We start from the raw sequence: 144,179 nt of genomic DNA on the forward strand, positions 1-144,179 counted from the left end.
GTTTTGAAGGAAACAGCAGTGTTTTCAGTGGCCGCTAGAGGGCGGTGTGTTTAAAGCGCGTCAACAAAGAGCTACGTCAAGACAAACTGTACATGGCGGAAGTAGAATATCATATCTTTTAAAATAAAAGTCACTCTTGAAAACCAGTTAATGTTTTGTCAACTTTGGTCCATGTAAATATAAAAAGATTTTATGTATTTCATATAAAGAAGAAATTACATCAATACACGATGAGTCACTTGAGTCTTTTCAAGCGAATGACATATTTAAGCAGACATGATTTGGCTTTTATTTTCAAAGCCAATCACCGGAAGTAGTACTTCCTGTTTACTGTATGTAAAAGGTGGACAGTGGCCCAGTCAAAACAATGCAGCTTAGCGGGCCTGCAGCTCCGTAGCTTTAGCCTTAAAGGGCGAAAAAAATCTTTTTAAATGCCAACTTTGCAGGGTTCCGAATCCCCTGCCTGCTGTTTTAGCTCGGCGGGGTTTAGTCGCTTCGTCCCCGCGGTTAATTTAACCCCCCGCTGCCTTTGCATTTGATTTACGCCACGGGTGTGTTTTTTGTTTTGTTTGCGGCGACGCTTGGAAATGGAGACGGCTAATAGGCGTCTGCTCCCCGTAGCCTGACAGCAGCGGAGGGGAGCGGCTGAAAAGGTGGAGAAATATAGGCGGCGTCGGAGCCTAAATATACACCAGAAACTGTAAAAATAGAAGGTCTCAGTCGGCCGGCTGGTTAGCATGGTGGAGTAGGCTTTCCGCGCGTTATAACGCTCAGCGGGGAGGGACGTCATGGCCCCGGGATCGCTGGTGGCGGCCTGCCGCAAACTGGCCCTCTCTACGTGGCTGCTCTCCTTCTGCTTCGTCCACTTGCTGTGCCTCGACTTCACCGTGGCCGAGCGGGAGGAGTGGTACACCGCGTTCGTCAACATCACCTACCTGGACCCGGACACCTCGGAGCTGCGCACCGAGAAGACGGAGTGCGGCCGCTACGGGGAGCACTCCCCGAAGCGGGACGCCAAGGGGGTGGTGGTCCTGCCCGCAGCTCCGCTCGACCGCCAGGCCTGTGACCCCCACACCCGGTTCGTGGTGCCCCAGCAGGCCGGGGCCTGGGTGGCGCTGATAGCCCGGGGCAACTGCACTTATAAGGACAAGATCCGCCACGCGGCAGCCCACAACGCGTCGGCGGTGGTCATCTTTAACGTGGGGTCCGCCACTTCCAACGACACCATCACGATGCCTCACCAAGGTAATGAAATGTCCAGTTTATTATCCCGCAGAGGCGATTTTAGGATCTGGTCTTTAGGGGTGCCACAGCCCCCAGTGCTCACAGAGGCACATTATTTCTCACGAATTGAGGCGAACTAGTACATTTATAAATTTTTGGAGCCGTATTAGTTTTGCTTTGAGTAGTGTTTTCCCCTACAACAGGGGTCTTCAACGTTTTTCAGGCCAGGGACCCCAAACTGATGGAGAGTTGGAGCAGGGACCCCTCTACTATTTATATGGCAAACAATTGTGTTTTATATTTAACGGGGCCTAGTGCCGTTTATGACTATAGCTACTCGGTTATTGTACATTCAATACTAAGCTATTCAAATAATACACAGGTTAATATATTCATGTTTTTATTTTAAACATGTGCAAGGTACAGGGTGGCCGTGCCACTGCCATTTATAAACAAACATCTTGCATACAACACAGCTATTCAAATGATCCACAGATTTTAACTTTAAACATACATGTAGATGGGACAATTTTGGGAGTAAAGAGTTAAAACATTATTTTAAAAATGTGCTGAGCCAGGGGGTGCCGAGCTATCTCACGGTGGTGCCTTGGCACCACTAAAAATACCCTAGCCTCGCCCCTGTTATCCCGCTATATAATATAATAACGGATGGATACATTTACCTGTCAATAGTGTTGATAAATGATAAATTAGCTATACAACGCCTGTAGTTGCCTCTCCAGTCTGTTAAACAAATAAAGGTTTGGATATTTACCAGCTTCCAAAGACTGTGAACTCATCATCTATGAATATTTTACTGTAGTTCTGACAGAATCGCTTGATTTTTCTCATCATGCTCAAAAAAATACTCAGATCTGTTGATAGTGAAGTCATCTGACAGTTCCTGAAAGAAAACATGAAATTAATTTGTTTTGGGTTTTGTTAGAGCTGGTGTGTTGAAGTGGTATGTATCAGGTTATTTCAGGTGGAGCTCATTGATGTCATGCATCCCTCCTCACCTCATAACGATTCATTAATGAATCCTTTCCTCCTCAAGAGTTAACTAATCACTGATCTCATCTGCAACTTTGATTCTTTTATACAGTACTGTGGACATTTTTTTGAGCCAAACTTAATGTTTTCGTGCAAACACAACCATAAAAACAGAGTTAGTTCAGTTCTGAGCAGTTTTAAAGTGAATATCTGCTCTGAGCTCCTTTCTCCTCCAACACAGCCTGAACCCTCTCTGACGAGCTTTCTGTCCTTTCTTTAAGGAGTCTTCAGGAACAGTTCTCCAGGCTTCTTGAAGGACATCCCAAAGCTCTTCTTTGGATGTGGGCTGCCTTTTTGTTCCGTTCTCTGCCAACATGATCCTACACTGCTTCAGTAATGTTGAGCTCCGGGCTCTGGTGAGGATTCATCCCTCCATCAGACCTGCTGCCACTGATTTTCAGCCCACTTCTTGTGTCCTTTGGCACAGCTCAGCCTTTTCTCCCTGTTTCCCTTCCTTAAAGGACAAGACCGTTTTTTTTACATTGGGCCCTTGATTTCACATTATAACATGATGTTCTACTCACCCCTGCTTGTTGTTGGTAATTTGGAGCTGTTCCGAAGATATTCGCGAGGCGTCTGGCTGCTCTCTTGAGATATTCAGCCATGAAACGGTTTCCTATGGGCAAGCTCATACAGGCACAAACTATGCTGTTTATAATTTATTAATTACTGTACACTAGCACTGATAACGTGGAGGTGCGTCGCTTACTTAAAAAAATCCGGGTTACTAATTTTGAATTTTAGCCGAATGAATAAATAGGCAGCAGGTCTGTGGGCTGTCTGTGGTAGTAGCACGACGATGACGTCAGTAACACCCACTTTACGACAAAAAAAACAAAATTACAATAACCCGGATTTTTTTAAGTAAGCGACGCATCTCCACGTTATCAGTGCTAGTGTAGAGTAATTAATAAATTATAAACAGCATAGTTTGTGCCTGTATAACGTTGCCCATAGGAAACCGTTTCATGGCCGAATATCTCAAGAGAGCAGCCAGACGCCTCTCGAATATCTTCGGAACAGCTCCAAATGACCAACAACAAGCAGGGGTGAGTAGAACATCATGTTATAATGTGAAATCAAGGGCCCAATGTCAAAAAACCGGTCTTATCCTTTAAGAACGGCTTCTTGACAGCCACCCTTCCATGGAGCCCATTTCTGATGAGGCTTGGGCCAACAGCAGATGGATCAGCTGAAGCTCCAGATGCATCTCTCAGCTCCTGTGTCAGGTCTTTGCTGGAGTTTTTCCTCTTTCTTAAGGACATCACTTTCAGATCCTGTTCATCTGCTGTAGATAGTTCTTTAGGCCTGACACTTCTTCTTCTTTTGTCCTCCACTTGTCCAGTTTCCTCAAATGTTTTAAGGACACACTGCACACCATGCTGAGATATGCCAAGTTTTCAGCTAACAGCTCTTTGGGAATCACCTTGTTGCTGCAGAAATCCTGTTTTCTGTCTGTCAGACTGTGTTATCTTTGCTGTTTTTCACACATGCAGCTAAAGAAATGGGAACAAATGATGTCTCTGTGACAGGCTGCTGGGAACAAAGTGGCTAAAGATTCAGTTTAAAATGGCTTCTTTGCCAAGTTGTCTGTTCTGTGTGGACACAACACTGGTTCATCCCTTGAGTTAGGAGCCTTTTTCCTGCCTGAATGGTTCATAGGTCAGAGTTAAGTGGCTTAACAAAGAAAAAACTGGACTGAAGATGAGTGAAAAGGCAGAAAATGTCCAAAGAAAAACGTTGAAAGACCTTCAGAAAGTGTTGAAACTATTGCTGAAGATCACTTAAGCTGCTTGGATGCAAAATATAAAGAAATAAAAGGTGTCTCATGACCAAAATGCTTCAAAAACTACATCAAATACTTAATATGGCTGTCAAAACCATACAAATGTAGTTGGAAATTAATTGTTATAAAATAAATTATAATTAAATGTCTGTTTCTGTTCATTTTAGGCCACTATTTGAGTAAATTAATGTAAAAAAAATCTACTAATTTTTTGTTGCTCATCTGACACCATATCTGAGGGAATTTTATTCCTGTTTGGTGATATAAAGTCCTGTTTTTCACTTTCACTGGAGGAGAATGTGTGACAGGCTGCTGGGAACAAAGTGCCTAAAGATCCAGTTTAAAACGGCTTCTTTGCTAAGTTGTCTGTTCTGTGTGGACACAACACTGGTTCATCCCTTGAGTTAGGAGCCTTTTTCCTGCCTGAATGGTTCATAGGTCAGAGTTAAGTGGTTTAACACGATAACTCATATGTGGCAGGATCAATGATTCTGACTATAAATAGGCATGGACATGTTTTCTTTTCCCACAGGGTAAAAATATCACTTTAGATGTCTGTTTTGGTTAATTATTGACCTAAAATCAAAGCAGCTGCACCACCTTCTGGCAACACTGCGCAGCCTAGTTTATTCACGTTGAACAAGTTGCTGGAAACGTCTGATTAACTTCTACTTTTGTGGCTTTTTCAGTAAATTGCTTCAGATTTGCTTCACCAGTGAGAAGAAGCCCGGCTACGTTTGGCTCTGAGTGACTATTTGCGTCTAATCTAAAACCTCTTTGTTGACCAATTAATACACGAGTTGACTGTGAAAACAGTCATCTGTTGGACTGTTGATCGAAGGTTCTCCCACTGTGCCCAATTAACTCTTTATCAAATTATTTCATCTCCATCTGCATCACTGATGGGGAAACAATGCACGCAGACTGTCTTGTGTGGATTCCCAGGGCTGCTGCATCCGGCAATTATAGAAAATGGGCATCTCTCATTTGATTATGTCCTGAGAAATCCAAAGTGACGTTTGTTTGTCGGTCACGATGCAAAGCGGAGTTGCATAACAGCCTGACTGAGCGGCAGCAGCAGTGAAGTGAGGGGCTGCTGTCTGGATTGGCTCCATCACCGCTGAGTGAAGTAACAGCTGCTGGTCTGACAGCTGGCATCTCCTTCAGGGATCCCCTCGGGCCCCCCTCGCCTGCTTTCAATGCCAGGAGTTGAGGAAATAACCAAATCTTAAGTTAATATCAATTTTCTCATGATGTTGTCACTCTCTGGGTCAGTGTGTTCATTTTCCTCATCTGTTGTCTATTATAGGTGGAGTGCAGCCATGTTCAGCATCTCATTTTTCTTTAAAAATTAGCAAAACATTCATCTGGTTTCGCCTTCAAAATGTCAGATTGTATCAGCAACAAGGTCCACGTGTCTTCAGTTTTATTTCTGAAGTTTTGCTATAACCGAGGGAAACACAATGACAGATACGTGACATTTACATGTTTTTAGATGCAGCGTTTTGACGACGTCCGAAGAAATGCTTTTATTGAATTTTAGATCTGGTCGGATCAGGCCTGTAAAAACCGACCACTCGGAGCCAAATAAGCTAAAAGTGCAGGCATAATAAGAGCTGGTGGAGATCTGTGAAATGCTGAGAAAAGGCGCTCCACTGCTTCCTTTATCATCTCCTGTCGGAGCCGGAGCTGATTCAGTGTGAACGTAATTGTGGAGGTTGATATTCTGATCTGTGCTCTTCAGTTTAATGCGTTATTTGCTTGATGAGCCTCTGAATGAGCCGAACGTCACGCTCTCCAAGTCGACAATAGAAATGAAGGTTGTCCCCAAAGACAAAGGCATGCATCAGGATAAAAAGCTCCTCCTTTTCAGTCTCACTGCTTCGCTAACTGAAGCAGAACTGCTCTCTGACCTCATCACCTGCTTATTTGTGCTGGGAGAGTTCACAGCACGCAAGATATAAACGCCCCAAAATACTTTGCAACCATTTTCACCCCCTCCGTGCAGCGTCGAGGGTTCGTTTCTGTCTTTTTCTTTCACCTTACTTTGAGGAGCTGAGTCAACATCCCCTGTGTTTGCCCTCATGATGGTCAACGGGGTAATCCTCTGTTGCCTGTGGCAGCCACGTTCCAGAAGGTCGGCCTCACATATGTAAACAATCAGGAATCATCCCGAAGTCTCGGAGTTGACATTTGGTAGATATGAGCTGCTGTTTGGGATTTTAAACGAGGCCTTCACGTGTCAGTGCACCCTGTTCGGATGAATATTTAGCAGCTGAGCCTCCGTGACAGACAGGGCTGGTTTTAAAACATCAGACTGATGCCAGTTTTGTCCAGCAACTTACAGAGTAAAAGCCACAAATTACTATATTACGAGAGAAATGTTGCTTTAGTATGGCTCACTTTATGCTCACTCGCAGCAGAGAATCCCCTTCTTTATCAGTATCTGTGGTAGGTTTTATTTTGTCCTCTGACACTGATTCCCTCAGTTACACTACAATTAGTGGATAAATTGTTTATACTGTTGGTTACTTTGAGAACTTTACCATTCAAGATGTTATTTTGCTAATTTCTCAAAGGTGCATTTAGTTTCTTGCATCGGGCATTTCAGCGTTTTTCAGTGGGCTCGGACAAAATACCACAATTTAAAGTAATTTAACACCACGGAACTGCAACATCCAGGTGAAGCATGGAGTGCGTGCTCTCACCCGTCACCTGAAGTCCAACTCTAACAGTTCCTGATCCCCTTGCAAGTCATGTCTTTTGGCCATGAAGAAAACCTCCCATGGCCTTTATGCTGCATGGGGCATGACTCCTAAACTTCTTCCTCATCCACTGAGTTGGGATCTGTGAATATGCTGATGAGCTCCACCCAGATCTCAGCCTGTCACCACTTCCTCAAAGTCTCCCCAGACTCTGTAAATCTCACATATTGTAAAGGGCAATAAAATAAATGGACGTGTAGCCGGTTAGTGACCTGTTAGCGGCCGGCTATCAGCCGGTTAGTAGCCTGTCGGCGGACGGTTATCAGCCGGTTAGCGGCCTGTTATCAGCCGGTTAGCGACCAGTTAGTCGCCTGTTAGCGGCCGGTTAGTGGCCTGTTAGCGGCCGGCTATCAGCCGGTTAGTGGCCTGTCGGCGGCCGGTTATCAGCCGGTTAGCGGCCTGTTATCAGCCGGTTAGCGGCCTGTTATCAGCCGGTTAGTGGCCTGTTATCAGCCGGTTAGTGGCCTGTTATCAGCCGGTTAGTGGCCTGTTATCAGCCGGTTAGTGGCCTGTTATCAGCCGGTTAGCGGCCTGTTATCAGCCGGTTAGTGGCCTGTTAGCGGCCGGCAATCAGCCGGTTAGTGGCCTGTCGGCGGACGGTTATCAGCCGGTTAGCTGCCTGTTATCAGCCGGTTAGCGACCGGTTAGTAGCCTGTTAGCAGCGGGGCTACTGGTGGCATTACCCATGGTGTTTTCCACACCAGCATGAGTTGTGAACCAGAATGGGACGAAGAGAAATACTCCACAAAATAAACTTACTGACATCCTCGGAGATAAACAGCTGGAACAGCATCGGTCTTCATATTTAGGTCATATTTAAGATTGGAAAGAGGATTCACTGCCTGTGTGAGAGCCGTCTCTGTTCGGGGAGAGGCCGCTCATCTCATTGGTTTGTTCTGGTTGCTTCAAAGAGTATAAATGGCACATTTGGGCTCCGTTTCTTCTGAATGTGGTGTTCTGTAGATTTAAAGCAGAAATCCTCAGCCCTACTGTTAAAAACAACATGTTAAACATATGTGCTACCAGCAAAGATTGACCGACTGCTAATTTTTCTTCCTTTTGCTGCTGTATTCTCACATTAAACTTGGTTTTAATCACGTGTGGAGCTGAAAACATGAAGAGGAAAAAGCACGCCACACTCATTCGATCTAGAATCGGGTTTGAGGTTGAGACTATGAAACGATGCAGATGTGTACGTGTGAGAGCCACATTGATCCCAGGGGATTATTTTTAGGCCGTCACTAATCGATGTTGGTGGGGCCGGTGAGAGTTCACCGTTGGCCTCGAGGGAATTTATCCAGCGTGTGATCTGCCAAACTACACACACACAGCAAATGTATCCAATTTAAGATAAAACGTTCAAGTTGCATCTCAGTTCCCTCCTTAATTAAATCTCCTGAGAGGCTGAGAGAGTTCACGTTTGGTTGTTCTGAAGACGTAATCACACGCTGAAGTCTGCCATTGATCTGTCACACTTAATAATAAAGTGGTAGCATTGCACTGAAGTGCCCTAAACCTTGAGTTACGTGCCTTTTTATGCTGAAATGATTCGTAGCTTGGTGAAATATGCTGTCAGTGGATTTCTTTTTAGTGATTTTTAACAGATGCTGCACACTTTAGGGACGACTGACTGCTGTTGTGAAGTTAGCAGGCAAGCGGCTAAGTCTCAAAAAGTTGTTAAAACTGCTGATATTTCTTAGTTTAGCTTAAATCCAGCTTCAGGACCACCTGTTCACAATAACTTCACATAGCACCTGTTGAAAAATGATGTACTAAGTTACTTAAAGACGTAATACAGAAAGTGTCAGTGACCATAAAATGGGAAGTAATTAGGCTTCATACAGGAATGATAATTAAGGAAGTTAAAAGTTACACAAGGAGGAGAACGGTTTGAGAAGTAATTGCTGACCTCAGAGGCTCGGGCTCCTTCCTTGACCCAGAAAAGACTTAAACTGGAGGATCTTACCTTACGTGTCAGGGATATAGCCAGAGAACCGGTTCCCAGGGTTTCAATTCCTTGGAATCGTTTGGCTATTTAGCAAACGATTCCCTTATCGATTCCAGTGGGCGCCAATGACGTCACCACGCAACGTTGCGTGGCGAGTCCAGTGCAGCCAGCAGTCAACAGTAAACATGGCGCCCAAACGGTACAAACGCTCGAAAGTTTGATTACACATCCCTAAAAAAGACGACAACAGGGCAACGTGCAAAGTGAATATTTCACCAAAGGGAGGAAATACTACCAACATGCAATAACTATGAATGAATGTCACGTTTTTGATCTGCTCCGGACTAACGTTGGTGAATCTGAACCCAGCAACGTTAGCATGTCCTCGGCTAACACTGCAGGTAACTAACTAACTAATAAACAAACACTGCCTATCATGTTAGCGCCATTTGCCTCATAGTAAAACCTGCTGTTAGTAACGGTTAAGGTTAAATGAATGCCTTCTCAGGCATTACATTTAGATGAAATCATGAGAGACAGAGTCTGAGTGGCTCAGAGCCAGAGGCTGGTGGTACTACCCCCAGTTCACCTCTACATCCAGCTTCTCCTTTCACCAGAGCAGGGAAGAGTTAAATTACCCAGGCCATGATAGACGAATGTGGACCTCACCGTTGTTGGGTTTGTAAGGTCATGACTCGTGTTACTTCTAAACGAAACAAAGTTGATGCTGATCGACCGGTTTGTTGTCCTTTTTCTCCAAATGACAATCGATAAGGGAACCGATAAAGAACACAGGAAACTGGTGAGGAACTCTACTCGGATTCCAGGTACAAAGAGGAAATATTGTTGTGGACGGAGATGTGTCGAGAAGTCTGATATTTATTCCTTCTGAGTGTCGATCAAGCGGTTGTTTACATCTGTGAGCTGGTCCAGTTGTTGAAAAGGAGGACTGATGCAATCTTTCTTAAAGATTTGATTGATACCTGGACAGAGAATGAAGCGACCAATCACAGAGCCCGGAGACACTGAGGTGGAAGAATTACAGTTCACCTGCTCTGAGGTCAGATCTGTTCTAAGCCATGCATTTCCATTTAAACATCGAAGCTGGGGGCCTGTTTCTGTCCTGACTTGACTTCAAACTTAAAAGGATGGTCCGTCTTCTTCTTCTTTAATTATTGTGGAGAAATGCTTCTGTCATCATCAGTTTCTCTGTTTTTAATCACTTGCTTGTGATGGGAGCATCTGTCTGCATCTGCATATATGACTGAGTTTCTGTAAACTTGTGCCAACATGGCAACCGATTCCCATCAGCAGCTTGTTCTTACTGCCAGAACATCTGTCTGGTTCCAGTTATACATTTGAAGCTTGTAAATAAACCTGTTTTTTGATGTTTATCTTGAAGCTTTGCTTTTGAAGCGGCAGTTATTGTCTCTGTGTCGGAGCAAACTTTCCTCCGGGATGTTTTTCTCCGTCTTTAGGGGTTACATGAGTGTGCATTTTTACCAAGTCAGGCCTCTGTCACAAGGCAAACCTCAGATCTGAATTAAAAACAGCCGAGATGTGCCACACACAGATGGAATTTTCTCCTCAGATGTGCAGAACTGAAGGCGCTGTGTTCTTCAGCCTCAGAAAGATGGACTGTGGTGGTTTGGCTTTTTAACGCCTGGTTGTGTGCACCCGTGACCTTTGACACGTGATTTCCCTGTCGGGATGTTGCACCAAACCTCCTGCTGTGAATAAGATCTTGTAACAATCCTGTTGCCTGCAACATAAATCTGTCTCTGCATTATGTAAGGCTGAGATTATCATTCGAAATGATTGAAAACGGTTGTTTAGAGTGGTGGAAATGCTTTTAATGAAGAGCAGAGTTGTTGATGTAAAGGCAGCTTAAGGAAAAGCTCATTAAAGGGATAGTTCGCCTCTTTTGACATGAAGCTGTATGACATCCCATATTAGCAATATCATTTATGAACATTTTCTTACCCCCTGCTGCGTCCTGTGAGCCGAGTTCCAGCCTCGTCTTTGCGTTGACGAAGGTAGTCCTAACCCTAACCCAGGACGCAGGGGATGTTCATAAATAATGTTGCTAATATGGGATGTCATACAGCTTCATGTCAAAAGAGGCAAACTATCCCTTTAACTCTTACTTCAGACATCATTTGTTGGGCCTTCTTTTCTTTGTGAAAATACTTTTTAGACTTAACTGCCATCCCTTAACAACAAGTTTATGAATATGGCTTAAAGAAATACTTGAATATATAAATTAAAACATTTCTAACTAATTCTTCATGTATTTAACGCATTTATTTTGATTATTAATTAGGGATGCATATTTATGCAGTTTTTGCTCATGCATTTGTTTAAGTATTCCTTTGATTTAGGACTACAATAGGGTTCCACATAGTAGGCAGAAATGTTTAGGGAGAGGATCTGCATTAATACCTGCTGCAGGATTACAGAAATCCTGCAAACAGCCCTCTGAGAGTCCCTTATATAATCTTATGTTCAGACTCAAGCTCAATGCTACGCTGCAGTGAAACCAGGCTGTCCCACACATCATGCACCATGTCAGCGTGTAAAGTGTATTTTTAGAGCGGCGGTCTCTTGCCGGTGGGCGAGGAGCTCGTCGCCATAGCGATGGGTTGATGCGTGAAGCACAAGCTGCCATTGGATTAATAAACACGGGCCCAGTGTGGTGAATACGACCCGTGGAAGATTAATTCAGAAATGAGGAGGCGAGGTGGAGACGGTAGCTCATCAGGAGACTGCAAGACGATTAAAGCCGTCAAAATAGCTCCTTTTTCTTAATTATCAGAACGTTCTTTATTTTAAAGGGCTGCAAAGGTTTGAGAATGAAGCTTTAATCTCAGCTGAACATCTTGCATGGCATGGACATTCATGCTTTGGTTCTGATTAAAGCTGAAGCGTTTCGACTGAAAAACCAGAGCACAACCCAAACCCAAAGTAGCGGTTACTCCTAAATGTTTTAAGATGAATTGTTTGGTCCTTTTTACTGGAAAGCGGTTCACTCGAGGCTTCACAATCCTGAGGATGTTCTGCTTTTCTTTGTTCTAAGTCACAGCGACCTCATCACAGAATGTCAGTCACAGCAGAATGGTTTAAACTGTGTTTAAAGGTGGATGAAAATGCATGTTTAAACTTAACAGTCGGAGTTGTACACTGGGGTTTAACTATGCTAGAGTAACAGTGAAGTTAATATCAACTCAGGAGGAAAAACTGAGGACATGGCATGACATAAAGCACCACGGGTCCTTCTAGTTACACTTTTCTCACCACAACGTGTCGTTTTGCCCCAAAAAAAGAGAAAAGGTCAAACCATGGAGGTGGAAACTGACCCACGCTGTTTCTTTTCTTTATCTGGCAGCGCAACCTGTTGGATTCTTCTCACATCTCCAGTTATCGCCACAGAAATGTCAATGTGCTATATGTCTGGTCTGAATCCAAATACAGAAACGGTGTGAGTAAAGTCTTGTCTTCTCCACCGATCGCCGTTTGTCTCAGTTTCACTGCCACTCAGAGTCTAAATAATGCCAGTCTGCACAATAAATACTGTTATAAACACAAACAACAGCAGCAATGAGCTGTTGTCACACTGTTTATGCACATAACATACACTCTGCTGTAGTACTGTCCACACATGCTGCTCCTGGTATTGTAAATACTTTGCTGTATATATTGTCGTACCCTTATGGCTTTCTATCTTTGCCTATTCCCAGCTCTAATGGATGTGATGCTGCGACGATGTGAATTTCCCCACTGTGGGGCTAATAAGGGTTTGTCTCATCTTTGACCTTATCTTCTGTTTGAAATCAAGCACTGGCTCCAAACTGGTGCAGAAAGGAGCAGCGATGGGTCATTTAACAGCTGTGGAGGCCAAACGTTCCCCGGGAGCTAATGGAAACCAAAACCCAAGGGCGTAATAATGGTGTTGACATTGGTGGGGACATAATTTGCCACTCCACCACCACCTAAGGTTGAGGGGGTCCTCCCCCAGAAAATTTTGTATTTCTTAGATTTCCTGCATTTCCTGCATTTTCTGGGGTGAATAATGGCAAATCCCATCTGATTCACAGCCCTCTGATTTTTTTTTTTTTTTTTCTTTAATGTAAACCATAATGGCAAGATTGAGAATTGATTGATTGATTGTTTTTTTTTTTTTTTTTTTTTTTTTTTAATATTATGCAAGTCACTCGAGTTTCTGGTGACTTCAACATTATCACAGGCCCAGGCAGACAATGCCAGAGTAAGATGTTTTATTATTACGTTTTATTATATATATATATATATATATATATATTATTATATGTTTCTGAAATTTCAGGATCTGTAAGTTGATGAGTTTGGGTGCTGCAGTTGTAGTGCATTTTGTACAAAATATTAACTGATGAAGTTTTGCAAGTGCACACTGCAAAGATAAGTGTGAACAGACGTCCGTTTCCGGTGTGAAGCAAAATTTCACCGTGTGGGGACGGGACTGAACAGGTTTTAACAAGACTATTTTGTGTGAGTAACTTACCGCTGACTTGGTGAAATATCCTTTTATGTCCGTCAGTTTTCTTTTCCTGCCCGAGTCAGACATGATGACTCCGAGCCAGCGAACAAAAGACCGGTCACCTCGTCAGCTGTTTTCCCGCTATCACCGCTTAGCAACCAACCTAGCAACAACACGCCAGGCATAGCGCTACAGAAGGTGAGCCAATCACAGATAGCAAGGCTGTCCCCACCAATGACACGCCGTCTTTGAGAGAAGGAACTACGGAAGAGGAAAATTAACCCTTTGTTTCCCGAACGCTGTGCAATTTCCCATTCAAAATTGGTATGGACATTTTAAAAATATCCAAATATTGGTATGGACACGTCCATACGCAATTTTACGCCCGTGCCAAAACCAGAGCTGAAATGGTGTAGCTGTTCTTGAACTCATCAGGCTATTAATGCTGCTGGACTTGGTGGAAGGAATTCACCACATTAGCTTAAAAGGTCGTGTTTTCACGGCCTCTGTCGGCGCTATCCAAGAGCCCAAAAAGTGTTGTCGAGGGTGCTTGTTCTCCTTTCATTTGGTGCCACTGAATCATTTCATTGTGTTTCTGCTTCCCTCTTCCTCTTCAGGTACAGGCGAGGTGGTCGCCATCATGATCCCGGAGCCAAAAGGCCGCGAGGTCGTGTCGCTGCTGGAGCGCAACATCACGGTCACCATGACGATCACAATCGGGACGAGGAACCTGCAGAAGTACGTCAGCAGGACGTCGGTGGTGTTTGTGTCCATCTCCTTCATCGTGCTGATGATCATCTCCCTCGCCTGGCTCGTCTTCTACTACATCCAGAGGTTCCGATACGCCAACGCGCGAGACAGAAACCAGGTGCACAGCATGAACCCCAGTAACTCTGATTCTGTCTGCAGTGTTTCATTAGAAACTCAGATTCTGTCTCATTAGAAACTCAGATTCTGTCTCATTAGAAACTCAGATTCTGTCTCATTAGAAACTCAGATTCTGTCTCATTAGAAACTCAGATTCTGTCTCATTAGAAACTCAGATTCTGTCTCATTAGAAACTCAGTCTGTTTCATTAGAAACTCAGATTCTGTCTCATTAGAAACTCAGATTCTGTCTCATTAGAAACTCAGATTCTGTCTCATTAGAAACTCAGTCTGTCTCATTAGAAACTCAGATTCTGTCTCATTAGAAACTCAGATTCTGTCTCATTAGAAACTCAGATTCTGTCTCATTAGAAACTCAGTCTGTCTCATTAGAAACTCAGATTCTGTCGCATTAGAAACTCAGATTCTGTCTGCAGTGTTTCATTCGAATCCCAAGCTTTTCAGTTGTCTTGAAATAAAAGTCTGTCATCGCTTGTGTCTCTCTTCAGCGGCGTCTGGGTGACGCAGCGAAGAAGGCCATCAGTAAGCTGCAGGTTCGCACCATCAGGAAAGGCGACCAGGAGACGGAGGTCGACTTCGACAACTGCGCCGTCTGCATCGAGGGCTACAAAGCCAACGACGTGGTGCGCATCCTGCCCTGCAGGTAACCCCGCCCTCACCTCTGAGCACAACCAAAGTGTTTTGGTTTTTCTGTAGCTTTAACAGTGAGTGTGTTACCCGTTAGTTTTCTGAATCAGTCTGCACCGGAGAGGAAGTAAACTCTTAACAAGTCACGCAGAGATGGAACACATACCAACAGCTAACACAAGGAAACTTCAGGGTGCTCGAATAAAAAAAACTAGACGAATGTGAAAGCTTTTCCATCCTCAAAGGGTTTTCATCTCTGAAACGGATGTTAGTAAAGAAAGTGTCATCTGTAGTTGGTCTGATGCACGACTGATACGGGGGAAAACAAAGGCTTTTTAAGGATTAAACACCATGCTTAAATACCCCCATATCAGTGTCAGGATGGCGTTTAATCCGTTTTTTGCTCTCTGTGGTTGTGAAAGAAAAGTGTTTCCAGGTTTCTGCAGTCTGCTGCTCGCCGAGGGTTCCCGGATACGTTAGCTGCTGCCAGTAAAACATAGAAATAAAAGAGAAATGCCGACAAGACATCAGACGGTGTACCGATGGAGCATTAGTTCCTTTAACCCATTTAGGCCTAAAACGCCTGGAGAAGAATGCCTGTAAAACCTATGGGCGATTTCAGAAAGACCCTAAAACCTGAAGTTTTTCTGGAAATTCAGCAATTGTGTCAACGCCTACTAAATGATTGATTTCTCAGCCTCTGTAGCAGATAGAAACAAAATTCAAAAAGTATTTGAGAGCTTACACCTGTGGCTTTCTTTGGAAATTGAGTCTATTTACATACACCTTCACGAAAATAGATAATGTAAAAAGTAAAGTGCAGGAACAGCACTATTTTCAATAAAAAACATTAATAAAATAAAATTTAATTTTATATTTAAATAATTTATTTATTTTATCGCTAGTAATCTCTTCGTATTGGCAGCACAAGGGGTCCCATGCACATTCCAATAAACGTTTTCATCTCCGGCACAGTTACGTGTGACCACCTTGCCATCTTTGCTCGAGCTGGAGTCTGAAGTACCTGCTCACTGTATCTATTCGTCTCGGAAATGAGATGCGCCCAAAGCTCCTCAGTAAAAACATGATTAAATGCCTGCAACGGTGTGGCATCTGCAGGTAAACTGACTTTCACCCCTGGTGTGCGGTTGAAATCTCTCCATCGATTACGGTGGTAATTGTCAGTCTTCCACTCACATTCAAACCCTTCAAAATCATCCTCATCATTATCGTCATCTTCAAACAAATGTGCTAGCCAAAAATCTCGATCAATTGGGTCAGCACGTTCATCAGCATCATCAAAGCCAAGAAACTCCTCACAATCGCTCCCGTCTGAAATGTCTCACTGAAAGTCCTCCATGCTTGTTCGATGTAACTTAACTTCAAAACAATGACACGAGGAACATGACGACACTCTCACGTGTCTATTATAATGCATTAAATTGGCGCCGAGGTCAATAATTGGTGCAAAACAACCTTATACATGAAAAAAGACGTGTACGCTTTTCCGGCCTTAATGGTAGAATAACGCAACAGCGCCCCCGGCTTTAAAGGTAGAAATACGGCAACGCTTTCCCGGCCTCAATGGGTTAAGTTTGAACTATATTACTGCTTGTGAGAATTTGTTAACAGCAACGCAGAAAGCAAGAGCAAAAGAGAGTGAACTTCCTACTTCAGGGGTTCAGCACATGCACATGATGTGAAGCTGGCGTCGGGTAGAGTTAAAGATGGAGAGGATGGATGCTCCTATTCTGAGATGCTGCAGTGATGCACTGTGACCATAGACATGTGGGGGTCCAAAGAGAGCGCCAGGGTCTGCTGAGGCCCTGCTGAGGCCCCTGTAACCCTAATGCAGCATGACTGTACCTGCTTGGTTTAAGCTGTGTTTTCATCAATAGAATATTCCAGGTGTTAATGTTATGATCTGCTCTTCTCTCATCCTTCTCCTGCCTCTGTAGTCTGCTGTTTGTCTACAGATGCTTCTATAACTGCATTTTAAGGACTAAACACAAGAACTGTGAGCATCTTGCTCCTAGCTAAAGGAAAAAGGAATAAAAATGCTTAAACATACAGATCCAAAAAGCCATCCACTTCCTCCTAAGTGCTTTTCCAATGCTGTCTCACTGCAGAAATCTGGTCCTTCTGTCCGTCCACTTCATGTTTCTTATCTTGAGTTGGTTTATGTTGGAGGCTAAGCACGAGCGCCGGGACTTTCATACGTCTGAAACATGTTCCAGCTTCCCCCGAGGGGATCCTGAGGCGTTCCCGAGCCAGATGAGATGTGCAATCTCTGCACGGCGTGGTCGGCGTCTCCACCCAGAATACGCAACCAGTTTGATGTGCCAGACAAATGTCAAGTGCGGAGGCACACATGCACAACTACTGTTGGCAACAATGAGGGCAAAGTAGTAAATCATTTCTGTTTTATACTCAAAATCTCAGAAAGCAGAGGCTGTGACCACGTGTTTACCCCCCTGAGACGGGCCCGTTATGCTCCGTGTGAGATTATGAAACTAAAATGTGTTTACCCAGATTCCTTCATGGCTTGTGTGTCTGCACAAAGTGAGAGCAGCTGTGTTTGCTCCCACAGCATTTTTCTAATGACTGCATGTTAGAATAACTGATTTCACCGCCTCTTTTTTTTTTTTTAACATTTTGCAGACATTTGTTTCATAAGAGCTGTGTGGATCCGTGGCTGCTGGACCATCGCACATGTCCCATGTGCAAGATGAACATCCTGAAGGCGCTGGGCATCGCTGTGAGTGGTGGGATCACAGGGGAGGGAGGGGCTCTCACAACATCCTCTGAGTGTGTTTTGACTGTTTATTTTGGTGAGAGAGGTTGATAAGAGATGGTTCTGAGTAAGAGATGCCGTCATAGCTGTCACAAATGGAGGGGGGGGGGTTTCTCACCTCTTTATTTATGTCAGTTTAACTCGTGCTGTTCCCCTCCGTTCCAGCTGAACGCAGACTGCCTGGACGACCTGCCCCTGGACTACGACCTGGCCCTGGGCGGCGTTGGTGGAGTGGGCATGGGTGGGGTCGGGGCCCTGGCCCTGGAGGCCGTGGTGTCTGGGGCGTCCAGCGACGGCACACTGAGCGAGGGCGGCTCCTCTGTGGTGCTGGACCCCGGCGTGCGACGGGTGGGACTCCCGCAGGACTACCAGGACCCCGACACGCTGAGAGACAGCCCTGTGACGGCCACCACCGACACCCACACAGGTACCACACCTCTGTCCCCGTGTCCAGGGCAACGGTGCTATTCAGGGAACACAGGTGGTGTTGTACTGACACCCAGTGGTGCTGCTGCCACACAGCACTGAACCAAAGAAACCCACACATCCTGTATCTTTACACCGTGCTCGGTGATTCTGTTGAAACTTAGAAAGGAAACAAGAACCAGTCAGAAGCTCAGAGATGCACAGCTACTCAGCCTTCATGGGGTTATTTTTTGCCTTAGTTTGAGAGTTGACGGCGTCCTGAGAGAGGATCAAAGAGTTGAAGCTGCTGTTGGACTGTGATTGAATTTGTTTCACTTTGAACTATAAGCACTTTTACATAACATAGTTATGGCCTGTCTCACATCTTCTGGAAGACTGTTCCAGACTTTTAAAGTGCACGTAAACATTTTAGCTTAACACAACTGCATGTTACGGTTCAAAGTATTCGCTCAACTCGAAGCTCCAAATGTCCTCTTTTCTTTTCTTTTATTTTTGCAGCCTCGTCTGAGAAAATATAAATAACTTGCATACGCCGTCTGTGCAGCGAGTTCAGCTGTACTTACATGTAGGATGAGGCTGGAAGCGCAGTGTCCCAGTGCACAGCATCGTGGAGTCGGCCGCATATAAGGACATATTTGATTTTAAGCGCATCCTAGATGAATAAAGATTGTAAAGTCACTGCTCGTCCCTTTTGTAGACCGCACAGACCAAACTGAGGCAGCTCACTTTGTGCTCATACACTTCAAGCCGGCTTCGCATATCATCCAAGTCAGGGTGGCAGAGCTGGGGCTGGACCCAGTCCCAGGGCCCAAAGGGGACAAAAAAAACCCATCCACACTCACTCTAAAGGCTCGAGCATGGTTGGCTAGCGCGAGCGGTGTTGATGACGTCACAATTTCGTACCGGCTATTCATGGCGGCGCAAGTCGATGAGCCAGTAGTTGCAATTTTCTCTGTCACAGAGGTGTCACTGCTACGTGAAGGTTAACTACCCCGGAACGAAAGTGGAGAAGAAAACAATGCCTCTGTAGCGCTGTCATTAATGATACTGCTGCAGTATCTGGAAGATGAAAGGCTGAGAACCTAATGTAATGTGTTTCCCTTTCTTTGTTTGTTAGTGAGCTTCAGTGGACACACTTGGGAATCATCGTTACATTTCAGGATGCAATAATAATAATAATAATACTAGTAGATCGGTATTATATGGCGCTTAATACTCAAAGCCGCTTCCAGTGAATGAAACAACAGCAAATTCCTAACAACATCATTTATTTACAAATAATTGCATAATAATCAGCCCTGAGCCTGTTTTCAGGTTGGTCCGTCCGGTTTGTCGTTCTCAGCACAAGCAGAGTTACAAAATTCGACTGGTGCACGACAACGCGCTGCGCCACCGTTTCATGGCCTGAAAAGGCAAAAGCGCCAGGCCTGAAATGTAAGTTCCGATGTGTGGCTTGGTGCGCGGGGGGCCTCCGCCGACAGAGAGATGGTGTTGATTTTAGGGGCCGTAGAGCCGGCTTCCTCTGCATTCACTTACCAGGTGCATGACGACTTGACTTGAAAAAGAAGTCCATTTTCTGCTGCCTGTTCCTTTTTGGCATCTCTGCCTCCTTCTCTCTATTCTCTTCTCCATTTTACTCACTGTCAGCCATCGGTGAGCATCAGAGACAATATAGTTCGTCTCTGATGTTATATTTTCTAATAACAGTCTGTGATTGGGTGAATGTCCGTTCAGTTTGACCTTTTCGTGCAGCGTAAAGGGGCTGAGGTGCACTCCATTTTTGTTATGTTGGTGCACTACGAGGGTGGGCAAACGGGTTTACCACTGGGAAAATATGGGGGGGTGAAATCACCTTGCTGTCGAAACACCCCCATCCCCCACGGGTGCGACGCCCACGCTCGCATCCACAGGGAGAACATGCAGACTCCACACAGAAAGGCCCCGCTAGGACTGTGTAACCTCCCTGCTGCAAACGCCGTTTTAGCTTCGTGAATACCTCTGTCGACGGCTCAGAAACGCATCGGCGCCGCACCAACTTGGACCGTCGACCTTTCTCATAAAGCACTGGACGCTGATGTGCTCCAAAGGCTCAACAATCCTGCCCGTAACGGGCTGTGTGAAAACAGCTGCCTTTTGACCAAAATGACTTTAAACCCCAATGTTTAAAAAGTCGATCAATTTCACACATTCAACAAAGCTCCCCCCCGATACTCCGAAGCTAAAACTCTCCCCACCTGAGGAGTCCCCACTTCAAGGTGTTTCTCAAAACCTCTTCACGGCGTCCTTAGTTGAGGAAAGCTGGTGTGAACCTGCAGAGCGACGTGACCGTAAACAGTTGGACAAAGTGTTAAATTCCCTTTGAATTTATAATACAAAGCCTGATAAACTCTTAATATCTTTTGTGCAACCAGTGTTTGGATTTTACATGTGAGGACACGCACCTGATTCCCATTCAGACCTATAATGGAAACCAGTAGCTGGAAGGATGATTTGAGAGCTTGACCAGAGGGATCTGAGAGTCCCACCGAACCAGAATCACGACATTGTTTAATATTTCCGCACACAGTGAGAGGCCGCACCTCTGTCCTCCTCACAGCTGTTGTATTGAGCCAGTTAGCATTGACCTGATGAAGGTTTTTCATTTCCAATAGAAACTCTCATTAGCCAGTTGAATTGAACAGTCTTTCGGCGAGTGTTTGGCGTTTAGGTTTGCGCTCCAACACGTGCAAATTTTACCATAAACTCTTCAGAAATTACTGAGAACGAAGCAAAGTTTTCATCTCCAGCTGCTCTCTTAACATTGTGTTTACCCCCTTGTTCTATGGGTCAAAAAAGCCCCAAAATAAAGCAACTTAATTGAATTTTAAATCCAAAATCTATTTTGTATGATGAAACCACCTGTTATTGATCTATTCAACTCAATTCAATACATTTTTTATCATGTATTTTTTGTTACACAATACAAAAAGACAATCACCAGTTTTCAGGATTACACTTTTTTTTTTTTACCACAAACCAACTGTCAGTTGGACCAACAGTTTCCTTATTTTCTCAGTTTTCTTTTACATAATAAAGGTTTATTATTGCTATTATATAAATGTGAAGTAATTACTTCTGAATTAATTATATTGAAAGGAAAAAAAACAGTGAACTTTTTTCTGGTGTTTAAATGTTTTTATAATTCACGGGTCAAAAATGACCCATAAGACAATCTTTGTACCCTAGTGGTGTACAGCCCACATGGAAACATAAACAACAATAAAGTCTGACTTTTTCTAATGATGGGGTCATAAAATTTCAAGTTGGAAAAAGATAGTTTAGGGTATTTTTTCTGCAGCTAAACATGGTAGTGGCTCACTTTTGACCCGCAGGACAACAGGAGGGTTAAAGTAGGAATTGTGTTTTTGTAGAAATTGGTGCCGTTAAACTGCTGCAGATTTTAATCTGTCCACAGAAGGGGCTCCAGAAGCTGATAAACTCTGAAAAACGTTGTGGGGGGTGAGATTTCTGTGAGTTGGACGAAGACGCTTTTCTGACAACACTCGTTTTTCCTCATCCAGGTGAGCTGCAGCCAATGGCCAGCAGCGCCTCCGTGGCATCGCTGGTCATCGCCGTGGAGACCGGTCTCTCAGACGAGGAGGGGTCCATGGAGCAGCCTCAGCTGGGGGACAAGTCCTGAGAGCAGCACAGCAGAAGCAGATCGGACCCGGGCCATAAACGGACTGATCAGGGCCAGGTGGTGTTTTTTTTGTTTGTTTTTTAACGAACCTGACTGAGTTAAGGGTCTGTGAAAGAGACCTGACTGATGATCATCTGAACCAAACATAACTGTATGAGGGAGCTTGGTTCTGGATTTGACTGGTTTCAAGTGAAAGCTAAGCCCAGAACCGGTACCAGGGTTGGACGGGGTTCTCCCTTTGTTTTAAAGAAAAGGCCAAACTCCCAGACCAGCTCTGGAAGGTCCGACATTTGAAGCAGGCCAGTTGGACTCTTCTTGTTTTCTCGACTCCTCTCAGACTTATCAGGGCTGTTTAAGTCGGTCTTTCTCTCCATCTGTGTTTGGTTTTCCAACTCCAGACTCCAGATTTAACCCGGTCTGCGAACTGCTTTCACCCGATTCAGCCCCCATGGGGGTCCAACTGTGTCCCTCCCACCCACCACAGACCCTTACAGGCTTCCACAGTCCAGCCCCTCATTTTAAGTATGGTTGAACTTCTTCAACGTTTTTTTTTTTTTGCCCCCTGACTCGAAAGACGAGCGGTTGGGCACATTGTGTTCCTATGTGGGCCATCCAGTCCAGGAGTTTAGATTTTGTTGTTGTGCACCTTCAGTAATGAGCCCACATGTTTTTATTTTTTTCCTGCTAGAGAACATCAGGGACACTCTCTTCTTGTTCTGGTGCGTTTTCTTGCAATTGTTCGTTTGGATTTGCGTGCCATGAGTCAAGTGCTGTTTCTTGATGTGTCCGTAGTGTCTGACTGTTGTAAAGGAGGACACCACAGCCACCCAGAGCAGTGGCTTTTATATCCGTTTAGCATCCTGGCAGTATTACTGCAGCGCCAAAAAGTATGGTTTCTCTCACGCCTGTATTCCTCTTTATCTTTACAATGCTTTACCTTTGGTAAAAAAGTTGACTTGAGAAATGTTTCCAGGGTTGGGTAGAAAAATGTAAAGTACACGGGGAAAAATGCCCCTCCAAAAATAAGTAAAAATACAACAAATACGAGACGTTTTTGCTTGAAATAAGCAAAAAAATCTGCCAATGGAACTAGTGAAAATCGGCTTGTCAAGATTTCTTGAAATAAAATGTGATATTTAGGACTTTTGAGATAAAAGTGATCTTGAAATTATCTTAAAAACCTCTTCAAATGTAAAAAAAAAAAGCTTGTTTCATGTGAAATATGACTCAAAACCAGATGTTTTCAAGACTTTTTCACTTAACAAGATATTCCAGATGTATTGCATTAAAACAGGTCCCTATATCTGGCTGAAATGGTACTTGTTAGGCAGTTGTCTTTATATTAAGTGTAATGAGATACTCAATGAGACAAATATACTTGGTAAGATTTAGATTTTTTCCAGTGTACTAGAAGAGTCGATGGAGGGCAGACTTTCACCACAACAAACAGGGATTTCTACCTGGAAAGCCCAGATGGAAATGAGTCGAAATGTAGCCACGGATCACGCCGGCTGGATCTCTGAACGCATGAATCATTGGAAGAGAAAAGCTCCGAGATGAATTCTGTAAATATCAGAATGGCTTCCATGCTTTTTAGCAGAGATTTAAACCGTATGTCCGCAGAGTCGCCTTGGCGCCCCCGTTTGTTCTGTGGCAGTAATCCATTAAAATGCCCCCCTGACTTTTAGGCTGCAGGAATTCTTTGCATAGTTCTTGGAACTATTTTGAAGGAAGCGTCCCCTTCTTTCGACAGCGTGGGGTGAAAGGTTAAATTAGTGTAAATCCTGAAAAACCTCCCGGTTTGTTGTTTCTTCGCCCCTGAAATCATTTCTCCTGATGCTTCCTCAGAGAGGAGTAGCTCCTCTAATACTTAACTTTACCGCATATGAATCATATGTGACCAATCTCAGTGCCTCCTCTTGTTTGCAGTACCTTTTTCCTTTGACGTTAAGAAATCTCTTCGAATGTGTGGAGACTTCAAACGTCAGACCGAACAGAATCCAGACAGAATTTGAAAATGTCAGGGTTTTGGAGCCAGATGCGTCGCACAGTTGGAAGAAGTTCTCCTCCAGTGTGGGCTCGACCCAATGCATGCCTCGCTGCTCTCTCAGAAAAAGAAGCTCATGTTGTGTTGATGTTGCTACAGAAACGGAGGAAGCAAGCGAACAAAGCTGTCCTGAGAGATGATTTCATTGACATTTGATGTTTTTTTGCATGTTTATTTAAAATTTGTCAGAACTTGATTTTTTTGGAAAGTATTACAGCTCTATCTGCTCCATTGTGGGAAAAGATGCCCCTTTTCTTTTAGGGACTGAGGAATAGTGGTCATGTAGACATTAGTGCGTCCCAAAGGCCAGACGAGCGCTACTCGTCCATCCCTGAAAGAAATGGGGCACCTTACCTCTGAGAGACGGAGTTGGAGCCAAAGGGAAAGAACTGGGATGGTGATTGGTGGAAGAAAATGTGAACTTCAGCCTTTAAAAAGCCAAAACACAGAGAAGAACAACATAACTGTGACTCTGCCAGCCGCTTCCTGACCGTCTGTGGCATAAAAGCAACCAGAAAGGAAAGTCCTCCGAGGTATTTTCTCCTTTTTAGGGAACTCCCAAGTTCCCATAACCCTCAACGAACCCCTTGTAACTGTTTGATCCGAAGCCTTTGCCTCTTTTATTTACCCGACTGTCCCACCATCGGTCCGTCTGCCTGATCACTAGCTTCTGTTACCATTATGCTGCCTTTTTTAAAGCTATATTTTACCTTTTTAACCCTGACAATCGAGGTTTGGAGCATTGCACTGCTCGTCTGAGAGCTTTTCTCTGAGCTTTCCGTTTAAATTTGTGCACTACAGCAGGCTACACTTGTTTCCGCTGGCCAACGCACCACAAACGAAGGCTGTGAATGGAACTTAGAGTAAACTTCCAAAGCTGCTCACAGTTTTTGCAAAGGGCGCTTCGCCCCGGACGTGCCAGTCAGCTCAAAGCCCAACATGTAAATATAACATTTCTAGTGACACAAGTTTACTCGGCCGCGAGTGGTTTGCCAACGGTGTGCAGAGGGCTGCGCTCTCGCTGTGGTGAGCTCCCTGAGAAAGATTGTTGTCTATTTTGATACCAGAGGAGAAGTTTATTTTTGTAACGAAGACACCCAGCAACAAAGACTGACTTTTCCTTTCATCCCCTCTCCACCCACGGCCTGGATGATTCTCATTGTGTTTGAGTATTGACAAAGCAGATTTAAGTGTTTATTTGTGTAATTGTATATGGAAAACCTTTCACAGAGGACCCTGATCACATGAACATGAACTGTTTTAAGTGTGTCTGTACAGGTTTGAGCCCTCGTGCTGGCAGGAGAACCAGTGTGACTTTAAAACACGAACACTATCACTGTTAGGGTAAAGAGACACGGAACTGGAAATCCAAATCTTGTGCAAGTGGCTTTGAAAAAGTTGAATAAAGAGTTGGATCGACTGCCATTTGTCTGTACATTTAAAACTTTTAACAGAAAGCATAACTAGATGAAAATTGCCAGGGCTTTGGTCGCTGTTTGCAGTCCCATCAGTGAGTTGAGTTTCCTCAGAAATGCTCTGAACACTCTGCTATAATGGTGGAGGGCTTGTATGAGGAGGATGGATTTGTATGCCACGTCTTGGACAATTATCAGTGAATAATGTTTTAATTAAAGTCATTTGATTTGTGTTGTGAACTTAATCGACATGGTCTTTTATTCTGCGTTTCCACCATCTCATTTTTAACAGTACTGAGCCAACATTACTTATGAGTTGGGCACGTGAAACAGCCAGTGATGTGGAAAATGGACATCTGAAGCAAAGTGCTCTTTGTTTGAATCACACCTGCTTCTCATATCACTGCTGCAGAGATGATGCCATCATTCCCTCCGGATGTTATTTACATTTATTTTCACTTTGGGGTGTCTGAGGTCAGCAGCAATTGGAGAAACTCCTCCAGAAACCCAACTGTGGCATCATTAATGCCAACCTGCTAGATCAGAGATACTCATGCGGCTCCTCAAGCTTTAATTGGCGGCTCGCACTCACATAGTAGCTTATAACAATATGGTAACAATAACAATACATTTTTTCAAATAATACACAGCGACTACTGCACAGTATTAAGTATTATTTAAGGCTTAATGGTGTTTCCTAAAGGGGGCACACTGTTAAACCTGGCAACGCAGCCCGTTTAAACCACCGTCACACTTGCACGCAGTGCACGCTAGCTCCTTTAGCCGGCGCACGGTGGATTGGTTTTTAATTAAAAAAGGACAAAAACCAGCACAAAAAACAAACGAAAATCAGCATGAAGACGCCAGAGAGGGGACGAGCGGGCAAACGTCGGGTGTACCGCGAGATGCAGGCACAATGGATCGGTTTTTCATTAAAAAAGGGCAAAAACCAGCACAAAAACCATGCTCATCCTGAATGTCTCACTATGATTACAACAACAAACTACAAATACAACATGAAGAAAGTCGAGGACATGCACGCCAGCTTCCGCTCATCCCAGTATTAAGGTAAATGTGGTCTTAATTGAAAATGTGTTGGCTGTGTTTCTTTTTTTGTGGGATGTTATATAGTAGAAATGCATATTTGCAAAAGGGGAACTTAGTATGTTGGGGTAAAAGTGGCTCTTCCCTTGATTTTGCTGCCAATGTGGCTCTTGTGAAAAAAATAGTGAGTATCACTGACCGAGACAGATTAATTCACAAGACATTTGTACTATAATGTAATTAAAAACATTACAAATGAATGTAATATAATCTATAAGCCACTTTTTTTTGATGACCTTTTGCCTTTTTTGCTCCATAACCATGTTGCATCTGTTTTTCAGTCATGCTGCTTTGCTTTTCACAAGATTAGAGCAATCAGGCGGTATCTGACTCACTTTGACGACTGCAATTCTCTTCTACAAATAAAAGTTCTCCTGATTTCACAGCTAAACCACTGCTGACGGTCTACGGACGGTCAAGCACAGCAGCAGCTTTTTCTGTTTGATCATCCACAAAGGGCAGAGTCTGCCTGAATCTAATACCAGTCCCTAATGCTGCCCACAGAGTAACTTCAAAGTCACTAAACTCACTCATACAGATTTCTAATGAACCGCTGCCTTCCTCTCAGGAACATCACCAAACTGGGCCGAGCAGGCAGGGCAGCAGAGAGATGCCCCACCCTCCAGTAAGAAGCTCCCACTGCCTCCCTGATTGGTTCACCCAGATGCCAGATCAGTAGTTTGACCTCACCAACAGTCCCATCGCTGCGCTGCATCCCTTCTGGCCGGCCGTCCTTTAACCGGATCTGCAAGATTGACATTGAGCTGTGTAACCTGTGGCAACGTTGCCTGCTTCCCTTTGTCATGGCTGACAATAAAAGTGTCAGAGAGGGGTTTGAGAGGTCAAATCTGATTTTCTTAGGTAATATTTAAATTGCTCCTATGATTATGACTGGACTAAAAAAAAGTGTGCATCTAATTCTGTGATCAGATTATAACAGGATAAGGAAGGAACACAGTGTCCAAGACTTTTTCTGCCCAGCCTCAAGTCAATTGGATTCATATCAATACGGTGAATATTTCCAGCATATAAAGATGGTGGAGGAGAAGCATAAAGTAACATAACTGAGAGCAGCCAACAGCACTCTGATATACTGAATGGGTCGAAATGAGTTCAGATTTAAAGCTCCAGATGAGTTTCAGCTCCACCAATAGTTTAATATTTCTTTGGCATTCTTTGCTATTTGAATCTCAGTGTTTGCGACTGTGTCACATGGTGACCTGGTTTAAGCTGTGACACAAATAACTTACACAACGTGTCAGTCTCATCATGAAAACCTGGAGAAAGCTTCTCACGCACGCGTTATGACAGCCAGCGTCTGCTGACTTAGAATGAGGCATAAAAGCAGCCCAAGAACCTCGTAACTCTAGAAGAAGTACAGGAGGAAAAACATTTTTTACCATTTTTAATTGATCTCAATCATGAAACGTTTCACAGCTAAAGCACAGAAGGCAGGAAGGCAATTACCAGTCAACTTTACACATTTAAAAACATTGAGCAGACTTAAAAATCAGCCGAGCGATTGCTCAGTTAGGAGAAATTTGAGGTTTTGAACAGCCGAGCCAATATTCTAACGACATCAAAGGCCGAACAGGGGGTTTAAAAAGAGATGCGGCAGTAAGAAAAGCCTCAAAACATCTCTCAGCTGAAGCAAATGTCCACGGAAACGGATGCTGCTGTAACTGTGGGCCAGTTAGCCAAAAAAGATCAAAAATACTCTAGAATGATTTTTCTCTGCCATACAAAGACAATCTAAGTTTCTGAGATTAAGAGTGCACCTATGTTTCCCACAGGATATTAGATCAAATGACACACATTAAATGTGGACACTGATAACAACTTCATACTTTAAAAACACACTTTAAACTAACACATTTTGTAAAAAAAGATTGCTTAATATGAATTTACCGAATCAATTTATGATTTTATGATTAATATTTATTATCAATGTGCATCAAAGACTGGGGTCGTGGTCCTGAGTAGGTTCGTCTAGCTCAACCCCCTACATGGACCATTCGGTTTATGACACCAATGGTGTCAACACGGTTAAACTGCACCCTTAAGTGTAGATATTATTCAATAAATCCGGTTAATGTGCAACGTTTCGAGTAATATCTATTACTCAATTTTACTAACACAAATGGCAAATAAAGTAAACTCACTCACCGAAGCACCATCACCGCATTGGTGGACGTGGCTGATCTGTCCAATGGAGCGGAACTTGTCTGGCTGGCTGGCGTAATGATGAGAAATGTAAGCTATGGTAAATCTCCAGCATTCATAATCTTAACTAAATATGTCAGTGTTGTTAAAATATTAATATGACTGCTCTCTTCCATCATAAAACCTTATTTTATAAAGATTTCCCACATTTCATTGTTCCTGCTGACTTTAGGGTGTAGTTACCGCTTATCGCCGCCAGAGGGAAGCATAGAGACAGATGCAAAGAGATTGTCAAGCTAGCAGCTACGCTATTAGATATCACCTCCGGTGAGAACATAAAAATAAAAGCCTCCCAAAAAAATGTAAGCGCTTTTTTAAATCCTTTATTTATGTATATAATAACGTACTTTTCTTAAGAAGTGTAGTATCTTTTGTGCTTTCCCTCTCAGCCCAGTCCCAGTTCCTTCTGTTGGCCCCATCTCTCTGATCTGCAGAGGTAAGTTGCACCTTTTAGTTTAGGAATCAGGGAGCAGTGGGCACCACTGTACGCAGCATCTGTAACAGCCATTTAAACAAAAGACATTTTAAACAGCAGTTAAATGTAAACAGCTCATAATCTTAGCTTTGAAAAATGTAACAAAACAGAGAAACGGACCAAAAGAGCCTTCTTATCCAGGGTCTACACGCTTTACATCTGAAGAAAACATGAGAAAATAACTCATCTTGTTGCTATAATATGGTTTTAGGGATGTGTACTTTCTTTTTACAATGAAATAAATGTGCCTAAACAGACATTTTTTATTCTGACAGTTCAGTTCATGGACATCTAAGCAGTATTTATTTACATTCAGTCACTAGTAAATAAAACAAGTCTCCACTGTTATCAGATCAAATAGCTTTATATTACGTCTGTTAATATATTTTTATTTTGAAAGGTATCGCCGGAAGTGTCAGTCATTTGTAACATCTCCAGCTTGACCTTTTCTGTAGATACCATCTGTGTCCACTAGAGGGCAGAAACGCCCCGCTCACAGCATAAAGACTGAATCTGCAGACTGCAGCTGGCTGCCTTCATCATATGAACAAAATGACTTTGGAACAGATTTCACTCCATTTCAGACACAACGGGACAACAATGCTTTCAGTAAAACATTGAAACTGACAAAGTACAACTATCTTTGCGAGAAGTTTCATCCTTAGAGGTTTTTACCAGCTACTGTGCAGGTTTGAAACTGGTCCTACTTTCCATCTTTTCATTGTAGTGAGCTATCTATCTATCTATCTATCTATCTATCTATCTATCTATCTATCTATCTATCTATCTATCTATCTATCTAAACTGAGTAATGATGAGAAATGTAAGCTGTGGTAAATCTCCAGCATTCATAATCTTAACTAAATATGTCAGTGTTGTTAAAATATTAATATGACTGCTCTCTTCCATCATAAAACCTTATTTTATAAAGATTTCCCACATTTCATTGTTCCTGCTGACTTTAGGGTGTAATTACCGCTTATGGCCGCCAGAGGGAAGCATAGAGACAGATGCATAGAGGTTGTCAAGCTAGCAGCTACGCTATTAGATATCACTTCCGGTGAGGACATAAAAAATAAAAGCCTCCCAAAAAAATGTAAGCGCTTTTTTAAATCCTTTATTTATGTATATAATAACGTACTTTTCTTAAGAAGTGTAGTATCTTTTGTGCTTTCCCTCTCAGCCCAGTCCCAGTTCCTTCTGTTGGCCCCATCTCTCTGATCTGCAGAGGTAAGTTGCACCTTTTAGTTTAGGAATCAGGGAGCAGTGGGCACCACTGTACGCAGCATCTGTAACAGCCATTTAAACAAAAGACATTTTAAACAGCAGTTAAATGTAAACAGCTCATAATCTTAGCTTTGAAAAATGTAACAAAACAGAGAAACGGACCAAAAGAGCCTTCTTATCCAGGGTCTACACGCTTTACATCTGAAGAAAACATGAGAAAATAACTCATCTTGTTGCTATAATATGGTTTTAGGGATGTGTACTTTCTTTTTACAATGAAATAAATGTGCCTAAGCACCTTAACTTTGTTCGAAACATCAGAGAACAGAACAGAAACAACAGTGAGTTTAATACGAGTGCAACATTTGTAGAGTTAATGTGAGCACAGGCAGGTCTGCACAGCAAATGTACCAAAGCTGACGGGAACTGATTCATATGAAACCTCAGCAGCTCCTCTTCAGATGGACCAAACTCATCCCTCGTGAATCCGTCATACCAGGGCCGGGGTGGGCCATTTTCTCAGTCCAGGAATTTAATTCAAATTCAGGCCACTCTGATATGGAGGAGGAATTTGAGTCCATGAAAAAAGATAAAACAAACAAAAAGCATTCGTGTTCAGTCCGAAATGGATAGATATCAACAAGAAAAAAGATTCTTCCTTTCACATCAAAGCGTCGTGCCCGCGCGGTGTCCGGATAAGTGCTCATTGCAACTTGAAACTAGAACAGTCTATTCCCTGCACGGGCGTGAGCGGGCTCAGCTCACATTATAATAAATAGGAGGGGAAGGCTTGAACATGAAACATGATGCTGATTCCCGCGGATAGAACGCGCGTGCAGACTCTCCAGTTGTTAAAAAAGGCAACTAAACACCCCAATGTGCTCGCGCTGCCCCTGCCCTGCCATACTACCCCTGTCCCATGTAACCATGTACAATATTTGCCTACAGCCCTTCTAAATAATTATATTTATTTTAATTGCATGTTTGAGATGCATTTAATAACAAATATCAAACAACAAATGTGATCGCCCCTATTTAATATTGCGTTAGTAACCATGTGCCGTGCGCGCCTGTGGGAATGCAGTTGATGAGGAGATAAAGCGTGATAAAGCGTTAAGCAATTGTTCATCAGAACTGGAATGTAAAGAAAGCGTTCGGTTCTTCTTTGAATATAGGAATACACTTCTAAATCATATAAATTGTGAGATTTTACATATTTAACAACAAAAGCTGTCAGATGACAGTTGAGTTGACATTGCAAACGTTCGCCACGTTATAGCCTATTTGATCAAATTCACAACCAGGCCTATTATTCATATCTCTCAGTAACCTACCAGCTTGTCTTGAGAAGATATCTGTCAATTTGGCACATTTGGCTGCCATCTGTCTTTTTTTGAGCTTAGCCCTCTCTGTTCCACCTGGCCTCTTTCTACCCTCCATCACTGACGCGCTCTGTTTCGCGCCATTGTTATTTAAAAGACAAGCCATGGGCCAAACCATCTGAAACATTTGGGAGGAGAGAATTCCCTTACATGGTAGAACCTATTTAATCTGCTGTGATGCAGCAGGCGGCTGCGCTGCAATGGTGAATTTATGCAGACTACAGTTGAATTGATATTAATGCAAGAATAAGATAAGTGACAAAAATTAGTTACAACTATTTTCCCCATGGGCCAAGCAGCCAAGGTCGATGGTTTGGGCCGGGATAGGTCCCGGATAATACCATTGCCAAACCGGCATTGCGTCATACGTTCAGATCCGGGAGGACAGCTCGCCTTCTCCGAAGACATTTTTTATTCTGACAGTTCAGTTCATGGACATCTAAGCAGTATTTATTTACATTCAGTCATAAAACAAGTCTCCACTGTTATCAGATCAAATAGCTTTATACAGGTGCTGGTCAACGAATTAGAATAATTTGAAATAGTGCAATCAATAAATTCTTTGAATGCATTTTTCGTGCAGAAAGCAAATCAGGTGTTCACCGCACCTGTCCTACTCGTTAGACTAATGACAGAACTCGTTACCAGTAAAAAATTTGCTCAGCTGATCTTTCCAAAAGGCCCATTTAGGCCATTTAACTGTGACACTGTTGTTTTATTGAATTAGAATAATGGAGAAACCGTTTCATTGAATTAGAATAAATGCTCGAATGTTTGTTTTCTGTGAAGAGTGTTCACTGTGCAGTATAACGTCAGGGTTGAGTAGAATTTCTAAGTTGTAAAATCAATCATGGGTAAGCAGCGCGACCTCTCAACCGGAATAGTGGCTCAAATTCAAGCCCTTCGCCAACAAGGCTTGACCCAAACTAAAATTGCTGAGCAGCTCGGCATCAGCCAGTCTTTCGTCTGCAAAGCTCTAAAGAAAAACTGCAGCAAGCGCACCAACTGTTCCGGCGTCCGAAAAACTTCTGCTCGCGACAACAAGCAGCTGAGAAAGATCGCAGTCAGCAACCGGTTCAAGTCCACTTCCGAGCTCACCGACTTGTGGAACAAGCAGACCGGCGCTGACGTCTCCAGATCAACCACTTACCGTCGTCTGCGCGAACTCGGCTTCAAATCTCGCGTTCCAGCAGTAAAACCGATGCTGAACAAGAAACAAATGGTGAAACGGCTGAAGTGGGCCAAAGAACACGGCGAGTGGACTGCTGAAGACCGGCAGAAAGTGGTCTTCAGTGACGAATCACGCTTCTGCGTCTCCTTCGGTGACCAAGGTCCTCGTGTCTGGCGTCGTGGTGGCGAAACCTACAACCACGAGTGCGTGAAAAGATCCGTCAAGTTTCCCCAGAGCGTTATGGTCTGGGGATGCATGTCCGCTCGAGGTGTAGGGAAACTCTGCTTCCTCAAGAAGACTGTCAATGCTGCCGTATATCAAGATGTTCTGGAAACGTTCCTGATTCCGACTGTTGAGGAACAGTTCGGGGAAGAAGACTTCATATTTCAACAGGATCTTGCACCGGCTCATGCGGCAAAGTCGACCAAAGATTGGTTCACTAAAAAACAGCTTGAAGTTTTGGCATGGCCGGCCAACTCGCCTGACCTCAATGTCTTTGAAAACCTTTGGGCCATCGTCAAGCGGAAAATTCGCGACAGAAAGCCTACTACGCTGGACCAACTGAAGCAGAACATCGCCACTGCCTGGGAAGCTGTGAGTGCGGAAACTTGCGACAAGCTGGTCAAATCGATGCCGCGGAGACTTCAGGCAGTCATACAAGCCAAGGGGGCAGCCACAAAATACTGAGAAAGTGATGATTCTAATTATAATAAAAATTATTCCAATTCAATGAAACGGTTTCTCCATTATTCTAATTCAATAAAACAACAGTGTCACAGTTAAATGGCCTAAATGGGCCTTTTGGAAAGATCAGCTGAGCAAATTTTTTACATGTAACGAGTTCTGTCATTAGTCTAACGAGTAGGACAGGTGCGGTGAACACCTGATTTGCTTTCTGCACGAAAAATGCATTCAAAGAATTTATTGATTGCACTATTTCAAATTATTCTAATTCGTTGACCAGCACCTGTATTACGTCTGTTAATATATTTTTATTTTGAAAGGTACCACCGGAAGTGTCAGTCATTTGTAACATCTCCAGCTTGACCTTTTCTGTAGATACCATCTGTGGCCACTAGAGGGCAGAAACGCCCTGCTCACAGCATAAAGACTGAATCTGCAGACTGCACCTGGCTGCCTTCATCATATGAACAAAATGACTTTGGAACAGATTTCACTCCATTTCAGACACAACGGGACAACAATGCTTTCAGTAAAACATTCAAACTGACAAAGTACAACAATCTTTACGAGAAGTTTCATCCTTAGAGGTTTTTACCAGCTACTGTGCAGGTTTGAAACTGGTCCTACTTTCCATCTTTTCATTGTAGTGAGCTATCTATCTATCTATCTATCTATCTATCTATCTATCTATCTATCTATCTATCTATCTATCTAAACTGAGTAATGATGAGAAATGTAAGCTGTGGTAAATCTCCAGCATTCATAATCTTAACTAAATATGTCAGTGTTGTTAAAATATTAATATGACTGCTCTCTTCCATCATAAAACCTTATTTTATAAAGATTTCCCACATTTCAATGTTCCTGCTGACTTTAGGGTGTAGTTACCGCTTACGGCCGCCAGAGGGAAGCATAGAGACAGATGCAAAGAGGTTGTCAAGCTGGCAGCTACGCTATTAGATATCACTTCCGGTGAGGAAATAAAAATAAAAGCAAGTGCATTTTTTTATCCTATATTTATGTATATAATCACGCACTTTTCTTAAGAAATGTACTATTTTTTTGTGTATAAGTTCTTGGTAATTGTAGAGTCAAAAGATATTAGATAAACATCACTGTGGTGATTTACTTTTTTTTAATTGGCCTAATCCTGTATCTTTCTGTTTTCTTCTAGAATCTAGATCAATAGAGATCTGTATCGCCAAAACCAACAGAATGGATTCAATAAGATCGCATTGCTTTTTAAAGCAGGGTCCTTTTCCCTGTTTTTTTTTTGTGTATTTTTAGTGTTCTAGTCTCTTTTATGGTTTTATATCTTAGATCTTTAATGTACTCTCTGTTCTTATTGGGCAGGTTTGTTTGTCCTTGATCCCTGCATTCGGTCCTCTTTGTTTAGACCCCCTGGATGTCCTCAGCCCCACTTTCACACCTGTCTCCACTTGGTTTTCCCCCAAACTATACATACACTGCGCACATTTTGACAGCAGATTAGGAACAAAATATGTTCTAAACTTCATCTCTTCTTCATCATGTTCATCCTATGGTCGGAATGACGGTATTTTCATTTATTTTTTAAACATCCCGTCTTTCCGACAATTCCTTTAATGGCCTATTTAAAGCCTATTTTTTTTTTAGAGGATCTCCACAACCTCGCAAACCAACTTTAATAATCTATTATCAAAATCCTCTGAAAGTTCAAATATAATAAGGTATTAATGTAAATCGGGCTAGTCGGAAACATGTTAGATTAAGCAGAAACACAGCGTCAGTGAGCTGTCACACACAGAAAAAAGTGACTTTTTGGTGAAGTAAACTCTATTAGAGTAACTGTCATAATTTCTACCTTGTATTTTTAAGATTCAGTAAGAACTAGAGCTTCTTAAGTCAAATTAAACATTTTATTAACGTAATACATGAATTATGGGGGAAGAGTAAGTTTTACTTTGGTTTCCTCATACAATTTAAATGTTTAATAGTTATATGTACATAAACCTAGAAATACTACATAAACTTTACTCTGAAAGTGTATCGTTGAAATCTACTAAGTTACTTCATAACAGCAAATACTACAGATATATAAAATTTACTTCAAATTTTGAGTAAAATGATGTTCCTACCTATGAAAAACAAGTAGACTTTACTTAAAACTTAGATGTAATTAAGTTAATGTTACTTAATATCTTCCAAACTGTTATGTTTTATGGTCAGTAAAATTTACTTGATACTGGCAAGTGAGTGTTACTTGATATTGCAGCATTAAATATTACTTAAATCATCTGAATGCAAATACTAACAAAGGGTTTTTTATAAGTAAATCTTATGAGTTATTTTTTTCAGTGTATGTGTAGGTAATTATTTATAATTGTGCTTTAGGGGCTTTTTTTTTTTTAGAATGACTCAACTTTAGTGTCCAAGAGTTCTCTGGAACTGGAGGGAAGTGAGGGCGAACTCATTGCAAAGTGACTCATACTATCACCATGCGTTTGAATTTCCTACTTGATACAAAGTCGACGTGTTTTTCCGCAGAACAACGAGGCGTCTGCGTTTGGATCTGAGGATGAGACAGACTTTGCTGCCTTGTTACACGGTGAGTATCAGCAACTTTTCACCTACTTTGCTGCTCTGTACATGTTGCTTTGATTTACAAACGTGACTTGGTGTAGAGCCGAAAACTTGCAAAGAGATTGGTTTATCAGTAGAGGTGATTTGTCATACACACTGAAAAAAAAACACTCATAAGATTTACTTAAAAAACCCTTTGTAAGTATTTGCACTCAGATGATTAAAGTAATATTTAATGCTGCAATATCAAGCACATTTTACTTACCATAAAACAGTTTTGAAGATATTAAGTAACATTAACTTAATTACATCTAAGTTTTAACCCATATTTATTTAAACAAATTAAGTAAAGTCTACTTGTTTTTCATTGGCAGGAACATCATTTTACTCAAAATTTTAAGTAAATCTATTGTATCTGCAGTATTTGCTGTTGTGAAGTAACTTAGTAGATTTTAACGATACACTTTCAGAGTAAAGTTTATGTAGTATTTCTAGGTTTATGTACATACAACTATTAAACATTTAAATTGTATGAGGAAACCTAAGTAAAACTTACTCTTCCCCCATAATTCATGTATTACGTTAATAAAATGTTTAATTTTACTTAAGAAGCTCTAGTTCTTACTGAATCTTAAAAATACAAGGTAGAAATTATGACAGCTACTCTAATAGAGTTTACTTCACCAAAAAGTCACCTTTTTTCAGTGTATATCTAACTTGGACCAGTATCAAGGATAATGTCATGTGAGGATCTGAACTTGTGTTTATATTTATATGTTTCCTTAATAGTGAGCTACATTTTGATCATGTGGGAAGTGTCGACCTTGTTAGTGGTGAACACGCTCATCTACTGTGGACATGCCCAAGGTAACATCTCACTTTAAATTCAGATTTATGAGCCTCCGCTGTATTCCTGGTAGTCCCACTCGGCTCTGTTTAAGGAAGATTATTTTGTTATTTTTTCATGTCACACAGATTGCACAGCAAAAAATGGATATCTGTGTGTGTGTGTGTTCTAGGTGTAACTCTGACTATTGATCCCAACTGGTCGACTTTTTTTACTGGAGAGTCTGTCACCTTTATATGTGATATAAATGAAGGAAAACACACTGACTGGGGATACACAATCAACAAGGATGGTCGCACATTCGTTTCCAGCAACCCACATCCACGCTACACATTAGAACCTCTGCATTTAGGGTTGAACGGTAAATACCAGTGCTGTGGTCTCCAGAGGAGCTCAAATGATACAAAGTGCAGTGATGCTGTCTCTTTAAGTGTAACAGGTACGTCTTCAGTGTTAAATATGTTTATTTTGATATGCCCACTCCAACTTTCATTAATGTCATCCGTTTTTCTGTTTTTTTTTTTAATAGAAACACAGAGGTTAAAAATTCCACAGCATTATATATATATATATATATATATATATATATATATATATATATATATATATTCAGAATTACTGCATGTCTTTGAGGTAAAGTGTTGCTTATTGCAGATAAAAGAGGATGAGGATAAGAGACGGGTTTAACCCTTGTGCGGTCTTAACATTGTGTTTACTCCCCTTGTCCTATGGGTCAAAAATGACCCGCCCTACCAAAGCCCCAAAATAAAGCAACTTAATTGAATTTTAAATCCAAAATCTATTTTGTATGATGAAACCACCTGTTATTTATCTATTCAACTCAATTCAATACATTTTTTATCATGTATTCTTTGTCACACAATACAAAAAGACAATCACCAGTTTTCAGGATTACACTTCTTTTTTTTTTTTTTTACCACAAACCAACTGTCAGTTGGACCAACAGTTTTCTTGTTTTCTCAGTTTTCTTTTACATAATAAAGGTTTATTATTGCTATTATATAAATGTGAAGTAATTACTTCTGAATTAATTATATTGAAAGGGAAAAAAACAGTGAACTTGTTTCTGGTGTTTAAATGTTTTTATAATTCACGGGTCAAAAATGACCCATAAGACAATCTTTGTACCCCTAGTGGTGTGCAGCCCACATGGAAACAAAAATAAAGTATGACTTTTTCTAATGATGGGGTCCCTTTAGGAAAAGTCATAACATTTCAAGTTGGAAAAAGATAGTTTAAGGTGTTTTTTTCTGCAGCTAAACATGGTAGTGGCTCACTTTTGACCCGCAGGACAACAGGAGGGTTAAATGAAAGGGACTCGTTGCTGTCATGTACATACTTACTGACAGAAAGACTCACCTCATATTTTAATTTGTTTTTCTTTTCTTTTTTGAGTGTGATTATCTGTCCATGTGTTTGTGTCTCATGCAGCAGACAAACCAAAGGCCAGTCTGACAGCAGGAACAACAACCACATCAGTTGGAGGCAGCGTGACGCTCAGCTGCTCTGTGGAGAGCTCTGGTGGCTGGAAGTACGAGTGGTTCAGACGCACCTCTGACGTTGAAGTCAGGATAAATAATGAACAAAACAGCGTTATTAGGGTCTCAAAAGGAGGCGTCTACAGATGCACAGGACTCAGAGGAGAACCAGCCTTCTACACTGATATAAGTGATGAAAGACCTGTTTTCATAACATGTAAGTTCAATGATTTTCTTGAAAATATGAACAATTTCTCTGTAATCATACAAAAATTTTGCTGAAAACTACAATGTTCTCAAATTTCCTGTTTCTGTTTCTATCTCAATTTTTTCTATCTAAAAGTGTCGAACCAGGTTATTGTAGCACGTCAGCCCAACAGGCCTCAGATATTCACTGATGAGATGATCACTCTGACATGTGAGGTCCAGGGAGGAGAAACCACTGAGTGGACGTGTGAATGGAAAAGAGCCCAGATAATTATACAACTGACAAACAATAAGTACTGGATTTTTTATGCTTCTGAGTCCAGCAGTGGAGACTACATGTGCCAGTGCAAACTCAGAGATGACTGGTATTCTTCAACAAAGTGGAGTGAAGCCATCTCACTGTCAGTATCACGTAAGTCAGAGGATGGATCAGAAACCATGCAGTATGTGTTAAATCTTTAAAAAAGCAAGATTAAAAAAGATTAAAGTGGTGGAAGGTGGCATTGCAGCAGAGACTGCTGGGTTTAAGCTCCATCCGAAAATAACTGTTGTACGTCCCTAAAGATGCTGGCTGATAAAAAGTGATTTCTGATTTCAGCTTTCCGAGCTGAATGCTGGTCATTTATGACACCATTCGTCATCGGACTGGTTTGTGGAGTTTTACTGATTGCTGTTTTGCTGCTGCTGCTGCGCTGCTGCAGAACGATAAACGGTGAGAACTTCTGTAACAGATGACTGACTGAAAATGATTGATTCCACAGTTAAAACAGGATTGTTGGATAAATTAATTTCCTCATGTCTTGTTTGACTTTTTTTCTGTTACAGATCGATTCAGTAACAGGTTTGTAGAAGAACTTTCATGAAGAGAAGTTTACATGTTGATCAGTGGCGTGCACAGACCTTTTGAAGGGCAGGGGCGGAAAGAAAAAAAAGGGCACACATAGAGTGTCCTCACTACTGTAGAGGACACTTTAGCACGCGTTTTAGCTCCCGAGAGGGCACTTTAGCACGCGTTTTGGTTCCAAGAGGGCACTTTAGCACACGTTTTGGTTCCAAGAGGGTACTTTAGCACGTGTTTTGGCTCCCAAGAGGGCATTTTAGCACGCATTTTGGTTCCCGAGAGGGCACTTTAGCACATTTTAGCTTCTGAGAGGACACTTTAGCACGTTTTAGCTTCCTAGAGGGCACTTTAGCATGCGTTTTGGTTACAGAGAGGGCAGTTTAGCACGAGTTTTGGTTACAGAGAGGGCACTTTAGCACGCGTTTTGATTCCCGAGAGGGCACTTTAGCACGTTTTAGCTTCCGAGAGGGCACTTTAGCACGTTTTGGCTCCTGAGAGGGCACTTAAGGGCACTTAAGGGCACTTTAGCATGTTTTGGTTCCCGAGAGGGCACTTTAGCACGTTTTGGCTCCTGAGAGGGCACTTAAGGGCACTTTAGCATGTTTTAGCTCCTGAGAGGGCACTTTAGCACGTTTTGGCTCCTGAGAGGGCACTTAAGGGCACTTTAGCATGTTTTGGTTCCAGAGAGGGCATTTTAGCACGTTTTGGTTCCAGAGAGGGAACTTAAGGGCAGTTTGGCATGTTTTGGTTCCCGAGAGGGCATTTGAGGGCAGTTTAGAATGTTTTGGTTCCAGAGAGGGCACTTTAGCACATTTTGGTTCCATAGAGGGAACTTAAGGGCAGTTTAACATGTTTTGGTTCCCGAGAGGGCACTTGAGGGCAGTTTAGCACATTTTGGCTCCCGAGAGAGCACTTTAGCACATGCTTACACACATTTTGGCTCCCAAGAGGGCACTTTAGCACGCTTTTTGGCTCCCGAGAGGCCCCCTTGTGCACGCCACTAATGTTGACATATTCATGTGTTTCCTTTCTCGCTTTAGCTTAAATCAGTCTGTGATCATCAACCAAAGCTCTGCTGCTCCACAAACAGCCAACCAGGGCGAGTTTTACTCCTCTCTTCTTCATGGTGAGACTATAAAACTTTCATTATCTGACCCCTACTTTGCAGTCGTGATACAGACGTCTTTTTATGCAAAAGCTGAAGTGAGTCTTAATTTCCACTGACCTCCAGGTGATGTTTCTGTGTATGAGACGATCAGAGGATGTGGAACCACAAGAAGTGGTACAGTATAAACTTTGATTCGTGTGAAGCTGTCAGAGATGATCTTATCATAACTGACTGATCTAAATTCAGTCAACATGACCCTTTCAGATGGACAAGCCAATGAATACACCAACGTCACATCTCATCTTTAGATGGAACTTTTTTATAGGACAAGTAAGTTAATAAGATAGTAACTGCAGTTTATTGAATGTAAATAACAATTTCCAACTGAAGATGAGAGAGTCGCTGTCATTCTGACAGGGAGACATGGAGGAGGAGGACTCCAGTGATATAAATCCTGAATCATCTGTAGGAACCAGTGTTGACAGAGCCACTTGATGTCTCATCAAATAAAAGTTTGATATGAAGTATTTCATCATTTCTGATGATAAGATCAGAGCTAACTCTGGGTCCGTTTGCAGTTTTAACCACATTGGTGTAGCCTAACTGAACTCTCGTGTTTTAGTTAAAGAAGTTGTAATTCTGCTGTTTTTTAAAATGTTTTTATTGTTTTTTTTGTTCACTTTATTGGTCATGAAGAATGGACTCAGTTGAGGTGATTGCATAATGAATGTCTGTTTTCAGTTTACTCACTGAAAATGTCACCACAGAATGAGCCATTTAGCACAATACACATTTAGTACATGGAAACAGTTGGATATGTTAAATAATAAGTTATAGATGCAATAATTAAGGCTGCATCACATAGTAATTGTTTGAGTGTGAGATGTTATAAAGAAAGCTTCTCTTTAAAACAAGCATCTGATGTATCAGAGTTTATTTCAGCATTATTATCGTTATTATGTTATTTAGTGTATGTGAGCATGTATTTCCATCCGCAGTCTCCTTTTATATATAACATACCATCAGGTGGAGAATAGGAGGAGCCATGTCCCAAATCGAGCTCGGTGCTCGCTGGAACGCGTGTTGTTCTGCCTGTGTTTCTTAAGCCTGGTTTATATTCGGTAACGCAAGACGCAAGCGCAAGGGCAGTTGAAAGAAGTATAAAGGCTGAAGCCTGGTTTATAGTCGGTAACGCAAGACGCAACGCAAGACGCAACGCAAGCCCTTGCGCGGTTTCAAGCCCCCCCTTGCATGCTTGCGTGTGTCACCTCAATTTTCTAAACTTTACGCAAGACGCAAGTGCAAGCCACTGGCTGTGTTTGAAACCGCCTACTACTTGAAAACGGCATACTCATCGATCTGACAGTATGCAGAGCGTTTACACACAGTGCACTTCACTCCTGCCCGAGCCGAAATCAGCCGGCCTGAAAAGCTGATTTCCCTTTAGCTATAAACTCTGTAAATATATAACTTTAGCAACATTTGAAACATTTTCAGGCGAGAAAGTAGTCGTTTAGACCCCCAAGGTGTTGAAAATCTGACAAAATACCGGCTATTTACAAGAAGAAGAAGAAGCAGCATGAATCCAGTCGAAGAGAGACTTGCCGAAGAGCTCCTGGCGGTGAATTTCCTTTCATCGTAGTAGGCTTGTCATTGAAAAAACCCGCTACTCCACCTACTGTCCTGGCGGTGAATCGCCACGCACCACACGCAACCGCCGACAAAGCAAAATGAAGCATAAACGTCTCGAGCCATTAACACAAGCGCAAGACGCAAGCGCAAGGGCAGTTAAAAGAAGTATAAAGGCTGAGTTATACTTCTTTTAACTGCCCGTGTGCTGCGTGGCGATTCACCGCCAGGACAGTAGGTGGAGTAGCGGGTTTTTTCAATGACAAGCCTACTATGATGAAAGGAAATTCACCGCCAGGAGCTGTTTGGCAAGTCTCTCTTCCATAGATTCATGCTTCTTCTTCTTCTTGTAAATAGCCGGTATTTTGTCAGATTTTCAACACCTTGGGGGTCTAAACGACTACTTTCTCGCCTGAAAATGTTTCAAATGTTGCTAAAGTTATATATATTTACAGAGTTTATAGCTAAAGGGAAATCAGCTTTTCAGGCCGGCTGATTTCGGCTCGGGCAGGAGTGAAATGCACTGTGTGTAAACGCTCTGCATACTGTCAGATCGATCAAGTAGTAGGCGGTTTCGACCACAGCCAGTGGCTTGCGCTTGCGCTTGTGTCTTGCGTCTTGCGTGAAGTTTAGAAAATTGAGGTGACACACGCAAGCACCATTGCGTGCTTGCGTGTGTCACCTCAATTTTCTAAACTTCACGCAAGACGCAAGCGCAAGCCACTGGCTGTGTTTGAAACCGCCTACTACTTGAAAACGGCATACTCATCGATCTGACAGCATGCAGAGCGTTTACACACAGTGCACTTGGGCTTGCAACCGCGCAAGGGCTTGCGTTGCGGCTTGCGTCTTGCGTTACCGACTTAACTCAGCCTTAACACTGGCTGAATGTACAGAACTACACTATAAACATGAAATAACCAGTTTGAGTGAAAACTTTATGGACTATTTTCTGTTTCAAACTTTCTTGGGTTCAATTTTGATTAACAAAGGAGAAAATTGGCAGATTTTATGGTCAAAATGATATTTTATGTTGAATAAGAGCTGAATGGAACAAGTTTAGATACAGAATGAGCGCATTTAATACAACACATCAGTGTACAGTTTTACTGAGTACATGTCAGGAATAATCAGGTGAAGAGTTTGTCGTTAAAAAAACAAAACAATTATGAACTGAACAAGATTATGTCACAGTCACGCCTTTAAGGAATGAAAACATTAAATCAACCTCAAGAGCAAACGGTCAGAAGGAGCAAAACCAAACCAGACTTATAGGAGGAACTGCAGAATATAACTCCTTCACCGGTGTGGTCATACAGTTTAATTAAACACACACTGGGGATAAATAAGCTGAATGCACACAGCTGTGTCCTGTTCTGACTACCCAAGAAGCTCTTATGAGACCGACCACAGCTCAAAGAAATAAAAGCTTTATTTAATTCCAAAAGAAGTTGGTGAAAAAAGTTCATATCAAGGTGGAAGATTAGATAACAATCAAGGTAAACTGTTGGAACAGCAAGAGATATGAAACCCTGCCCAAGCCTCAGCAGGCATGGCTTTTATCCCCACATTCACAGGTGCAGTTGGTTATGATAAAGAGGACAATTAAACCAATTCACTATCCACAGACTCTGTGGGAGTGCAGAGCGGTGTCAAAACAAAACACACTGATGTCCAATCCAAGTCCAACAGTGCTGAGCAGAACCGTGGTGCTTTATGATGTACTTATGGAGAACAAGAGTCTGTACAGGCAGAGCTAGAAGCAACCAACCATTTCAAAGCCAAGGCACCGCTACTGATATCTACATTCCTAAAGCACAGTGACATGCAGACAGACTGGTGACGTCTGAAGCTGAAAAACAACTGAAGAGTCTCATCCGATCACTTGCACATGACAGAGTGGACAGATGTTATGTCAGGAATCTGCTTAAAAAAACTGATGAGAACTGATCAGAACCTCACAGGCCTGCGCTGACTGACAGAAGAAGCTAAATAATCACAAAAGACACACGTTCATTAACACAAAGATGTAACGTTCAGGATTTACAGGATTACATGAAATCAAACAGCCAGTTTTGGGGTAAACTTTCAGAGATGTTCATTCATCTCTGCGTATGTGGTCAGATTTAACAGATGCACCTGATGAAGTGGCGGATGAATTTAAGGAGCTCTGCTGCTAAAGCACGAGTGCAGTTCATCATCTGTGCTGCTCTTCTTCGGCTGATGATTTCCTCTCATGGACCTGACACTAAATCACAACAAACAGCTGGAACACAGACACAGTTATGTGTCAGGGTCTATCTGACATCCTGACTCATCAGCAAACATTTGTGGGATCAAACTCATTTCTGATATTGAAATTGCTTCACAAAGTCTAATCTGGGAAATTATTCATATTAATGTCGTGAAAAAAAACGAGGACTTCAAACAAATACACATTTTTAGCTCACATAAATTGAATCTAAGTGCACATAAAACAGAGAATTTTCTGAAGGAAACAGATGAACAATATAACTATAATTTAAAAAGATTTAAACAAATGAAACGTCCTGAGCGTTTTCTTCGAAGGAGAGCATCAACTAAATGCTTCTTTAGTTCCCATCAAAATATCCATTTTTGTACCCAGTGTCAAATCAAATCAAATTTATTTATACATTTCATGTACAAACAATTCAAAGTGCTTTACATAAAATAAAAGCATTGCAGCAGGAAGTGGAAGAAGCATTAAAATACATAAAAGAATATAAAGAGAAACAAATAAAATCATTTAAATTGAATTTAAAGCGTCTGATAATGTGGTTATAGGTGGAAATGATGAAGGTGACACAAACACAGTTTTTTGGGTGATGGTGGGTCCCCCAGCGTATTTAACAGCAGATAAATAGTTCTCACTGAGGTTTCATAGCTGCGGTTGAATCTGGATTCACATTATAGTAGTCAGAGCCGTCCTCTTCTATCCTCCTGATCATCATGTTCTCCTGTTAACATGCACATGTGGAAATATGGAGAAGCACACGTCCTCTGTTTTATCTGTGCAGGTTATTGATGAGAATGATCACTTTTCATAGATTGTGTACTCACTCCTCCCGCTCTGATCGTTGGGCTGATCACAGATGGAACATTAGCGTAATCACCTTCCTGCTCACCTGAAACAATAACGTCATCATTGACTTTAACTTTGATCACAATTATTTTAGAAGTGAAACTTCCAGCAGCTGAGTGTTATAGTCAAAGTTTAAACTGTACCATCTGCAGAGGCTTCACCTCCTCTGACTGTTTCATAGACACAAAGATCTCCTGCAGGTCAGAAAAAGTCACAACACAGTTAAACGAGCCGCCTCATGTGTGTGAAACTGATTTAAACTTAAAGATTTCTTCAGAGCATTTCTTTCTTTATCGCGTGTTAATGTCCTGGTTTGATTTAACTCAACGGTGTTAAAGCTGCAGCAGAGAGAATAAGTCATCCTGGAGAACTGGATGTTATGGATGAAGATATTCTGTCATCGTGTGATTAGAAACTGAGTTTCAGAGGAAGCTGAAAGACTGACCATGGAGGAGAGAGGAGTAAACCTGCTGCTGGGTCTCATCCTGGTTGACCGTCTGCTCTGTAACAGAACCTTTTTCACAAAGAATAAAAAGCTGGTTTTGTGTTGTACGTTGTTGTACTGCTGTTCTAGTTTATGTCCTCATGAGGCATCGATGTCCTTCAGTAATGAAAGAATGAAACATCTGATACCAGAAGAAAAAGCTCTCACCTTTGGATCGTCTGCAGCGGCACAGCAGGAGCAGGAGAACGATGAATATGAGTCCAATAATTGGTCCAACGACCATCAGCACAGGAAACAAAGAGCCTTCAGGTCTGGATACAGCTTCAGTAAAAAAAAAAAAAGTTAAAAAATGAACTAAACTTTTTTTTATAAAGCCTTTCAGACAATTATTCCTGGAAAATGGACTTCAAGATTTAATCAAAAGCAGAAATGTAATGATTAGCTTGTTTTTCTCAAACAGAAAATAGTTTTAAAGGCATCAAATAATTGAACTCTACTCACCTTTAACTGAGATCCAGCTCTGTGATGAAACCTCCCCTGAGTGTTCACACTTGTAGAAACCTTCATCTGACTGTGACACTGCAGAGATGTTCAGCTCCCCTCTGCTGTCACTTTGAAGAAGTGTGTCATTGTGATAGAAAAACACATTGGAAAGTGTATTTTGTCCTCTGCGTCTGCAGCTCAGACTGACAGAACCTCCCTCAGTTACAGGATGGACGGGGCTCACCAGGATAACTCCAGAATTAGTCTCTGTAACACAGTCAGAGGACATTAGGTTCTCTTTGAAAAAGAGAAAAAGAAAGTTCATGTTGTATGGATGTGACATGCTCAGGTACAGTTAATGATGTGCTGCTTAAATACAAGACAAAGTGAAAGAAAAAGAACATTTATCATAACGTACTCTGCCCAGTCATGTTGACTGCGTTGCTGAACTCTCCTGATCCAGACTCACACCAGAACACAGCATTACCAGACCAGAGACTCTCTATGTTACATGAGGATCCAGTCATTGTCCCCCATACTGACTCAGAGCAGTGTGACAGGTCTCCTGCTTCTGTAATCCTCCTCACTCTCCACTCAGCAGATTTTCCTTCACAGTTCAGTGACACAGGATCACCTCTGAAGTGTTGAACTCTGTCAGGACTCACTGTGAGAGACGCTGCTGGATGAAGATCTGAAAAACATGTGATGAGATTTCACCAAAGCAGAGAGAAACATAACCAATGCTTCATTACAGATATTCATTTGGTTTATTTTGTTCTTCATCTGAACATCAGCGCACACATTTCAACAAGCTGATCTGCCTGACCACAACACAAAGTGTGTTTTAACTGTCTGTTAGTGCAACCGATACAGTAAGTGATTTATTCACGGTGAAAGCATCCCTTCTGCTCACTGAGAGGACAGAAACAAACTGACCTGCAGACCAGACAATCTCTGGGTGACTGTAATCAGTGTAATACACTGGGTCTCCTCTCCCAGCTCTACACACATATCCTGCTGTGTGTGTCTGTCCATGAATGATGTAGGAACCATGTTCAGTCCCGTTGTTGCTATCAGGCAGCAGCTCATAGCTGTAAGACCTTTCAGACGGATCAGGAACAGCTTTATACCAGTAGAACCTCCATCCTGCAGACGGATGTTCAACCTGACAGCTCAGAGTTACTGAGGCTCCAGGACTCAGCCATGATGGAGACACAGTGAGGACAGGCCGGGGTTTATCTGATGGAGAGAGACAGAACAGATAGAAAAGAAGTCTGCAACCCTGGATTAAAAAGCTGTAACTTTAACATTTTTAACATACCTGATACAGTTACAGTGATGACATCACTCCACTGTGTTAGAAAAAGCTGGTCCCTTCTGCCCCGGCATCTGTATCCTCCACTGTCAGTAACTCTGCTGATCCTGTATTCACTGGATGTTGGAGGTCTATTTAACCTGGCTGGTCTCCATTCATACATCCACTGAGTTCCTCCACCTCCCTGGATCTCACATCTGGCAGTGACGGTCTCACCGCTGTATATCTGAGCCCAGCTGGGCTGCAGGATCACTGTGGCCTTAATGGAAACTGCTCACATAAAAATATTCAGTTAGAAGACCAACACACACAGAAAACCAACAGAAATATGCTTTGATTCTATTTCCTGTTATTGGACACTGTTCATCTATGTATTTATTTCATAAATCTTCATAAACATTTAAATAACTGTAGTTTGTTTGCTTTTTGGAGCAACATTTCTCAGTATTTACTGTCTTACTGATCAGTTATTTCTACAGTTTTTATTTCCATCCTGTTCAGTGCTTTTTCATGATGTTTAACAGCAGCACAAAGAGCAGAAAGTTCAAGTGTTGAAGTGTTTCAATTCTAAAACTGATGAACAAGAAGAGATTAAGGAAATCCAGATGTAATAAATGAGAGAAGAAGATTCTGCCACTCTTGAGTTGAATCTGAACAAAACATGAAGAGTCTCAAACATCAGAGGTATCAGTAGGAGTTACTGTCATATAATCATTGTTTCATTCATGTTCTTTTTGTTGTTGGGACCAAAATGCTCTTTTCTACATGACTGAGAAACAGATGAAAACTTCTTTTATTTCAGAACAAATGAATAAACTCACGAGTTTCCTCAATGGTGACATCACTGCTGACTTCTGAGTAGAAACCTGGTTCTCCTCCTCCTCCTCCTCTTCCTCCTCTGCAGTGGTACAGACCTCCCTGTGACACTGTGATGACTTCATTGTTTGTTCCGGGCTGAGCTGCAGAATAGGCTGACCCACCTCTGAACCAGTCAAACCTCCATCCATCAGAGCGGTCCACAGAGCAGGTCAGTGTCACACTGCCCCCTGCTGGTATGGTTGTTATCTCTGCTGTCAGTGTGGCTCTGGGTTTACTTTCTGTTGAGTTCAGAGGAAAGAGAGAACAAGTGATTCACCTGATTCACTTTGTTACAATATTCACATTTTAAACATTCACAGACTCATTTAACCACATCCATCCAATAGAAATGATAAAAATATCAAACCTTCTCACTACGAAACCACAAATTATTTCTCATTTATTCTTCACTAACTGAAAGAAAAAGAAGTTGAACACAAATATAAATTTAAATGATTTCATCCTCTCAGTTCATGTCCATCAGATGTTACAGTTCACTGTGAGCTGTCTCCTCTTCTCTGGAACAAATCAGTTCATCACTGAGCTTCCTGGCAGCAGCTGGATCAGTGTTGGGTGGAGAAATGTTTCCTGTTATCTTCCTTAAACAGAACAAACTCAGAGAGGGAAGAAACAGATGATGATAACTATTGTTGCTGCAACAAAGCCGATTATATTTCTGTCTGTAAAGGAAAAGAAAAGCTAAATGCAGACATGACTGAATCTGAATCAGGCTCACATTCAGCTGAAGCTGATGCTGAACATGCAGAAAATCAATGACAGCATTTAAAGAACTGATTCATCTTCCAGTCAGAGAGAGGAGACGGCTTCTTCATCAAGCTTCAGCTGTGCTGCTTCAGAAGTGGAGACGGCTGCTTTACAGAAACTCTGCATCCAACCTGCACAATCATGTCCAAGTCAGCTGCAGATGCTGAATTTCAGCTTTGTGTGAGGCAGCAGCAGCAGCTGTGTTGATGATGCTCACAGGCTTTTGTGTGCGTGCTTTGATAAGCTGTGCAGCTCTTGTCTGGTTACAGATCTTTGGATGCTGGTTTATGAGCTGCAGCTCTGTGTTGTCTTGCTTCAGCAACATCTGTTTATCCTGATGTTTGAAGTAAAAGCACTTTTACTTGGGTAAAGCTTTCCAGTGCTCTTTCTGTCCCTCATAAAATAATGAACAGGACATTTTTTAGGATTATCTCTCCATTTGGATAAGAGACAGTCAGTTAAAATGCTGCTTTTCACTTCTTTTATCATCAAAGTAAAAACGTAACAGTTTCACTTTAATGCCATGAAGGTAGCGATGCTATTAGAGGAAGAAGTGTTTCTTGCTTTTTTTGATGAATCTCACACATACACAGTGTTCACGTGGATGAAAGATGTCCAACTTACCTGATACAGTTACAGTGATGACATCACTCCACTGTGTTGAGTTAAACTTGTCCTTTCTGCCCCGGCAGCTGTATCCTCCACTGTCAGTAACTCTGCTGATCCTGTATTCACTGGATGTTGGAGGTATATTTAACCCGGTTCGTCTCCATTCATACATCCACTGAGTTCCTCCACCTCCCTGGATCTCACATCTGGCAGTGACGGTCTCACCGCTGTATATCTGAGCCCAGCTGGGCTGCAGGATCACTGTGGCCTTAATGGAAACTGCTCACATAAAAATATTCAGTTAGAAGACCAACACACACAGAAAACCAACAGAAATATGCTTTGATTCTATTTCCTGTTATTTGACACTGTTCATCTATGTATTTATTTCATAAATCTTCATAAACATTTAAATAACTGTAGTTTGTTTGCTTTTTGGAGCAACATTTCTCAGTATTTACTGACTTACTGATCAGTTATTTCTACAGTTTTTATTTCCATCCTGTTCAGTGCTTTTTCATGATGTTTAACAGCAGCACAAAGAGCAGAAAGTTCAAGTGTTGAAGTGTTTCAATTCTAAAACTGATGAACAAGAAGAGATTAAGGAAATCCAGATGTAATAAATGAGAGAAGAAGATTCTGCCACTCTTGTGTTGAATCTGAACAAAACATGAAGAGTCTCAAACATCAGAGGTATCAGTAGGAGTTACTGTCATATAATCATTGTTTCATTCATGTTCTTTTTGTTGTTGGGACCAAAATGCTCTTTTCTACATGACTGAGAAACAGATGAAAACTTCTTTTATTTCAGAACAAATGAATAAACTCACGAGTTTCCTCAATGGTGACTTTCCTGCTGACTTCTGAGTAGAAACCTGGTTCTCCTCCTCCTCCTCTTCCTCCTCTGCAGTGGTACAGACCTCCCTGTGACACTGTGATGACTTCATTGTTTGTTCCGGGCTGAGCTGCAGAATAGGCTGACCCACCTCTGAACCAGTCAAACCTCCATCCATCAGAGCGGTCCACAGAGCAGGTCAGTGTCACACTGCCCCCTGCTGGTATGGTTCTTCTCTCTGCTGTCAGTGTGGCTCTGGGTTTACTTGCTGTTGAGTTCAGATTTTTGTAAATTAATTAATCAGAATGTGACTTGATTCAGTTTGTTTAAATATTACTAACAGACTGAAATATTTCTGGTTAACAATAAAAACAAATATACACAAATAAAAGCTTCAGTTCTTTTAGCCTCATCCACTTATTTCCCTCAAATGTTCCACTTCCCTGCGTGCTGTCTCCTCTTTCTGTTCTCAAACTAAAATAACTCAGTTCATCACTGAGCTTCCTGGCAGCAGCTGGATCAGTGTTGGACGGAGAAATGTTTCCTTCGTCATTTCTAAATCAGTGAAACACATCAAAACATGATATTTCATGATGAATTGTGGACAGTTTAACTCACGTGACACTTTCAGAGTGAAGCCTTTGCTCCATTCTGTTAAGAGATAGCCTCTTTTGCCCCTACAGCTGTATTCTCTGCTGTTGGACTCTGCGATGATCCTGTATTCACTGGATGTTGGAGCATTTGTGTTGGTTGGTCTCCATTCATATTCCCACCCTCTGTAATCAGCTCCCTGGATCCAACATGTGAGGCTGACGGTCTCACCGCTGTATATCTGAGCCCAGCTGGGCTGCAGGATCACTGTGGCCTTAATGGAAACTGTTGACACCAAAAACACAGTTAGGACACAAAGAAAAGAGGTGAGAAATAACACAGAAGCACAGGACTGTTTTCAGCTTTAGTTGCTCTGCTTTATGGTAAATTATTAAAACAACTGTGATATTTATACAATGAGGGAACTCATCAGGTGTTTAGAGCTTGAAGTGTGTGACTCCAGTACTTTAAATGACATTTTAACATAACCGCAGGCTGATTTTATAATTAAACATCTACAAAGTTTCTGGAGCTTCAGTTTACACACCTCAAAGTCACAATGAAACAAGAACAGATGTAACAATGTGGAATTAAAATTAAAGGGATAGTTCACCTCTATTGACTTGAAGCTGTATGACATCCCATACTAGAAGCGTTTTGCTTTTAAAAACAATATGCGTTCAAAAGAGTAATACACTTGCATCACAAAATCGTTGTGCAGGAAAAAGTCAGACCTCACAATCGCTTGGCCCTATTTTCTCTCCCTTCATATCACTGCCTGCTGCCGCCTGCCAACAGCCGCACCTGTTACGGTGTTTGCTGCTCGGTCTACACAGCAGGCAGTGATACGAAGGGAGAGAAAATAGCACCAAAAGAGGCAAACTATCCCTTTAAAGCTTTTTCCCTTCCAACAGAGTTCATCATAAGAAAGTTTCACAGCTGAATGATCTTTAACCTTTTATCCACTGGCTGTGGATGGAACCTTGTTTTTCTTACACACCAAACTAAAACTTGTTCTTCTTCATGTAGATGAGGTCAAATCCTGGGATTGAATTATTCATTTGATAGTTTTTAATAATGTGTTCAAAATGGATTTTCTCCTGTTTTCAGATTCCATGATGTTTTATTCCAAATGAAATTTCTAAACTCACCAGTTTGGTTAATGACGACGGCGTCACTCTTAGATGTGACTAAGTTAGTCTCTCTTTTAATCCCTCTGCAGACGTATTTTCCTCCCTCTGAGACACTGAAAACTCCATTAATTTCATAAACTTGTGTGTGCTGATCTCCAGATGAGGTACGTCTCCAGAGCTCATATGTGAGGCCTGCAGGATCCTTCACAGAACAGGTCAGTGTCACACTGCCCCCTGCTGGTGTGATGTTTCTGTCTGCTGTCAGAGTGGGTTTGATTTTAAGTTCTGTAAGTTAGAAAAAACACATGATGTGAATCATCTCTTAAACCTTTCACAGACATCAGCTCAGAACTAAACTGAACACCAGTGAAGACTTTGGATCACATGTCAGAAAGCTCTCTGATCTGATCAGTAACATCAAAACACCAAATCAGGGAACAGTCTTTGGATGAATTTGTTCATCCTTCCAGAAAACTCCACAGAGTCATTTCAGCTGAATATGAGGGCCTTGTACACATTTAAAGTGAAACATTTCTAATTCAGAATTCTTCATTTCTAACTTTGGCAGCTCTGACAGGTGACTCCGAAAACCTTCAGCTGCACTCAATGCTGCTCTGTTTATTGTAAATTTAACTCATTTTTGTTCAATTATTCAAAGAAAAAGGTCATATTTATCCCATTAGAGTCCCAATAACACCCATCCATTTTCTATAGCTGCTCAGAAACAAACAGCCGTGCACGCCCACGCTCACTCGCAGGGTTCATTTAGAACATGCATGTTTTTGGATGATGGCAGGAAGCCAGAGTACCCAGCTGGGGTTCACGCCAGGAACCCTCTTGCTGCGAGGCCACGGTGCTAACCACCACACCACGTGTGTCCTCACAAAGATCACAGACTCTGCAACTCATACAAATTTATTCATTTTTTAATCTAATGAAATTAACAGAGTGAAAAATGCCACAAATCTATCCGTACAAAGATAAACGAGAGGATAATTAGTAGATAAATACGATACTGAATATAGATGTGAGACCAAAGCAGAGAGGGAAGTTAGTCTGACCTTCAGCATATCCATCGATGGGTGTTCTGAGCACTACAATAAAGATTAAAACTGGGTTAGATGTGTTAACCTGAAAGAGAATCTAAAATGAATCAGATGAAAAACACTCTAGGCCAACAACAGAAGAACAAAAAGGAATTAGAAATAGAAAATATGAAAGAAATTACGTTTAAAACTAAAACTGAATCATAAATGAAACGATCCCCATGCAAGTTGCATTCTGCTCCTCTAAACTAAAGCAACAGTTTTTCATAGAATCATGTCTGCTCTCCTCAATCTCTCACAGAAACACAATGAAGCAAAGACTCACTGTAATTCTCACTGTTTAGAAACATTTTCTCTGATCTGCCAACAGAAAGGCAGTGATGTACTTACAGAAAAAGCCCAGCACACAGAGCAAAGTGTGGCCCATCCTCACATCCGACCCTGCTGCACAGCTGGTCAGAAAGTCGTCTGCTTCACATGAACAAAACGTCTGAAGAAGTTACAACTGATACGTGTGTGAGGACAAAAGCTTTCAAACTTCTGCCCACCATGGCCCTCCTTTGCTTCCTTCCTTTTCACACTGAGCTCAGACAGCATCAGTCGACAGCAGGTGTTTGATGAGTCATTTCCTGTCCAATGCAGAAATAAATTAACTTCTTTCGTGTGCAATGGTCTTTTTCTGATTTCTGAAAAAATAAAGATTTATTTTTAAAGGGACTTTTTCTACTTTAAAAGGGACATCACTAATACAGAAACGTCCTCACCACTGCCATGCAACTGGCTTCTACACTGCTCTGCTGACCTCTTCCCTCTGTCTCAGACACCTTCACTGTATTCAACCAGCTCTTCAGCCTTTCCCTCCATGTCTGCTGAGTTGTGAACTTGTGTTCCCACCATTGTTTTACTTTTAGGCAGAAAACTAACAGAAATGAACAAAGGTGCAGGTTTGCCAAAATAAAACAGGAAGTAACTAAAACACAAAATTCCAAGAACCATGACAGACGGATATGACCTATAATTATCTACAAATACAATTCTAGCTCTGATAGTCATGAGAGCAACTGCATGTAAAGAGTAAAAAATGGAAAACCTGCTAAACCTGCCAACAACAAAGAGCTCCAGGCCTTGACACAGGTTCCAAATTCCCCACGTTCTAGTTCAACTGAGCATCTGCAGGATGTCCAGAAATAATCCACAGTCTCCATTCGATGTGCTGCCAGCGTCTCAGTTTATGTGCTGATGAGTCAGAGCTGCTTTGGTGGAATGAGCCAAACCTAAAGATTATCAGGATGGCTGATTTGGTGTTGTAGCTGACAGGTCTGTGTCGATGCTTCGGAGGCTTATCAAAGCTAACGCTTTGAGAGACCAAGTTCAGTCTGCACTGGAAAAAATGCCCCTCAAAAATTACGTAAGAAAAACAACAAATACGAGACGTTTTTGCTTGAAATAAGCAAATAAAATCTGCCAATGGAACTAGTGAAAATCGGCTTGTCAAGATGTCTTGAAATAAGATGTGATATTTAGGACTTTTGAGTTAAAAGTGATCTTGAAATTAGCTTAAAAACCTCTTCAAATGTCAAAAAAAGCTTGTTTCATATGAAATCCGACTCAAAACAATTTGTTTTCAAGACTTTTTCATTGAACAAGATATTCCAGATGTATTGTCTTCAAACAAGTCCCTATATCTGGCTGAAATAGTGCTTGTTAGGCAGTTGTGTCTTATATTAAGTGTAATGAGATATTTTGACTAGAAATGAGACAAATGTACTTGGTAAGACTTTGTTTTTTTCTTGTCTGTTTCTGTGTCTGTCAGGAGTAAATACAGGATGGTGCTCATAGGGTTGTGCACATGTCGCTTAGTGTTTTCTATTCCCTCATTTTCATGCTGAAGCTAAAGAAATACATCGTGAGGTCACTGTTTTAGGTAAAGACAGGGTACAGATCGGCCTGTAGCTGGATGCACACTTACAGCAGATAAATATTCAAAGACCAGCTGTCGCATCCCTTCTGTAAACTTATCAAATCACAAGAATTTTATTAGTTATTCCGGAAGAAATCTGAGTGAACACAACAGCAGTCAGGTGTAGATGAAGATTCAGATATATGTGCAGAGGATCTGACCTGAAGAGAGAAAAAAGGACGAACCAAGACTTCTCTTGCGAATCCTTTGATGAAACTTTGGAGCCCTTGAACCAATAGAAAAAGGAAGCAGAGGCTGCCTGTGGAAAGGCAGACAACACTGAGTGGTGCCCAGGGGTACTACCACTGCTCACCTCTAGTGTTACACAGCAATGCTCACAGCACAGTGCGGGCCAGATTCAGAGAGTCAGTGATAACAATAACAAAGACAACAAATGGGAAAACTTGATTGAAGATATATTAATAAACCTGTGTGTATATGTATAAAACTAACCTTGATTCATGTGGGACAAAGACAGCCCCTTTACACGAGCTCAGGACTGACAGGTGATGGATGCAGCAGGGACGACACCAGATCCCTGCTCCAGCGCAGTCCTCTCCGACTTCTTCTGTCAACGAGAGAACCCAGAGAAAAGAACACAGGCAGAGCTTATGCTGCTGAGCTTTCATTACAAGATGCTTCACAGACTGCACCTTTGCAGCAGCTTCATGTCAGCTCTTACCGCGGGGACAGAGTTCACTGGTTCAGCTCAGAGAGCTGAATGTCGGTCTGAGCCGTCAGCCTCAGACTCGCCTGCGCTGCCTGTCTGACGGCCATGTAGTTGTGAGGATGAAGGCCACTGAGTCTTTAAGGTGCCTCCCACATGTGTCTCTGCAGGATGCAGACGGCATCCACAGGTAAATAAATGATAAAATGAATGCACCATATTAAGCCACTGAACAGGAAAAAGTGTCACATGTTTCACAGTTTATTGTAGGTCAGATAGCTCTGAACTGAATGTGGTTAATGTGTTAATTGCTGCTCTCATGCCTCAATGTGTGCGAAGAGGAAGTGGAGAGTTGGCCTGATGGTTTGTTCTTGGGCCTTCGTAGCCAAATACTGTGTGTTTAGGTGTTTTAGGAAATGCAGGATCTCTCAAACCGTTACACAACTCAGCAGACATGGAGGGAAAGGCTGAAGAGCTGGTTGAATACAGTGAAGGTGTCTGAGACAGAGGGAAGAGGTCAGCAGAGCAGTGTAGAAGCCAGTTGCATGGCAGTGGTGAGGAAGTGTCTGTATTAGTGATGCCGCATTTAAAAGTAGAGCATGCAACAGTAAAAACAGCAGAAAGGACTAAATGTTTTCAGCAAACCTCAATGGAATAACTGCATAAACAAACATGTTTCCACACAAAAACTTTCACAAAAAAGGAAATGGCTCTGCTACCCAAACCACTGATGCTGTCTGAGTTCAGTGTAAAAAGGAAGGAAGCAAAGGAGGGCCATGGTTTGCAGAAGTTTGAAAGCTTTTGTCCTCACACACGTATCAGTTGTAACTTCTTCAGACGTTTTGTTCATGTGAAGCAGACGACTTTCTGACCAGCTGTGCAGCAGGGTCGGATGTGAGGATGGGCCACACTTTGCTCTGGGTGCTGGGCTTTTTCTGTAAGTACATCACTGCCTTTCTGTTGGCAGATCAGAGAAAATGTTTCTAAACAGTGAGAATTACAGTGAGTCTTTGCTTCATTGTGTTTCTGTGAGAGATTGAGGAGAGCAGATATGATTCTATGAAAAACTGTTGCTTTAGTTTAGAGGAGCAGAATGCAACTTACATGGGGATTGTTTTATTTATGGTTTATTTTTAATTTTAAGCGTAATTTCTTTCATATTTTCTATTTCTAATTCCTTTTTGTTCTTCTGTTGTTGGCCTAGTGTGTTTTTCATCTGATTAATTATAGATTCTCTGTCAGGTTAACACATCTAACCCAGTTTTAATCTTTATTGTAGTGCTCAGAACACCCATCGATGGATATGCTGAAGGTTAGACTAACTTCCCTCTCTGCTTTGGTCTCACATCTATATTCAGTATCGTATTTATCTACTAATTATCCTCTCGTTTATCTTTGTACGGATAGATTTGTGGCATTTTTCACTCTGTTAATTTCATTAGATTAAAAAATGAATAAATGTGTATGAGTTGCAGAGTCTGTGATCTTTGTGAGGACACACGTGGTGTGGTGGTTAGCACCGTCGCCTCGCAGCAAGAGGGTTCCTGGTGTGAACCCCAGCTGGGTACTCTGGCTTCCTGCCATCATCCAAAAACATGCATGTTCTAAATTAACCCTGCGAGTCAGCGTGAGCGTGCACGGTTGTTTGTTTCTGAGCAGCTTTAGAAAATGGATGGGTGTTATTGGGACTCTAATGGGATAAATATGTAGCCTAGCAAGCCAGACACGTACAGCAAAAAGCTGTACAGGGGTCTAGTGTAGTGATGGGTCATGCGCACAAGCATCGGCTCTTTGTAGTGAATCAGAAGAGCCGGCTCGCATCAAGTGAGAGCCGACTGTTTTTTTCCATTCGCTGCTTAGGTTTCACTTTCAGTGCTCAGTCCCAGCTCTGGTTACTTATGATTGACCAGCATGGCGACCATCATGCGGTATTCACGTGAGAATTAAAGGTGGGGTAGGGGATCTTTTTCTGGAACATTTTTTTACATATTGCTTGAAATACTCTTCACACCCCCATTGCAACCAATTAATTAAAAGTTTTGACACAAAAATGAAAAGTTTTAGTGGCCTCTAGAATGTACAATCTAGGAAAAACACTGTCCAATCATACTGAACGGACCGTTAACGATGATTGGATTCTGATGCGTCTATCAAACTGCAATCTGCTCCTCCCTCCCCCTCCTTCCCCCTGTGCACGTACCCTGCTCCGTGAACCAATTACGCGTCCAGAAGCTTGGCAGGAAGCTAAACTAGAGCCAGCTTGGCTAGCACCTAGCATTATTAAACGTATAGTTATCATATACTAAATACTAAATACGGCAACGATCGATGCTTGCTGTCAGAACAGCGCTCGTGCACCTTTGTGCTCGTGCGCGTTCATGTACTCCAGAGGCGTGCCTTCGGGGGGAAAGTGAAGAAAAGGGTTGGGACTTTTGACCTGTGTATTTTTTTAAATGCAGCTTCGCTGGACTCAAAATCCAGGATCTCCTACCCTACCTTTAAGGAGTTTGGTTTTGGTTTTGGTTCTGTTCTGTGGATTTGTTTGAAGTTTATTGTTAATTTGTGCAATAAAAAAGTTTAATTGAAAGAAACAAATGTAAAAGTGGTTTTGTCACAGAATAAATACAAAAAATTAGGCTATAATATAAGGTCTCTCATAAAAACACTGAAAGCAAAAGGGTTTTCAACACGTAAACCATGATTTTTTTTTTTGCAAAGTTAAGGTAAAATATAGGCTACAAAAGATCCTAAATAAAGAGCCTTTTGGGAGTCGAAAGAGCCGAACTTCCCATCACTAGTCTAGTGACGCTGGATAGCAGTGTGGGCGGGATAAACGGTTGTCTGTCAAGTTGCCTCTGCACTCAACGCCACGCAATAGGATGGCGCAACAACCAATCAGAGCGATGAAAAACGATTACGTAGTCAGCGCGACGGACCAACGGAGCAAGCTGGTAAATTAAACTTTTACCGTACCCTTTAAAAAAAAAAAAAAACTTAAGGGCAGTTATCTGTTCGTCTCGCAAAGAAAACTGTGTATCTAAATTTTCTAGAGTCGCTGCCAAAGCCAAATGGAAAGACTGTTCGCTGGGCGCAGCCACTGTTTACCTCTCTCTGGAACTACACACTGAAACGTCGCACCTCTGTCGTCACTAGGTAGCCCGGCCTCCGACCCCGCTCCTCACGATTTGATTGGTCCGATTAAGTTTCGATTTGCGGCCTCGCAAAACGACCACAAGTGACTAGACTAGCCCCGGAGCAAATTCAATTTGCCGTTGCTAGGGGCGTCTAGATTTCTAGGCTAATAAATATGACCTTTTTCTTTGAATAATTGAACAAAAATGAGTTAAATTTACAATAAACAGAGCAGCATTGAATGCAGCTGAAGGTTTTCGGTGTCACCTGTCAGAGCTGCCAAAGTTAGAAATGAAGAATTCTGAATTAGAAATGTTTAACTTTAAATGTGTACGAGGCCCTCATATTGAGCTGAAATGACTTATGACAAATAAACTAAAAGTCTGTGGAGTTTTCTGGAAGGATGAACAAATTCATCCAAAGACTGTTCCCTGATTTGGTGTTTTGATGTTATTGATCAGATCAGAGAGCTTTCTGACATGTGATCCAAAGTCTTCACTGGTGTTCAGTTTAGTTCTGAGCTGATGTCTGTGAAAGGTTTAAGAGATGATTCACATCATGTGTTTTTTCTAACTTACAGACGATGAAATCAAACCCACTCTGACAGCAGACATAAACATCATATCAGCAGGCGGCAGTGTGACACTGAACTGTTCTGTGAAGGATCCTGCAGGCCTCAGTTATGACCTCTGGAGACGTACCTCATCTGGAGATCAGACCATAGAAGATGATGACATTGATGGAGTTTTCAGTGTCTCAGAGGGAGGAAAATACGTCTGCAGAGGGTTTAAAAGAGAGACTAACTTAGTCACATCTATGAGTGACACCGTCATCATTTTCCAAACTGGTGAGTTTAGAAATTTAATTTGGAATAAAACATCATGGAATCTGAGAACATGAGAAAATCCATTTTGAACAGATTATTAAAAACTATCAAATGAATAATTCAATCCCAGGATTTGACCTTATCTACATGAAGAAGAACAACTTTTATTTCTGTGTGTAAGAAAAACAAGGTTCCATCCACAGCCAGTGGATAAAAGGTTAAAGATCATTCAGCTGTGAAACTTTCTTATGATGAACTCTGTTGGAGGGAAAACAGCTTTAATTTAATTCCACATTGTTACATCTGTTCTTGTTTCATTGTGACTTTAGGTGTGTAAACTGAAGCTCCAGAAACTTTGTAGATGTTTAATTCTAAAATCAGCCTGCGGTTATGTTAAAATGTCATTTAAAGTGCTGGAGTCACACACTTCAAGCTCTAAACACCTGATGAGTTCCCTCATTGTATAAATATCACAGTTGTTTTAATAATTTACCATAAAGCAGAGCAACTAAAGCTGAAAACAGTCCTGTGTTTCTGTGTTATTTCTCACCTCTTTTCTTTGTGTCCTAACTGTGTTTTTAGTGTCAACAGTTTCCATTAAGGCCACGTGCTGGCTGTCACAATATCTGATATCACCTGTAGGAGTCCTCATGCCTATGAGTTGTCCAACGCCACACATGTAGATAAGTGGGAAACTAAAGCCCAGCATGAAATGTGTTTTTAAGATGGCGGGACATCATCAGCCTCCAGGATAACTTATATTTCCCTTTAAGTTGATTCATCTGTTCTCAAACTCCTCTGCAGAAAATACTGTCTCTGTTCTTTATGTTTGAGAAGCAAACGCTGGTCTGACGCTGAGCTCTGTGTTAGGCAGAGTCTGTGATCTTTGTGAGGACACACGTGGTGTGGTGGTTAGCACCGTCGCCTCGCAGCAAGAGGGTTCCTGGTGTGAACCCCAGCTGGGTACTCTGGCTTCCTCCCATCCTCCAAAAACATGCATGTTCTAAATTAACCCTGCGAGTGAGTGTGAGCGTGCACGGCTGTTTGTTTCTGAGCAGCTATAGAAAATGGATGGGTGTTATTGGGACTCTAATGGGATAAATATGACCTTTTTCTTTGAATAATTGAACAAAAATGAGTTAAATTTACAATAAACAGAGCAGCATTGAGTGCAGCTGAAGGTTTTCGGTGTCACCTGTCAGAGCTGCCAAAGTTAGAAATGAAGAATTCTGAATTAGAAATGTTTCACTTCAAATGTGTACGAGGCCCTCATATTCAGCTGAAATGACTTGTGACAAATAAACTAAAAGTCTGTGGAGTTTTCTGGAAGGATGAACAAATTCATCCAAAGACTGTTCCCTGATTTGGTGTTTTGATGTTACTGATCAGATCAGAGAGCTTTCTGACATGTGATCCAAAGTCTTCACTGGTGTTCAGTTTAGTTCTGAGCTGATGTCTGTGAAAGGTTTAAGAGATGATTCACATCATGTGTTTTTTCTAACTTACAGACGATGAAATCAAACCCACTCTGACAGCAGACAGAAACATCATACCATTAGGGGGCAGTGTGACACTGACCTGTTCTGTGAAGGATCCTGCAGGCCTCAGTTATCAGCTCTTCAGAAGTACCTCATCTGGATATCAGACCATAGAAGATGATGACATTGATGGAGTTTTCAGTGTCTCAGAGGGAGGAAAATACGTCTGCAGAGGGTTTAAAAGAGAGACTAACTTAGTCACATCTATGAGTGACGCCATCATCATTTACCAAACTGGTGAGTTTAGAAATTTAATTTGGAATAAAACATCATGGAATCTGAGAACATGAGAAAATCCATTTTGAACAGAAATCATTAAAAACTATCAAATGAACAATTCAATCCCAGGATTCGACCTTATCTACATGAAGAAGAACAACTTTTATTTCTGTATGTAAGAAAAACAAGGTTCCATCCACAGCCAGTGGTTAAAAGGTTAAAGATCATTCAGCTGTGAAACTTTCTTATGATGAACTCTGTTGGAGGGAAAACAGCTTTAATTTAATTCCACATTGTTACATCTGTTCTTGTTTCATTGTGACTTTAGGTGTGTAAACTGAAGCTCCAGAAACTTTGTAGATGTTTAATTCTAAAATCAGCCTGCGGTTATGTTAAAATGTCATTTAAAGTGCTGGAGTCACACACTTCAAGCTCTAAACACCTGATGAGTTCCCTCATTGTATAAATATCACAGTTGTTTTAATAATTTACCATAAAGCAGAGCAACTAAATCTGAAAACAGTCCTGTGTTTCTGTGTTATTTCTCACCTCTTTTCTTTGTGTCCTAACTGTGTTTTTAGTGTCAACAGTTTCCATTAAGGCCACGTGCTGGCTGTCACAATATCTGATATCACCTGTAGGAGTCCTCATGCCTATGAGTTGTCCAACGCCACACATGTAGATAAGTGGGAAACTAAAGCCCAGCATGAAATGTGTTTTTAAGATGGCGGGACATCATCAGCCTCCAGGATAACTTATATTTCCCTTTAAGTTGATTCATCTGTTCTCAAACTCCTCTGCAGAAAATACTGTCTCTGTTCTTTATGTTTGAGAAGCAAACGCTGGTCTGACGCTGAGCTCTGTGTTAGGCAGAGTCTGTGATCTTTGTGAGGACACACGTGGTGTGGTGGTTAGCACCGTCGCCTCGCAGCAAGAGGGTTCCTGGTGTGAACCCCAGCTGGGTACTCTGGCTTCCTGCCATCCTCCAAAAACATGCATGTTCTAAATTAACCCTGCGAGTGAGTGTGAGCGTGCATGGCTGTTTGTTTCTAAGCAGCTATAGAAAATGGATGAGTGTTATTGGGACTCTAATGGGATAAATATGACCTTTTTCTTTGAATAATTGAACAAAAATGAGTTAAATTTACAATAAACAGAGCAGCATTGAGTGCAGCTGAAGGTTTTCGGTGTCACCTGTCAGAGCTGCCAAAGTTAGAAATGAAGAATTCTGAATTAGAAATGTTTCACTTCAAATGTGTACGAGGCCCTCATATTCAGCTGAAATGACTTGTGACAAATAAACTAAAAGTCTGTGGAGTTTTCTGGAAGGATGAACAAATTCATCCAAAGACTGTTCCCTGATTTGGTGTTTTGATGTTACTGATCAGATCAGAGAGCTTTCTGACATGTGATCCAAAGTCTTCACTGGTGTTCAGTTTAGTTCTGAGCTGATGTCTGTGAAAGGTTTAAGAGATGATTCACATCATGTGTTTTTTCTAACTTACAGAACTTAAAATCAAACCCACTCTGACAGCAGACAGAAACATCATACCAGCAGGCGGCAGTGTGACACTGACCTGTTCTGTGAAGGATCCTGCAGGCCTCAGATATAAGCTCTGGAGACGTACCTCATCTGGAGATCAGACCATAGAAGATGATGACATTGATGGAGTTTTCAGTGTCTCAGAGGGAGGAAAATACGTCTGCAGAGGGTTTAAAAGAGAGACTAACTTAGTCACATCTATGAGTGACGCCGTCATCATTAACCAAACTGGTGAGTTTAGAAATTTAATTTGGAATAAAACATCATGGAATCTGAGAACAGGAGAAAATCCATTTTGAACACATTATTAAAAACTATCAAATGAATAATTCAATCCCAGGATTTGACAGTATCTACACGAAGAAGAACAAGTTTTAGTTTGGTGTGTAAGAAAAACAAGGTTCCATCCACAGCCAGTGGATAAAAGGTTAAAGGTCATTCAGCTGTGAAACTTTCTTATGATGAACTCTGTTGGAAGGAAAACAGCTTTAATTTAATTCCACATTGTTACATCTGTTCTTGTTTCATTGTGACTTTGAGGTGTGTAAACTGAAGCTCCAGAAACTTTGTAGATGTTTAATTCTAAAATCAGCCTGCGGTTATGTTAAAATGTCATTTAAAGTACTGGAGTCACACACTTCAAGCTCTAAACACCTGATGAGTTCCCTCATTGTATAAATATCACAGTTGTTTTAATAATTTACCATAAAGCAGAGCAACTAAAGATGAAAACAGTCCTGTGTTTCTGTTTTATTTCTCACCTCTTTTCTTTGTGTCCTAACTGTGTTTTTGGTGTCAACAGTTTCCTTTAAGCCCACAGTGATCCTGCAGCCCAGCTGGGCTCAGATATACAGCGGTGAGACCGTCAGCCTCAGATGTTGGATCCAGGGAGCTGATTACAGAGGGTGGGAATATGAATGGAGTCCAACAAACACAAATGCTCCAACATCCAGTGAATACAGGATCATCGCAGAGTCCAACAGCAGAGAATACAGCTGTAGGGCCAGAAGTGGCTATCTCTTAACAGAATGGAGCGAAGGCTTCACTCTGAAAGTGTCACGTGAGTTAAACTGTCCACAATTCATCATGAAATATCATGTTTTTATGTGTTTTACTGATTTAGAAATGACGATGGAAACATTTCTCCGTCCAACACTGATCCAGCTGCTGCCAGGAAGCTCAGTGATGAACTGATTTATTTTAGTTTGAGAACAGAAAGAGGAGACAGCACGCAGGGCAGTGGAACATTTGAGGGAAATAAGTGGATGAGGCAACTGAAACTGAAACTGAAAACTTTTATTTGTGTATATTTGTTTTTATTGTTAACCAGAAATATTTCAGTCTGTTAGTAATATTTAAACAAACTGAATCAACTCAAATTCTGATTAATTAATTTACAAAAATCTGAACTCAACAGCAAGTAAACCCAGAGCCACACTGACAGCAGAGAGAAGAACCATACCAGCAGGGGGCAGTGTGACACTGACCTGCTCTGTGGACCGCTCTGATGGATGGAGGTTTGACTGGTTCAGAGGTGGGTCAGCCTATTCTGCAGCTCAGCCCATAAGAAACAATGGATATAAAGACCTCACAGTGTCACAGGGAGGTCTGTACCACTGCAGAGGAGGAAGAGGAGGAGGAGGAGGAGAACCAGGTTTCTACTCAGAAGTCAGCAGTGATGTCACCATTGAGGAAACTCGTGAGTTTATTCATTTGTTCTGAAATAAAAGAAGTTTTCATCTGTTTCTCAGTCATGTAGAAAAGAGCATTTTGGTCCCAACAACAAAAAGAACATGAATGAAACAATGATTATATGACAGTAACTCCTACTGATACCTCTGATGTTTGAGACTCTTCATGTTTTGTTCAGATTCAACACAAGAGTGGCAGAATCTTCTTCTCTCATTTATTACATCTGGATGTCCTTAATCTCTTCTTGTTCATCAGTTTTAGAATTGAAACACCTCAACACTTGAACTTTATGCTCTTTGTGCTGCTGTTAAACATCATGAAAAAGCACTGAACAGGATGGAAATAAAAACTGTAGAAATAACTGATCAGTAAGTCAGTAAATACTGAGAAATGTTGCTCCAAAAAGCAAACAAACTACAGTTATTTAAATGTTTATGAAGATTTATGAAATAAATACATAGATGATCAGTGTCAAATAACAGGAAATAGAATCAAAGCATATTTTTGTTGGTTTTCTGTGTGTGTTGGTCTTCTAACTGAATATTTTTATGTGAGCAGTTTCCATTAAGGCCACAGTGATCCTGCGGCCCAGCTGGGCTCAGATATACAGCGGTGAGACCGTCACTGCCAGATGTGAGATCCAGGGAGGTGGAGGAACTCAGTGGATGTATGAATGGAGACCAGCCAGGTTAAATATACCTCCAACATCCAGTGAATACAGGATCAGCAGAGTTACTGACAGTGGAGGATACAGCTGCCGGGGCAGAAGGAACCAGCTTTTTCTAACACAGTGGAGTGATGTCATCACTGTAACTGTATCAGGTAAGTTAAAAATGTTAAAGTTACAGCTTTTTAATCCAGGGTTACAGACTTCTTTTCTATCTGTTCTGTCTCTCCATCAGATAAACCCCGGCCTGTCCTCACTGTGTCTCCATCATGGCTGAGTCCTGGAGCCTCAGTAACTCTGAGCTGTCAGGTTGAACATCCGTCTGCAGGATGGAGGTTCTACTGGTATAAAGCTGTTCCTGATCCGTCTAAAAGCTCTTACAGCTATGAGCTGCTGCCTGATAGCAACACTGGGACTGAACATGGTTCCTACATCATTCATGGACAGACACACACAGCAGGATATGTGTGTAGAGCTGGGAGAGGAGACCCAGTGTATTACACTCATTACAGTCGCCCAGAGTTTGTCTGGTCTGCAGGTCAGTTTGTTTCTGTCCTCTCAGTGAGCAGAAGGAATGCTTTCACTGTGAATAAATCACTTACTGTATCGGTTGCACTAACAGACAGTTAAAACACACTTTGTGTTGTGGTCAGACAGATCAGCTTGTTGAAATGTGTGCGCTGATGTTCAGATGAAGAACAAAATAAACCAAATGAATATCTGTAATGAAGCATTGGTTATGTTTCTCTCTGCTTTGGTGAAATCTCATCACATGTTTTTCAGATCTTCATCCAGCAGCGTCTCTCACAGTGAGTCCTGACAGAGTTCAACACTTCAGAGGTGATCCTGTGTCACTGAACTGTGAAGGAAAATCTGCTGAGTGGAGAGTGAGGAGGATTACAGAAACAGGATACCTGTCACACTGCTATGAGTCATTATGGGGGACAATGACTGGATCCTCATGTAACATAGAGTATCTCCTGTTTAGTAATGCTGTGTTCTGGTGTGAGTCTGGATCAGGAGAGTTCAGCAACGCAGTCAACATAACTGTGCAGAGTATGTTATGATAAATGTTCTTTTTCTTTCACTTTGTCTTGTATTTAAGCATCACATCATTAACTGTACCTGAGCATGTCACATCCATACAACATGAACTTTCTCTGTGAGCATTTGTCTCTTGATCCTGCTGCGTAGTTTGCTCTTAAGGTTCACTGGAAAACACTTTGGTTTGCTGTTGTCTTACTTTACAGGAGAGCTTGAAGTTTTAATGTCACCTTTCACGATTCAGAACAACTACTGTGTGATTTATGACACTGTAGACAGTGTTATATCTTTGTTAAAAGCTGGTAACACACACGATGCACGAGATCAAATTTCAGCCAATTCAACTGTGTGAGTCAGCTTTGTCTAAATGTCTGCACCAGCTGATCTCTGACAGAAACCTAATGTCCTCTGACTGTGTTACAGAGAATAATTCTGGAGTTATCCTGGTGAGCCCCGTCCATCCTGTAACTGAGGGAGGTTCTGTCAGTCTGAGCTGCAGACGCAGAGGACAAAATACACTTTCCAATGTGTTTTTCTATCACAATGACACACTTCTTCAAAGTGACAGCAGAGGGGAGCTGAACATCTCTGCAGTGTCACAGTCAGATGAAGGTATCTACAAGTGTGAACACTCAGGGGAGGTTTCACCACAGAGCTGGATCTCAGTTAAAGGTGAGTAGAGTTCAATTATTTGATGCCTTTAAAACTATTTTCTGTTTGAGAATAACAAGCTAATCGTTACATTTCTGCTTTTGATTAAATCTTGAAGTCCATTTTCCAGGAATAATTGTCTGAAAGGCTTTATAGAAATAAGTTTAGTTCATTTTTTAACTTTTTTTTTTTTACTGAAGCTGTATCCAGACCTGGAGGCTCTTTGTTTCCTGTGCTGATGGTCGTTGGACCAATTATTGGACTCATATTCATCGTTCTCCTGCTCCTGCTGTGTCGCTGCAGACGATCCAAAGGTGAGAGCTTTTTCTTCTGGTATCAGATGTTTCATTCTTTCATTACTGAAGGACATCGATGCCTCATGAGGACATAAACTGGAACAGCAGTACAACAACGTACAACACAAAACCAGCTTTTTATTCTTTGTGAAAAAGGTTCTGCTACAGAGCAGACGGTCAACCAGGATGAGACCCAGCAGCAGGTTTACTCCTCTCTCCTCCATGGTCAGTCTTTCAGCTTCCTCTGAAACTCAGTTTCTAATCACACAATGACAGAATATCTTCATCCATAACATCCAGTTCTCCAGGATGACTTATTCTCTCTGCTGCAGCTTTAACACCGTCGAGTTAAATCAAACCAGGACATTAACACGCGATAAAGAAAGAAATGCTCTGAAGAAATCTTTAAGTTTAAATCAGTTTCACACACATGAGGCGGCTCGTTTAACTGTGTTGTGACTTTTTCTGACCTGCAGGAGATCTTTGTGTCTATGAAACAGTCAGAGGAGGTGAAGCCTCTGCAGATGGTACAGTTTAAACTTTGACTATAACACTCAGCTGCTGGAAGTTTCACTTCTAAAATAATTGTGATCAAAGTTAAAGTAAATGATGACGTTATTGTTTCAGGTCAGCAGGAAGGTTATTACGCTAATGTTCCATCTCTGATCAGCCCAACGATCAGAGCGGGAGGAGTGAGTACACAATCTATGAAAAGTGATCATTCTCATCAATAACCTGCACAGATAAAACACAGGGCGTGTGCTTCTCCATATTTCCACATGTGCATGTTAACAGGAGAACATGATGATCAGGAGGATAGAAGAGGACGGCTCTGACTACTATAATGTGAATCCAGATTCGACCGCAGCTATGAAACCTCAGTAAGAACTATTTATCTGCTGATAAATACGCTGGGGGACCCACCATCACCCAAAAAACTGTGTTTGTGTCACCTTCATCATTTCCACCTATGACTCAACCACGTTATCAGACACTTTAAATTCAATTTAAATGATTTTATTTGTTTCTCTTTATATTCTTTTATGTATTTTAATGCTTCTTCCACTCCCTGCTGCAATGCTTTTATTTTATGTAAAGCACTTTGAATTGTTTTGTACATGAAATGTGCTATATAAGTAAATTTGATTTGATTTAATTTGACACTGGGTACAATAGAGGATATTTTGATGGGAACTAAAGAAGCATTTAGTTGATGCTCTCCTTTGAAGAAAACGCTCAGGACGTTTCATTTGTTTAAATCTTTTTAAATTATAGTTATATTGTTCATCTGTTTCCTTCAGAGAATTCTCTGTTTTATGTGCACTTAGAGTCAATTTATAAGAGCTAAAAATGTGCATTTGTTTTTCACAACATTAATATAAATAATTTCCCAGATTAGACTTTGTGAAGCAATTTCAATATCAGAAATGAGTTTGATCCCACAAATGTTTGCTGATGAGTCAGGATGTCAGATAGAGCCTGACACATAACTGTGTCTGTTTTCCAGCTGTTTGTTGTGATTTAGTGTCAGGTCCATGAGAGGAAATCATCAGCCGAAGAAGAGCAGCACAGATGATGAACTGCACTCGTGCTTTGGCAGCAGAGCTCCGTAAATTCAGCCGCCACTTCATCGGGTGCATCTGTTAAATCTGACCACATCTGCAGAGACCTGTTCCTTTAACTCTTATGTTTAAGTTAAATTAGAATTAATAGTATTGAGATAGCATTATATCTTTGTGTTAATGAATGTGTGTCTTTTGTGATTATTTAGCTTCTTCGGTCAGACTGTGATTAGATCACATTTTTCAGACCTGGCAGTGTCGGAGTCTTTAGAAAGTTCATTGGTTTAATTGTCCTATTTTTTTAATGGCTGCACCTGTAAATGTGTTTCTTGTTCTTTAATCTCCCACCTTGATGTGAACTTTTTTTCACTTCTTTTGGAAGAAAATAAAGCTCTTATTTCTTTGAACTGTGGTCAGTCTCTATTTTATCTTGCAGGACACAAGCTGGGTTGTAACAGTGACATATTAGACATTCTGAAATCCATACTGAGCTGCCAGAGTGTCTGCATGCATGTGGCTGGGTGTCATTTCAAAACTCATCCAGATATAGTTTGGATCTGTCATTTAACGTGCCACAATGCTGCTTTAAGTCACTCAGGTAGTCAGAGCAGTACACAACTGTGCATTCAGCTTATTTATTCAACTGTATGACCGCAAAAAACTGGAGGAGTTATATTCTGAAGTTTTACCTATAAGTAGGGATACTCCGATATTTGGATCGGATATCGGTACCGATATCGAAGAAAATTTCAGATCGGGTATCAGGGACGATGGGCTTATCCATATCGACCGATTTGAATTATTTTTCCCCCCTTGTCCTGTCCAGCATTGGCATTCATCCAACGGCCTTCTGCCCCCTCTAGTGGTTGAAAAACTTGTTAAGTTGGGACTACTACTACTTTTTTGTTTGTTTGTTTTTACTAGAGAAGCTATTTTGTTCAGATGCTTTTGTAAAGGATGTTTAATTCCTATCTGCACTAAACTATATAAAGAGCTGATTGCTATTCATTTTGAAAGTCCACCAACCAAGCTAGTGAAGCTGTTGTTTTTTACTCAATTTCAGCTCCTTTATCATTTAATATTTTGATTTGCGTTGGATTTAATCCCTAATTGCCCCGACTGAACCAATTACACTTGTTATATTTTTATGGTTAAGATTGTGGATCGGTGCATCCCTACCTATAAGTCTTGTTTGGTTTTGCTCCGTCTGACCTTTTGGTTTAATTACTTAAAGGAGTGACTGTGACATAATCTTATTTAACTTATCACCACAAACTCTTCACCTGACTATTCAGGCATATTTTTGATTTGTATGAGCTTTTTTTTTTTAAATATATCATTAAACTGTACACATGGCTGCTCAGCTGATCAGTTGTATTAAATGTTTTACTTCTGTGTCGAAACTCTTTGCTTATTTACAGATGAGATTTTTGGACCAAGTAAAAGAGACGGATGTTAAATCAAGTGATGGAGGCTCCTCCCACATATCATCTGTACAGACTGATGTGATGAAGCATCAGATCCCGTCTGCGCTGCTGTTCTCAGTCCACCTGGGGGCAGCATACATCCACAGAGAAGCACACTGACATTATGTGAACGTTACACAAACATCACATTCTTCTGCAAGAGCATCAAAAAGGAAAAACCTCAGTCCATCTAAAAGTTGCTCGAGAATAATATTTACAAGACAATCGTTACATTTCATAAATTACGAGGCTAAACTAAAACTCATCCTTTCAAAGATAAATCTGAGACTGACTGTTATGACCCTGCTCTGCGAGGGTTAGAGGGAAGTTACATAAAAGATGTCCAGGTGGAAAGTTGGAATTTAAAGGTTCATCAAGGGAACAAGGGGAACTCAAATCAATAAATAATCAAAACATAAAAGAATCTTCCTGACTCCAAACTGCACACCAAACCACGGCTGCCTGTTGAACGACTCTCTGCAGGATCCTTTCATAGAAGGAGGTGCGCCATCAGAAGGGTAAAAAGAGCCAATCCTGAGTGGGTGATGACACATTCGACTTTGCATAAAGGAGGGAGGTTGAGTCACTTCTCCAGAGGCCTATAGGGCTGAAACACTGATTTTAGAATCATCTGAACAACTGGGTTAATCTTAATATTTAAAAGTATGATTCAATGTTCATGTAAAATCTATAGAAATACAGTCCAGATAAAGACAGACGAGAGAGATACTGAATGAAGCACGACTATCAGAGCAGTGCACAGAAGATATGCAGAAGATAAGGCCATGACTTGTGGAGTCCCCCAGGGGTCAATTCTTGGACCTCTTCTTTTTAACTTGTATATGCTCCTTTGGGTCAGATATTGCAGAACTTTAACATCAATTATCACAGTTATGCAGACGATAGCCAACTTTAAGTGTCTCCGTCACCGTACTGTGTCATTGTCTGGAGGAAGTAAACACCTGGATGAGAGAGATATCTTAAATATCTTGAGACTCGGGACCTTACAATCACTGACTGAGTTGGTAACCTCGGAGTGTTGATAGACTCAGATCTGACTGTCAGCAGCCACATCAAAGCTGTCACCAAGGCAGCTTTTTACCATCTCAGAAACATCAACAGAATTAAAGGTTTCCTCTCCCAAACAGACCAGGAGAAACTCATCCATGCATTCATCTCCAGTAGGCTCGATTACTGTAACGCTCTTTTAACTGGACTTCCCAAAAAGAGCATTAAACATCTGCAGCTCATCCAGAACGCTGCTGCTGGAGTTTTAACCCGGACTAAGAGATCTGAACACATCACAGCAGCTTTAAAATCTTTACTCTGGCTTCCAGTCAGTCACAGAATAGATTTTAAAAGCCTGCTGATGGTTTACAATCTGTGATATGTTCAGAGAATATAAACCCAGCAGAGCTCTTAGATCCAAAATAATTTTATTTGTTTCTCTTTATATTCTTTTATGTATTTTTAATGCTTCTTCCACTCCCTGCTGGAATGCTTTTATTTTATGTGAAGCACTTTGAATTGTTTTGTACATGAAATGTGCTATATAAATAAATTTGATTTGATTTGATTTTGACCATAATGGTTCAGTTAGAGCAGGGGTGTAAAACTGATCTGTGAAAGGGCCGGTGTGGCTGCAGGTTTTTGTTCCAGGTTCTAAACTTTGTTCTTCACCAGGTTTTTGGTTAAGAACTTCAGTGCATACAGTTCAGTTGATTGAATGAAACAAGTCAGCTGTGCTGCTGCAGGGTTGGAACAAAAACCTGCAGCCACACCTGAGTTAGAGGAGAGAAGCTGTCATCTTAGAGCCTGGGCCCCATTTTATATCTTTTATATCTTTTAGCATCCAAGTAAGAACAAAGAGACAACCAACCACAAAGCAGCTGCAATGTAATCAAAGGAGCAACTCTACACCTCACAGAAAAGAATCCTTGCTTTTACCTCCTTGTTATTGCGTCTGACAGGAACATAAATGACGAGTGCGTCTTCTGTTTCCGGTGTTCTGATTCTGTTTGTTGCCGGACGAAAAGTCAGTGCCGCATAGTTCACATCGTCTGAGTCTGAGCTCTGAGAATAAGAACACTTTGCATCACATGGATGGATTTTTAGGAATAAAAAGAATCACACATGACTTGAAAGAATTTGAGGTGGATGTCAATAGACAGCAGTTATTACCTCTGTCCTCCGTATGTTCTGTTCTAAGCGAACTAAGAGACAAACAACACATCTGGTCAGATAACTGACAATCATTCATTATTATTACACATTTCTGTAAAAAGCAGTAAGAATTATCATCTCTCTTTAGCAACTACCTGTCTGCAGCTTTTTGATTTTGACAACCAGACCAGCGATGACCATAAAGAGGAGAACACTGAGACCACCCAGAATCAGCTGTGTTAATTCAGGGGTCCCTTCTACAAGGCAGGCAGGCAGTCATGTTATTTTGACAGCTATCCAACAAAATCCATATTCCAAACATACAAAAATGAAAATATGTTACCTTCAACCTCCAAATATGTTGCACTCGCCATCACCAGGTATGATCCTAAGTAATATCCACAGAAATACAGCCCAGAGTCCGATAAATCCACATGTTTGACTTTCAGAAAGAGAGTGGAGATGTTGGATCGCATTTCAAAACGGTCATTTTTAGATCCACAGCTTGAAGCAGGCGAAGAGGGATCGAACATGAAGGATATACAGCGAGGCTGGGTTCTGTTGACCAGCTTAGCCCCTCAGTTCTGTTTCAGACTAACAGGGGAAAAAGCTCCTCTTGCATATGAATGCTCGGTCAGTTTTCACACCACAACCTTGGAAGTTTGCAGCCTTTCAAGATGTCCTCTGCTATCTTGCACTACAAGGCACTGTTGTATATACAGTTCAGTATGTGCATTACTTTGAACCAGTATTGATTTCACCCATGTGATATTTTGACTAGAAATGAGACAAATATACTTGGTAAGACTTTGATTTTTTCCAGTGTATTTACTCCTGACAGACACAGAAACAGACTAGAAAAAATCAAAGTCTTACCAATTATATTTGTCTCATTTCTATATGATAAATCTGTGCAGAGGATCTGACCTGAAGAGAGAAAAAAGGACAAACCAAGACTTCTCTTGCGAATCCTTTGATGAAACTTTGGAGCCCTTGAACCAATAGAAAAAGGAACGCTTTTGGGACTATGTCACCCGTATGTTACGTATGTGGTCTCACAGGACTGGACTTTGACTTGAACCCTTGCTTACTTTTGCTTAATGATGATTCAATGTATCAGTTCTCTCTGTGTGAAAAAAGAGTGTTGATGTCAGGTTTCACTGCTGCTAAGAAGACTATATTGCAGCAATGGATACACCCAGACACAAATCTTAATAAATTTTGGATAGTCTCTTTTCACTATATAGTGTGTTTAGAAGGTACAACTGCAAAGATTAATAAGGCAAAGGAAACCACTGTAAACACTTGGATGAGCATAGCTGCTGCCCTTAAAGACCTTCTATGAATACTTTGTCTCTTTGAGTTTGCTGCCAGCACGAGCTGAGTGTGTTATGTTCTGTATTGTATATGCATATTTTTTTTAATTTAATTTTATTTTGTACTCTATCCACAAGGTGCCTTTTTGATACCTCTTTGATGTATGTTTTGAAATATATAATAAAAAGATAATCACAAAAGAAAAAAAAATAGAAAAAGGAAGCAGAGGCTGCCTGTGGAAAGGCAGACAACACTGAGTGGTGCCCAGGGGTACTACCACTGCTCACCTCTAGTGTTACACAGCAATCCTCACAGCACAGTGCGGGCCAGATTCAGAGAGTCAGTGATAACAATAACAAAGACAACAAATGGGAAAACTTGATTGAAGATATATTAATAAACCTGTGTGTATATGTATAAAACTAACCTTGATTCACAGGGACAAGGACAGCCCCTTTACACGAGGTCAGGACTGACAGGTGATGGATGCAGCAGGGACGACACCAGATCCCTGCTCCAGCGCAGTCCTCTCCGACTTCTTCTGTCAACGAGAGAACCCAGAGAAAAGAACACAGGCAGAGCTTATGCTGCTGAGCTTTCATTACAAGATGCTTCACAGACTGCACCTTTGCAGCAGCTTCATGTCAGCTCTTACCGCTGGGACAGAGTCCACTGGTTCGGCTCAGAGAGCTGAATGTCGGTCTGAGCCGTCAGCCTCAGACTCGCCTGCGCTGCCTGTCTGACGGCCATGTAGTTGTGAGGATGAAGGCCGCTGAGTCTTTAAGGTGCCTCCCACATGTGTCACTGCAGGATGCAGACGGCATCCACAGGTAAATAAATAATAAAATGAATGCACCATATTAAGCCACTGAACAGAAAAAATTGTCACGTTTCACAGTTTATTGTAGGTCAGATAGCTCTGAACTGAATGTGGTTAATGTGTTAATTGCTGCTCTCATGCCTCAATGTGTGCGAAGAGGAAGTGGAGAGTTGGCCTGATAGTTTGTTCTTGGGCCTTCGAAGCCAAATACTGTGTGTTTAAGGCTACATCTACACGAAAATGAAACAAGGTTTTTTTTTTAAACCGAGTACGAAAATTATTGCGACCACACAGGAAAGCTTCTGTAAAAATATCAGGTCCTCATGGCAACGCCACGCTTGCTTCTATGTGCGCTGTAAGCCACCCCCACCGGTTACACCAGAACAATATAAGAAGCAATGCGCAGTGGCGATTCTAGAGTCTGTGGGGGCCCCAAGCAAAAAAATCCTAGGGGGCCCTACCTACCAGTGTTCGTCACCAAAACATCTGACACCAACGAAAAATGTATGAAATAAAACCTCTTTTTATTCCAAACATGTTCCAAACATGAAAAACATTGTTATTTTTAAAATATACATGTAAAGAATAAATAAATAACTAAAAAAGGCTACGTTGTCTACGTTGGCACTTGATATTCGCCTGTTGCTATTTATCTACCGGGTGTAGCTGGCCATCCAATAATAATTGTGTTCATTTAAAGATTCTTTGTGACAAGTAAAGCTGTTCATGATTTCGATTTCATAAGTATGGTTTTTATTTTCCGCTAGCCTTGAATTTCCGGCGAACGTTGCCAACAATCGCAAACACTCTGAGGGGCTAGTTCTCCGCGAACATAGCCTACAGTGGAACTCTATGTGAGTTTGACGAAGTCTACAATGCAATTATGGAATTATAGAATGGCATGTTAACTAGACAACCTTTGACTAAATCATTTAAATTTAACTGTTCAAAGAAAACATGTTCACCACAAACGTTCGCCACTGTTTGAGACAGTTTATAAAGTAACTAGAAAATTTCTGATTGAATGCACCCAGGGTATCTGCACATTTTTTATCAACAAATTTAATGACTTTTAAGACCTTTTTAAGACCTCTAAGAATAAAAATTAAGACCATTACCATGGCAAAAATATATATAAAAACTACACTCTTGGCTGTTCGGTGTTGAAAAAAAGTCCAGTGTGAAATGTGTGCTTCAGTGTGTCAACATGATCGCATAAGATTCAAATGCACAAGGGAACACCACACATTACAGGACAATCGTGCCCAATTGTCACACCGCTGCCATTTGTCTGTCTGTTTGTCTGAGGCTCTGAGCAAAATAAATCCATAATTGAACCTAATTTTTGAGTTATGTCTACTGTGCTTTTACAACTAGCAAAACGATTTTACTACCCAAGTTAACTTAAACCAGAACTTTGGACAACTCACGTGAAGCACAGACTATGGACAGTGACTTTGCAGCATAAACCACACGACAAAATTTAATTTCCTTCGGGATTAATAAAGTATCTCCAATCTAATTAAATTTTTAAAAAAACGAGCACAGACCGCTCATACAGTCAATGGGACGTACCCATAGAAAAAATACACACTCACCCACACATCACACAACCTGACTATCAACTGCTAACAACCATGATCAGTAACCTACACAAACCCAGACACATAATGGCTCGGCGGCCAGCAATCGGATAAACCAATGAAGTGAATCAATCCTATGAAAGAATGAAAACAAGTGAATGAAACCTGCACTCACCCATTATGAAGTTAAAGGGGAACTCCGGGGCATTTGAAGCGCATTTCCATTGCTAGAGGTTGTCAAATACTGATAGTAGGACACAGACAGGTGCAAATCGGCGCTCCCTGTGCGGAGATTGCGCTGTTTGCGCAGCCTGTCATGCGAGGCTAATACGTGGTGGCTAAGGGGCAAGTGCTAACCCTTCCACGTAAAACAACAACTTGCACACTGCAGAAACGTCACACCACTTTATAAACCATCCGACAATAAAGTCACAAGCCTTACCATCAAAACCATATGCATGGTTCTCACATTACTGGCATGGGGACGTTACAAAACAACTTTATAAACAGCATGTAACTCACCGGCTGGTTGTAGGCTCGCGCATGTGAAAGCCCAAAAGAGTCAATGGACGATAATCCCATATACAAAGCAATTATCTTCTCTAGAAAAACTGCGTTCAAGTATTTAAAACATTACAACAATACATGCCCAGTAATATTGTGACGTTTCTGCAGTGTGCAAGTTGTTGTTTTACGTGGAAGGGTTAGCACTTGCCCCTTAGCCACCACGTATTAGCCTCGCATGACAGGCTGCGCAAACAGCACAATCTCTGCACAGGGAGCGCCGATTTGCACCTGTCTGTGTCCTACTGTCAGTATTTGACAACCTCTAGCAAGGGGATTGCGCTTCAAATGGCCCGGAGTTCTCCTGCCAGCCCCTCCAGAATCTTGCCCCTGCTCAGCCAACTCCTTGACGTTGGGTATGGTTGGTAACGTTACTGCGGCTAGCATTTGCAACTAGGCTGCTAGGCTTCCTAAATCAGTAAGCATTAGGCTACTGAAGAAAGCTAGTCTTTTTTAGTTACGTTATATTATCATCTTTCTTCTCGGCCATAAGTTAACCTTTGTTTACGGCCACTGGCCCTAACCTGACGCGCTAGCTGTCAAATCACCGGAAGTTTTCACCGGAAGTACTGGCACACACACAAAAGTTAGAAAATCGTCTCTCCAGACATATCTTTCGTTCATTCCGCCCAGATGAAATTTAATGCCACACAGAAGAAATTTAATGCCACTCTTCGAAAATCGGCGAAATTTAAGACATTTTAAGACCTTAAAAAATACTTTTTAAGGACCCTGGCACCTCAGCTCTCGGGGGCCCCCTAGTGGCTCGGAGCTCCAAGCAGTTGCCTGCCTTGCCTGTTGGCAAGCTGCGCCTCTGGCAATGCGCATGCGTGTACGCCCCTACTTCTACCACCTGTAAATGTTCCTTCAAAAACGCCGCTGTAGTTAGCAGTGCTGCTGTCAATGTTGTGGGGTCCATGATGATCGCTGTCTGTCCTTGTTGTGTTGTCATCTTCTTCCGGATTTTGAATGGAAGCCACTTTTTGTTCTGGTCACTGACGTATGTGAATACGTCACTGGCGTTGGTCATGTGGCTGTGACGCAGATGTAAACAAATCCGTTCTGGCTGTAACAATGGAAACGCGAACGGCGGCATTCCTAGATCTTCCCACTCTGGAACCCATTCTCCAAAAATATCGTTTTGGGGTACCCAGAACGGCTCCATATGACCGCAACAGCCAAACGATAAGCAAAAATATCGGTTATAGTGAAAAACGTTTCCATGTAACCAGGCCCTAAGTGTTTTAGGAAATGCAGGATCTCTCTAACTTTAAAGTATCTGTATTAGTGATGTCACATTTAAAAGTAGAGCATGCAACAGCAAAAACAGCAGAAAGGACTAAATGTTTTCAGCAAACCTCAATGGAATAACTGCATTACCGAACATGTTTCCGCACAAAAACTTTCCTTTTCCATATTTACTGCTATGCTTGTTAAATCTTTATCTTTTTATACACCAGGAACAGATCTTTGCACATGAAAGAAGTTAATTTATTTCTGCATTGGACAGGAAATGACTCTGCTACCCAAACCACTGATGCTGTCTGAGTTTAGTGTAAAAAGGAAGGAAGCAAAGGACACGTAGGATACGTCCTCAGCACACGTATCAGTTGTAACTTCTTCAGACGTTTTGTTCATGTGAAGCAGACGACTTTCTGAGCAGCTGTGCAGCAGGGTCGGATGTGAGGATGGGCCACACTTTGCTCTGTGTGCTGGGCTTTTTCTGTAAGTACATCACTGCCTTTCTGTTGGCAGATCAGAGAAAATGTTTCTAAACAGTGAGAATTACAGTGAGTCTTTGCTTCATTGTGTTTCTGTGAGAGATTGAGGAGAGCAGACATGATTCTATGAAAAACTGTTGCTTTAGTTTAGAGGAGCAGAATGCAACTTACATGTGGATCGTTTCATTTATGATTCAGTTTTAGTTTTAAACGTAATTTCTTTCATATTTTCTATTTCTAATTCCTTTTTGTTCTTCTGTTGTTGGCCTAGAGTGTTTTTCATCTGATTAATTTTAGATTCTCTGTCAGGTTAACACATCTAACCCAGTTTTAATCTTTATTGTAGTGCTCAGAACACCCATCGATGGATATGCTGAAGGTCAGACTAACTTCCCTCTCTGCTTTGGTCTCACATCTATATTCAGTATCGTATTTATCTACTAATTATCCTCTCGTTTATCTTTGTACAGATAGATTTGTGGCATTTTTCACTCTGTTAATTTCATTAGATTAAAAAATGAATAAATGTGTATGAGTTGCAGAGTCTGTGATCTTTGTGAGGACACACGTGGTGTGGTGGTTAGCACCGTCGCCTCGCAGCAAGAGGGTTCCTGGTGTGAACCCCAGCTGGGTACTCTGGCTTCCTGCCATCATCCAAAAACATGCATGTTCTCAATTAACCCTGCGAGTGAGCGTGAGCGTGCACGGTTGTTGGTTTCTGAGCAGCTATAGAAAATGGATGGGTGTTATTGTGACTCTAATGGGATAAATATGACCTTTTTCTTTGAATAATTGAACAAAAATGAGTTAAATTTACAATAAACAGAGCAGCATTGAGTGCAGCTGAAGGTTTTCGGTGTCACCTGTCAGAGCTGCCAAAGTTAGAAATGAAGAATTCTGAATTAGAAATGTTTCACTTTAAATGTGTACAAGGCCCTCATATTCAGCTGAAATGACTTATGAGAAATAAACTATAAATCTGTGGAGTTTTCTGGAAGGATGAACAAATTCATCCAAAGACTGTTCCCTGATTTGGTGTTTTGATGTTACTGATCAGATCAGAGAGCTTTCTGACATGTGATCCAAAGTCTTCACTGGTGTTTAGTTTAGTTCTGAGCTGATGTCTGTGAAAGGTTTAAGAGATGATTCACATCATGTGTTTTTTCTAACTTACAGAACTTAAAATCAAACCCACTCTGACAGCAGACAGAAACATCATACCAGCAGGGGGCAGTGTGAAACTGACCTGTTCTGTGAAGGATCCTGCAGGACTCAGTTATGACCTCTGGAGACGTACCTCATCTGAAGATCAGACCATACAAGTTAATGACATTGATGGAGTTTTCAGTGTCTCAGAGGGAGGAAAATACGTCTGCAGAGGGATTAAAAGAGAGACTAACTTAGTCACATCTATGAGTGACGCCGTCATCATTTACCAAACTGGTGAGTTTAGAAATTTAATTTGGAATAAAACATCATGGAATCTGAGAACAGGAGAATATCCATTTTGAACACATTATTAAAAACTATCAAATGAATAATTCAATCCCAGGATTTGACCTCATCTACATGAAGAAGAACAAGTTTTAGTTTGGTGTGTAAGAAGAACAAGGTTCCATCCACAGCCAGTGGATAAAAGGTTAAAGATCATTCAGCTGTGAAACTTTCTTATGATGAACTCTGTTGGAGGGAAAACAGCTTTAATTTAATTCCACATTGTTACATCTGTTCTTGTTTCATTGTGACTTTGAGGTGTGTAAACTGAAGCTCCAGAAACTTTGCAGATGTTTAATTCTAAAATCAGCCTGCGGTTATGTTAAAATGTCATTTAAAGTACTGGAGTCACACACTTCAAGCTCTAAACACCTGATGAGTTCCCTCATTGTAAACATATCACAGTTGTTTTAATAATTTACCATAAAGCAGAGCAACTAAAGCTGAAAACAGTCCTGTGCTTCTGTGTTATTTCTCACCTCTTTTCTTTGTGTCCTAACTGTGTTTTTGGTGTCAACAGTTTCCGACAGAATCACAGTGATCCTGCAGCCCAGCTGGGCTCAGATATACAGCGGTGAGACCGTCAGCCTCAGATGTGAGATCCAGGGAGCTGATTACAGAGGGTGGGAATATGAATGGAGACCAACCAACACAAATGCTCCAACATCCAGTGAATACAGGATCATCGCAGAGTCCAACAGCAGAGAATACAGCTGTAGGGCCAGAAGAGGCTATCTCTTAACAGAATGGAGCGAAGGCTTCACTCTGAAAGGGTCACGTGAGTTAAACTGTCCACAATTCATCATGAAATATCATGTTTTTATGTGTTTCACTGATTTAGAAATGACGAAGGAAACATTTCTCCGTCCAACACTGATCCAGCTGCTGCCAGGAAGCTCAGTGATGAACTGATTTATTTTAGTTTGAGAACAGAAAGAGGAGACAGCACGCAGGGAAGTGGAACATTTGAGGGAAATAAGTGGATGAGGCTAAAAGAACTGAAGCTTTTATTTGTGTATATTTGTTTTTATTGTTAACCAGAAATATTTCAGTCTGTTAGTAATATTTAAACAAACTGAATCAAGTCACATTCTGATTAATTAATTTAAAAAAATCTGAACTCAACAGCAAGTAAACCCAGAGCCACACTGACAGCAGAGAGAAGAACCATACCAGCAGGGGGCAGTGTGACACTGACCTGCTCTGTGCACCGCTCTGATGGATGGAGGTTTGACTGGTTCAGAGGTGGGTCAGCCTATTCTGCAGCTCAGCCCGGAACAAACAATGAAGTCATCACAGTGTCACAGGGAGGTCTGTACCACTGCAGAGGAGGAAGAGGAGGAAGAGGAGGAGGAGAACCAGGTTTCTACTCAGAAGTCAGCAGGAAAGTCACCATTGAGGAAACTCGTGAGTTTATTCATTTGTTCTGAAATAAAAGAAGTTTTCATCTGTTTCTCAGTCATGTAGAAAAGAGCATTTTGGTCCCAACAACAAAAAGAACATGAATGAAACAATGATTATATGACAGTAACTCCTACTGATACCTCTGATGTTTGAGACTCTTCATGTTTTGTTCAGATTCAACACAAGAGTGGCAGAATCTTCTTCTCTCATTTATTACATCTGGATTTCCTTAATCTCTTCTTGTTCATCAGTTTTAGAATTGAAACACTTCAACACTTGAACTTTCTGCTCTTTGTGCTGCTGTTAAACATCATGAAAAAGCACTGAACAGGATGGAAATAAAAACTGTAGAAATAACTGATCAGTAAGTCAGTAAATACTGAGAAATGTTGCTCCAAAAAGCAAACAAACTACAGTTATTTAAATGTTTATGAAGATTTATGAAATAAATACATAGATGAACAGTGTCAAATAACAGGAAATAGAATCAAAGCATATTTCTGTTGGTTTTCTGTGTGTGTTGGTCTTCTAACTGAATATTTTTATGTGAGCAGTTTCCATTAAGGCCACAGTGATCCTGCAGCCCAGCTGGGCTCAGATATACAGCGGTGAGACCGTCACTGCCAGATGTGAGATCCAGGGAGGTGGAGGAACTCAGTGGATGTATGAATGGAGACGAACCGGGTTAAATATACCTCCAACATCCAGTGAATACAGGATCAGAGTTCCTGACAGTGGAAGATACAGCTGCCGGGGCAGAAGGGACCAGCTTTTTCTAACACAGTGGAGTGATGTCATCACTGTAACTGTATCAGGTAAGTTGGACATCTTTCATCCACGTGAACACTGTGTATGTGTGAGATTCATCAAAAGCAAGAAACACTTCTTCCTCTAATAGCATCGCTACCTTCATGGCATTAAAGTGAAACCGTTACGTTTTTACTTTGATGATAAAAGAAGTGAAAAGCAGCATTTTAACTGACTGTCTCTTATCCAAATGGAGTGATAATCATAAAAAATGTCCTTTTCATTATTTTATGAGGGACAGAAAGAGCACTGGAAAGCTTTACCCAAGTAAAAGTGCTTTTACTTCAAACATCAGGATAAACAGATGTTGCTGAAGCAAGACAACACAGAGCTGCAGCTCATAAACCAGCATCCAAAGATCTGTAACCAGACAAGAGCTGCACAGCTTATCAAAGCACGCACACAAAAGCCTGTGAGCATCATCAACACAGCTGCTGCTGCTGCCTCACACAAAGCTGAAATTCAGCTTCTGCAGCTGACTTGGACATGATTGTGCAGGTTGGATGCAGAGTTTCTGTAAAGCAGCCGTCTCCACTTCTGAAGCAGCACAGCTGAAGCTTGATGAAGAAGCCGTCTCCTTTCTCTGACTGGAAGATGAATCAGTTCTTTAAATGCTGTCATTGATTTTCTGCATATTCAGCATCAGCTTCAGCTGAATGTGAGCCTGATTCAGATTCAGTCACGTCTGCATTTAGCTTTTCTTTTCCTTTACAGACAGAAATATAATCGGTTTTGTTGCAGCAACAATAGTTATCATCATCTGTTTCTTCCCTCTCTGAGTTTGTTCTGTTTAAGGAAGATAACAGGAAACATTTCTCCACCCAACACTGATCCAGCTGCTGCCAGGAAGCTCAGTGATGAACTGATTTGTTCCAGAGAAGAGGAGACAGCTCACAGTGAACTGTAACATCTGATGGACATGAACTGAGAGGACGAAATCATTTCAATTTATATTTGTGTTCAACTCCTTTTTCTTTCAGTTAGTGAAGAATAAATGAGAAATAATTTGTGGTTTCGTAGTGAGAAGGTTTGATATTTTTATCATTTCTATTGGATGGATGTGGTTAAATGAGTCTGTGAATGTTTAAAATGTGAATATTGTAACAAACTGAATCAGCTGAATCACTTGTTCTCTCTTTCCTCTGAACTCAACAGCAAGTAAACCCAGAGCCACACTGACAGCAGAGAGAAGAACCATACCAGCAGGGGGCAGTGTGACACTGACCTGCTCTGTGCACCGCTCTGATGGATGGAGGTTTGACTGGTTCAGAGGTGGGTCAGCCTATTCTGCAGCTCAGCCCATAAGAAACAATGGATATAAAGACCTCACAGTGTCACAGGGAGGTCTGTACCACTGCAGAGGAGGAAGAGGAGGAGAACCAGGTTTCTACTCAGAAGTCAGCAGTGATGTCACCATTGAGGAAACTCGTGAGTTTATTCATTTGTTCTGAAATAAAAGAAGTTTTCATCTGTTTCTCAGTCATGTAGAAAAGAGCATTTTGGTCCCAACAACAACAAGAACATGAATGAAACAATGATTATATGACAGTAACTCCTACTGATACCTCTGATGTTTGAGACTCTTCATGTTTTGTTCAGATTCAACACAAGAGTGGCAGAATCTTCTTCTCTCATTTATTACATCTGGATTTCCTTAATCTCTTCTTGTTCATCAGTTTTAGAATTGAAACACTTCAACACTTGAACTTTATGCTCTTTGTGCTGCTGTTAAACATCATGAAAAAGCACTGAACAGGATGGAGATAAAAACTGTAGAAATAACTGATCAGTAAGTCAGTAAATACTGAGAAATGTTGCTCCAAAAAGCAAACAAACTACAGTAATTTAAATGTTTACAAAGATTTATTAAATAAATACATAGATGAACAGTGTCAAATAACAGGAAATAGAATCAAAGCATATTTCTGTTGGTTTTCTGTGTGTGTTGGTCTTCTAACTGAATATTTTTATGTGAGCAGTTTCCATTAAGGCCACAGTGATCCTGCAGCCCAGCTGGGCTCAGATATACAGCGGTGAGACCGTCACTGCCAGATGTGAGATCCAGGGAGGTGGAGGAACTCAGTGGATGTATGAATGGAGACGAACCGGGTTAAATATACCTCCAACATCCAGTGAATACAGGATCAGCAGAGTTACTGACAGTGGAAGATACAGCTGCCGGGGCAGAAGGGACCAGCTTTTTCTAACACAGTGGAGTGATGTCATCACTGTAACTGTATCAGGTAAGTTAAAAATGTTAAAGTTACAGCTTTTTAATCCAGGGTTACAGACTTCTTTTCTATCTGTTCTGTCTCTCTCCATCAGATAAACCCTGGTCTGTCCTCACTGTGTCTCCATCATGGCTGAGTCCTGGAGCCTCAGTAACTCTGAGCTGTCAGGTTGAACATCCGTCTGCAGGATGGAGGTTCTACTGGTATAAAGCTGTTCCTGATCCGTCTGAAAGCTCTTACAGCTATGAGCTGCTGCCTGATAGCAACAACGGGACTGAACATGGTTCCTACATCATTCATGGACAGACACACACAGCAGGATATGTGTGTAGAGCTGGGAGAGGAGACCCAGTGTATTACATTGATTACAGTCGCCCAGAGATTGTCTGGTCTGCAGGTCAGTTTGTTTCTGTCCTCTCAGTGAGCAGAAGGGATGCTTTCACTGTGAATAAATCACTTACTGTATCAGTTGCACTAACAGACAGTTAAAACACACTTTGTGTTGTGGTCAGGCAGATCAGCTTGTTGAAATGTGTGCGCTGATGTTCAGATGAAGAACAAAATAAACCAAATGAATATCTGTAATGAAGCATTGGTTATGTTTCTCTCTGCTTTGGTGAAATCTCATCACATGTTTTTCAGATCTTCATCCAGCAGCGTCTCTCACAGTGAGTCCTGACAGAGTTCAACACTTCACAGGTGATCCTGTGTCACTGAACTGTGAAGGAAAATCTGCTGAGTGGAGAGTGAGGAGGATTACAGAAACAGGATTCCTGTCACACTGCTCTGAGTCAGTATGGGGGACAATGACTGGATCCTCATGTAACATAGAGTATCTCTGGTCTGGTAATAATGTGTTCTGGTGTGAGTCTGGATCAGGAGAGTTCAGCAACGCAGTCAACATAACTGTGCCGAGTACGTTATGATAAATGTTCTTTTTCTTTCACTTTGTCTTGTATTTAAGCATCACATCATTAACTGTACCTGAGCATGTCATATCCATACAACATGAACTTTCTCGGTGAGCATTTGTCTCTTGATCCTGCTGCGTAGTTTGCTCTTAAGGTTCACTGGAAAACAATTTGGTTTGCTGTTGTCTTACTTTACAGGAGAGCTTGAAGTTTTAATGTCACCTTTCACGATTCAGAACAACTACTTTGTGATTTATGACACTGTAGACAGTGTTATATCTTTGTTAAAAGCTGGTAACACACATACGGTTTGTAGATGCACGAGATCAAATTTCAGCCAATTCAACTGTGTGAGTCAGCTTTGTCTAAATGTCTGCACCAGCTGATCTCTGACAGAAACCTAATGTCCTCTGACTGTTTTACAGGTAATAATTCTGGAGTTATCCTGGTGAGCCCCGTCCATCCTGTAACTGAGGGAGGTTCTGTCAGTCTGAGCTGCAGACGCAGAGGACAAAATACACTTTCCAATGTGTTTTTCTATCACAATGACACACTTCTTCAAAGTGACAGCAGAGGGGAGCTGAACATCTCTGCAGTGTCACAGTCAGATGAAGGTTTCTACAAGTGTGGACACTCAGGGGAGGTTTCACCACAGAGCTGGATCTCAGTTAAAGTTGAGTAGAGTTCAATTATTTGATGCTTTTAAAACTATTTTCTGTTTGAGAATAACAAGCTAATCGTTACATTTCTGCTTTTGATTAAATCTTGAAGTCCATTTTCCAGGAATAATTGTCTGAAAAGCTTTATAGAAATAAGTTTAGTTCATTTTTTAACTTTTTTTTTTTTTTATTGAAGCTGTATCCAGACCTGAAGGCTCTTTGTTTCCTGTGCTGATGGTCGTTGGACCAATTATTGGACTCATATTCATCGCTCTCCTGCTCCTGCTGTGTCGCTGCAGACGATCCAAAGGTGAGAGCTTTTTCTTCTGGTATCAGATGTTTCATTCTTTCATTACTGAAGGACATCGATGCCTCATGAGGACATAAACTGGAACAGCAGTACAACAACGTACAACACAAAACCAGCTTTTTATTCTTTGTGAAAAAGGTTCTGCTACAGAGCAGACGGTCGACCAGGATGAGACCCAGCAGCAGGTTTACTCCTCTCTCCTCCATGGTCAGTCTTTCAGCTTCCTCTGAAACTCAGTTTCTAATCGCACGATGACAGAATATCTTCATCCATAACATCCAGTTCTCCAGGATGACGTATTCTCTCTGCTGCAGCTTTAACACCGTCGAGTTAAATCAAACCAGGACATTAACACGCGATAAAGAAAGAAATGCTCTGAAGAAATCTTTAAGTTTAAATCAGTTTCACACACATGAGGCGGCTCGTTTAACTGTGTTGTGACTTTTTCTGACCTGCAGGAGATCTTTGTGTCTATGAAACAGTCAGAGGAGGTGAAGCCTCTGCAGATGGTACAGTTTAAACTTTGACTATAACACTCAGCTGCTGGAAGTTTCTCTTCTAAAATAATTGTGATCAAAGTTAAAGTCAATGATGACGTTATTGTTTCAGGTCAGCAGGAAGGTGATTACGATGATGTTGCATCTGTGATCAGCCCAACGATCAGAGCGGGAGGAGTGAGTACACAATCTATGAAAAGTGATCATTCTCATCAATAACCTGCACAGATAAAACAGAGGGCGTGTGCTTCTCCATATTTCCACATGTGCATGTTAACAGGAGAACATGATGATCAGGAGGATAGAAGAGGACGGCTCTGACTACTATAATGTGAATCCAGATTCAACCGCAGCTATGAAACCTCAGTGAGAACTATTTATCTGCTGATAAATACGCTGGGGGACCCACCATCACCCAAAAAACTGTGTTTGTGTCACCTTCATCATTTCCACCTATGACTCAACCACATTATCAGACGCTTTAAATTCAATTTAAATGATTTTATTTGTTTCTCTTTATATTCTTTAATGTATTTTAATGCTTCTTCCACTCCCTGCTGCAATGCTTTTATTTTATGTAAAGCACTTTGAATTGTTTTGTACATGAAATGTGCTATATAAATAAATATGATTTGATTTGACACTGGGTACAATAGAGGATATTTTGATGGGAACTAAAGAAGCATTTAGTTGATGCTCTCCTTCGAAGAAAACGCTCAGGACGTTTCATTTGTTTAAATCTTTTTATATTATAGTTATATTGTACATCTGTTTCCTTCAGAGAATTCTCTGTTTTATGTGCACTTAGATTCAATTAATATGAGCTAAAAATGTGCATTTGTTTGAAGTCCTCGTTTCTTTTCACGACATTAATATGAATAATTTCCCAGATTAGACTTTGTGAAGCAATTTCAATATCAGAAATGAGTTTGATCCCACAAATGTTTGCTGATGAGTCAGGATGTCAGATAGACCCTGACACATAACTGTGTCTGTGTTCCAGCTGTTTGTTGTGATTTAGTGTCAGGTCCATGAGAGGAAATCATCAGCCGAAGAAGAGCAGCACAGATGATGAACTGCACTCGTGCTCTGGCAGCAGAGCTCCTTAAATTAAGCCGCCACTTCATCAGGTGCATCTGTTAAATCTGACCACATACGCAGAGACGTGTTCCTTTAACTCTTATGTTTAAGTTAAATTAGAATTAATAGTATTGAGATAACATTATATCTTTGTGTTAATGAATGTGTGTCTTTTGTGATTATTTAGCTTCTTCGGTCAGACTGTGATTGGATCACATTTTTCAGACCTGGCAGTGTCGGAGTCTTTAGAAAGTTCATTGGTTTAATTGTCCTATTTTTTTAAATGGCTGCACCTGTAAATGTGTTTCTTGTTCTTTAATCTCCCACCTTGATGTGAACTTTTTTTCACTTCTTTTGGAAGAAAATAAAGCTCTTATTTCTTTGAACTGTGGTCAGTCTCTTTTTAATCTTGCAGGACACAAGCTGGGTTGTAACAGTGACATATTAGACATTCTGAAATCCATACTGAGCTGCCAGAGTGTCTGCATGCATGGTGCTGGGTGTCATTTCAAAACTCATCCAGATATAGTTTGGATCTGTCATTTAACGTGTACCATGCCCATCTACACTTGCTGTGTCTGCCTGTGTCGACTCTGGAGACTCCAGACCTCTTTTATCCAAGATTATGCCTTGCGGTGAACACCAAATCTTAATTTTTAGTTTGCATAGGGCATCCCTCCCCAACAAGTTAAGGGGAGTCTGATGTGATACCCCGATTGGCATCCTGATTTCATTTTCCCCTGTGGAGATATGCACGGGGGCGGTCATTTGTACTAGCTGCTTAATTCCCGAGAATCCTATTGTCTCAATAAATTTATTTGACATGGGGAGGTGTGTGGCATAATGTTGACTTACACAAGTGTAGGTGGCTCCAGTGTCCACCAACATTGTAGTTGGCTCATCCTCGATTAGAACCTGCAGCATCGGTTCTTCATCAGCTCCCACCATTACGACTGGAAACTGACCCTCCCCTCTAGGACTCTGTGGGCACCCCTAATAACCAAAGTTTGGACTCACCCATGGGCCTGCCAGGCCACTTGATCCACCCCGCGGGGACTGGCCACGGTCCTGCCGCAACTTCTGGTTTCCTGATGCTCGCGGACATCTGTCAGCAAAATGTCCCAACTCGCCGCAGGCCCAACATGCCCCCGAGGATCTTCGTCTTACGGCTGTGCCTCTCCTGTACCCTCGGTAAGGTCGAGGCTGGCTTTGTCCTCCTGCACGTGGTGTGTATGGTGGTTGCGTGTAGGCCTGAGGTGTGACGGGTTGAAAGGGTGTAGAGGGTGCAAAGGGTGGAGGTACCTGTTCAGTGGTCCCCGGTGTCATCAGGGCCTGGCCTCCCACCTTTGGTCCTTCCAGCTGCATCTGTGTGAGTTTCCTCTGCAAGTTCTTATCCTGCTCCTTCCGTTTCCGTTCACTTTGCCTGTATTTGTCAATAGCATGCACAACATTATCCCGGAATGCCGCATGTGTCATTGATTTCAACTTTACCACATCCTCCAGCCTCGCTCGAACTGAGTCGGGCATGGCTTCTAGGATAGAGTCTCTGAACACAGAGTTGAGCACTGTGTTAGGTTCAATGTCTTGTTCCAGTTCTTGTTTCCATCTTTCCAACTGGCGTGCAACGTACGCCGCTGGATTATCTGTATCCAACAGTGTGTCGCTCTTTAACGCTTTTGGATCCGTTTTCGTAGGATACTCAGCTCGCAGAGCTCCCCACAGTGCAGGTCGATGTGCATCGAACCCAATTCCATCTGCTCGATGGCCCACCATCCAGCCATTCATACTGTTTCTCAAAATGCCCTCCATGGTAGTAGTTCCAAAACACCTTGCCCACACTGCCTTGATGTCTCCCACAGCCAACAGTTTACCCACAGTTTCTTGTTCAAAAGCTCTTATCCATTTGCTTGCACCTGTGTGAATGTCCGGCAGTCTGGCAACCAGCCCCGCTAGGTCGAGCATCTGCCACGGCACATACTGTCCCTGCATCCCATTCACCAAAATCGGATAATTACCCGCAGTATATTTCTGTGGTGCATGAATATTTGGTCGGTATCTTAAATTAAACTCTCTGTCCCTGCCGTTTCCCTGCTGGCCGGGTGGATTCTGTTCCTGAACCTGCTTTTCTGCTTGGTTTATCTCTTGCTGTTAATCAACCATGGAATGAGTATGCTCTATCCAATATGAATCTTCTGCCAGTTTCCCCTCATATTCTGCATAACAGTCTAAAACCTGTGGTGTCTTCCTGGCCGTACTACAATGTTTGGGAGGCCTTTCATGTAACATGGATTTTTCTTGTGACGTCCTTTCCTGTAGTATGGACTTTTCTACTATGGGAGTGGTGGTACGATCTAGGTGTAGTGCTTTTTGGTGATCTGGGGCCTGTGCCGTTGCTGAAGCTGAGGCTGTTGGACTCCTAACCTCTACAACAGATAGTGGTTTCGGATAACCTGAAGCCTGGGCTCATGTTAAAGCTGTTGGACTGCTGTGTTCAGTACAAGATGAACATTGATCACATGATGGTTTTTGATCTGACGCTGCCTGATAATGTGGGGGGTTTCCCCTTGCAACCTGATCTGAACCACCAACAGCGCCTGGCTCAGGAGCTCCCTGACTGCTTGAAGCCGCTGTTTGTGGTTCAGGGCGTACATAAGGTACTTCCTGATTTTTCATTTCAAAATCTCCTTTTATGTTCATCACCCCTGACAGTGTTGGATATAGTCCTGCAGACTCATACTGCTTGACCTTCTCCACTACCGGCTGTTCCCCCCTCAGTATGGCTACGCCTTCCTTCAAATTCCCTCTGTAACAACGACCTTCAGTTTCAAAGAAATGCAAAATTTCTAATTCAAGCTCCCTCTTTTTCTGTCTCTTTTTGCTTTTGTTTTTTGATTTGTGGTCGTTGATTCTTTGTTCCATAACTTCACAGACAGCTACATCGAAAGTGCCATCCTTTGGCCAGGGTGGGAACATATTTTTGGTTCTTTTTTCCCATTTTTGAGATAACTTTTGAATGTCTTTGTAACGTCCTGGATGCCTAGCGCTAACGATTATTGTTGGTGTTACATCCATCGTCTCACCTAGTTAGTTCCTTAGAACCGGGAATAATAATTATTATTATCCCTTACCCCCCCCCTTTTTATTTTATTTTTTTTCCAAACAACTTTTGAAGATCAATTTAAATTAACTAATTATTTAACTCTAATGCTCATTTAATGCTCGGCTAAATTTAGCTTGGATGCAGCTAATTATTGGATTGAATATTATCAATGCTACTGTTAAGCTAATTTAGCTCGTTGCTATTTTGATTCCTAGTTTGTAGTTAAGTTCTTATTAGCTTATTGTTAATGCTATTGTTCGCTATCCAATGTCAATTGATGTTGCCTTCCTAGCCGTTGTAAATGAATGCTAACTTATTGCCAATTAAGATTTAACCCAATATTTGCCTTATTGCTTTTGCTAATCAATGCTAATTGTATTTCTGATCAATGCTAATTATGGCTAACGAAATGCTAACAAATGCTACTAATGCTAACCAATGCTACTTATTGCTAATCAATACTAGCTTCCTTGTTGACCAATGCTAATTGAATGCTAATTATGCTATTCAACGCTAGTGATTGCTAATCAATGCTAATTTATGCTAGATAATGCTAGTTATTGCTAATCAATGCTATTGATTGCTAACCAATGCTAACAATGCTAGACAATGCTAGTTATTGCTAATCAATGCTATTGATTGCTAACCAATGCTAATCAAATGCTAATTATGCTTTTTAATGCTAATTATTGCTAATCAATGCTAATTTATGCTAGACAATGCTAGTTATTGCTAATCAATGCTATTGATTGCTAACCAATGCTAATCAATGCTAATTTATTGCTAATCGAAAGCTCTGTTAATGCTTACTCAAGGCTTGGCGCTGCCCCAACCCTTGCTCACACCCGGATGTTTCTGATCCAATCCACCCACAATGTCTCCCCACCAATCCTAGATGATACAATGCACGTCACGGCTACGTCAATTTCGACCAATGAAATCTGAACACACCTCTAAATCTAACTCCAATGAAACACGTCTAAGACACGTAACTTCTAACCAATAAAATCTTAACACACCTCTAAGCCTGCCTCCAATGAACCACGTGAATTTCTAACCAACCAAATATGAACACACCATTACATCTACTTCCTAGACTGCTATTAACTCCTCCCAAGCATAACAATTGAACCAGACATAACAATTGAACCACACCCCAACTCAAAATGGCGTTTGTCACACTTTTTGTTACAAGTTGAGAAAAAGGAGGAAATACAAACTTTCAGCTGGACAGAGAAGAAATACAATTTAACACAGAAATAACAGTTGCACTATTCTTCACCTCGAAATGGCATTTGTTAAGAAAGAGAAAGAAATACAATTTAACACGCTGTGGACAGGGAAACTACAAATCAGAAGATACAGAAACAATGCATAAGCGAAAAACTTTCTTTATCAGGAATGTCACATTCAACTTGACTAGAGACAGAAACTCTCCTCTAGAATTGCGAAACCCTCATTACTCGACTGATAACAACTCCGCAATTAGCACATTACCTAAAGAAAACTAATAATTATTACAGTTTAACCATAAAGTGCCCCTGGAAGACACAAGGAAGGAAAGTGTGATCACACACGAACATTTGCAGCAGCAGGAAACTGTCAAGGACAGAGCCCGCGCCTTCACACCAGCCTCGTGAACGCGCAGCACCCTCTGTCCCCCTGAAGGCCAAAACACCTTCACTTGCCTGTTGAGAATAGAACTTTAGAAACTTAACACCAATCACAGCAGTATTCAATAATTCAATAATAACCAGATGCACGCAACGAAAATACAGAATCTTAAAGAAATAAACACTCAGCGTTTAAAACTCACAGCACATTACTGCAACAACTCCTTATCTCCCCAAGTTATTAATGTGGCAACTATAACAATTAAGCAAATTATAACAATGAAGCAAATCTGAGTTTAACTTAAAATGCTACGAATACTCAAAAGTCAAGGGATGATATGAGTCAGATCCTTTTTTCTTTTCTTCTCTTTCTTGATTCACACAAACTAGCAGGACTCCACACACATTGACACACACATTGACACACACATTGACACACACATTGACACACAAACAGAGACCGGTCCTACGCACCCACACCAAGTCAGTCGATCACCAAGTCGGTCGATCAAAGTTTTGTCAGTCACCGTTCAAATCTTCACATTTTTAAATTATCAATTTCTTTCATTTATACTTTTAATTTTTCAGGAGATGTTGGTGTCGGCAGTATATGGAATACAAAATGTGTTTTCCCTACAAGCCTTGTGATATGGTTTCTTGACCAAAGCAACAGATGCTGACGTGTACTTTATCAGCTTCGCTGTGACCGCTCAATAATAATCTCCTGTGGCCAATACATAAACGAATTTGAACTTTCTTCTAAATGTCTTTATACTGAGGTCTCGGATAACTCCAAAGAGTTCTAAGCAGATATATAAAATGATATAAACATATATACTTAAAATGTGCTCCTCATAGAACTGGATTTTTTCATTTCAGAGTTTTTTTTGAAAGCCTGATTGATTCAATCGTTGAACTTTAATGTTCGCCAGTCAATCAATTATCAGTATTCGTTTTACTCCTTGACTAGTGAAAATAATTTTCACGTATGTTTAATGAGTCTAGTGTACCCCGTACTCCCGTCAGTGTTCCTCCCCCCAATGCATTGAAGGATGGCTGATAGAATGCAAGAGGTACTATTGATCGTCGCTCAACAACCTACCCGCTTCTTTACAGCTATTAATTAATCCAGTTTGAATTCATCCGATTCACAATTGGCCGGAGCGCAGCGACTATAGTCCTTCTTAATCACCAACAAAAAAATACAATACAACCACACAAGCCAGACCAACTGACCACAGCTGTCTGCTTTACAACTCACATCAGCTGCTGTTTACCCAATTTTATCCCAATTCACACATATGGCACCTCTTGGCCCAAAATTTCCCAAACAATTTCAACAGCCCCCCTGCGCAGAGGTAACAATGAGATGCTCACCGAATATACTCGTCCTTCTCCCGTGTTCTTTTAAATTTGTGGAGCTGTCGGAGGCCCGTCACCTGTACACCACCAACAGACACCGCCGCTTTCAGAAAAAAAAAGGAAAAAATATGTCGTACCTGCAGGCTTAACGACTGATCTCGGCTGTCGGCGCACAGAGGACGCGTCCCGTCGGGCTCCAGCTGCCAAAATCTCACGCACTCGGGGTCACCATTATGTTGTGGAGAAAATAGGGCCGAGTACACTGTCGGTCAGCAGTCCATTGGGGAATTTATTGAACAAACCGTCACAGCAAATGTGCATACAGAATGTACAAAATGTCCGACGAGCTCATTTTGGGACACCCTTTTATACCGTTTTATCATAACAAGTGTACGTGGCCCTCTCTGGAGGCGCCTAGCTTTCGCAGTTTATCATAAACACGCTCATTCTAACTATCAACAATATTCATATGAACCAGTCAACAAGGCCCAGGATGTAACTAGGCCAGAAGTCATGAGCATGTCATGACATCCTTCTCCCACACTGTGCATTCAGCTTATTTATTCAACTGTATGACCGCAAAAAACTGGAGGAGTTATATTCTGAAGTTTTACCTATAAGTAGGGATACACCGATATTTGGATCTGATATCGGTACCGATATCGAAGAAAATTTCAGATCGGGTATCAGGGACGATGGGCTGATCTATATCAGCTTATTTAATTATTTTTCCCCCCTTGTCCTGTCCAGCATTGGCATTCATCCAACGGCCTTCTGCCCCCTCCAGTGGTTGAAAAACTTTTTAAATTGGGACTACTACTACTTTTTTTTTTGTTTGTTTTTTCTAGAGAAGCTATTTTTTTGTTCAGATGCTTTTGTAAAGGATGTTTAATTCCCATCTGCACTAAACTATATAAAGAGCTGATTGCTATTTATTTTGAAAGTCCACCAACCAAACTAGTGAAGCTGTTGTTTTTTACTCAATTTCAGCTCCTTTCTCATTTAGTATTTTGTTTTGCATTGGATTTTGAATCCCTAATTGCCCCAAATGAACCAGTTACACTTGTTATATTTTTATGGTTAAGATTGCGGATCGGTGCATCCCTACCTATAAGTCTTGTTTGGTTTTGCTCCGTCTGACCTTTTGGTTTAATTACTTAAAGGGGTGACTGTGACATAATCTTATTTAACTTATCACCACAAACTCTTCACCTGACTATTCAGGCATATTTTTGATTTGTATGAGCTTTTTTTTTTTAAATATATCATTAAACTGTACACATGGATGCTCAGCTGATCAGTTGTATTAAATGTTTTACTTCTGTGTCGAAACTCTTTGCTTATTTACAGATGAGATTTTTGGACCAAGCAAAAGAGGGCTGTTAAATCAAGTGATGGAGGCTCCTCCCACATATCATCTGTACAGACTGATGTGATGAAGCATCAGATCCCGTCTGCGCAGCTGTTCTCAGTCCACCTGGGGGCAGCATACATTCACAGAGAAGCACACTGACATTATGTGAACGTTACACAAACATCACATTCTTCTGCAAGAGCATCAAAAAGGAAAAACCTCAGTCCATCTAAAAGTTGCTCGAGAATAATATTTACAAGACAATCATTACATTTCATAAATTATGAGGCTAAACTAAAACTCATCCTTTCAAAGATAAATCTGAGACTGACTGTTATGACCCTGCTCTGCGAGGGTTAGAGGGAAGTTACATAAAAGATGTCCAGGTGGAAAGTTGGGATTTAAAGGTTCATCAAGGGAACAAGGGGAACTCAAATTAATAAATAATCAAAACATAAAAGAATCTTCCTGACTCCAAACTGCACACCAAACCATGGCTGCCTGTTGAACGACTCTCTGCAGGATCCTTTCATAGAAGGAGGTGCGCCATCAGAAGGGTAAAAAGAGCCAATCCTGAGTGGGTGATGACACATTCGACTTTGCATAAAGGAGGGAGGTTGAGTCACTTCTCCAGAGGCCTATAGGGCCGAAACACTGATTTTAGAATCATCTGAACAACTGGGTTAATCTTAATATTTAAAAGTATGATTCAATGTTCATGTAAAATCTATAGAAATACAGTCCAGATAAAGACAGACGAGAGAGATACTGAATGAAGCACGACTATCAGAGCAGTGCACAGAAGATATGCAGAAGATAAGGCCATGACTTGTGGAGTCCCCCAGGGGTCAATTCTTGGACCTCTTCTTTTTAACTTGTATATGCTCCCTTTTGGTCAGATATTGCAGAACTTTAACATCAATTATCACAGTTATGCAGACGATACACAACTTTATGTGTCTCTGTCACCGGACGACTGCGGCCCAGCAGACGTACTGTGTCAGTGTCTGGAGGAAGTAAACACCTGGATGAGAGAGATATCTTAAATATCTCGAGACTCGGGACCTTACAATCACTGACTGAGTTGGAAACCTCGGAGTGTTGATAGACTCAGATCTGACTTTCAGCAGCCACATCAAAGCTGTCACCAAGGCAGCTTTTTACCATCTCAGAAATATCAACAGAATTAAAGGTTTCCTCTCCCAAACAGAACAGGAGAAACTCATCCATGCATTCATCTCCAGCAGACTCCATTACTGTAATGCTCTTTTAACTGGACTTCCCAAAAAGAGCATTAAACATCTGCAGCTCATCCAGAACGCTGCTGCTGGAGTTTTAACCCGGACTAAGAGATCTGAACACATCACAGCAGCTTTAAAATCTTTACTTTGGCTTCCAGTCAGTCACAGAATAGATTTTAAAAGCCTGCTGATGGTTTACAATCTGTGATATGTTCAGAGAATATAAACCCAGCAGAGCTCTTAGATCCAAGGACTCAGCCTGACTAAACATGGAGAAGCAGCATTTAGCTGTTATGCTGCAAACAAGTGGAACAAACTGCCAGTGGAGATTAAACTTTCACCAAATGGAGACATTTTTAAATCCAGGGTAAAAACATTTCTTTTCTCATGTGTCTATGCATGAAATCTGCACGATATATTTGAACTTATCTGGACTGTTGCTGGTTTTTAAATTCATTTAAATCATTTTATTTGTTTCTCTTTATATTCTTTTATGTATTTTTAATGCTTCTTCCACTCCCTGCTGCAAAGCTTTTATTTTAAGTGAAGCACTTTGAATTGTTTTGTAAATGAAATGTGCTTCACACATAAATTTGATTTGATTTGATTTTGACCATAATGGTTCAGTTAGAGCAGGGGTGTCAAACTGATCCGTGAAAGGGCCGGTGTGGCTGCAGGTTTTTGTTCCAGGTTCTAAACTTTGTTCTTAACCAGGTTTTTGGTTAAGAACTTCAGTTGATTGACTGAAACAAGTCAGCTGTGCTGCTGCAGGGTTGGAACAAAAACCTGCAGCCACACCTGACTTAGAGGAGAGAAGCTGTCATCTTAGAGCCTGGGCCCCATTTTATGTCTTTTATATCTTTTAGCATCCAAGTAAGAACAAAGAGACAACCAACCACAAAGCAGCTGCAATGTAATCAAAGGAGCAACTCTACACCTCACAGAAAAGAATCCTTGCTTTTACCTCCTTGTTATTGCGTCTGACAGGAACATAAAGGACGAGTGCGTCTCCACTTATTCTGTTTCCGGTCTTCTGATTCGCCGGATTGTTGCCGGACGAAAAGTCAGTGCCGCATAGTTCACATCGTCTGAGTCTGAGCTCTGAGAATAAGAACACTTTGCATCACATGGATGGATTTTTAGGAATAAAAAGAATCACACATGACTTGAAAGAATTTGAGGTGGATGTCAATAGACAGCAGTTATTACCTCTGTCCTCCGTATGTTCTGTTCGAAGTGAACTAAGAGACAAACAACACATCTGGTCAGATAACTGACAATCATTCATTATTATTACACATTTCTTTAAAAAGCAGTAAGAATTATTATCTCTCTTTAGCAACTACCTGTCTGCAGCTTTTTGATTTTGACAACCAGACCAGCGATGACCATGAAGAGGAAAACACTGAGACCACCCAGAATGAGCTGTGTTAATTCAGGGGTCCCTTCTACAAGGCAGGCAGTCATGTTATTTTGACAGCTATCCAACAAAATCCATATTCCAAACATACAAAAATGAAAAAATGTTACCTTCAACCTCCAAATATATTGCACTCGCCATCACCGGGTATGATCCTAAGTAATATCCACAGAAATACAGCCCAGAGTCCGATAAACAAGCTGATTTTCACTAGTTCCATTGGCAGATTTATTTGCTTATTTCAAGCAAAAACGTCTCGTATTTGCTGTTTTTTTAACTTATTTATGGAGTGGCATTTATTCCAGTGTACATGATGGTGCACATAGGGTAGTGCACATGTCGCCTAGTGTTTTCTATTCCCTCATTTTAATGCTGAAGCTAAAGAAATACATCGTGAGGTCACTGTTTTAGGTAAAGACAGGGTACAGATCGGCCTGTAGCTGGATGCACACTTACAGCAGATAAATATTCAAAGACCAGCTGTGGCATCCCTTCTGTAAACTTATCAAATCACAAGAATTTTATTAGTTATTCTGGAAGAAATCTGAGTGAACACAACAGCAGTCAGGTGTAGATGAAGATTCAGATATCTGTGCAGAGCATCTGGCAGAAGACTTCTCTTGCGAATCCTTTGGTGAAACCTTGGAGCCCTTGAACCAATAGAACAAGGAAGCAGTTGATAGAGTTGTCCAAAACTTAAGTAATACCTGGAATAAGACCCCAAATCCAGATGAGTTCAGGAGGAGATGTCAAGGATGTAGGACAGGGTAAAAAGGAGGAGAAAGTTTGAATAGTTTCATCCCTCCATCATCACCAGGAAGGATGGCATGATGGCAGCTGCCTTCCCAGCAGTGGACCACACTGCAAAACCAGCTCAAGAACATTTTAAGTAACACATCAAAGAGTCCCAGGCCTTGATACAGAATCCAGACTCCCCACATCCTCATCTTACTGAGCATCTGCTGGATGAATAAGTCTGATCCATGGAGGCCCCATCCTGTAACCCACAGGACTTAAAAAAGGAAGAACTGCCAGAGTTTTGTGACTGAAAATGCAAAACAGTCCGCGACAACATCAGAAAGCATGATTTCTATCTTAAGGGTTTAAGTCATGACGTTCATTTTTAGACATTCATATAAAATGTGAAACATCCTGTGAGTCTGACATTGATGTAAAACTGTAAGATAAAAGCATTAAATGTTTTTAGAAATCATGCATTTCTGACAGCTTTGAAATGCTTTTCTTTTTAACTCGTGTTGCTACAGACATCCCAGAAACTGATGTAAAGCCCTGATATACATGGAGTAAGATCAAACTGACAGGGCAACCTTTAAGTTCCTCCTCACATGCATGACAGCAAGAATTACCACACTGACCACATTCAGAGCTCATGCGCCTACAAGCAGAAAAGGCATGTCGAAACCGTGAACGATATGCAAGTACATGTTTTTCTGTTTAACTCATTAAAGAATTCCTACAGTGACAGAGCCTTAGTTTATATATTTCAGTGTGTTCAATAAATGACAGATTTATTGATCAAAATCAGTGTTCATGTGTGGGCTAAATGATGAACAATAAAGCAGCACGAGAGAGGAGCGTAAACAACGTCCTTACACTGACACATGCATTCATGATGCACATTACATTACATTACATTACACTACGGTCATTCTGCAGACGCTTTTATCCAAAGCGACTTACAATAAGACAAAGACAAAGATACAAGGCGAGAATAAAGACAGAACTGACTTTTATTTGTTTGAGAGAAATCACACAAAACAGATTTCCTGGCAAAATCTTAAAAAAAAAAAAGCTAAATTTACGATTGCGGGGTACACAAATGAGTTTTTAGAGGATATGTACCAGCCGGAGACGGACTTTAAACTGAATTCATGCCATCTTAACACTTCTAAATTGTGTGCGGTCACAGATCCTGAACAGCTGATCAGAGGACTTTCATAACAACTTCATTTGTAACGTTATTCAAAGCTCTGGCTGCCTCTGTCCATGGTGCTGAACGTGAAAAACACACACAGATCCAGGGCCAGACCTGAGTGGAGTCCAGCCAACACTGTGTAATTTAACTCCTCTGTATGACAGATGATAAATTAGCAGATATTGCTACTTTTAATCTCTTCATTTCAAATGTTCTGGTCTGACTTCATTTTGTTGAGTGCCTTTCCACTAGAAGGAGGGACAGAGGATGGGGTCTCAGTTCCCACTAATGGCCAACAAGGCAGAGCCCCTCGTTTCACGGTTTGATCGTGTATGTTACTTTTTTGGTGCTGCTGTTTTCGTGCTCATCCCAGAAGTGATTTCCTTGTTGTTGTTTTTAAAAACAGTTTGTCATTCTTTTGTTCCATTTCAGTTTAATTTGTAGTTTTTTATTCCTGCCCCCTGGCAGTGCGTTTAGTTTAGTTATCAATCACCCTTTTACTTTCTTCATTACCCATCCTCGCCTCTTCAGTCCTAGATTCCCTCCTCAACATCTTGCTCCTTTGTGATCCCTGACACCACCAGGAGTTTGAGGAGGCGTGGGTGAAATCTTTCCAGCTTGTTCAGGAGGGACGGGGGCGTATGTTGGATTTTTGGAGTTCCGGTTTTAAACCATGTAAATCCTGCATGAGTCTGAGGATAATAAGAAGATCCGGTATCTCATCAGAAAATAGAAAAGAAGTAAAGCTTTTAACCTCACAAACTGTGTTCACAGTACAAGTGAAGCTGAGTAAGTGGCCACAGACTGTAGCTGCTGTGATCATCACTTGTTATCACTTTTAAATATTATTTTATACATGATAAAGTATATATTAGAATCTATATGTGATACAAACTGGATATGACCTACATGTGCATATAGTCAGAATAAGAATGATAGTTTGTGGGACGTACAAGAGGATGTTTTTTTTTTTGTCTGAACATCATGTGAAAACAAGAAGTTAGAAAAAGTCAACATCATTTTCTCTTTGCTTTACATCTTGAACTCGGTCTGTTTTCTGTGTCTGTCAGGAGTAAATACAGGATGGTGCTTTTTAGGGTAGTGCACATGTCGCCTAGTGTTTTCTATTCCCTCATTTTCATGCTGAAGCTAAAGAAATACATCGTGAGGTCGCTGTTTTAGGTAAAGACAGGGTACAGATCGGCCTGTAGCTGGATGCACACTTACAGCAGATAAATATTCAAAGACCAGCTGTCGCATCCCTTCTGTAAACTTATCAAATCACAAGAATTTTATTAGTTATTCCGGAAGAAATCTGAGTGAACACAACAGCAGTCAGGTGTAGATGAAGATTCAGATATCTGTGCAGAGGATCTGACCTGAAGAGAGAAAAAAGGACGAACCAAGACTTCTCTTGCGAATCCTTTGATGAAACTTTGGAGCCCTTGAACCACTAGAAAAAGGAAGCAGAGGCTGCCTGTGGAAAGGCAGACAACACTGAGTGGTGCCCAGGGGTACTACCACTGCTCACCTCTAGTGTTACACAGCAATGCTCACAGCACAGTGCAGGCCAGATTCAGAGAGTCAGTGATAACAATAACAAAGACAACAAATGGGAAAACTTGATTGAAGATATATTACTAAACCTGTGTGTAAATGTATAAAACTAACGTTGATTCATGTGGGACAAGGACAGCCCCTTTACACGAGGTCAGGACTGACAGGTGATGGATGCAGCAGGGACGACACCAGATCCCTGCTCCAGCGCAGTCCTCTCCGACTTCTTCTGTCAACGAGAGAACCCAGAGAAAAGAACACAGGCAGAGCTTATGCTGCTGAGCTTTCATTACAAGACGCTTCACAGACTGCACCTCAGCAGCAGCTTCATGTCAGCTCTTACCGCGGGGACAGAGTCCACTGGTTCAGCTCAGACAGCTGAATGTCGGTCTGAGCCGTCAGCCTCAGACTCGCCTGCGCTGCCTGTCTGACGGCCATGTAGTTGTGAGGATGAAGGCCACTGAGTCTTTAAGGTGCCTCCCACATGTGTCACTGCAGGATGCAGACGGCATCCACAGGTAAATAAATAATAAAATGAATGCACCATATTAAGCCACTGAACAGAAAAAAGTGTAACATGTTTCACAGTTTATTGTAGGTCAGATAGCTCTGAACTGAATGTGGTTAATGTGTTAATTGCTGCTCTCGTGCCTCAATGTGTGCGAAGAGGAAGTGGAGAGTTGGCCTGATGGTTTGTTCTTGGGCCTTGGAAGCCAAATACTGTGTGTTTAGGTGTTTTAGGAAATGCAGGATCTCTCAAACCGTTACACAACTCAGCAGACATGGAGGGAAAGGCTGAAGAGCTGGTTGAATACAGTGAAGGTGTCTGAGACAGAGGGAAGAGGTCAGCAGAGCAGTGTAGAAGCCAGTTGCATGGCAGTGGTGAGGAAGTGTCTGTATTAGTGATGCCACATTTAAAAGTAGAGCATGCAACAGCAAAAACAGCAGAAAGGACTAAATGTTTTCAGCAAACCTCAATGGAATAACTGCATAAACGAATATGTTTCCACACAAAAGCTTTCCGTTTCCATATTTACTGCTATGCTTGTTAAATCTTTATCTTTTTATAAACCAGGAACAGATCTTTGCGCACGAAAGAAGGTAATTTATGTCTGCATTGGATAGGAAATGACTCTGCTACTCAAACCACTGATGCTGTCTGAGCTCAGTGTAAAAAGGAAGGAAGCAAAGGAGGGCCATGGTTTGCAGAAGTTTGAAAGCTTTTATCCTCACACACGTATCAGTTGTAACTTCTTCAGACGTTTTGTTCATGTGAAGCAGACGACTTTCTGACCAGCTGTGCAGCAGGGTCGGATGTGAGGATGGGCCACACTTTGCTCTGGGTGCTGGGCTTTTTCTGTAAGTACATCACTGCCTTTCTGTTGGCAGATCAGAGAAAATGTTTCTAAACAGTGAGAATTACAGTGAGTCTTTGCTTCATTGTGTTTCTGTGAGAGATTGAGGAGAGCAGACATGATTCTATGAAAAACTGTTGCTTTAGTTTAGAGGAGCAGAATGCAACTTACATGTGGATTGTTTCATTTATGGTTCAGTTTTAGTTTTAAACGTAATTTCTTTCATATTTTCTATTCCTAATTCCTTTTTGTTCTTCTGTTGTTGGCCTAGAGTGTTTTTCATCTGATTAATTTTAGATTCTCTGCCAGGTTAACACATCTAACCCAGTTTTAATCTTTATTGTAGTGCTCAGAACACCCATCGATGGATATGCTGAAGGTTAGACTAACTTCCCTCTCTGCTTTGGTCTCACATCTATATTCAGTATCGTATTTATCTACTAATTATCCTCTCGTTTATCTTTGTACAGATGGATTTGTGGCATTTTTCACTCTGTTAATTTCATTAGATTAAAAAATGAATTAATGTGTATGAGTTGCAGAGTCTGTGATCTTTGTGAGGACACACGTGGTGTGGTGGTTAGCACCGTCGCCTCGCAGCAAGAGGGTTCCTGGTGTGAACCCCAGCTGGGTACTCTGGCTTCCTCCCATCATCCAAAAACATGCATGTTCTAAATTAACCTTGCGAGTGAGCGTGAGCGTGCACGGTTGTTGGTTTCTGAGCAGCTATAGAAAATGGATGGGTGTTATTGGGACTCTAATGGGATAAATATGACCTTTTTCTTTGAATAATTGAACAAAAATGAGTTAAATTTACAATAAACAGAGCAGCATTGAGTGCAGCTGAAGGTTTTCGGTGTCACCTGTCAGAGCTGCCAAAGTTAGAAATGAAGAATTCTGAATTAGAAATGTTTCACTTTAAATGTGTACAAGGCCCTCATATTCAGCTGAAATGACTTATGACAAATAAACTAAAAGTCTGTGGAGTTTTCTGGAAGGATGAACAAATTCATCCAAAGACTGTTCCCTGATTTGGTGTTTTGATGTTACTGATCAGATCAGAGAGCTTTCTGACATGTGATCCAAAGTCTTCACTGGTGTTCACTTTAGTTCTGAGCTGATGTCTGTGAAAGGTTTAAGAGATGATTCACATCATGTGTTTTTTCTAACTTACAGATCTTAAAATCAAACCCACTCTGACAGCAGACAGAAACATCATACCAGCAGGGGGCAGTGTGAAACTGACCTGTTCTGTGAAGGATCCTGCAGGCCTCAGATATGACCTCTGGAGACGTACCTCATCTGGAGATCAGATCATACAAGTTAATGACATTGATGGAGTTTTCAGTGTCTCAGAGGGAGGAAAATACGTCTGCAGAGGGATTAAAAGAGAGACTAACTTAGTCACATCTATGAGTGACGCCGTCATCATTTACCAAACTGGTGAGTTTAGAAATTTAATTTGGAATAAAACATCATGGAATCTGAGAACAGGAGAAAATCCATTTTGAACACATTATTAAAAAGTATCAAATGAATAATTCAATCCCAGGATTTGACCACATCTACATGAAGGAGAACAAGTTTTAGTTTGGTGTGTGAGAAAAACAAAGTTCCATCCACAGCCAGTGGATAAAAGGTTAAAGATCATTCAGCTGTGAAACCTTCTTATGATGAACTCTGTTGGAGGGAAAACAGCTTTAATTTAATTCCACATTGTTACATCTGTTCTTGTTTCATTGTGACTTTGAGGTGTGTAAACTGAAGCTCCAGAAACTTTGTAGATGTTTAATTCTAAAATCAGCCTGCGGTTATGTTAAAATGTCATTTAAAGTACTGGAGTCACACACTTCAAGCTCTAAACACCTGATGAGTTCCCTCATTGTATAAATATCACAGTTGTTTTAATAATTTACCATAAAGCAGAGCAACTAAAGCTGAAAACAGTCCTGTGTTTCTGTGTTATTTCTCACCTCTTTTCTTTGTGTCCTAACTGTGTTTTTGGTGTCAACAGTTTCCATTAAGGCCACAGTGATCCTGCAGCCCAGCTGGGCTCAGATATACAGCGGTGAGACCGTCAGCCTCAGATGTGAGATCCAGGGAGCTGATAACAGAGGGTGGGAATATGAATGGAGACCAACCAACACAAATGCTCCAACATCCAGTGAATACAGGATCATCGCAGAGTCCAACAGCAGAGAATACAGCTGTAGGGGCAGAAGAGACTATCTCTTAACAGAATGGAGCGAAGGCTTCACTCTGAAAGGGTCACGTGAGTTAAACTGTCCACAATTCATCATGAAATATCATGTTTTGATGTGCTTCACTGATTTAGAAATGACGAAGGAAACATTTCTCCGTCCAACACTGATCCAGCTGCTGCCAGGAAGCTCAGTGATGAACTGATTTATTTTAGTTTGAGAACAGGAAGAGGAGACAGCACGCAGGGCAGTGGAACATTTGAGGGAAATAAGTGGATGAGGCAAAAAGAACTGAAGCTTTTATTTGTGTATATTTGTTTTTATTGTTAACCAGAAATATTTCAGTCTGTTAGTAATATTTAAACAAACTGAATCAAGTCACATTCTGATTAATTAATTTACAAAAATCTGAACTCAACAGCAAGTAAACCCAGAGCCACACTGACAGCAGAGATAACAACCATACCAGCAGGGGGCAGTGTGACACTGACCTGCTCTGTGGACCGCTCTGATGGATGGAGGTTTGACTGGTTCAGAGGTGGGTCAGCCTATTCTGCAGCTCAGCCCGGAACAAACAATGAAGTCATCACAGTGTCACAGGGAGGTCTGTACCACTGCAGAGGAGTAAGAGGAGGAGGAGGAGGAGGAGAACCAGGTTTCTACTCAGAAGTCAGCAGTGATGTCACCATTGAGGAAACTCGTGAGTTTATTCATTTGTTCTGAAATAAAAGAAGTTTTCATCTGTTTCTCAGTCATGTAGAAAAGAGCATTTTGGTCCCAACAACAAAAAGAACATGAATGAAACAATGATTATATGACAGTAACTCCTACTGATACCTCTGATGTTTGAGACTCTTCATGTTTTGTTCAGATTCAACACAAGAGTGGCAGAATCTTCTTCTCTCATTTATTACATCTGGATTTCCTTAATCTCTTCTTGTTCATCAGTTTTAGAATTGAAACACTTCAACACTTGAACTTTCTGCTCTTTGTGCTGCTGTTAAACATCATGAAAAAGCACTGAACAGGATGGAAATAAAAACTGTAGAAATAACTGATCAGTAAGGCAGTAAATACTGAGAAATGTTGCTCCAAAAAGCAAACAAACTACAGTTATTTAAATGTTTATGAAGATTTATGAAATAGATACATAGATGAACAGTGTCCAATAACAGGAAATAGAATCAAAGCATATTTCTGTTGGTTTTCTGTGTGTGTTGGTCTTCTAACTGAATATTTTTATGTGAGCAGTTTCCATTAAGGCCACAGTGATCCTGCAGCCCAGCTGGGCTCAGATATACAGCGGTGAGACCGTCACTGCCAGATGTGAGATCCAGGGAGGTGGAGGAACTCAGTGGATGTATGAATGGAGACCAGCCAGGTTAAATAGACCTCCAACATCCAGTGAATACAGGATCAGCAGAGTTACTGACAGTGGAGGACACAGCTGCCGGGGCAGAAGGGACCAGCTTTTTCTAACACAGTGGAGTGATGTCATCACTGTAACTGTATCAGGTAAGTTGGACATCTTTCATCCACGTGAACACTGTGTATGTGTGAGATTCATCAAAAAAAGCAAGAAACACTTCTTCCTCTAATAGCATCGCTACCTTCATGGCATTAAAGTGAAACTGTTACGTTTTTACTTTGATGATAAAAGAAGTGAAAAGCAGCATTTTAACTGACTGTCTCTTATCCAAATGGAGAGATAATCCTAAAAAATGTCCTGTTCATTATTTTATGAGGGACAGAAAGAGCACTGGAAAGCTTTACCCAAGTAAAAGTGCTTTTACTTCAAACATCAGGATAAACAGATGTTGCTGAAGCAAGACAACACAGAGCTGCAGCTCATAAACCAGCATCCAAAGATCTGTAACCAGACAAGAGCTGCACAGCTTATCAAAGCACGCACATAAAAGCCTGTGAGCATCATCAACACAGCTGCTGCTGCTGCCTCACACAAAGCTGAAATTCAGCATCTGCAGCTGACTTGGACATGATTGTGCAGGTTGGATGCAGAGTTTCTGTAAAGCAGCCGTCTCCACTTCTGAAGCAGCACAGCTGAAGCTTGATGAAGAAGCCGTCTCCTCTCTCTGACTGGAAGATGAATCAGTTCTTTAAATGCTGTCATTGATTTTCTGCATGTTCAGCATCAGCTTCAGCTGAATGTCAGCCTGATTCAGATTCAGTCACGTCTGCATTTAGCTTTTCTTTTCCTTTACAGACAGAAATATAATCGGCTTTGTTGCAGCAACAATAGTTATCATCATCTGTTTCTTCCCTCTCTGAGTTTGTTCTGTTTAAGGAAGATAACAGGAAACATTTCTCCACCCAACACTGATCCAGCTGCTGCCAGGAAGCTCAGTGATGAACTGATTTGTTCCAGAGAAGAGGAGACAGCTCACAGTGAACTGTAACATCTGATGGATATGAACTGAGAGGACGAAATCATTTAAATTTATATTTGTGTTCAACTTCTTTTTCTTTCAGTTAGTGAAGAATAAATGAGAAATAATTTGTGGTTTCGTAGTGAGAAGGTTTGATATTTTTATCATTTCTATTGGATGGATGTGGTTAAATAAGTCTGTGAATGTTTAAAATGTGAATATTGTAACAAAGTGAATCAGGTGAATCACTTGTTCTCTCTTTCCTCTGAACTCAACAGAAAGTAAACCCAGAGCCACACTGACAGCAGAGATAACAACCATACCAGCAGGGGGCAGTGTGACACTGACCTGCTCTGTGGACCGCTCTGATGGATGGAGGTTTGACTGGTTCAGAGGTGGGTCAGCCTATTCTGCAGCTCAGCCCGGAACAAACAATGAAGTCATCACAGTGTCACAGGGAGGTCTGTACCACTGCAGAGGAGGAAGAGGAGGAGGAGGAGGAGGAGAACCAGGTTTCTACTCAGAAGTCAGCAGTGATGTCACCATTGAGGAAACTCGTGAGTTTATTCATTTGTTCTGAAATAAAAGAAGTTTTCATCTGTTTCTCAGTCATGTAGAAAAGAGCATTTTGGTCCCAACAACAAAAAGAACATGAATGAAACAATGATTATATGACAGTAACTCTTACTGATACCTCTTATGTTTGAGACTATTCATGTTTTGTTCAGATTCAACTCAAGAGTGGCAGAATCTTCTTCTCTCATTTATTACATCTGGATTTCCTTAATCTCTTCTTGTTCATCAGTTTTAGAATTGAAACACTTCAACACTTGAACTTTCTGCTCTTTGTGCTGCTGTTAAACATCATGAAAAAGCACTGAACAGGATGGAAATAAAAACTGTAGAAATAACTGATCAGTAAGTCAGTAAATACTGAGAAATGTTGCTCCAAAAAGCAAACAAACTACAGTTATTTAAATGTTTATGAAGATTTATGAAATAAATACATAGATGAACAGTGTCAAAAAAGGAAATAGAATCAAAGCATATTTCTGTTGGTTTTCTGTGTGTGTTTGTCTTCTAACTGAATATTTTTATGTGAGCAGTTTCCATTAAGGCCACAGTGATCCTGCAGCCCAGCTGGGCTCAGATATACAGCGGTGAGACCGTCACTGCCAGATGTGAGATCCAGGGAGGTGGAGGAACTCAGTGGATGTATGAATGGAGACCAGCCAGGTTAAATAGACCTCCAACATCCAGTGAATACAGGATCAGAGTTACTGACAGTGGAGGACACAGCTGCCGGGGCAGAAGGAACCAGCTTTTTCTAACACAGTGGAGTAATGTCATCACTGTAACTGTATCAGGTAAGTTAAAAATGTAAAAGTTACAGCTTTTTAATCCAGGGTTACAGACTTCTTTTCTATCTGTTCTGTCTCTCTCCATCAGATAAACCCCGGCCTGTCCTCATTGTGTCTCCATCATGGCTGAGTCCTGGAGCCTCAGTAACTCTGAGCTGTCAGGTTGAACATCCGTCTGCAGGATGGAGGTTCTACTGGTATAAAGCTGTTCCTGATCCGTCTGAAAGGTCTTACAGCTATGAGCTGCTGCCTGATAGCAACAACGGGACTGAACATGGTTCCTACATCATTCATGGACAGACACACACAGCAGGATATGTGTGTAGAGCTGGGAGAGGAGACCCAGTGTATTACACTGATTACAGTCACCCAGAGATTGTCTGGTCTGCAGGTCAGTTTGTTTCTGAAAGTGATGCTTTCACTTTAATTCAGCTATTCTTTTATCAGAGACCTACACGATGTTTAAAACCAACACTCGTGTTGATGATAGCTACATTCATTTTCCACCAATGGAAGAACAGCAGACATTAATAAGAAGAAAACCCTGATCAGGTGAAGCAGTGAAATACTGGAAATTCAAACGTTCACTTGTATGTCTGAAAGACGATCAGATTGAGTTTATCATTTAAAACACACTGAAGTTTTTTAAGGTGGAAATCACAGTTTGATCAGCTTGTTGAAATGTGTGCGCTGATGTTCAGATGAAGAACAAAATAAACCAAATGAATATCTGTAATGAAGCATTGGTTATGTTTCTCTCTGCTTTGGTGAAATCTCATCACATGTTTTTCAGATCTTCATCCAGCAGCGTCTCTCACAGTGAGTCCTGACAGAGTTCAACACTTCAGAGGTGATCCTGTGTCACTGAACTGTGAAGGAAAATCTGCTGAGTGGAGAGTGAGGAGGATTACAGAAACAGGATACCTGTCACACTGCTCTGAGTCAGTATGGGGGACAATGACTGGATCCTCATGTAACATAAAGCGTCTCTGGTCTGGTAATGCTGTGTTCTGGTGTGAGTCTGGATCAGGAGAGTTCAGCAACGCAGTCAACATAACTGTGCAGAGTATGTTATGATAAATGTTCTTTTTCTTTCACTTTGTCTTGTATTTAAGCATCACATCATTAACTGTACCTGAGCATGTCACATCCATACAACATGAACTTTCTTTTTCTCTTTTTCAAAGAGAACCTAATGTCCTCTGACTGTGTTACAGAGACTAATTCTGGAGTTATCCTGGTGAGCCCCGTCCATCCTGTAACTGAGGGAGGTTCTGTCAGTCTGAGCTGCAGACGCAGAGGACAAAATACACTTTCCAATGTGTTTTTCTATCACAATGACACACTTCTTCAAAGTGACAGCAGAGGGGAGCTGAACATCTCTGCAGTGTCACAGTCAGATGAAGGTTTCTACAAGTGTGAACACTCAGGGAACGTTTCATCACAGAGCTGGATCTCAGTTAAAGGTGAGTAGAGTTCAATTATTTGATGCCTTTAAAACTATTTTCTGTTTGAGAATAACAAGCTAATCGTTACATTTCTGCTTTTGATTCAATCTTGAAGTCCATTTTCCAGGAATAATTGTCTGAAAGGCTTTATAAAAATAAGTTCAGTTCATTTTTTTACTTTTTTTTTTTTTACTGAAGCTGTATCCAGACCTGAAGGCTCTTCGTTTCCTGTGCTGATGGTCGTTGGACCAATTATTGGACTCATATTCATCGTTCTCCTGCTCCTGCTGTGTCGCTGCAGACGATCCAAAGGTGAGAGCTTTTTCTTCTGGTATCAGATGTTTCATTCTTTCATTACTGAAGGACATCGATGCCTCATGAGGACATAAACTGGAACAGCAGTACAACAACGTACAACACAAAACCAGCTTTTTATTCTTTGTGAAAAAGGTTCTGCTACAGAGCAGACGGTCAACCAGGATGAGACCCAGCAGCAGGTTTACTCCTCTCTCCTCCATGGTCAGTCTTTCAGCTTCCTCTGAAACTCAGTTTCTAATCACACGATGACAGAATATCTTCATCCATAACATCCAGTTCTCCAGGATGACTTATTCTCTCTGCTGCAGCTTTAACACCGTCGAGTTAGATCAAACCAGGACATTAACACGCGATAAAGAAAGAAATGCTCTGAAGAAATCTTTAAGTTTAAATCAGTTTCACACACATGAGGCGGCTCGTTTAACTGTGTTGTGACTTTTTCTGACCTGCAGGAGATCTTTGTGTCTATGAAACAGTCAGAGGAGGTGAAGCCTCTGCAGATGGTACAGTTTAAACTTTGACTATAACACTCAGCTGCTGGAAGTTTCACTTCTAAAATAATTGTGATCAAAGTTAAAGTCAATGATGACGTTATTGTTTCAGGTCAGCAGGAAGGTGATTACGATAATGTTCCATCTGTGATCAGCCCAACGATCAGAGCGGGAGGAGTGAGTACACAATCTATGAAAAGTGATCATTCTCATCAATAACCTGCACAGATAAAACAGAGGGCGTGTGCTTCTCCATATTTCCACATGTGCATGTTAACAGGAGAACATGATGGTCAGGAGGATAGAAGAGGACGGCTCTGACTACTATAATGTGAATCCAGATTCAACCGCAGCTATGAAACCTCAGTGAGAACTATTTATCTGCTGTTAAATACGCTGGGGGACCCACCATCACCCAAAAAACTGTGTTTGTGTCACCTTCATCATTTCCACCTATAACCACATTATCAGACGCTTTAAATTCAATTTAAATGATTTTATTTGTTTCTCTTTATATTCTTTTATGTATTTTAATGCTTCTTCCACTTCCTGCTGCAATGCTTTTATTTTATGTAAAGCACTTTGAATAGTTTGTACATGAAATGTGCTATATAAGTAAATTTGATTTGATTTGATTTGACACTGGGTACAATAAAGGATATTTTGATGGGAACTAAAGAAGCATTTAGTTGATGCTCTCCTTCGAAGAAAACGCTCAGGACGTTTCATTTGTTTAAATCTTTTTAAATTATAGTTATATTGTTCATCTGTTTCCTTCAGAGAATTCTCTGTTTTATGTGCACTTAGATTCAATTTATATGAGCTAAAAATGTGCATTTGTTTGAAGTCCTCGTTTTTTTTCACGACATTAATATAAATAATTTCCCAGATTAGACTTTGTGAAGCAATTTCAATATCAGAAATGAGTTTGATCCCACAAATGTTTGCTGATGAGTCAGGATGTCAGATAGACCCTGACACATAACTGTGTCTGTGTTCCAGCTGTTTGTTGTGATTTAGTGTCAGGTCCATGAGAGGAAATCATCAGCCGAAGAAGAGCAGCACAGATGATGAACTGCACTCGTGCTTTAGCAGCAGAGCTCCTTAAATTCAGCCGCCACTTCATCAGGTGCATCTGTTAAATCTGACCACATCTGCAGAGACTTGTTCCTTTAACTCTTATGTTTAAAGGCGGGGTAGGGGATCTTTTTCTGGAACATTTTTTTACATATTGCTTGAAATACTCTTCACACCCTCATTGCAACCAATTAATTAAAAGTTTTGACACAAATATGAAAAGTTTTAGTGGCCTCTAGAACGTACAATCTAGGAAAAACAGTATCCAATCATTGTGAACGGTCCGTTCACAATGATTGGATACTGATGCCGTCTATCAAACTGCAATCTGCTCCTCCCTCCCCCTCCTTCCCCCTGTGCGCGTACCCTGCTCCGTGAACGAAGTTTGGCAGGAAGCTAAACAAGAGCCAGCTTGGCTAGCACCTAGCATTATTAAACGTATAGTTAGCATATACTAAATACTAAATACGGCAACGATCGATGCTTGCTGTCAGAACAGCGCTCATGCACTTTCGTGCTCGTGCGCGTTCATGTACTCTAGAGGCGTGCCTTCGGGGGGAAAGTGAAGAAAAGGGTTGGGACTTTTGACCTGTGTATTTTCAAAATGCAGCTTCGCTGGACTCAAAATCCAGGATCTCCTACCCTACCTTTAAGTTAAATAGAATTAATAGTATTGAGATGACATTATATCTTTGTGTTAATGAATGTGTGTCTTTTGTGATTATTTAGCTTCTTCGGTCAGACTGTGATTGGATCACATTTTTCAGACCTGGCAGTGTCGGAGTCTTTAGAAAGTTCATTGGTTTAATTGTCCTATTTTTTAAATGGCTGCACCTGTAAATGTGTTTCTTGTTCTTTAATCTCCCACCTTGATGTGAACTTTTTTTCACTTCTTTTGGAAGAAAATAAAGCTCTTATTTCTTTGAACTGTGGTCAGTCTCTATTTTATCTTGCAGGACACAAGCTGGGTTGTAATAGTGACATATTAGACATTCTGAAATCCATACTGAGCTGCCAGAGTGTCTGCATGCATGGTGCTGGGTGTCATTTCAAAACTCATCCAGATATAGTTTGGATCTGTTGTTTAACGTGCCACAATGCTGCTTTAAGTCACTCAGGTAGTCAGAGCAGTACACAACTGTGCAATCAGCTTATTTATTCAACTGTATGACCGCAAAAAACTGGAGGAGTTATATTCTGAAGTTTTACCTATAAGTAGGGATACACCGATATTTGGATCGGATATCGGTACCGGTATCGAAGAAAATTTCAGATCGGGTATCAGGGACGATGGGCTGATCCATATCGGCTGATTTAATTATTTTTCCCCCCTTGTCCTGTCCAGCATTGGCATTCATCCAACGGCCTTCTGCCCCCTCTAGTGGTTGAAAAACTTGTTAAGTTGGGACTACTACTACTTTTTTTTTTGTTTGTTTTTACTAGAGAAGCTATTGTTTTGTTCAGATGCTTTTGTAAAGGATGTTTAATTCCCATCTGCACTAAACTATATAAAGAGCTGATTGCTATTTATTTTGAAAGTCCACCAACCAAACTAGTGAAGCTGTTGTTTTTTACTCAATTTCAGCTCCTTTCTCATTTAGTATTTTGTTTTGCATTGGATTTTGAATCCCTAATTGCCCCGACTGAACCAGTTACACTTGTTATATTTTTATGGTTAAGATTGCGGATCGGTGCATCCCTACCTATAAGTCTTGTTTGGTTTTGCTCCGTCTGACCTTTTGGTTTAATTACTTAAAGGGGAACTCCGGGGCATTTGAAGCGTGTTTCCATTGCTAGAGGTTGTCAAATACTGATAGTAGGACACAGAGGTCCAGATCTGCGCTCCCTGTGTGAAGATCGCTCTGTCCGCACAGCATGTCATGCAAGGCTAAAACGTGGTGGCTAAGGGGCAAGCGCTAACCCTTCCACGTAAAACAACAACTTGCACACTGCAGAAACGTCACACCACTTTATAAACCATCCGACAATAAAGTCACAAGCCTTACCATCAAAACCATATGCATGGTTCTCACATTACTGGCATGGGGACGTTACAAAACAACTTTATAAACAGCATGTAACTCACCGGCTGGTTGTAGGCTCGCGCATGTGAAAGCCCAAAAGAGTCGATGGACGATAATCCCATATACAAAACAATTATTTTCTCTAGAAAAACTGCGTTCAAGTATTTAAAACATTACAAGAATATTACTGGGCATGTATTGTTGTAATGTTTTAAATACTTGAACGCAGTTTTTCTAGAGAAGATAATTGTTTTGTATATGGGATTATTCTCCATCGACTCTTCTGGGCTTTCTCATGCGCGAGCCTACAACCAGCCGGTGAGTTCCATGCTGTTTATAAAGTTGTTTTGTAACGTCCCCATGCCAGTAATGTGAGAACCATGCATATGGTTTTGATGGTAAGGCTTGTGACTTTATTGTCGGATGGGTTATAAAGTGGTGTGACGTTTCTGCAGTGTGCAAGTTGTTGTTTTACGTGGAAGGGTTAGCGCTTGCCCCTAGCCACCACGTATTAGCCTCGCATGACATGCTGTGCGGACAGAGCAATCTCCACACAGGGAGCGCAGATCTGGACCTCTCTGTGTCCTAGTATCAGTATTTGACAACCTCTAGCAATGGAAACACGCTTCAAATGCCCCGGAGTTCCGCTTTAAAGGGGTGACTGTGACATAATCTTATTTAACTTATCACCACAAACTCTTCACCTGACTATTCAGGCATAGTTTTGATTTGTATGAGCTTTTTTTTTTAAATACAGTGGAAACCGCTTATAGTGATCACGTTGGTCCAGAGCCAATTTGAACACTATAAGCGGTTGATTACTAAAACCGAAGTTGTATTACAGTACAGGTATTTCACTTATTTTTTATGGAGAATATCATCTAAATGCCATTTGTATCGTTTTTCAATGAGAAAAACTAAATAAAACGGATAGCTTCAGCATTTACTGAATTTTATTATAATGCAAATTTAATTACAGTACTGCGCAGTGCGCAGACATAACTAGGCTAACTAGGCTGACTAGGCATAACTAGGCTAACTCAAATACAGTACGTTACTTATTCTCTGCTGTGCCGCCGGTGCATTTTTTTTCTTACAAGTCAGAAAATAAAGTTTGAATTCAATCCGCCTTTCAGCACCCCTGCTCGGATCTATGCTCCTCCGTGCCAGTGTTCTGTCGATTTGTGCTACTTGGCGTGAAAACGAAACTTAGAAAATCGGCTCGGGGCATGCGCAAAACCACAAAGTAGCAATTCTCGACAAGTAGGAGAAATCGAATGAACACCGGCCTCCCATCTTACAAGAACCAGCCTGGAGCTTCCAGCGGTCACACGCGCATTCAATCCGCTCTCCAGCACCCATCCTCGGACACATGCTCCTCCATGACTTCCTTTTTCCAGCCATGATTCGCGCGCTTGCTGCCCGGTGTCAGCTCGTTACGTTGGCTAGCGAGGCAGAAGCAGACGTCCAGAAAGGAATCAAGGAAGTAAAAAATAAAATAGCTACACGTAGTTTTAAAATTATTTTTGCACATGTTTACATTCATAAAATGGCCAAAAATGAACATTATAAGCGGATTTCTTGATCACTATAAACGAATTATTTAAACAGCATTTGTATAGAAATGATTCCGTCCCAAGCCTTTTGATCCATATAAGCGGTTGATTACTATATCCGTGACCACTATAAGCGGTTTCCACTGTATATCATTAAACTGTACACATGGCTGCTCAGCTGATCAGTTGTATTAAATGTTTTACTTCTGTGTCGAAACTCTTTGCTTATTTACAGATGAGATTTTTGGACCAAGCAAAAGAGGGCTGTTAAATCAAGTGATGGAGGCTCCTCCTACATTTCATCTGTACAGACTGATGTGATGAAGCATCAGATCCCGTCTGCGCTGCTGTTCTCAGTCCACCTGGGGGCAGCATACATTCACAGAGAAGCACACTGACATTATGTGACCGTTACACAAACATCACATTCTTCTGCAAGAGCATCAAAAAGGAAAAACCTCAGTCCATCTAAAAGTTGCTCGAGAATAATATTTACAAGATAATCGTTACATTTCATAAATTATGAGGCTAAACTAAAACTCATCCTTTCAAAGATAAATCTGAGACTGACTGTTATGACCCTGCTCTGCGAGGGTTAGAGGGAAGTTACATAAAAGATGTCCAGGTGGAAAGTTGGAATTTAAAGGTTCATCAAGGGAACAAGGGGAACTCAAATCAATAAATAATCAAAACATAAAAGAATCTTCGTGACTCCAAACTGCACACCAAACCATGGCTGCCTGTTGAACGACTCTCTGCAGGATCCTTTCATAGAAGGAGGTGCGCCATCAGAAGGGTAAAAAGAGCCAATCCTGAGTGGGTGATGACACATTCGACTTTGCATAAAGGAGGGAGGTTGAGTCACTTCTCCAGAGGCCTATAGGGCTGAAACACTGATTTTAGAATCATCTGAACAACTGGGTTAATCTTAATATTTAAAAGTTTGATTCAATGTTCATGTAAAATCTATAAAAATACAGTCCAGATAAAGACAGACGAGAGAGATACTGAATGAAGCACGACTATCAGAGCAGTGCACAGAAGATATGCAGAAGATAAGGCCATGACTTGTGGAGTCCCCCAGGGGTCAATTCTTGGACCTCTTCTTTTTAACTTGTATATGCTCCCTTTGGGTCAGATATTGCAGAACTTTAACATCAATTATCACAGTTATGCAGACGATACACAACTTTATGTGTCTCTGTCACTGGACGACTGCAGCCCAGCAGACGTACTGTGTCAGTGTCTGGAGGAAGTAAACACCTGGATGAGAGAGATATCTTAAATATCTCGAGACTCGGGACCTTACAATCACTGACTGAGTTGGAAACCTCGGAGTGTTGATAGACTCAGATCTGACTTTCAGCAGCCACATCAAAGCTGTCACCAAGGCAGCTTTTTACCACCTCAGAAACATCAACAGAATTAAAGGTTTCCTCCCCCAAAAAGAACAGGAGAAACTCATCCATGCATTCATCTCCAGCAGACTCCATTACTGTAACGCTCTTTTAACTGGACTTCCCAAAAAGAGCATTAAACATCTGCAGCTCATCCAGAACGCTGCTGCTGGAGTTTTAACCCGGACTAAGAGATCTGAACACATCACAGCAGCTTTAAAATCTTTACTCTGGCTTCCAGTCAGTCACAGAATAGATTTTAAAAGCCTGCTGATGGTTTACAATCTGTGATATGTTCAGAGAATATAAACCCAGCAGAGCTCTTAGATCCAAGGACTCAGCCAGACTAAACATGGAGAAGCAGCATTTAGCTGTTATGCTGCAAACAAGTGGAACAAACTGCCAGTGGAGATTAAACTTTCACCAAATGGAGACATTTTTAAATCCAGGTTAAAAACATTTCTTTTCTCATGTGTCTATGCATGAAATCTGCACGATATATTTGAACTTATCTGGACTGTTGCTGGTTTTTAAATTCATTTAAATAATTTTATTTGTTTCTCTTTATATTATTTTATGTATTTTTAATGCTTCTTCCACTCCCTGCTGCAACGCTTTTATTTTAAGTAAAGCACTTTGAATTGTTTTGTAAATGAAATGTGCTATATAAATAAATTTGATTTGATTTGATTTTGACCATAATGGTTCAGTTAGAGCAGGGGTGTCAAACTGATCCGTGAAAGGGCCGGTGTGGCTGCAGGTTTTTGTTCCAGGTTCTAAAGTTTGTTCTTAACCAGGTTTTTGGTTAAGAACTTCAGTTGATTGACTGAAACAAGTCAGCTGTGCTGCTGCAGGGTTGGAACAAAAACCTGCAGCCACACCTGAGTTAGAGTAGAGAAGCTGTCATCTTAGAGCCTGGGCCCCATTTTATATCATTTATATCTTTTAGCATCCAAGTAAGAACAAAGAGACAACCAACCACAAAGCAGCTGCAATGTAATCAAAGGAGCAACTCTACACCTCACAGAAAAGAATCCTTGCTTTTACCTCCTTGTTATTGCGCCTGACAGGAACATAAATGACGAGTGCGTCTCCACTTATTCTGTTTCCGGTCTTCTGATTCTGTTTGTTGCCGGACGAAAAGTCAGTGCCGCATAGTTCACATCGTCTGAGTCTGAGCTCTGAGAATAAGAACACTTTGCATCACATGGATGGATTTTTAGGAATAAAAAGAATCACACATGACTTGATAGAATTTGAGATGGATGTCAATAGACAGCAGTTATTACCTCTGTCCTCCGTATGTTCTGTTCGAAGCGAACTAAGAGACAAACAACACATCTGGTCAGATAACTGACAATCATTCATTATTATTACACATTTCTTTAAAAAGCAGTAAGAATTATTATCTCTCTTTAGCAACTACCTGTCTGCAGCTTTTTGATTTTGACAACCAGACCAGCGATGACCATGAAGAGGAAAACACTGAGACCACCCAGAATGAGCTGTGTTAATTCAGGGGTCCCTTCTACAAGGCAGGCAGGCAGTCATGTTATTTTGACAGCTATCCAACAAAATCCATATTCCAAACATACAAAAATGAAAAAATGTTACCTTCAACCTCCAAATATATTGCACTCACCATCACCGGGTTTGATCCTAAGTAATATCCAAAGAAATACAGCCCAGAGTCCGATAAACAAGCTGATTTTCACTAGTTCCATTGGCAGATTTATTTGCTTATTTCAAGCAAAAACGTCTCGTATTTGCTGTTTTTTTTACTTATTTATGGAGGGGCATTTATTCCAGTGTACATGATGGTGCTCATAGGGTAGTGCACATGTCGCCTAGTGTTTTCTATTCCCTCATTTTCATGCTGAAGCTAAAGAAATACATCGTGAGGTCACTGTTTTAGGTAAAGACAGGGTACAGATCGGCCTGTAGCTGTCGCATCCCTTCTGTAAACTTATCAAATCACAAGAATTTTATTGGTTATTCTGGAAGAAATCTGAGTGAATACAACAGCAGTCAGGTGTAGATGAAGATTCAGATATCTGTGCAGAGCATCTGGCAGAAGACTTCTCTTGTGAATCCTTTGGTGAAACCTTGGAGCCCTTGAACCAATAGAAAAAGGAAGCAGTTGATAGAGTTGTCCAAAACTTAAGTAATACCTGGAATAAGACCCCAAATCCAGATGAGTTCAGGAGGAGATGTCAAGGATGTAGGACAGGGTAAAAAGGAGGAGAAAGTTTGAATAGTTTCATCCCTCCATCATCACCAGGAAGGATGGCATGATGGCAGCTGCCTTCCCAGCAGTGGACCACACTGCAAAACCAGCTCAAGAACATTTTAAGTAACACATCAAAGAGTCCCAGGCCTTGAGACAGAATCCAGACTCCCCACATCCTCATCTTACTGAGCATCTGCTGGATGAATAAGTCTAATCCATGGAGGCTCCATCCTGTAACCCACAGGACTTCAAAAAGGAAGAACTGCCAGAGTTTTGTGACTGAAAATGCAAAACAGTCCGCGACAACATCAGAAAGCATGATTTCTATCTTAAGGGTTTAAGTCATGACGTTCATTTTTAGACATTCATATAAAATGTGAAACATCCTGTGAGTCTGACATTGATGTAAAACTGTAAGATAAAAGCATTAAATGTTTTTTGAAATCATGCATTTCTGACAGCTTTGAAATGCTTTTCTTTTTAACTCGTGTTGCTACAGACATCCCAGAAACTGATGTAAAGCCCTGATATACATGGAGTAAGATCAAACTGACAGGGCAACCTTTAAGTTCCTCCTCACATGCATGACAGCAAGAATTACCACACTGACCACATTCAGAGCTCATGCACCTACGAGCAGAAAAGGCATGTCGAAACCGTGAACGATATGCAAGTACATGTTTTTCTGTTTAACTCATTAAAGAATTCCTACAGTGACAGAGCCTTAGTTTATATATTTCAGTGTGTTCAATAAATGACAGATTTATTGATCAAAATCAGTGTTCATGTGTGGGCTAAATGATGAACAATAAAGCAGCACGAGAGAGGAGCGTAAACAACGTCCTTACACTGACACACGCATTCATGATGCACATTACATTACATTACATTACATTACATTACGGTCATTCTGCAGACGCTTTTATCCAAAGCGACTTACAATAAGACAAAGACAAAGATACAAGGCGAGAATAAAGACAGAACTGACTTTTATTTGTTTGAGAGAAATCACACAAAACAGATTTCCTGGCAAAATCTTAAAAAAAAAAAAGCTAAATTTACGATTGCGGGGTACACAAATGAGTTTTTAGAGGATATGTACCAGCCGGAGACGGACTTTAAACTGAATTCATGCCATCTTAACACTTCTAAATTGTGTGCGGTCACAGATCCTGAACAGCTGATCAGAGGACTTTCATAACAACTTCATTTCTAACGTTATTCAAAGCTCTGGCTGCCTCTGTCCATGGTGCTGAACGTGAAAAACACACACAGATCCAGGGCCAGACCTGAGTGGAGTCCAGCCAACACTGTGTAATTTAACTCCTCTGTATGACAGATGATAAATTAGCAGATATTGCTACTTTTAATCTCTTCATTTCAAATGTTCTGGTCTGACTTCATTTTGTTGAGTGCCTTTCCACTAGAAGGAGGGACAGAGGATGGGGTCTCAGTTCCCACTAATGGCCAACAAGGCAGAGCCCCTCGTTTCACGGTTTGATCGTGTATGTTACTTTTTTGGTGCTGCTGTTTTCGTGCTCATCCCAGAAGTGATTTCCTTGTTGTTGTTTTTAAAAACAGTTTGTCATTCTTTTGTTCCATTTCAGTTTAGTTTGTAGTTTTTTATTCCTGCCCCCTGGCAGTGCGTTTAGTTTAGTTATCAATCACCCTTTTACTTTCTTCATTACCCATCCTCGCCTCTTCAGTCCTAGATTCCCTCCTCAACATCTTGCTCCTTTGTGATCCCTGACACCACCAGGAGTTTGAGGAGGCGTGGGTGAAATCTTTCCAGCTTGTTCAGGAGGGACGGGGGCGTATGTTGGATTTTTGGAGTTCCAGTTTTAAACCATGTAAATCCTGCATGAGTCTGAGGATAATAAGGAGATCCGGTATCTCATCAGAAAATAGAAAAGAAGTAAAGCTTTTAACCTCACAAACTGTGTTCACAGTACAAGTGAAGCTGAGTAAGTGGCCACAGACTGTAGCTGCTGTGATCATCACTTGTTATCACTTTTAAATATTATTTTATACATGATAAAGTATATATTAGAATCTATATGTGATACAAACTGGATATGACCTACATGTGCATATAGTCAGAATAAGAATGATAGTTTGTGGGACGTACAAGAGGATGTTTTTTTTTTTGTCTGAACATCATGTGAAAACAAGAAGGTAGAAAAAGTCAACATCATTTTCTCTTTGCTTTACATCTTGAACTCGGTCTGTTTTCTGTGTCTGTCAGGAGTAAATACAGGATGGTGCTTTTTAGGGTAGTGCACATGTCGCCTAGTGTTTTCTATTCCCTCATTTTCATGCTGAAGCTAAAGAAATACATTGTGAGGTCGCTGTTTTAGGTAAAGACAGGGTACAGATCGGCCTGTAGCTGGATGCACACTTACAGCAGATAAATATTCAAAGACCAGCTGTCGCATCCCTTCTGTAAACTTATCAAATCACAAGAATTTTATTAGTTATTCCGGAAGAAATCTGAGTGAACACAACAGCAGTCAGGTGTAGATGAAGATTCAGATATCTGTGCAGAGGATCTGACCTGAAGAGAGAAAAAAGGACGAACCAAGACTTCTCTTGCGAATCCTTTGATGAAACTTTGGAGCCCTTGAACCACTAGAAAAAGGAAGCAGAGGCTGCCTGTGGAAAGGCAGACAACACTGAGTGGTGCCCAGGGGTACTACCACTGCTCACCTCTAGTGTTACACAGCAATGCTCACAGCACAGTGCAGGCCAGATTCAGAGAGTCAGTGATAACAATAACAAAGACAACAAATGGGAAAAATTGATTGAAGATATATTACTAAACCTGTGTGTAAATGTATAAAACTAACCTTGATTCATGTGGGACAAGGACAGCCCCTTTACACGAGGTCAGGACTGACAGGTGATGGATGCAGCAGGGACGACACCAGATCCCTGCTCCAGCGCAGTCCTCTCCGACTTCTTCTGTCAACGAGAGAACCCAGAGAAAAGAACACAGGCAGAGCTTATGCTGCTGAGCTTTCATTACAAGACGCTTCACAGACTGCACCTCAGCAGCAGCTTCATGTCAGCTCTTACCGCTGGGACAGAGTCCACTGGTTCAGCTCAGACAGCTGAATGTCGGTCTGAGCCGTCAGCCTCAGACTCGCCTGCGCTGCCTGTCTGACGGCCATGTAGTTGTGAGGATGAAGGCCACTGAGTCTTTAAGGTGCCTCCCACATGTGTCACTGCAGGATGCAGACGGCATCCACAGGTAAATAAATAATAAAATGAATGCACCATATTAAGCCACTGAACAGAAAAAAGTGTAACATGTTTCACAGTTTATTGTAGGTCAGATAGCTCTGAACTGAATGTGGTTAATGTGTTAATTGCTGCTCTCGTGCCTCAATGTGTGCGAAGAGGAAGTGGAGAGTTGGCCTGATGGTTTGTTCTTGGGCCTTGGAAGCCAAATACTGTGTGTTTAGGTGTTTTAGGAAATGCAGGATCTCTCAAACCGTTACACAACTCAGCAGACATGGAGGGAAAGGCTGAAGAGCTGGTTGAATACAGTGAAGGTGTCTGAGACAGAGGGAAGAGGTCAGCAGAGCAGTGTAGAAGCCAGTTGCATGGCAGTGGTGAGGAAGTATCTGTATTAGTGATGCCACATCTAAAAGTAGAGCATGCAACAGCAAAAACAGCAGAAAGGACTAAATGTTTTCAGCAAACCTGAATGGAATAACTGCATAAACGAACATGTTTCCACACAAAAGCTTTCCTTTTCCATATTTACTGCTATGCTTGTTAAATCTTTATCTTTTTATAAACCAGGAACAGATCTTTGCACATGAAAGCAGGTAATTTATGTCTGCATTGGACAGGAAATGACTCATCAAACACCTGCTGTCAACTGATGCTGTCTGAGTTCAGTGTGAAAAGGAAGGAAGCAAAGGAGGGCCATGGTTTGCAGAAGTTTGAAAGCTTTTATCCTCACACACGTATCAGTTGTAACTTCTTCAGACGTTTTGTTCATGTGAAGCAGACGACTTTCTGAGCAGCTGTGCAGCAGGGTCGGATGTGAGGATGGGCCACACTTTGCTCTGTGTGCTGGGCTTTTTCTGTAAGTACATCACTGCCTTTCTGTTGGCAGATCAGAGAAAATGTTTCTAAACAGTGAGAATTACAGTGATTCTTTGCTTCATTGTGTTTCTGTGAGAGATTGAGGAGAGCAGACATGATTCTATGAAAAACTGTTGCTTTAGTTTAGAGGAGCAGAATGCAACTTACATGGGGATTGTTTCATTTATGGTTCAGTTTTAGTTTTAAACGTAATTTCTTTCATATTTTCTATTCCTAATTCCTTTTTGTTCTTCTGTTGTTGGCCTAGAGTGTTTTTCATCTGATTCATTTTAGATTCTCTGTCAGATTAACACATCTAACCCAGTTTTAATCTTTATTGTAGTGCTCAGAACACCCATCGATGGATATGCTGAAGGTTAGACTAACATCCCTCTCTGCTTTGGTCTCACATCTATATTCAGTATCGTATTTATCTACTAATTATCCTCTCGTTTATCTTTGTACGGATAGATTTTTGGCATTTTTCACTCTGTTAATTTCATTAGATTAAAAAATGAATAAATGTGTATCAGTTGCAGAGTCTGTGATCTTTGTGAGGACACACGTGGTGTGGTGGTTAGCACCGTCGCCTCGCAGCAAGAGGGTTCCTGGTGTGAACCCCAGCTGGGTACTCTGGCTTCCTGCCATCATCCAAAAACATGCATGTTCTAAATGAACCCTGCGAGTGAGCGTGCACGGCTGTTTGTTTCTGAGCAGCTATAGAAAATGGATGGGTGTTATTGGGACTCTAATGGGATAAATATGACCTTTTTTTTTTAATAAATGAACAAAAATGAGTCAAATTTACAATAAACAGAGCAGCATTGAGTGCAGCTGAAGGTTTTCGGTGTCACCTGTCAGAGCTGCCAAAGTTAGAAATGAAGAATTTTGAATTAGAAATGTTTCACTTTAAATGTGTACAAGGCCCTCATATTCAGCTGAAATGACTTATGACAAATAAACTATAAATCTGTGGAGTTTTCTGAAAGGATGAACAAATTCATCCAAAGACTGTTCCCTGATTTGGTGTTTTGATGTTACTGATCAGATCAGAGAGCTTTCTGACATGTGATCCAAAGTCTTCACTGGTGTTCAGTTTAGTTCTGAGCTGATGTCTGTGAAAGGTTTAAGAGATGATTCACATCATGTGTTTTTTCTAACTTACAGAACTTAAAATCAAACCCACTCTGACAGCAGACAGAAACATCATACCAGCAGGGGGCAGTGTGAAACTGACCTGTTCTGTGAAGGATCCTGCAGGCCTCAGATATGAGCTCTGGAGACGTACCTCATCTGCAGATCAGCACATAGCAGTTACTGACAATAATGGAGTTTTCAGTGTCACTGAGGGAGGAAAATACGTCTGCAGAGGGATTAAAAGAGAGACTAACTTAGTCACATCTATGAGTGACGCCGTCATCATTTACCAAACTGGTGAGTTTAGAAATTTAATTTGGAATAAAACATCATGGAATCTGAGAACAGGAGAAAATCCATTTTGAGCATATTATTAAAAAGTATCAAATGAATAATTCAATCCCAGGATTTGACCACATCTACATGAAGAAGAACAAGTTTTAGTTTGGTGTGTAAGAAAAACAAGGTTCCATCCACAGCCAGTGGATAAAAGGTTAAAGATCATTCAGCTGTGAAACCTTCTTATGATGAACTCTGTTGGAAGGGAAACAGCTTTAATTTAATTCCACATTGTTACATCTGTTCTTGTTTCATTGTGACTTTGAGGTGTGTAAACTGAAGCTCCAGAAACATTGTAGATGTTTAATTCTAAAATCAGCCTGTGGTCATGTTAAAATGTCATTTAAAGTACTGGAGTCACACACTTCAAGCTCTAAACACCTGATGAGTTCCCTCATTGTATAAATATCACAGTTGTTTTAATAATTTACCATAAAGCAGAGCAACTAAAGCTGAAAACAGTCCTGTGTTTCTGTGTTATTTCTCACCTCTTTTCTTTGTGTCCTAACTGTGTTTTTAGTGTCAACAGTTTCTATTAAGGCCACAGTGATCCTGCAGCCCAGCTGGGCTCAGATATACAGCGGTGAGACCGTCAGCCTCAGATGTGAGATCCAGGGAGCTGATAACAGAGGGTGGGAATATGAATGGAGACCAACCAACACAAATGCTCCAACATCCAGTGAATACAGGATCATCGCAGAGTCCAACAGCAGAGAATACAGCTGTAGGGGCAGAAGAGACTATCTCTTAACAGAATGGAGCGAAGGCTTCACTCTGAAAGGGTCACGTGAGTTAAACTGTCCACAATTCATCATGAAATATCATATTTTGATGTGTTTCACTGATTTAGAAATGACGAAGGAAACATTTCTCCGTTCAACACTGATCCAGCTGCTGCCAGGAAGCTCAGTGATGAACTGATTTATTTTAGTTTGAGAACAGAAAGAGGAGACAGCACGCAGGGCAGTGGAACATTTGAGGGAAATAAGTGGATGCGGCAAAAAGAACTGAAGCTTTTATTTGTGAATATTTGTTTTTATTGTTAACCAGAAATATTTCAGTCTGTTAGTAATATTTAAACAAACTGAATCAAGTCACATTCTGATTAATTCATTTAAAAAAATCTGAACTAGACAGAAAGTAAACCCAGAGCCACACTGACAGCAGAGAGAAGAACCATACCAGCAGGGGGCAGTGTGACACTGACCTGCTCTGTGGACCGCTCTGATGGATGGAGGTTTGACTGGTTCAGAGGTGGGTCAGCCTATTCTGCAGCTCAGCCCGGAACAAACAGTGAGGTCATCACAGTGTCACAGGGAGGTCTGTACCACTGCAGAGGAGGAAGAGGAGGAGGAGGAGGAGGAGAACCAGGTTTCTACTCAGAAGTCAGCAGTGATGTCACCATTGAGGAAACTCGTGAGTTTATTCATTTGTTCTGAAATAAAATAAGTTTTCATCTGTTTCTCAGTCATGTAGAAAAGAGCATTTTGGTCCCAACAACAAAAAGAAAATGAATGAAACAATGATTATATGACAGTAACTCCTACTGATACCTCTGATGTTTGAGACTCTTCATGTTTTGTTCAGATTCAACACAAGAGTGGCAGAATCTTCTTCTCTCATTTATTACATCTGGATTTCCTTAATCTCTTCTTGTTCATCAGTTTTAGAATTGAAACACTTCAACACTTGAACTTTCTGCTCTTTGTGCTGCTGTTAAACATCATGAAAAAGCACTGAACAGGATGGAAATAAAAACTGTAGAAATAACTGATCAGTAAGTCAGTAAATACTGAGAAATGTTGCTCCAAAAAGCAAACAAACTACAGTTATTTAAATGTTCATGAAGATTTATGAAATAGATACATAGATGAACAGTGTCCAATAACAGGAAATAGAATCAAAGCATATTTCTGTTGGTTTTCTGTGTGTGTTGGTCTTCTATCTGAATATTTTTATGTGAGCAGTTTCCATTAAGGCCACAGTGATCCTGCAGCCCAGCTGGGCTCAGATATACAGCGGTGAGACCGTCACTGCCAGATGTGAGATCCAGGGAGGTGGAGGAACTCAGTGGATGTATGAATGGAGACCAGCCAGGTTAAATAGACCTCCAACATCCAGTGAATACAGGATCAGCAGAGCTACTGACAGTGGAGGATACAGCTGCCGGGGCAGAAGGGACCAGCTTTTTCTAACACAGTGGAGTGATGTCATCACTGTAACTGTATCAGGTAAGTTAAAAATGTTAAAGTTACAGCTTTTTAATCCAGGGTTACAGACTTCTTTTCTATCTGTTCTGTCTCTCTCCATCAGATAAACCCCGGCCTGTCCTCATTGTGTCTCCATCATGGCTGAGTCCTGGAGCCTCAGTAACTCTGAGCTGTCAGGTTGAACATCCGTCTGCAGGATGGAGGTTCTACTGGTATAAAGCTGTTCCTGATCCGTCTGAAAGCTCTTACAGCTATGAGCTGCTGCCTCATAGCAACACTGGGACTGAACATGGTTCCTACATCATTCATGGACAGACACACACAGCAGGATATGTGTGTAGAGCTGGGAGAGGAGACCCAGTGTATCACACTGATTACAGTCACCCAGAGATTCTCTGGTCTGCAGGTCAGTTTGTTTCTGAAAGTGATGCTTTCACTTTAATTCAGCTATTCTTTTATCAGAGACCTACACGATGTTTAAAACCAACACTCGTGTTGATGATCGCTACATTCATTTTCCACCAATGGAAGAACAGCAGACATTAATAAGAAGAAAACCCTGATCAGGTGAAGCAGTGAAATACTGGAAATTCAAACGTTCACTTGTATGTCTGAAAGACGATCAGATTGAGTTTATCATTTAAAACACACTGAAGGTTTTTAAGGTGGAAATCACAGTTTGATCAGCTTGTGCAAGTCAGTTTGTTTCTGTCCTCTCAGTGAGCAGAAGGAATGCTTTCACTGTGAATAAATCACTTACTGTATCGGTTGCACTAACAGACAGTTAAAACACACTTTGTGTTGTGGTCAGGCAGATCAGCTTGTTGAAATGTGTGCGCTGATGTTCAGATGAAGAACAAAATAAACCAAATGAATATCTGTAATGAAGCACTGGTTATGTTTCTCTCTGCTTTGGTGAAATCTCATCACATGTTTTTCAGATCTTCATCCAGCAGCGTCTCTCACAGTGAGTCCTGACAGAGTTCAACACTTCAGAGGTGATCCTGTGTCACTGAACTGTGAAGGAAAATCTGCTGAGTGGAGAGTGAGGAGGATTACAGAAGCAGGATACCTGTTACACTGCTCTGAGTCAGTATGGGGGACAATGACTGGATCCTCATGTAACATAAAGAGTCTCTGGTCTGGTAATAATGTGTTCTGGTGTGAGTCTGGATCAGGAGAGTTCAGCAACGCAGTCAACATAACTGTGCAGAGTACGTTATGATAAATGTTCTTTTTCTTTCACTTTGTCTTGTATTTAAGCATCACATCATTAACTGTACCTGAACATGTCATATCCATACAACATGAACTTTCTCGGTGAGCATTTGTCTCTTGATCCTGCTGCGTAGTTTGCTCTTAAGGTTCACTGGAAAGCACTTTGGTTTGCTGTTGTCTTACTTTACAGGAGAGCTTGAAGTTTTAATGTCACCTTTCACGATTCAGAACAACTACTGTGTGATTTATGACACTGTAGACAGTGTTATATCTGGTATATAAGCTGGTAACACACATACGGTTTGTAAATGCAGGAGATCAAATTTCAGCCAATTTAACTGTGTTAGTCAGCTTTGTCTAAATGTCTGCACCAGCTGATCTCTGACAGAAACCTAATGTCCTCTGACTGTGTTACAGAGACTAATTCTGGAGTTATCCTGGTGAGCCCCGTCCATCCTGTAACTGAGGGAGGTTCTGTCAGTCTGAGCTGCAGACGCAGAGGACAAAATACACTTTCCAATGTGTTTTTCTATCACAATGACACACTTCTTCAAAGTGACGGCAGAGGGGAGCTGAACATCTCTGCAGTGTCACAGTCAGATGAAGGTTTCTACAAGTGTGGACACTCAGGGGAGGTTTCACCACAGAGCTGGATCTCAGTTAAAGGTGAGTAGAGTTCAATTATTTGATGCCTTTAAAACTATTTTCTGTTTGAGAATAACAAGCTAATCATTACATTTCTGCTTTTGATTAAATCTTGAAGTCCATTTTCCAGGAATAATTGTCTGAAAAGCTTTATAGAAATAAGTTTAGTTCATTTTTTAACTTTTTTTTTTTTATTGAAGCTGTATCCAGACCTGAAGGCTCTTTGTTTCCTGTGCTGATGGTCGTTGGACCAATTATTGGACTCATATTCATCGTTCTCCTGCTCCTGCTGTGTCGCTGCAGACGATCCAAAGGTGAGAGCTTTTTCTTCTGGTATCAGATGTTTCATTCTTTCATTACTGAAGGACATCGATGCCTCATGAGGACATAAACTGGAACAGCAGTACAACAACGTACAACACAAAACCAGCTTTTTATTCTTTGTGAAAAAGGTTCTGCTACAGAGCAGACGGTCGACCAGGATGAGACCCAGCAGCAGGTTTACTCCTCTCTCCTCCATGGTCAGTCTTTCAGCTTCCTCTGAAACTCAGTTTCTAATCACACGATGACAGAATATCTTCATCCATAACATCCAGTTCTCCAGGATGACTTATTCTCTCTGCTGCAGCTTTAACACCGTCGAGTTAAATCAAACCAGGACATTAACACGCGATGAAGAAAGAAATGCTCTGAAGAAATCTTTAAGTTTAAATCAGTTTCACACACATGAGGCGGCTCGTTTAACTGTGTTGTGACTTTTTCTGACCTGCAGGAGATCTTTGTGTCTATGAAACAGTCAGAGGAGGTGAAGCCTCTGCAGATGGTACAGTTTAAACTTTGACTATAACACTCAGCTGCTGGAAGTTTCACTTCTAAAATAATTGTGATCAAAGTTAAAGTCAATGATGACGTTATTGTTTCAGGTGAGCAGGAAGGTTATTACGCTAATGTTCCATCTGTGATCAGCCCAACGATCAGAGCGGGAGGAGTGAGTACACAATCTATGAAAAGTGATCATTCTCATCAATAACCTGCACAGATAAAACAGAGGACGTGTGCTTCTCCATATTTCCACATGTGCATGTTAACAGGAGAACATGATGATCAGGAGGATAGAAGAGGACGGCTCTGACTACTATAATGTGAATCCAGATTCAACCGCAGCTATGAAACCTCAGTGAGAACTATTTATCTGCTGATAAATACGCTGGGGGACCCACCATCACCCAAAAAACTGTGTTTGTGTCACCTTCATCATTTCCACCTATAACCACATTATCAGACGCTTTAAATTCAATTGAAATGATTTTATTTGTTTCTCTTTATATTCTTTTATGTATTTTAATGCTTCTTCCACTTCCTGCTGCAATGCTTTTATTTTATGTAAAGCACTTTGAATTTTTTGTACATGAAATGTGCTATATAAGTAAATTTGATTTGATTTGATTTGACACTGGGTACAATAAAGGATATTTTGATGGGAACTAAAGAAGCATTTAGTTGATGCTCTCCTTCGAAGAAAACGCTCAGGACGTTTCATTTGTTTAAATCTTTTTAAATTATAGTTATATTGTTCATCTGTTTCCTTCAGAGAATTCTCTGTTTTATGTGCACTTAGATTCAATTTATATGAGCTAAAAATGTGCATTTGTTTGAAGTCCTCTTTTTTTTTCACGACATTAATATAAATAATTTCCCAGATTAGACTTTGTGAAGCAATTTCAATATCAGAAATGTGTTTGATCCCACAAATGTTTGCTGATGAGTCAGGATGTCAGATAAACCCTGACACATAACTGTGTCTGTTTTCCAGCTGTTTGTTGTGATTTAGTGTCAGGTCCATGAGAGGAAATCATCAGCCGAAGAAGAGCAGCACAGATGATGAACTGCACTCGTGCTTTGGCAGCAGAGCTCCTTAAATTCAGCCGCCACTTCATCAGGTGCATCTGTTAAATCTGACCACATCTGCAGAGACCTGTTCCTTTAACTCTTATGTTTAAGTTAAATTAGAATTAATAGTATTGAGATAACATTATATCTTTGTGTTAATGAATGTGTGTCTTTTGTGATTATTTAGCTTCTTCGGTCAGACTGTGATTGGATCACATTTTTCAGACCTGGCAGTGTCAGAGTCTTTAGAAAGTTCATTGGTTTAATTGTCCTATTTTTTTAATGGCTGCACCTGTAAATGTGTCTCTTGTTCTTTAATCTCCCACCTTGATGTGAACTTTTTTTCACTTTTGGAAGAAAATAAAGCTCTTATTTCTTTGAACTGTGGTCAGTCTCTATTTTATCTTGCAGGACACAAGCTGGGTTGTAACAGTGACATATTAGACATTCTGAAATCCATACTGAGCTGCCAGAGTGTCTGCATGCATGGTGCTGGGTGTCATTTCAAAACTCATCCAGATATAGTTTGGATCTGTTGTTTAACGTGCCACAATGCTGCTTTAAGTCACTCAGGTAGTCAGAGCAGTACACAACTGTGCATTCAGCTTATTTATTCAACTGTATGACCGCAAAAAACTGGAGGAGTTATATTCTGAAGTTTTACCTATAAGTAGGGATACACCGATATTTGGATCGGATATCGGTACCGATATCGAAGAAAATTGAAGATCGGGTATCAGGGACGATGGGCTGATCCATATCGGCTGATTTAATTATTTTTCCCCCCTTGTCCTGTCCAGCATTGGCATAAATCCAACGGCCTTCTGCCCCCTCTAGTGGTTGAAAAACTTTTTAAATTGGGACTACTACTACTTTTTTGTTTGTTTGTTTTTACTAGAGAAGCTATTGTTTTGTTCAGATGCTTTTGTAAAGGATGTTTAATTCCCATCTGCACTAAACTATATAAAGAGCTGATTGCTATTTATTTTGAAAGTCCACCAACCAAACTAGTGAAGCTGTTGTTTTTTACTCAATTTCAGCTCCTTTATCATTTAGTATTTTGTTTTGCATTGGATTTTGAATCCCTAATTGCCCCGACTGAACAAGTTACACTTGTTATATTTTTATGGTTAAGATTGTGGATCGGTGCATCCCTACCTATAAGTCTTGTTTGGTTTTGCTCCGTCTGACCTTTTGGTTTAATTACTTAAAGGGGTGACTGTGACATAATCTTATTTAATCACCACAAACTCTTCACCTGACTATTCAGGCATATTTTTGATTTGTATGAGCTTTTTTTTTTTAAATATATCATTAAACTGTACACATGGCTGCTCGGCTGATCAGTTGTATTAAATGTTTTACTTCTGTGTCGAAACTCTTTGCTTATTTCCAGATGAGATTTTTGGACCAAGTAAAAGAGACGGATCTTAAATCAAGTGATGGAGGCTCCTCCCACATTTCATCTGTACAGACTGATGTGATGAAGCATCAGATACCGTCTGCGCTGCTGTTCTCAGTCCACCTGGGGGCAGCATACATTCACAGAGAAGCACACTGACATTATGTGACCGTTACACAAACATCACATTCTTCTGCAAGAGCATCAAAAAGGAAAAACCTCAGTCCATCTAAAAGTTGCTCGAGAATAATGTTTACAAGATAATCGTTACATTTCATAAATTATGAGGCTCAACTCAAACTCATCCTTTCAAAGATAAATCTGAGACTGACTGTTATGACCCTGCTCTGCGAGGGTTAGAGGGAAGTTACATAAAAGATGTCCAGGTGGAAAGTTGGGATTTAAAGGTTCATCAAGGGAACAAGGGGAACTCAAATCAATAAATAATCAAAACATAAAAGAATCTTCCTGACTCCAAACTGCACACCAAACCACGGCTGCCTGTTGAACGACTCTCTGCAGGATCCTTTCATAGAAGGAGGTGCGCCATCAGAAGGGTAAAAAGAGCCAATCCTGGGTGGGTGATGACACATTCGACTTTGCATAAAGGAGGGAGGTTGAGTCACTTCTCCAGAGGCCTATAGGGCCGAAACACTGATTTTAGAATCATCTGAACAACTGGGTTAATCTTAATATTTAAAAGTATGATTCAATGTTCATGTAAAATCTATAAAAATACAGTTGTAGCAGTCACAGTGCGGTGTGGATTAAGAGTTTTTCAAACTTTGACAAAACCAACATTCCTGTGGGGGATGTTTACGTATGTGGATATAAACCAGATCTTCATTTTCTTTCCACAAAGGAAAAAGAGACAGAAACTGCCTAATTTACGTTAACCTTCTACCCTCTTAAAAGCTTTTTGGGAGTGAAAAATAAGCAACAGACACTTGCCATAAAAATTGGAAAACTCGAATGAACAAAGAACCTTTCTGTTGGAGATGTTGGAGACTTACTATCTTATCTTCACCATGAATCGAATTGACATGTTAACACCCTCTCCCCCAGAGAAAGAGACCAGATGGCTACATACGAACTGAGAAGACTTCATAAGACTCACTTTTAGTCGAATCTTAAAACTATATTAAATGTGTTTGATAACCGTGTACAATTTCTTTCAGGTTTCCAGCTTGATCACAAGACGCATATAGAGACAATTTGTACGATTCTGGCTTAAATATTGACAAAGAAACAAACTTGTTGGAAAATGCCCAACCTGCCTGATGGAACCACATTGCCCCCTAGTGGTCTGCAGTGTTGATAAGTTGAACATTTAAATCCCAGAGGACTCTGTAAAATGGACAATATATGCAACTATTAACTTCTAACGATGTCCCTTCGGTATCTATTTGGTATTTGTTTAGTGTCCCCATTGTTAACACAGAAAATGAACATTGTGTGACTCACTATTCATATGTCACGATTTCATAGATATTCATCTGAATTTTGAAAGTCATAATTGTCTTTATCATGTGTGTTATTTTGATGTCTTTATATTACAAGTCCATGTTATATCTTTAATCTGCATATCTTAACAAGATGTGGTGTTTTCAGAATCACCGAGACAAATGTTCTATGAGATGGGAGTAATAGAGAAATAAGAGTTTTCTTTGTCTAAATCCAGAAATCCCCATATAGCACAGATCACCTTACACAGACATGCACACAGTTCAAGCATGTCATTGGCTGAAAAAGTAGTGTAAGCCCCGCCTCCGAGTGTCAAAACCCGGAACCCGCGGAAAACACACTCTCTCTGGCTCTCTAGTGCATTCTCTAGTTCTCTCGTTTGCTGGCTCGCTTCAGGCGTCTGCTCTCTTGCTTCTTGCCTCTTGTTCCAGAAGGGTTCCAACCCAGAGTTTCAGAAGGAGATTTGAGCAGAGAACAGCTGCTCAGAGAGTTTTAGAGATGGTTTAAGCAGAAGAGAAGAGCTCGCCGGAGTTTGGGAGTTTTCCCATAATCTCAGGAGAGAGCGGAAGGACGTGTGGATAACGATGCAGCGGACGACCGGAGGAGACCCTTTAGAACCCAGTGAGACCCCGGAGACGAGAAAGAAAGACCCGAACAAAGAAACAGATTGAAATACTCTGAAGATGCACGTTTTACGTGTTTTTGTTCGTCCCTCGCCATCCACGTCCTTCTGCGTCGCACGTCCTAACCTCCGCTGTTTCACGCCACCATCACATTTTCCTACCAAGAAAGCCAACTCCAAGCAACCTTTTATTAATCTTCTGTGAACTTAAGTTCACTTCATCAAAGAAGCAACTGAGAAGTCCGCTAAAGTCAGCCACCACAGCCAGGAAGGCCCAGAGAGCGGAAGAGAAATCCCCTCGGACCCGCGTGGCCGCTGCCGTGGTCCGAACCGACTGAACAGAACTTCAGCACAGTAAGACCGACCCGTTTTCACCTTAAAGTGGGTTTGATGGATGTCTCGAGGCTTTCACAGAATGATACATTAATCCGAAATGTCAGTATTTAGCTTCAAATAGTCAGCCAACCTAAACTATTTGAATACATCCAGTATCTCTCCATTCCCCATATTTTATTTTATATTCACTAAGTGTTTTATATAATCACCCATATTCCATGCATCTCCTGTTTGTTTAAAGGTTCATGTCTAAGATCATATCATTGTAATAAACAGCTCATATATCTATATATATGTTATAATCACAGATTGTGTCGTATGCTTTCTTTACGTAATGTCTGTCCAACCAAACGAGAACTTCACGAAAGTAGCGAGATATGAGACTGATTATTAATTGAATATTAATCGAAAGATTAATTTAACACCAGGATCGTAAGATTTCGAACAGTTTTCCTACCTGACTGTGACTTAAATTAAGTCAAAACCCAGGTAGGTGGTGCCCTGAATTCGAGGTAAGGTTTATTTGAGACTGTAAGAACATCTCATAAATCCTTATATTTAATAGGTATATAAATACCCGGTAACGCTACACAGTCCAGATAAAGACAGACGAGAGAGATACTGAATGAAGCACGACTATCAGAGCAGTGCACAGAAGATATGCAGAAGATAAGGCCATGACTTGTGGAGTCCCCCAGGGGTCAATTCTTGGACCTCTTCTGTTTAACTTGTATATGCTCCCTTTGGGTCAGATATTGCAGAACTTTAACATCAATTATCACAGTTATGCAGACGATACACAACTTTATGTGTATCTGTCACCGGACGACTGCGGCCCAGCAGACGTACTGTGTCATTGTCTGGAGGAAGTAAACACCTAGATGAGAGAGATATCTTAAATATCTCGAGACTCGGGATCTTACAATCACTGACCAAGTTGGTAACCTCGGAGTGTTTATAGACTCAGATCTGACTTTCAGCAGCCACATCAAAGCTGTCACCAAGGCAGCTTTTTACCATCTCAGAAATATCAACAGAATGAAAGTTTTCCTCCCCCAAAAAGACCAGGAGAAAGTCATCCATGCATTCATCTCCAGTAGACTCGATTACTCTAACGCTCTTTTAACTGGACTTCCCAAAAAGAGCATTAAACATCTGCAGCTCATCCAGAACGCTGCTGCTAGAGTTTTAACCCGGACTAAGAGATCTGAACACATCACAGCAGCTTTAAAATCTTTACTCTGGCTTCCAGTCAGTCACAGAATAGATTTTAAAAGCCTGCTGATGGTTTACAATCTGTGATCTGTTCAGAGAATATAAAGCCAGCAGAGCTCTTAGATCCAAGGACTCAGGTCAGATGGTCCAGTCCAGAGTCCAGACTAAACATGGAGAAGCAGCATTTAGCTGTTATGCTGCAAACAAGTGGAACAAACTGCCAGTGGAGATTAAACTTTCACCAAATGGAGCCATTTTTAAATCCAGGAACATTTCTGTTCTCATGTGTCTACGCATGAAATCTGCACGATATCTTTGAACTTATCTGGACTGTTGCTGGTTTTTAAATTCATTTAAATAATTTTATTTGTCCATCCATCCATCCATCATCTTCCGCTGGTCCGGGGATCGGGTCGCGGGGGCAGCAGCTTGAGCAAAGAGACCCAGACGTCCCTGTCCCCGGCCACTTCCTCCAGCTCTTCCGGGGGGACCCCGAGGCGTTCCCAGGCCAGCCGAGAAACATAGTCTCTCCAACGTGTCCTGGGTCTTCCCCGGGGCCTCCTCCCTTTGGGACGGGCCCGGAACACCTCACCGGGGAGGCGTCCAGGAGGCATTCTCACTAGATGCCCGAGCCACCTCATCTGACTCCTCTCGATGCGGAGGAGCAGCGGTTCTACTCCGAGCCCCTCCCGGATGACCAAGCTTCTCACCCTATCTCTAAGGGAGAGCCCAGACACCCTGCGGAGGAAACTCATTTCGGCCGCTTGTATTCGCGATCTCGTTCTTTCGGTCACTACCCACAGCTCGTGACCATAGGTGAGGATAGGAACATAGATTGACCGGTAAATCGAGAGCTTCGCCTTCTGGCTCAGCTCCTTCTTCACCACGACGGGCCGGTGCAGAGCCCGCATCACTGCAGACGCCACACCGATCCGTCTGTCAATCTCCTGCTCCATTCGTCCCTCACTCGTGAACAAGACCCCGAGATACTTGAACTCCTCCACTTGGGGAAGGATCTCATTCCCGACCCGGAGAGAGCATTCCACCCTTTTCCGGCCGAGGACCATGGTCTCGGATTTGGAGGTGCTGATTCTCATCCCAGCCGCTTCACACTCGGCTGCAAACCGCTCCAGTGAGAGCTGAAGGTCACGGCCTGAGGACGCCAGCAGAACCAAATCGTCCGCAAAATGCAGAGACCCGATTCTGAGGTCGCCAAACCGGACCCCCTCAACGCCCTGGCTGCACCTAGAAATTCTGTCCATAAAAATTATGAACAGAATCGGTGACAAAGGGCAGCCCTGACGGAGTCCAACCCTCACAGGAAACATGTCCGACTTACTGCCGGCAATGCGGACCAAACTCTGACACCGGTCATACAGGGACCGAACAGCCTGTATCAAGGAGTCCGGCACTCCATACTCCCGGAGCACCCCCCACAAGAGTCCCCGAGGGACACGGTCGAACGCCTTCTCCAAGTCCACAAAACACATGTAGACCGGTTGGGCGAACTCCCATGCACCCTCCAGGATCCTGCGGAGGGTATAGAGCTGGTCCACTGTTCCACGGCCAGGACGAAAACCACACTGCACCTCCTGAATCCGAGATTCGACTATCCGTCGGATCCTCCTCTCCAGTACCCCCGAAAAGACCTTACCAGGGAGGCTGAGGAGTGTGATCCCCCTATAGTTGGAACACACCCTCCGGTCCCCCTTTTTAAAGAGGGGGACCACCACCCCAATCTGCCAGTCCAGAGGCACTGCCCCCGATGTCCACGCGATGCTGCAGAGGCGTGTCAACCAAGACAGCCCCACAACATCCAGAGCCTTGAGGAACTCAGGACGGACCTCATCCACCCCCGGGGCCTTGCCACCGAGGAGTTTTTTGACCACCTCGGCAACCTCAGCCCCAGAGATGGGAGGCCCCACGTCCGAGCTCCCCAACTCTGCTTCCTCATCGGAAGGCGTGTCGGTAGGATTGAGGAGGCCCTCGAAGTATTCCCCCCACCGACTCACGACGTCCCTAGTAGAAGTCAGCAGAGCCCCGCCCTCACCATACACGGTGTTGACGGTGCACCGCTTCCCCCCCCTGAGCCGCCGGATGGCGGACCAGAATCTCCTCGAGGCCGTCCGGAAGTCGTTCTCCATGGCCTCCCCGAACTCCTCCCAAGCCCGAGTTTTTGCCTCTCACCGCGGGCAACTCCAGAGTGGAAGAGAGTCCAACCCCTCTCGAGGAGGCTGGTTCCGGAGCGCAAGCCATGTGTCGAGGTGAGTCCGACTATATCTAGCCGGAACCGCTCAGCCTCGCGCACCAGCTCAGGCTCCTTCCCCAGCAGAGAGGTGACGTTCCACGTCCCAAGAGCCAGCTTCAGTAGCCGAGGATCAGACCGCCAAGGTCCCCGCCTTCGGCTGCAGCCCAGCTCACACTGCACCCGACCCCCATGGCCCCTCCCACGGGTGGTGAGCCTGTCGGAAGGGGGATCCGTGTCCTTTCTTCGGGCTGTGCCCGACCGAGCCCCACGGGCACAGACCCGGCCACCAGGCGCTCGCCGGCGGGCCCCACCCCTGGGCCTGGCTCCAGGGGGGGGCCCCGGTGACCCGCGTCCGGGCAAGGGAACACGGTGTCCAAACATAGTGTTCATCATAGGGGTTTTGTGAGCTGTTCTTTGTCTGGTCCCTTTTATTTGATTTGTTTCTCTTTATATTCTTTTATGTATTTTTAATGCTTCTTACACTCCCTGCTGCAAAGCTTTTATTTTAAGTAAAGCACTTTGAATTGTTTTGTACATGAAATGTGCTATACAAATAAATTTGATTTGATTTGATTTGACCATAATGGTTCAGTTAGAGCAGGGGTGTAAAACTGATCCGTGAAAGGGCCGGTGTGGCTGCAGGTTTTGGTTCCAGGTTCTAAATTTTGTTCTTCACCAGGTTTTTGGTTAAGAACTTCAGTTGATTGACTGAAACAAGTCAGCTGTGCTGCTGCAGGGTTGGAACAAAAATCTGCAGCCACACCTGAGTTAGAGTAGAGAAGCTGTCATCTTAGAGCCTGGGCCCCATTTTATATCTTTTATATCTTTTAGCATCCAAGTAAGAACAAAGAGACAACCAACCACAAAGCAGATGCAATGTAATCAAAGGAGCAACTCTACACCTCACTGAAAAGAATCCTTGCTTTTACCTCCTTGTTATTGCGTCTGACAGGAAATTAAATGACGAGTGCGTCTCCACTTATTCTGTTTCCGGTCTTCTGATTCGTCGGATTGTTGCCGGACGAAAAGTCAGCGCTGCATAGTTCACATCGTCTGAGTCTGAGCTCTGAGAATAAGAACACTTTGCATCACATGGATGGATTTTTAGGAATAAAAAGAATCACACATGACTTGAAAGAATTTGAGGTGGATGTCAATAGACAGCAGTTATTACCTCTGTCCTCCGTATGTTCTGTTCGAAGCGAACTAAGAGACAAACAACACATCTGGTCAGATAACTGACAATCATTCATTGTTATTACACATTTCTGTAAAAAGCAGTAAGAATTATCATCTCTCTTTAGCAACTACCTGTCTGCAGCTTTTTGATTTTGACAACCAGACCAGCGATGACCATGAAGAGGAGAACACTGAGACCACCCAGAATGAGCTGTGTTAATTCAGGGGTCCCTTCTACAAGGCAGGCAGGCAGTCATGTTATTTTGACAGCTATCCAACAAAATCCATATTCCAAACATACAAAAATGAAAAAATGTTACCTTCATCCTCCAAATATATTGCACTCGCCATCACCGGGTTTGATCCTAAGTAATATCCACAGAAATACAGCCCAGAGTCCGATAAACAAGCTGATTTTCACTAGTTCCATTGGCAGATTTATTTGCTTATTTCAAGCAAAAATGTCTCGTGTTTGCTGTTTTTTTTACTTATTTATGGAGTGGCATTTATTCCAGTGTACATGATGGTGCTCATAGGGTAGTGCACATGTCGCCTAGTGTTTTCTATTCCCTCATTTTCATGCTGAAGCTAAATAAATACATCGTGAGGTCACTGTTTTAGGTAAAGACAGGGTACAGATCGGCCTGTAGCTGGATGCACACTTACAGCAGATAAATATTCAAAGACCAGCTGTCGCATCCCTTCTGTAAACTTATCAAATCACAAGAATTTTATTAGTTATTCTGGAAGAAATCTGAGTGAACACAACAGCAGTCAGGTGTAGATGAAGATTCAGATATCTGTGCAGAGCATCTGGCAGAAGACTTCTCTTGCGAATCCTTTGGTGAAACCTTGGAGCCCTTGAACCAATAGAACAAGGAAGCAGTTGATAGAGTTGTCCAAAACTTAAGTAATACCTGGAATAAGACCCCAAATCCAGATGAGTTCAGGAGGAGATGTCAAGGATGTAGGACAGGGTAAAAAGGAGGAGAAAGTTTGAATAGTTTCATCCCTCCATCATCACCAGGAAGGATGGCATGATGGCAGCTGCCTTCCCAGCAGTGGACCACACTGCAAAACCAGCTCAAGAACATTTTAAGTAACACATCAAAGAGTCCCAGGCCTTGATACAGAATCCAGACTCCCCACATCCTCATCTTACTGAGCATCTGCTGGATGAATAAGTCTGATCCATGGAGGCCCCATCCTGTAACCCACAGGACTTAAAAAAGGAAGAACTGCCAGAGTTTTGTGACTGAAAATGCAAAACAGTCCGCGACAACATCAGAAAGCATGATTTCTATTTTAAGGGTTTAAGTCATGACGTTCATTTTTAGACATTCATATAAAATGTGAAACATCCTGTGAGTCTGACATTGATGTAAAACTGTAAGATAAAAGCATTAAATGTTTTTTGAAATCATGCATTTCTGACAGCTTTGAAATGCTTTTCTTTTTAACTCGTGTTGCTACAGACATCCCAGAAACTGATGTAAAGCCCTGATATACATGGAGTAAGATCAAACTGACAGGGCAACCTTTAAGTTCCTCCTCACATGCATGACAGCAAGAATTACCACACTGACCACATTCAGAGCTCATGCGCCTACGAGCAGAAAAGGCATGTCGAAACCGTCAACGATATGCAAGTACATGTTTTTCTGTTTAACTCATTAAAGAATTCCTACAGTGACAGAGCCTTAGTTTATATATTTCAGTGTGTTCAATAAATGACAGATTTATTGATCAAAATCAGTGTTCATGTGTGGGCTAAATGATGAACAATAAAGCAGCACGAGACAGGAGCGTAAACAACGTCCTTACACTGACACACGCATTCATGATGCACATTACATTACATTACATTACATTACATTACGGTCATTCTGCAGACGCTTTTATCCAAAGCGACTTACAATAAGACAAAGACAAAGATACAAGGCGAGAATAAAGACAGAACTGACTTTTATTTGTTTGAGAGAAATCACACAAAACAGATTTCCTGGCAAAATCTTTAAAAAAAAAAAGCTAAATTTACGATTGCGGGGTACACAAATGAGTTTTTAGAGGATATGTACCAGCCGGAGACGGACTTTAAACTGAATTCATGCCATCTTAACACTTCTAAATTGTGTGCGGTCACAGATCTTGAACAGCTGATCAGAGGACTTTCATAACAACTTCATTTCTAACATTATTCAAAGCTCTGGCTGCCTCTGTCCATGGTGCTGAACGTGAAAAACACACACAGATCCAGGGCCAGACCTGAGTGGAGTCCAGCCAACACTGTGTAATTTAACTCCTCTGTATGACAGATGATAAATTAGCAGATATTGCTACTTTTAATCTCTTCATTTCGTCAAATGTTCTGGTCTGACTTCATTTTGTTGAGTGCCTTTCCACTAGATGGTGACAGAGGATGGGGTCTCAGTTCCCACTAATGGCCAACAAGGCAGAGCCCCTCGTTTCACGGTTTGATCGTGTATGTTACTTTTTTGGTGCTGCTGTTTTCGTGCTCATCCCAGAAGTGATTTCCTTGTTGTTGTTTTTAAAAACAGTTTGTCATTCTTTTGTTCCATTTCAGTTTAGTTGGTAGTTTTTTATTCCTGCCCCCTGGCAGTGCGTTTAGTTTAGTTATCAATCACCCTTTTACTTTCTTCTTTACCCATCCTCGCCTCTTCAGTCCTAGATTCCCTCCTCAACATCTTGCTCCTTTGTGATCCCTGACACCACCAGGAGTTTGAGGAGGCGTGGGTGAAATCTTTCCAGCTTGTTCAGGAGGGACGGGGGCGTATGTTGGATTTTTGGAGTTCCAGTTTTAAACCATGTAAATCCTGCATGAGTCTGAGGATAATAAGAAGATCCGGTATCTCATCAGAAAATAGAAAAGAAGTAAAGCTTTTAACCTCACAAACTGTGTTCACAGTACAAGTGAAGCTGAGTAAGTGGCCACAGACTGTAGCTGCTGTGATCATCACTTGTTATCACTTTTAAATATTATTTTATACATGATAAAGTATATATTAGAATCTATATGTGATACAAACTGGATATGACCTACATGTGCACATAGTCAGAATAAGAATGATAGTTTGTGGGACGTACAAGAGGATGTTTTTTTTTTTGTCTGAACATCATGTGAAAACAAGAAGGTAGAAAAAGTCAACATCATTTTCTCTTTGCTTTACATCTTGAACTCGGTCTGTTTTCTGTGTCTGTCAGGAGTAAATACAGGATGGTGCTTTTTAGGGTAGTGCACATGTCGCCTAGTGTTTTCTATTCCCTCATTTTCATGCTGAAGCTAAAGAAATACATCGTGAGGTCGCTGTTTTAGGTAAAGACAGGGTACAGATCGGCCTGTAGCTGGATGCACACTTACAGCAGATAAATATTCAAAGACCAGCTGTCGCATCCTAGCCTGATAAACCAGCCTAAATGGATTGGATGTCTAATTTAGTCTGGCACCGATCAATGGATACAACGGAACATTGTTGATGAGCACAACCCGTTGTCTTTCAAACCGTGTCTGTGCCTATAGGCCAACGCTCTGACCAATCAACGCAACTGACTGTGACGTAGTAAGCGCGACAGAAAGCTTTGGTGGGAGGGGACTCTTCCAAAACTGATGCCAAGCACAGATTCTATAATAGGACAGATACGCCACTCACGGTGCATTTCCGGTTTCCAACGAGGCGATTTTGGTTGCAGTTCCACCCTCTTTCCACGTGGGGCGCCCAATTTTGGAGACCAGAATGAATGGAGTCCTATGGAGCTATACGCCCTTTCGTGCCCTTATCTCAAGATATAATTTTTTCTCTAGTAATTCGAATGTTGTTTTCGAAAAAGGGTGTTTAGAAAATACCCATGGATGAGTTTTAGATTTTAGAGCCACTCATTTGCTTAAAAAAAGGATTTGAAGTGTATATGACGTCATACATAGCGGGTCGACCAGCTGTCATTAGCACAATGCTAGCGCGTTGTGGACAACAAGAAGCCAACCAGTAAGAAATCAAAGCGATATATGTACTCGTTCAGTAGATTTTTTACTTGAAACCCATGTTGAGCTCTCAGAAACTACATTCAAATCTGAGCGCTCTTGAGGAGACTTAGGTGAAACTGACCATTTGTAGCATCTAGCTCCATAGGGCCCCATTCATTCTGGTCTCCACCGACGCTCTCAGTGGAATTCTGGTGGAACTGCAGCCAAAAAGCCGGTACAATGGGGCTTAATACAGAGTGGCAAGGCTGTTCGTTATAATGGCTGTGTGCCAAGGCTGAATCAAACGAGCACTGTTCCATTGCCGCCGCCATCTTTCTTGTTGTGCTTTCGCTTGTCTATGTTCGCTTCCACTGCCCAACGTCGCACTGCTCTGTCGTCACTCCCTCAAAACCCCGCACCAGAACCCTCTGGCCCGCCCGCGTTGATTCAAAACACATCTCTGCGTTGTGATTGGTTTAGTTGCCATCTGCCAGATTCAGGGCAGTATTTTCAAAATGACAAGTGGATCGAGGCCAGACCCAACCGCAGGCAAAACATTTTGCCGTCCAGCAGTTGGCGCTGGTTTTCCAGGCTAGTCGCATCCCTTCTGTAAACTTATCAAATCACAAGAATTTTATTAGT

At 41.5% G+C, this 144,179-nt stretch overlaps 5 protein-coding genes and 3 long non-coding RNA genes across 8 annotated transcripts in view; 6 read left to right on the forward strand and 2 right to left on the reverse strand.

The window, feature by feature from the left end:
- Nucleotides 1–349: 349 nt before the first annotated feature.
- rnf150b (ring finger protein 150b) lies at nucleotides 350–25,409 on the forward strand. Its single transcript, XM_075450646.1, has 6 exons — nucleotides 350–1,245; nucleotides 13,907–14,157; nucleotides 14,665–14,819; nucleotides 17,465–17,561; nucleotides 17,763–18,024; nucleotides 21,584–25,409. Exons 1-6 carry the CDS (start codon nucleotides 789–791, stop codon nucleotides 21,700–21,702), a joined length of 1,341 nt encoding a protein of 446 aa, XP_075306761.1. The 5' UTR covers nucleotides 350–788; the 3' UTR covers nucleotides 21,703–25,409.
- Nucleotides 25,410–44,980: 19,571 nt separating this feature from the next.
- LOC142369508 (Fc receptor-like protein 5) lies at nucleotides 44,981–53,025 on the reverse strand. Its single transcript, XM_075451852.1, has 14 exons — nucleotides 53,013–53,025; nucleotides 51,155–51,412; nucleotides 50,532–50,804; nucleotides 49,717–49,980; nucleotides 48,291–48,566; nucleotides 47,476–47,739; nucleotides 47,091–47,393; nucleotides 46,573–46,845; nucleotides 46,173–46,421; nucleotides 45,879–45,992; nucleotides 45,672–45,740; nucleotides 45,370–45,420; nucleotides 45,205–45,269; nucleotides 44,981–45,101 (listed from the first exon to the last, which is right to left on the reverse strand). The coding sequence occupies exons 1-14, from the start codon at nucleotides 53,023–53,025 to the stop codon at nucleotides 45,012–45,014; spliced, it is 2,562 nt and encodes an 853-aa protein (XP_075307967.1). The 3' UTR covers nucleotides 44,981–45,011.
- Nucleotides 53,026–65,404: 12,379 nt separating this feature from the next.
- LOC142369066 (uncharacterized) lies at nucleotides 65,405–69,281 on the forward strand. Its single transcript, XM_075451304.1, has 10 exons — nucleotides 65,405–65,705; nucleotides 65,786–66,088; nucleotides 66,334–66,606; nucleotides 67,018–67,266; nucleotides 67,446–67,559; nucleotides 67,698–67,766; nucleotides 68,018–68,068; nucleotides 68,169–68,233; nucleotides 68,337–68,422; nucleotides 69,049–69,281. Exons 1-10 carry the CDS (start codon nucleotides 65,549–65,551, stop codon nucleotides 69,059–69,061), a joined length of 1,380 nt encoding a protein of 459 aa, XP_075307419.1. The 5' UTR covers nucleotides 65,405–65,548; the 3' UTR covers nucleotides 69,062–69,281.
- A 10,868-nt stretch (nucleotides 69,282–80,149) lies between these two features.
- Nucleotides 80,150–85,728, forward strand: LOC142369509 (Fc receptor-like protein 5). Its single transcript, XM_075451853.1, has 8 exons — nucleotides 80,150–80,180; nucleotides 80,752–81,009; nucleotides 81,360–81,638; nucleotides 82,190–82,450; nucleotides 83,598–83,870; nucleotides 84,422–84,685; nucleotides 84,768–85,070; nucleotides 85,316–85,728. The coding sequence occupies exons 1-8, from the start codon at nucleotides 80,150–80,152 to the stop codon at nucleotides 85,597–85,599; spliced, it is 1,953 nt and encodes a 650-aa protein (XP_075307968.1). The 3' UTR covers nucleotides 85,600–85,728.
- Nucleotides 85,729–86,613: 885 nt separating this feature from the next.
- LOC142369263 (uncharacterized) lies at nucleotides 86,614–88,516 on the forward strand. Its single transcript, XR_012767557.1, has 4 exons — nucleotides 86,614–86,760; nucleotides 87,012–87,062; nucleotides 87,163–87,227; nucleotides 87,331–88,516. It is a non-coding gene; the product is annotated as an uncharacterized LOC142369263 (long non-coding RNA).
- Nucleotides 88,517–104,437: 15,921 nt separating this feature from the next.
- The window catches only part of LOC142369510 (Fc receptor-like protein 5), a 49,899-nt gene continuing 10,157 nt past the window's right edge, over nucleotides 104,438–144,179 (forward strand). The window contains exons 1-13 of the mRNA XM_075451854.1: nucleotides 104,438–104,511; nucleotides 105,083–105,340; nucleotides 105,691–105,969; nucleotides 106,521–106,784; nucleotides 107,935–108,213; nucleotides 108,763–109,023; nucleotides 109,106–109,408; nucleotides 109,811–110,083; nucleotides 110,235–110,483; nucleotides 127,097–127,360; nucleotides 127,443–127,745; nucleotides 128,281–128,553; nucleotides 128,975–129,223. Of these exons, the coding sequence (XP_075307969.1) occupies nucleotides 104,481–104,511; nucleotides 105,083–105,340; nucleotides 105,691–105,969; nucleotides 106,521–106,784; nucleotides 107,935–108,213; nucleotides 108,763–109,023; nucleotides 109,106–109,408; nucleotides 109,811–110,083; nucleotides 110,235–110,483; nucleotides 127,097–127,360; nucleotides 127,443–127,745; nucleotides 128,281–128,553; nucleotides 128,975–129,223 (3,286 nt within the window). The 5' untranslated portion in view covers nucleotides 104,438–104,480. The remainder of the gene's footprint in view (nucleotides 104,512–105,082; nucleotides 105,341–105,690; nucleotides 105,970–106,520; nucleotides 106,785–107,934; nucleotides 108,214–108,762; nucleotides 109,024–109,105; nucleotides 109,409–109,810; nucleotides 110,084–110,234; nucleotides 110,484–127,096; nucleotides 127,361–127,442; nucleotides 127,746–128,280; nucleotides 128,554–128,974; nucleotides 129,224–144,179) is intronic.
- On the forward strand, nucleotides 129,530–130,430 carry LOC142368807 (uncharacterized). The gene is made up of 4 exons (XR_012767429.1): nucleotides 129,530–129,723; nucleotides 129,975–130,025; nucleotides 130,126–130,190; nucleotides 130,294–130,430. It is a non-coding gene; the product is annotated as an uncharacterized LOC142368807 (long non-coding RNA).
- LOC142368806 (uncharacterized) overlaps nucleotides 141,594–144,179 on the reverse strand; it is a 4,223-nt gene continuing 1,637 nt past the window's right edge. The window contains exon 5 of the long non-coding RNA XR_012767428.1: nucleotides 141,594–142,402. This is a non-coding gene — a long non-coding RNA (uncharacterized LOC142368806). The remainder of the gene's footprint in view (nucleotides 142,403–144,179) is intronic.

Source organism: Odontesthes bonariensis, chromosome 19 (assembly GCF_027942865.1).
Source record: "Odontesthes bonariensis isolate fOdoBon6 chromosome 19, fOdoBon6.hap1, whole genome shotgun sequence".
Taxonomy (NCBI): domain Eukaryota; kingdom Metazoa; phylum Chordata; class Actinopteri; order Atheriniformes; family Atherinopsidae; genus Odontesthes; species Odontesthes bonariensis.

What these genes read in the sequence shown, in the direction of transcription:
- rnf150b (XM_075450646.1), top strand. Translation starts at nt 789, where the DNA reads ATGGCCCCGGGATCGCTGGTGGCGGCCTGCCGCAAACTGGCCCTCTCT. An exon ending in GTGCGCATCCTGCCCTGCAG is followed by an intron (nt 14,820 to 17,464) that starts GTAACCCCGCCC and finishes AACATTTTGCAG; the next exon opens with ACATTTGTTTCATAAGAGCT. An exon ending in TGAAGGCGCTGGGCATCGCT is followed by an intron (nt 17,562 to 17,762) that starts GTGAGTGGTGGG and finishes CCTCCGTTCCAG; the next exon opens with CTGAACGCAGACTGCCTGGA.
- LOC142369508 (XM_075451852.1), bottom strand. An exon ending in AGTCAACATGACTGGGCAGA is followed by an intron (nt 46,422 to 46,572) that starts GTACGTTATGAT and finishes ACTGTGTTACAG; the next exon opens with AGACTAATTCTGGAGTTATC. An exon ending in CAACGATCAGAGCGGGAGGA is followed by an intron (nt 45,102 to 45,204) that starts GTGAGTACACAA and finishes GCATGTTAACAG; the next exon opens with GAGAACATGATGATCAGGAG.
- LOC142369066 (XM_075451304.1), top strand. Translation starts at nt 65,549, where the DNA reads ATGTATGAATGGAGACCAGCCAGGTTAAATATACCTCCAACATCCAGT. An exon ending in GAGCTGGATCTCAGTTAAAG is followed by an intron (nt 67,267 to 67,445) that starts GTGAGTAGAGTT and finishes TTTTTACTGAAG; the next exon opens with CTGTATCCAGACCTGGAGGC. An exon ending in TTACTCCTCTCTCCTCCATG is followed by an intron (nt 67,767 to 68,017) that starts GTCAGTCTTTCA and finishes TCTGACCTGCAG; the next exon opens with GAGATCTTTGTGTCTATGAA.
- LOC142369509 (XM_075451853.1), top strand. Translation starts at nt 80,150, where the DNA reads ATGAGTGACGCCGTCATCATTTACCAAACTG. An exon ending in CTTCACTCTGAAAGGGTCAC is followed by an intron (nt 81,010 to 81,359) that starts GTGAGTTAAACT and finishes TGAACTCAACAG; the next exon opens with CAAGTAAACCCAGAGCCACA. An exon ending in AGTCACCATTGAGGAAACTC is followed by an intron (nt 81,639 to 82,189) that starts GTGAGTTTATTC and finishes TTATGTGAGCAG; the next exon opens with TTTCCATTAAGGCCACAGTG.